The sequence below is a fragment of the Lygodium microphyllum genome, chromosome 16 (assembly GCF_053477565.2).
Source record: "Lygodium microphyllum isolate KBCC chromosome 16, Lygodium_microphyllum_v1.1.10, whole genome shotgun sequence".
NCBI lineage: Eukaryota > Viridiplantae > Streptophyta > Polypodiopsida > Schizaeales > Lygodiaceae > Lygodium > Lygodium microphyllum.
In genome coordinates this window covers 87060975-87205153 of record NC_141150.1, presented here as the reverse complement: position 1 = coordinate 87205153, position 144179 = coordinate 87060975, and the positions used below count along the sequence as shown (strand labels likewise).

At 41.4% G+C, this 144179-nt stretch overlaps 2 protein-coding genes across 8 annotated transcripts; one reads left to right on the top strand and one right to left on the bottom strand.

The window, feature by feature from the left end:
• The first annotated feature begins 23042 nt into the window (after positions 1–23042).
• LOC148023076 (uncharacterized) lies at positions 23043–102313 on the top strand. Of its 6 annotated transcripts, none has more exons than XR_015693608.1 (7): positions 23131–23175; positions 23283–23596; positions 44056–44340; positions 96515–97874; positions 97958–100042; positions 100671–100854; positions 102009–102313. XR_015693608.1 is itself a non-coding variant. In XM_087696065.1 (6 exons), exons 3-5 carry the CDS (start codon positions 44103–44105, stop codon positions 99888–99890), a joined length of 3531 nt encoding a protein of 1176 aa, XP_087552191.1. In that variant the 5' UTR covers positions 23131–23175; positions 23283–23596; positions 44056–44102; the 3' UTR covers positions 99891–99930; positions 100671–101570. The 6 variants fall into 6 exon arrangements, 1 of the variants encoding a protein (XP_087552191.1); XR_015693606.1 differs by lacking the exon at positions 102009–102313 and having other exon boundaries at positions 23145–23175; positions 23283–23388; positions 23481–23596; positions 100671–101570; XR_015693609.1 differs by lacking the exon at positions 102009–102313 and having other exon boundaries at positions 100718–101572.
• A 4177-nt stretch (positions 102314–106490) lies between these two features.
• On the bottom strand, positions 106491–143566 carry RING1A (RING 1A). Of its 2 annotated transcripts, XM_087696063.1 has the most exons (10): positions 142939–143566; positions 123148–123206; positions 122973–123054; positions 122736–122856; positions 122466–122507; positions 108419–108949; positions 108152–108271; positions 107799–108023; positions 107557–107623; positions 106710–107326 (listed from the first exon to the last, which is right to left on the bottom strand). In XM_087696063.1, exons 1-9 carry the CDS (start codon positions 143433–143435, stop codon positions 107597–107599), a joined length of 1704 nt encoding a protein of 567 aa, XP_087552189.1. In that variant the 5' UTR covers positions 143436–143566; the 3' UTR covers positions 106710–107326; positions 107557–107596. The 2 variants fall into 2 exon arrangements, with proteins under 2 accessions (XP_087552190.1, XP_087552189.1); XM_087696064.1 differs by lacking the exon at positions 122466–122507 and having other exon boundaries at positions 106491–107326.
• Between the last annotated feature and the right edge of the window lie 613 nt (positions 143567–144179).

The window sequence follows — 144179 nt, the reverse complement described above, 5'->3', positions numbered from 1 at the left end:
AACTACAGGAGCATCTTTCTGAACATTAGGAGTACTTTCGTGTACAACAAAATCGGTTTCTTGATCATCAAAAACAGTTCCCTAATAGTACAATTACTGGCAAATTACACCAAGGAGGTTCAAAACAGTTATTTCAAGCTTTAGCAAATTGTTCTTTGCATTTTACCTTGGAACGAATTTTGGATTTGATATCGAGGTTTAAGGAGAAGTTACTTTTAAAGAATAGGCAAAAGCAATAGGAAGTTCTTCAAAGTACATTAGTTCAAGATCAAGTAGTTCCTGAATGTCAGGCAGTTATACCAACCCAACAAGAAGTTGTGGATTACCAAGTGCTTACCATTGAAGTTGAGTATGCAGTAAGAAACAATGATGATGTCCTATTGGATGGGGGTTCAAGAGTTAATATACTCCCGGAACATACATATTTGGCAACCAAGCAAGAGGAGTTATTATCGGCCCCATTTCATGTTAGGATGGCAGATTAGAGGAGGTTACATCCCTTGGGTATTTTAAGGAATCAACAAATTCGAGTGGCTGGTCTGAAGTTCAGTGTGAGTTTTGTTGTGTTGAGAATGTCAGAGAGATTGGGGATTCTTATATAATGCTTTTGGGGGGATCGTGGTTTGAATTGGGTAAACTAAAGCAGGATTGGGGAAATGATTGTGTGTGTATCCTGAGAGGACTCAAGGAAATCAAGTTATCTATAGTTCATAAGGTTATCTTGAAGAGTTCCTCTAGACCTATTGTAGCTCAAACTATTAATCTTGTAGTTGAAGTAGAAGATGATGGGGAGGATTTATTTCTTCACGTAAATTCTTGTGTGGTTCCAATCTTTGAAATAGATTTGAAAAGTATTATTCAAGAATATCAAGATGCTCTTATAAATGCAGAAATTGAAGCTCCGGATCACCAAGCAGTTCAAATTGTAGTCCAAGACCAGTCTCAAGGCAAATTTCTAAAGGCCTTCTTGAAGATCATGAGCATCTTGAATTTCAGGACAGGTCAGGGAATGAGGCCATTGTTCAACTTGAACTAAGATATGAGCATACAATGAAAAGATTTGCAAGGGTAGTTGAGGATGAGGTTCAGGAGGTTAACCTAAGTATTGACGGAGAGCCTAGACCTATTAAGGTCAGTATTTTTGTTGAAGAAAATTTCAAGAGGATCTTATTAAGCTGTGTAGAGAGTTTCATGTTTTTTTGCTTGGGATTATACAGATATAAAAGGATTTGACCTAGCTGTGTGTTAGCACAGGATAAACTTAAAGAAGGATGCTAAGCTTATCATTTAGAAGAGGTATAGAATGAACCCTAACTATGCTAAACAGGTCAAGGAAGAAAGTGAGAAGATTTTGCGAGTTGGGTTCATCAAACTGGTCAATGAGGTTACTTGGTTATCTCCTATTGTTGTGGTTCCAAAGAAGAATGGGAAATTCAGAGTTTGTGTGGACTACAGGAAATTAAATGCAACTACTATTACTGATCCTTTCCCAATTCCTTTTACCGATTCTCTCCTGGATGATGTGGCAAGCCATGAGATGTACATTTTTCTGGATGGGTTTTCAAGATACAATTAAATCAGGATGCATTCGAAAGATATGGATAAGGCCGCCTTTATCCATAATTATGTGTCAGCACAATTATGAAATTTGGTTTGAAAAATGGACCTACAAGACATTTGAGCCATATCTATCAATCTTTATGTAGGTATTTATTAATGTGTCAGCACAATTATGAAATTTGGTTTGAAAAATGGACCTACAAGACATTTGAGCCATATCTATCAATCTTTATGTAGGTATTTATTAATGATTTTTGTGTGTTTGGTAATAGGAGCATTTGAAACACCTCGGATTATGTTTTCAGAGATGTAGAACATTTGGCATGTCTTTAAATCCTTTCAAGTCAGTGTTTGCAAAAAAAGGGGTGTGTTGTTAGGTCATATCTTGTCTAAAGAAGGTATGAGTATAGATCCAAGAAAGCTTGTGGTTGTTCAAAAAGCTAAGGTTCCAAGTAATATGCAAAGAGTCATGAGGTTTATGGGGCAAGTTAAGTGGCATAGCATGTATTTAAGGTACCTTTTACATATTTGTTCTCCTCTTACAACTCTAACCAAGAAAGGGATGTAGTTTGTGTGGAGGGAAGATCAGGAGAAAACCTTTAGTATTCTTAAAAAGATGTTAGTTGTGGCTCCAATCTTGCAACCTCTAACATGGGATTTACCTTTCCATGTTTTTGTGGATGCATGTAACTTGGATGTGGGAGCTCTCCTTATGCAGGATAAAGTACCCGGTTTGTATAGACCAATCTATTACACAAGTAGAAGATTGAGCTCTTGAAAAGAGCTATTCAGACATTGAAAGAGAAGCACTTGGAATGGTTTTCTCTATGCAGAAATTTAGGCATTATTTGTTGGGAAATCAAGTAATCTTTCATGTGGATCATCAAGCACTCTTATTCTTGATAAATAAACCTCAATTGACAGGTAGATTGGTAAGATGGATGTTGTTGTTACAAGAGTTTGATTTCAAGGTTGTTCATACCCTCGGGAAAGAAAATGCTATAGCTAATTATCTAAGTAGATTGGACAATGATGAGTCTGAAGTAGGTGTTCCTGATGAACTTCCTGATGCTAAACTCTTTGAGGTTGAGGTACTGGACTCTAATTCCTATTATAACTAGTTGTTGCATTTCTTGAAATTAGGGATTATACCAACACACTTTTCAGCTGATCAAAGAAGAAGATTGGTATTGAAGATTAGATCATTTCATGTTATTATGAACACATTGTATAGAAGGGGCATTGATAATGTTTTAAGAATGTGTGTTCTTGAATTTGAGCAACCAGTAGTTTTGCATGAAGCTCATTTTGGATTGTCAGGTGGTCATTTTTCAAGGGAGATTACCAGACATCAGGAAAATATTGCATGCAGGTTTATGGTGGCCTACTGTGTTAAACGATGCTCATCAATATGCTAAAGAGTGTTTGCAATGTTTGAAGGAAGGTCAATCCCCTTGACAGGGAGGACAAAATGTAGGATCATCCTGTACTACCACTTGAGCCATTCCAAAAGTGGGGGATTGACTTTGTTGGGCCCATCAAACCAACAGCAAAAGGAATAGGTAACATATATATTTTGGTTTGCACTGACTATACCACAAAGTGGGTGGAAGCTCAAGCATTAAAGGATAATAAAGCAGCTATGTGGCCAAGTTTTTGTATTCTAACATTATGACCAGGTTTGGTTGTCCTATTGAGCTAATCAGTGATTGGGGAAAGCATTTCTTGAATCAAGTTATCAAAGAACTGACTATCAAGCATATGATCCTGCATAAGAAATCTACTCCCTATCATCCTCAGGCTAATGGACAAGCCAAAAGTTCTAACAAAATTTTATTTCGGATTTTGAAGAAGATTGTGGAGGATAACAATCAGGATTGGGATTTTAAGCTTGATTCAGCATTATGGGCCTTGAAAACTGCATATAAGGTGACAACACACCTTAGACCCTTTAGATTGGTGTATGGTTTAGAGGCTGTGGTGCCCATGGAATTTGTGGTACCAAGTTTGAGAGTTGTAGTTACACAGAAATTGGATCCTCAGGGGTTAGTGCACCATAGATTAGGACAACTCCTCAAGTTAGAGGAGGATATGATTCTAGCTGCCTACATTTCAAGACTTACCCAACAGCGGAGGCAAGCTTGGGTAAACATGCATATTTGAAAGAAAATTTTTTAGGAAGGTGATCTGGTTGTGGTTTATAATTCTTGACTCGGTAAGTGTTCGGGAAAATTGAAACTCTGTTATGTAGTTCCATTTGTGATATTTAAAGATATTGGTTAGGGCACATTTTTGTTCAAAGATCTACAGGGCAAGGTGTTACAGCCTGTAGTGAATGGGTTTAGACTCAAAAGATTGGTGCAACCTTACTATGTAGAGGTCAATTTAATCTTACCATGGTTTGTCAATGCCATAGTGCCATGCAATGATTATGAGGAGTGGTCTTTGGTGTGTCATTCTGATATGACAAACAACACAAAAAGTTTGAACTTGGACTTAAGCTTTGAAATGGAGAAGAAGCTTTTTTCTGTCATTGCTTCTTCTTTCTCTCCATCATCGTCTGCAAATCGGCTTGCACTTCCCGCCATGCCACAAACTTGTGGCGCACCTAAGCTAAGTGGCGGTCTATGAAGAAACACGTATGCAAGGAGGATGATGATGATACCGAGACTATGACCCAGCTAGAGAGTCAGACCAACATGAAGCGGCATCAACACCGAAGGCATCACCACAGGTACTTAGTTCAAGTGTTGCTTCAACACCCTTTGTGGATTCTACTTTGGCTTTGGACCTTGATCATGCCCCGACCAAGGCGTGGCTGGAGGAAATTGGTTTGTATCAGTTTGCATTTCTTCCTTGGCAAATGTGGGCAGCTAATGTTCATGCTTTTTTGCAACTGGACATCCTATGACAATCTCAAAGCAAAATTGCTAGTCATCTTGAGCTTACTATGGCTTTGGTCAGCCATGTTTTTGCATTGCCCATGAATGTAAATCCGACTTTGTGGAGGTGCTCAGATGAGCAAATGCATGAAGCATTTGGGGAGGTTACAAGTCCACACAAGGTATATGTAATGAAGCTCATTGATGCTCATTGGAAAATGCATCTCTGATGGTTTATGCAGAGGTTTATGATGTTTATCAAGATAGATTATATTGCTCGAGAAACCCTATTTATTATGCTAAGAATGTTGATATGCCAAATTGGGTAGGGGTGATGTATGATAGGCTGATGAGACTGAGATAAAAGTGCTCAAGACCAAGAAGGTTTTCCATAAATCCCACATGGGTTGTTTTTTGGCCACCTTGTATGAGTATGCTTGCATGCAATTTCCTAGCTTAACTATGGATATTTTATTGACATGGACTCCTGATACTATGTCTCGGGATACTGGTAATGCTGATAATGTGACATAAGACACTAGTAATGGAAAGGATAATGGGGATGGTATTTATCATTTTGGTGGTGATAAACATAAATTTTCTATTTATAAAGATTTGACGCAAGCAAGTTATCAAGAATCATACACAAAATAGGTTGCTATGGACTTTGATAAGGATCATGGGAAGCAAATGCATGATGATCATGTCGAGCATGTGTATGCACAAGTCAAAATGGATGCATTGAACTCTGCAAGTAATTTGCATGTAGGGAAAAAGAAGTAGAAAATTGGTAGGATTTGGCATAGCGGTAAACCTCAGGTGCATAAGTAGCCCCCAAATGTTTCGGCTAATGTTCCTATCATTTGTCAAGAAGGCTTTGCATAAAGACTTTGAGTCTACGCATGCATCTCAAACTCCTTTGGTTTTAGGGATGTTGGACAAGATGCTTTTGAGGCTACTAGCATGTCAGATGCCATGAATTTGATACAAAAAATCATGATGTATTTGCAGTAGTCTAACATGGCTAACTTAGGCATTGCAATAGAGCTTCAAAGCTTGCACGATCAGCTGAAAACAAAGAAAATGGAGACCGATGATTTGGCTCAGTAGAGCAGCTGAGGCAAAAAACAACTGATTATGATGCCTTGTTTGTTCAACATCATGAGCAAGTTTTAGAATTGTAGCAGGTGATAGAGCACAACAAAATTTCAATGCATGTCTTTGAAAAATGGATGGAAGAGTTGAAGTCTCAATGCTCCGATGGTATGCGACATTTTATGGATATGTATGGGTAGCTACAAGTTGATTATAAATTTTTGATGGATAGATTTCATCCCTTGAAGATGGTGGAACAACTAATATTACAAAATTTGGATGTTGATGTTGATCGGTTAGTGATGTTGAAATCAGAGTATGAGGAACTTCATAATGCTTTGGTTTTGAAAGTGAAACAATCATGGTTGAAGGTTGCTCAAAACTTGGATGCTTTGGTTTCTTGTCCTTTTGCTATGTTTAAGGATGTTTTTATGGTAGAGCAGTTGGTTGACAGTCATGAAAATGAAGGGTCACATAAGAAGATATCTATGCTAGAGGAGAAATGTCATGATTTGGAGATTAGATTGCAGGAGGCTTTGGAGGCTAAGAGGAACAATGAAGATTACATTGCTAGTTTGTTGTAGGAGAAGCATTTACATGGAGGTGATAGCAGTGATGTAGTGCAAGAGGTGGTTAATGAAGTGCATGGAGACTTTCAAGATATGGAAGGTGATGTACTTACTGAACATAATGGTCAGTCTTCTTGAGTGCAGATGTCCTCTTGTAGGGACATCATAGTTTATGTTCCTATCTCTTTTTAGATGCTCATATTATCATGATGCTACTTCTTTATGGATCTTTGTACTTCATCTATTTTTTATTGGCCTTAGAACTACTTATGGAACTGCACAAAAGTATTATGAGCATCTTAGAGGAGCCCTACTCATGGTAGCTTAGTCTGGCTTGTTTAGAGGTGCAAGGCCTCTAGCAGGGTTCTTTGTGTCATCTAGTATCTTACTTTATGCTTGTGCATGTGCCAATCATCCACCGGGTTGTGCATGTGCCATATCTTACTTTATGCTTGTGTGTGGGTTGTTTGGGTAATGCGTATGCCAGTTATCCACCAAGTTGTGCTAAGTGTTAGGGGCACAAATCCCCAGGACTTGAATCCTAGTAGTTGCCTTAATTTCTTACTTTAATATATGAATATAGTCATTTGAGATCAGCCTGTGTAAGCGTATCCATAAATGTCATGAGACATGTTACTTGTATGTTAGGCGTCGATTCTGGTATGCAGGCGGTTGTATTCTGGATGATGAGTCGTATGGATTTTGAATAGAGAGAATGGAGAGTGTCATGTATTTATAGTCACTGCTCATTGATCTCAATATCTGTGTCATATTCTTTGAGTGTTTAAGTCTTTGTGTATGAGTTATGAAATCATAAATGCTTTCGATTATGGCTGTTGGAGTTTGTGCATGGATTATGTCTATGTTTATGTCTTGTATTCTAGTGTAATCATGTGTTTATGTATTCTCTGCTTTGGTTTTGGATACCTAGAACAGTCTTGCACATAGCACACTAATAAATAATATATCACATACCAATAGTATCTAAAAATATTATTTTCGTACACCAAAGTGATCCTTTGGAAAATATAAAAATAATTATATTTGCATCTCTTCAACCACAAATATATTCTCACCAAAGAGACAAAATATATTAACTTCTTTTAGCCATCTGCCTAGCATGCGATCGATGTTATATGTACACACATGCAATAGATCACTATTATGTGACAATCCAAAATATAAATCCAATACTTATATCAATTCATTTTCAATAGAAACCAATTCAACAAGTCATTACTACATAATGCTGACATTGCATTGGTTTTTATTGAAAATAACTAGATATAAGTATTGGATTTGCATTGTGGATTTTGTTCTAATTATTTGCCATATAATAGTGACATGATGCAAGTGTATACATGCAACACACATTGCATTGCGCTAGGTGCATGGCTAAGATTAGTATATTTCATGTCTTTGGTGAGCATATAATTTCTAGTTAGAGAGATATATTTATCATGATTTTCATATTTGTGAAGGGTGCTTTGGTACGCAAAAATAATATTTTTGGATACTTTTGATGTGTAGTGTATTATTTATTAACAATCTATCTTCAAAACTATTTGATGTTTCTATAACCTTTATTCTATAGTCTTATGGCTAGGCATTTATTTTGTTATACCATAATATGAATTAGAATCTAGGACTTAATTTAGATACTATAAATTTAGATATTATGGAGAAATAAAAGGGTGCTCATGCAAAGGAGCTAAAAGAGCCTAAAGTGGATGCGATATCCTATTTTAAGGAGAAACTATTTTGCAATACACTAAATACATGTATGAGGGACATGCTTATTTATGCATGGAAGGGAGACCATACCCAATCTTATGTTGTACATTCTCTTTTCCATTTTTCTCTCAATTTCTTCTGCTCATCTCAATTTTGGTTGAATTATTATTAGTCTATTGTGGGAGGCTGTAACAACTCATTCTTGATGTGTCTATTACATGGATACAACATAAGCCATTTTAAAAATACATTATTTAGACATTTTTAACATACATAGGGTATTGTTTAGTGGGGGTATTCGCATGTTGAATAGGAAAAATATGTGTTTTATTTATAATAGTTTTGCAGATAAGGGGTTTTTAAATTATGCCTTGAATGTATATGATAGTGAGGGTTAAGATGTATTGAGTCCCTCGAGCAATGAAATCCTACTTCTTTGAAACTCACACGCACTAGTAAGCCAAATTGCATTATTTGATCATTCGAGTGTGAACCTTAAATAGTAAAGAATAATGCAAAAGTCAAGTCAAGAGCATGCAAGTTAAAGCATTGTATTTAATTTTGGGGAGGATTAATTTTTGGAATCCAATGCATTATATTATATATAATTTACTTTAATATTTAGGGCAGCAAACTATCCTGTCAATTATTTATAGATGCATCACGTGAGAGCCAATCTTACTTCACTACAAAGGTAATGGGGCTATAGCGATACTCATTAGTGATGATTTTTGTTAGCGTTGCTATATGAGTCACTATATAGTGATGCTTATAGTGACGCTAAGAGTGACACATATAGCAATGCCATACTGTGGAGAAAAAAAGTACTAGAATAGTCACAACAAAATACTAAGAAGTTTCAACACACACACACACACACACACACACACACACACACACACACACACACACACACACACACACACACACACACACACACACACACACACACACACACACACACACACACACACACACACACACACACACACACACACACACACACACACACACACACACACACACACACACACACACACACACACACACACACACACACACAGAGCTTGAATGAGTACTTTGAAGAGAAGGCCAAGGAGAGCACCAAGGAATTTGCAAAGGAGAAGGAGAAGGCTACAAAGGAGAGATTCAAGGGAGTGGGTGTGCATCGTCGAGCCTCGAGGCAAGCCCTTTTCTACTTTCCTCCCTCTTTCCTTTCGACATCATTTTTTATGTAGAGAGAGAGAGAGAGAGAGAGAGAGAGAGAGAGAGAGAGAGAGAGAGAGAGAGAGAGAGAGAGAGAGAGAGAGAGAGAGAGAGAGAGAGAGAGAGAGAGGAGAGGGAGTGAGCCAGAGGGCTAGAGAGAGGGAGGGAAGGGGGATGGAGAGAGAGGATAAGAGAGAAAAAGACAAAGAACAAAAAAGAGAGAGAGAATGTGTGTGTATGTGGGAGGGAGGAAAGGGAGATGGAGAGAGAGGATTTTAGAATGTTTTGTGGTTGAGAGCTTTCATAATAGAAAAAAGATATATGTACGAGGAAGGGAAGAAGAAAGTGAACAAGGTTTTCCAAAATTGGTATTTGTTTGTTCTATCTTTAATATGGAAGAATATATAGTTTTATTTGGCCCTATTTAAGGTTTTTTATCCAAAGGTCTTTGTTTAAATATATGCTATGCTTAAGCCCCCTCCCCCACCCCCCCTCTCATTTGTCAAACTTTTAATTATCTTACCATGTTTATATATGTAGCTACATGAAGGGGCAAAAATGAGGGAGAGAAGAAGAAAGAGAGCAACAACAAATAAGACATTCCAAATTTAGTACTTGTTTTCTCCTTGTTTAATATGGCAGAATATATAGTTTTATTTAGGGTTTCTGCTCCAAAGCACTTTAATTTAATATATGGTATTCTTTTTTTCATTTCCTTTTGCCTTGTTTTATAGATGGAGACACATATTCTCATTTACCATATTATAGGTCCCATACTACTTTGTGGTATAATGACTTGCATAATTAGAAAAATATGACAAGCGAAGGTGGAGGCACATGATGAGGAGCAAAACATTGTGCTCACTCATGTACAATGTGTACATCATTACCAAGAGATTCGAATCCTTGTCCACAATAAGCACTTCTTGGAAAGTGAGTCCCACATGCACCAATAAGGCATGTAGATTTGGTAGCTTTCGGTCCTCAAATAATGTATACAAGCCATACTTGAGCTTTTTGTAAACTCATATTCCAACTATAATGAAAAAAAAACTATTTTGTCAATCTCTTTTTGGCCCCTTAATATTTTTTCATGTCAAGCAATATGTTATTATGTGTATATTTTAGTACAAAGTGAATTATATTTGTAAAAATACGCACTTTCATGCAAGGAAGCACAAACAACAGTTTGTTAATATGATTCTCAATCCAATAGGGGAACCTTGCCACCCAATCTTTATAGTGAGGATAATAGGGCAACCCCAATGACCCTCACTATTTTGTGTCGCAATTTTTTATAGCAACTATCACTATTAGCATCATTATTTGCATTGCTACTATGTAGTGATGCTTTCATGGCAACACTAAATAGCATCACTTTTAGGGATAGATGGGGGGGGGGGGGGGGGGTTGTAGTCTATGAACATCAATAATGATGTTGCCATAGGCCCAATGTGTTGTGCTCCCTTGAAAATTGTAAGATCTCTTATAGTTAGATTATGAGATCCATGTGGCAAACGTAAAGTTTGTAGGCATACAACTTCTCTTCACTTTTATTTGACATTCAATTAACCTAAGATGTGTGCAAAGATGACCTGGAGCCATTTGTAAGCCTTTTGAGTATCGACTACAATATGAGATATAAATAGATGAGTTAACTATCTCAAGACTAGTCATGTATTCTTTCACTTTTGAGTAGGAAGAAGATTACACAATTGATTTATAGATTGGATGTAGGGTAACTAGATGAGAGATGGCTAACTTCAACTATTGAACAATAGGAGCTCTGTCCAAAGTCCCATAATTCTATGTAAAATCCCATATTTTCATTTGCTGAGAACAAGGACAAAATCAATCACTAAGGAGCCTACAATCTAATCATGTGCCAACCACCACGAAGGGGCCTGCATTCTTACTATGTGGCAAAACATGATTCTTGTCTACTTGAGTATGTGTGGGATAGAACAATGAGGAATCAATCCCCTACACTTGTGACTCCCTCACTCCAAAACATACACAACTAGTTCAAGAAGGCCAAATTGGCAAAGAGTCAATTTGATGGATTGCGAGTGGAAGGATTGAGTAGAATAGGATAGGATTAAGAAGAACAAAAATACCAAAACCAAAGTAAAAAACACAAAATTATTTTGAAAAATCACAACGCGAACCTTGTTTATTCATGTTTGCTTGATTCTATGTATAAATCTCCAAATAAACACAAAAGGGTGCAAATGGGAAAGGGGGGAAATTAGGACCACAAGAGGTGGCATACATGATACACTAGGTAATCAGGAAAAGGGGGCAATCAAGACTAAGAGAGAGGCAATCAAGAGCTAAAAGTGGGGTAGACAGGAACTAAGAGGGTGGAAATGCAACCACAAAAAGTTATTTATCCATAAAAAGCGTGATGGGTGTGGAACCATAAGAAAACCTATGATTTTTTAAAGAGTCCATTGAAGTTCTTCGAGCAACATTGTTGGAAGAGGGCCCTCGTGACTTGCTTCCAATAGCCATGATCATTTTCCGATAGTTTCATGATCAAAGGGGGGAGCAATACTCTAAGATCACAATTAATTAATAATATCATCATCGTGAGTATCCAATAATGCATGTATCATGATTGCCTATACACATGAATGAAATCAACAACACCATGATTTCATGAGTGCATATACACATGATAGCGATCAAGTAGGAGTGATGGCCATTGTCCCACTATGATTGTGATCCATCCTTCTATGATTGCAATTGGGATTATAAGCACCCTACCCAATGTTATTGCAAGCTAGCCCTACTCTAATTGTGAGCAACAACCTAGCATTATGCATGACCTTCTATGATCGCACGGTCTAAGAGAGAATAAAAGAGAGACTCATATCTAAGTCCACATGTGCAACATCATTGCTTGTGTATCATGATTACCCCATGTGAAAGAATGCCAAGCCCTTTATCATAGCATGTTTCAAATGTTAGAAAAATAAGGACTCATCAATGCATAGGCCTTCTAGGTTATGGTATCCTTTGCTAATGCCAGGAAGAACGATGCTAGGACTATGAGTAAGTTCCTTTGGGAGAAGGTTATCTCATGATTCGAATGCCCCATTTGTTGTGACCAAGGCACTCACTTCGTTAATGAAGTAAATGCCCACCTTCTTGATCATCCATAGGAAATCATCATCATACTACCCTCAAGCTAACGGTCAGGTGGAATCCACGAACCAGATTGTAGTGAGTGTGTTGACTAAAGTAGTCTCTCTGCCTCACGCAACAACTAGGATAATAAGCTCATGGTAGCATTGTGGCCCTATAGGACAACCTAGAGGACGATAGTCGGGTAAACACCTTTCAAGATGACCTATGGGACTGAAGCGATCCTACTAGTAGAGTTTTTTGTTCCTAGCTTGAGAGTAGTAGTGCAAGAGAGATGGGATGGAAAGGAGGCATGGACGGAATGCCTAGTAGAGCTAGAACATGTCTCTAAGACATGACTTTTAGCTATTCATGCACTACTCTCTGAGAAGGCAAGACGCAAGAGTTGGTTTGACAAGCATGTCAAACAGTGTGACTTCGAGCAAGGTGACTTATTGTTGCTATACTCAATGAAGGGTCATAAGCAGAAGATGAAATTCAAAGGATTAGGGCCTTTCAAAGTCCGCAACATTAGTCAAACTAGCAACGTAGATCTTGAGACCTTAGAAGGAGAGGGCATGGGCTTCTTTAATGGAAATCACCTCAAGAAGTCCTACCCTCCAACCCATCCATTGGATGAGCCGTCAATGTTGCAACCACCTATCAATGTGAGAGTAGCCACCATCACAAAAATCAAGGGTATGGACGAGGAAATAGTGGAACCTGCTTACTTGCAAATCACATTCACAGCTCAAAAAACTCACACCTTTGATGCGCTTATCAATGAGGGAGCTGACTTCAACATCCTTACCCATGAGCATTAGACCCTCATTGGTCGCCCCCAGCTATAGCCTACCAATGCTAAACTCAACCCATTTGGGGGACAATCCTACCCACTATTAGGAAAGTGTAAAGTAACGATCTCTATCGAGATTGAAAGCCTACCTATGATTTTCTATGTATTGCCTAACTCTAAGGTCGGTGGTAAGGAATTGCTACTAGGACGACACGCATTCAAAAAGCAAACACATTTCCATGTTGACTACAACTCACAGCGCATTCACCTTGCCATTGGCAATGTGTGAATAGTGACGGCTTTCAACTAGTGCCAATGATAAAAGTAGCTAGCAAAAGTCTAAGGAGGGGGGTCGTGACTTGTCCTGCCCGCCGTCCCAAGACTGACTAACTGCAACCCAAAGAAAAAACAAGTAACCCCATAGAGCCATAGCTCTAATGGGTACCTAAACAACATCCACAACCATCCAAAAGCCAACTCTCAAGGATCCATCATCCAAGAACATCTCACCCTAAAACTAGGAGACACGGTTAGCCCTATAGAACCAAATGAATGGTCAAGCCGTGATGGGTATCTAAAGCCATGTTGCGTGCCCAAGGCAACAACTGGATTTGGTTGCCTAAGCCCATAAGTGGTATACGTGCCCCTCAACCATCTACTACTAACCCATCTCGAAGACCTTGTGAGCCACTTAGAACTAACAAGCTGCTTGAGCCAAAAGCCACCAAACCCATAGAACGCCAACAGGTCTCTTGACCAATATTGCAAAACCTATTTTCCCTAAACTAGTTCAACCCAATGTTATTAGTGTCCCAACAGCTTCACAAGCAGCAAGTAGCACAACATCTGTGCCGCAAACCACGTCTATCACACAAGTGGCTAACACGTGTTCTAACGATCAGCCAAAGCAGTAGACAACAATTGTTGAGTTATCTAGCTTAGTCAAACCTCAACCTCCTGTTATCATTGCAAGTTGAAATCCAATCAAGAAGTTTCTTAGTTAGAACTTGCACACCCACAAGATATCCCAAGTGACTCACAATGATGCCATGTTTTACCACCTTCCCCCACCATCCTCATGCTAGCAAGTCTCCTTCTACATAGCTCATGAGAGTTGGTTTGGTGATTGTTAAAAAACATTCCTATAGCCAATGCAAACAAATTCCATATATCCATGGCTCTATCAACATTATTCAGGTCAACCCTCAAGAACACAAATATTTCACTCGCCAAGTGTGGGCTATTGATTGTTTTCAAGAAGAGAGAACCAAGTTCACCACTTCACTATTTCTTGGATAACATCATTATAATCAAATATACTATAAACTCTTCACTATCATAATAAATCATCCATCGACTTGATCCTTTTTTTTAAAGGTTTTTCTTATGTCTTTTTTGTAGGCTATATTTCCAACAAGCTCTTGTTTGTGTGTGGTTAGGTTTTAGTTGGCTTTCCCCCCCTTGTTCGTCCTTGAGTTGGTCTTGAATTTTAGCATTGTATTGGTCTAACCCTTGTATGATCATTTGTACCCACAAGTTTGTTATTTTAGACTTCCACAACTCAGTTCAATTCAACTACACAATGAAATGCCTTAGCTCCAACCCATGAGCATTAGCATGAGATTCCTATGACTCCTTTATCTCTAACAACAAACTAGCACCCAATCAAGAAAGGTCACTTTGCAAGTCAACCAGAGGACGGACAACAATATGATGTCCCAAGCATACCACTTCTTTGATGCAAATTGAAACATGCAACCTATGATATTGAGTGGCATGGGGCTAGTACTCACCTTAGAGGGAAATGTTAACCTTAAAGGAAGAAGGATGCAAAAGTCAAGTCAAATCAATACAAAAGTATGCAAATTGAAATGGTAGTATCGTTTTGGAAATGATAAATTTTTATATTGGGTTTCATTATATTATAGGCACGACCATCTGCAATGTGCAAATACGATGTATTCCAATTTTTCTTGATGGTTGAATTATTATTTTGTAATATTATTCGAGTTGGGCTCACTTCCATACAAATTATAAAATATCCTAGAGTTAGATAGGAAGACCCGCAACATGAGGTTGTAGGCATTGAGCTTCTATTCACTTTTGATAGGATTGGTCAAATTAACCTAAGTTGTATGCATGAATCAAAAGAGGACAGATCAAAGGCCAAAAAGATGGGGATAGGGTGTCCAACTTATGGAGGGAACCCTAAACCCAAAAATCTATGTATTAAAAGAAAAAGTATAGAGAAGTGCATTATTATGTGTGCAAACTTGAGGACTCCTTTCTCTTGCTTCTATCTTATCCATTTGAGCATCTTATTGAGAGTGAGGGAGAGTGTAAGAGTGTGAGAAACAACACCTCTAGCAAAGATGAAGACAATAGCCAAAGGTGGAACTTCCTACTGTCTGTATGTCCTGTATAATTTGAGTCAGTGTCTTAGCCACCATAACATATGCACATAGCTGTTGTGCCCTTCAAGTACCTCATGATACCCTTGATGGCATGCTAGTGCCGTCTGCCATGTGTAGCCATATAGCATGCCATATCTCCCATTGCAAATGCTAGTGAGGAGGAGTGGCTATCATGGCATACATCAACATGCCCATGACATATTCATAAGGGATCTTGGCCATCTCGTTAACCTTCACATGAGAAGGTAGAGGATAGCCAATAGGCTTACCATTTTGCATATGAAACCGCTCAAGGACTTTCTAGATACACTCCTTCTGTGATAGATAAAGGAGCCCCATAGAGTGATCACATGTGATGCACATCCTAAGAATATGTGAGACTTGTCCCATGACCTTAATCTAAAAGCTCTTCTTCAACTAAGTTTTCAAGGCATCCAACTCATCATGAGCTCTCCCAACAGCAATAAGTATATCGTCCACATAGAATATCAAAATCATAAGGCTGCCATCATGGCTATATCCCTGTGAATACATAAAAGTGTCAAACTTGAGCATAATCTTTATTAGACAACTCCTTACTATCTATAAACAACAATGAATTCTCTACTAAAATTGAGCCAATGCAAGCTTAATTGAAGCCCAAAAGTATTCCAAGACACATCGAGTATCCCCAAGTGTTAAATTAACATTCAGGCATCAATACCAAGCCTTGGAAGCATCAAATGATAAGAGGCATATACTTTTTAAGATAAATGACTTTCAGCCCATTTTTACAACAATAAAATCTCTAAGAAAACTAAGTCAAACGTGTACTCAAATAAGCCCAAAAGCATAATCATACCATTTGGGCATCAAAATAGCATCCTCGAAGCATCAAACATGCACTATAGAATTTACTATTTGTTGTCCAAACTAGAATAGTTCTGTTTTGTGTAAAATAGAAAATAGAAAATTGCACAGAATCAACTCAGTGAGTGCATAGATTTCTAGATCTCATCGTGCTCTTCATTTTTAGATATAGAATACATGAATCCGATATCAAATGCAAAAGTTATGGCCAAAATACGACAGTGTTGTCAAGCTGCCATAGCTATCCATGATTTCTACAGTATGCTCTGTATCTACTCCAAATGGATAAAATGGCTGCTCTTAAGCTCAATAAGCACTCAACAAGGCTAAGCTAAGCCTTGGGAAGCTCCTTAACAAGCATGAAGTAGTTGGAACAAGTTGGAAGAAGGAAAGATTCAATGCATACCTCGAGAGAAAGAACTCTCTCTTTCTTTCTCTTTGGGAAGCTCCTTAACAAGGGTGAAGTAGTTGGAAGAAGGAAAGATTCAATGCATACCTCGAGAGAAAGACCTCTCTCTTTCTTTCTCTTTCTCTCCCTCCCTCCTTTTCTTCTACCCCCTCTCTCCTCTCTTTTCCTTCTCTCTCCCTCTCCTCTTTTTTTTTTAATTCTCTCTTTTTCTTTTAAATTTATCTTTTCTCTCTCTATAATTCTCTTTCTATGTATTTCTGCCCCCGTCTCTCTCTTCTTCTTCTTCTCTCTCTCCCTTTCCCCCTCTTTCTCTACCTTTTATTTTAGTTTATTTTCTCTCATCTCCTTGTTCTCGCTCTCTCTCTTTCATCAAACGTAAAATTCTCTCTCCCCGCTCTCTCTCCTATCTTTTCCTTCTCTCGCCCTCTCCTCCTTTTTCCTTTTTTTTCTTCTTCTTCTCTCTCTCATCATTCTTTCTCTAAATTTTGTGTGTGTGTGTGTATAAAGTTTTATCTTTTCTTTCTCTATAAATCTCTGTCGTTTATTTTCATATTCTCTCTTTTTCTTCTTCTTCTCTCTCTCTCTCTCTCTCCTCTTTTTTCATTTTTTACTCTCTCTTTTAAATTTTATTTTTTCTCTCTCTGTAATTCTCTCTTTATGTTTTCCCTCTCTCTTTCTTCTTCTTCCTCTCTCTTTTCCTTCTTTCCCTCTCTCTCTCTCTCTCAAAGTATATGAAAAACTATATCAAACCATTTTTAGATCTTTTTTTAAAAAAAATTAATTAAATAGAAATAAAAGAGAAAATTTTAAATTAAAAATTTTAATTTGACTCTGAGAGAGAAACTTTTGATTTCAAAAGTAAGAGAAATGGATCTCTCTCTCTCTCTCTCTCTCCCCTTTTATTTCCCCCCCTCTCTCCTCTCTTTCCTTCTCTCTCCCTCTCATCTTTTTTCCTTTTTTATTCTTATTCTCTATCTCTTTATTCTCTCTTAGTTTTTTTCTCTTTTAAATTTTATATTTTCTCTCTCTCTATAATTCTCTCTTTTTGTTCATATTCTCTCTCTTCTTCTTCTTCTTCTTCTCTCTCTCTCTCTTCCCCTTTTTTATTTTCTCTCTTTCTCTCGTCTCTCTCTTCTTCTCTCTCCCTCCTCCCCCTTTATCTCTTAAAGTATGTGAAAAACTATTATAAAATTTAAATTAAAAAAGAATTTTAAAAATATTTAAATAAAAATATTTTAAAAAATTCAAATAAAAGAGAAAAAAGGAAATAATTTTGGAATTAAAAAGTTTAATCTAACACACACACACACACACACACACATACACACAGACTTTTGATTTAAAAAGGGGAAGAAAAAGATGTTTGTAAAAAGTTTGATTTTATTGAGAGAGAGAGAGAGAGAGAGAGAGAGAGAGAGAGAGAGAGAGAGAGAGAGAGAGAGAGAGAGAGAGAGAGAGAGAGAGCTTACACATGAAAGAGATAGAGAGGGGGATTAATTAAAGAGGGGAGAGGAAAGAGAGAGTGTGTGATTAAACATGAGAGAGAGGGGATTTTAATTAAAAAGTGGAGGTTTGGGAAGATGATAAGTTCGAGAAGCCCTCTAGAAATTTGGGGCTTTCCAAACTTACAACCAAAATAATGTAGTAGTAAGATTATTCAAATGTCATTGAAAAAATAAGGAATGAAGTGACAATGATAAGCACTCACCACATGTAGTGTATAGGTATGCATGTACTGTGAGTGTAGTAATGCATGTACTGTGAGTGTATAGGTATGCATGTACTGTGAGTGTAGTAATACATAGACAACTAGGCACATGCACCTTTACCTTTATGTTTCATCTTCGCATGAAAGACTGGATTCTTGGATAATTGGATAGGACTCATAGAATTTGAATGCAATGTAGGGAACACATCAATAATACCAAGGTTTGGCACCAGATGGCGGCCTAACTAGATAGCCTCCTTACAAACCTCAATGGCTACAACATACTTGGCCTTGGTAGTAGAGAGGGTTGTGCATTTCTGCACCCTAGATATCCAAGAGACATCATCTCCAACCAACAAAGGTGAAGACATAGCCAAAGGTGGACTTCTTACCATTTATATGTCATGCATAATCAAAGTAAGTGTACCCCATGTGTAATGTTCTGTGGCCTACTAGACCCTCCCAATATTTTTAAAATAAATATTCAAAATATTTTTATTCCCCCAGTCGTCGCCAACGACAGGTGGCGGAGGGGGGGTGAGAATGGAGGAGGAAGCTGACGAGGAAGAGGATGGCGTCGGGGAGGGCAGCCGGAGCTGACTAGAGAGGAGTCATCGTCGTGGCAGAGGAAGGAAGTGGATGATGATGAGTGAAGATAACGACGACAGGAGAAGACAAGAAGATGATGATAATAACAAGGGGAGGGAGGCCACGTGTGCCATCTCGAGATGATGATAATAATTACCTCGAGAGGCTGCAAGGAAGAGAGTTTATCTCAATTCCCTCTATCTCGATCCTCGACTTAGCCATCTTCTCTTATACTCTTCCATCTTGAATCTATTCCACCTTCTTAATCTCTTGAGTCTACTTGCGGACAATGGCCTCCAAGTGAAGAATGTCACATGTGGATGGCAATCCTACAACCAGCAATGAAGCTTCGGGTGAAGGCATCACTGTCAATCCAACTATGGTTCCGGTCATAAGTAATGTATTTCTAAATTGATAGATACTTGCTTTGATTCTTGCATGAGATACATTAGGCTCCATACTATGATGTAGGAGAATAGGTCATGGGAAGGGATAGGCCTCTTCTCACATCTTTGAAAGATGGAGTTTGCAAAGTGTATGTATTAAGGGAAGTTAATTGCACTTAGTTGCGTATGGCTTATTCGTTGATAAAGCAATCAGTCAGGGGTTATGAATAGCATAATTGTAAAAAGAATAACATTAGGAATTGTGCATATAAGTATTAAGTAAATTTTGCATAGAATCGCTCTTTGATCCCAAGGAGGAGAGCGAATATGCGATGGAATTATTATCGCGTCTATTCTTGTATTGTTTGGGAAAAATACCATTAGTTTTGTTGGTTGATTGAACAACACCCTAAATGTTTTTTTCAATCAACTGATTGTTACATTTGTGATTTGGATAAATATTTCAATTGATTGTGTTTGATGGTAAAAGCATGGCAAGGGTCAATAATGACAAGTAGCCATGGGAAATAAAGGAATGTTTCACTGGAAGATGATATTAGGCCGATTGCCTTGATCATGCTTGGTTCTTAATTGGATTAATTAAGGAAGGATATTTTGCATGGGTGGATCATCTCCAAGATCGCACTGCAGATTACCCCGAGAGGGTATTGCTTGATTCACGGGCCAAAGGTCGAGTGGTGAAAATGCCAACCACGGAAATTGTGTGTCACTCCTAGGTCACTTGGGGTCAGTGGAGCTCTGGACACCCCTTGCCTAGACCGGAACGGAATTGTAGACTGTTGGTAGTGGGAGTAGTAGTAGGGGTGGGCTTGAAATAAAGAAGGTAGATTGAAAATTGTTTGACATGGCCTACTCCTCCATCCTCAGGTATCCTCGCACCTCTCACCCCTTCTTGGCACCTCTCCCATCATCGCTCTTGCTATCACTTCCCTTGCCCTCTCTCCTTCTAGTCTTACCTTTGCTTTTGATTCCCACAATCAAACAGCTCGGCTCTTCTATTATCTAGATGCTTTCTCCCATTAGGACATTAGAGAGAGAGAGAGAGAGAGAGAGAGAGTCTTGCTCATACCATCATTGATTAGAGTGAGAGAGAGGGAGAACGTTTGCCTCTTGTCCACATTAGCCCATGGGAGATTTGCCCCTCATCAACTTGTGACAATTGACTTGTTGCCTTGTGCGAAGAGAGAGAAATAAAAATAGAGGTAGGCCTTTTTCTAACTCCCTCCAAATATATGGAACATTATTCTGTTTTTTCCTACTCCTATGAGCAGAGGTCATTGTCATTTGAGTCATTTCTTCTCTTCTTTTGCTAAACCTGAATCTCTAACACTTTTTTTCAAACGGTGCCATGGGCAAAGCACTCAAAGATTCTCTTACTATAACAGTGTTCTGTTAGGCCGCTTTGCGGCAAGTGAAGTTGCTGTGCGATAGCATGGCAACTTCACTCCACAATCCATGTCTCCTCTTTTTCCTCTTTGTTTCTAATTTTTTTCTTCTCTCTCCCTCTCTCCCCCAATTATTTTAGTTTAATTTTCTCTCATCTTGTTCTCTCTCTCTCTCTCTCTCTCTCTCTCTCTCTCTCTTCTTTTCTTCCTCTCCCCTTTTATTCTCCCCCCCTCTTCTCTCTTTTCCTTCTCTCTATCTCTTCTATTTTTCATTTTTTTCTTCGTATTCTCTCTCTCTCTCTCTCTCTCCATTCTCTCTTTTAAATTTATCTTTTCTCTCCCTATAATTATCTCTATATATTCATATTCTCTCTTTTATTATTATTATTATCATTATTCTCTCTCTCTCTCTCTCCTTTTCTTCTCTCCCTCTCTCTATAATTCTCTCTCTCTCTCTCTCTCTCTCTCTCTCTCTCTCTCTCGCTCTCTACGTTCCTCTCTCTCTCTCTCTCTCATATCAAACATATAATTCTCTCTCTCCCCCCTTTCCTTCTTCCCCCTCTCTCCTCTCTTTTTCTTCTCCCTCTCCTCTTTTCTCTTTTTTTTTCTTCTCTCTCTCTCTTCATTCTCTTTTTATTTTTTTCTTTTCGCTCTCTTGTAAATTTATATTTCCTCTCTCTATAATTCTCTCTCTCTCTCTCTCATTTTTCTTTTTCCACCTCTCTTCTCCCTTTTTCTTCTCTCTCTCTCTCTCTCTCTCCTATTTTTTCCTTTTCCTTCTTTCTCTCTCTTTTTTTAAAAACTATGTCAAACAATGTTTATAAAACAGCTTTTAGAAACGTTTAATTTTTTTAAAAATATAAAAATTAATTAAAAATAAGAAAATTAAATTAAAATATTTAATGTGAGAGAGAGTGTGTGTTTTTTATTTGAAAATGGGAAGAGATACCTCTCTCTCTCTCTCTCTCTTTTCCTTCTCTTCCTTCCACCTTTTTTTTCCTTTTTTTGTTCTTCTTCTTCTCTCTCTTTAAATTCTTTTCTTTTCTTTCTCTCTTTTAAATTTTATCTTTCTTCTCTCTATAATTCTCTCTCTATGTTCATATTCTCTTTCTTCTTCTTTTTCATTTCTCTCTATCTCTCTCTCTCTTCCCCCTTTTCTTCTCCCCCATCTCTCATCTTTTTTTCTTTTTTAATTCTCTTTCTTTTAAATTTTATATTTCCTTTTTTATAATTCTCTTTATATATACTCTCTCTCTTCTTCTTCTCTTTCTTCCCCTCTTCTCTCTCTACCTTTTATTTTAGTTTATTTTCTCTCATCTCCTTGTTCTCTCTCTCTTTCTCTTCCTCTTCCCTCTCCTCTCTTTTCCTTCTTTCTCCCTCTTCTTTTGTTTTCTTCTCTTTTAAATTTTTTTATTTTCTCTCTCTCCCTCTCTCAAAGTTTATCTTTCCTCTCTCTACGATTCTCTCTCTCTCTCTCTCTCTTCTTCTTCCCCTCCTCTCTCTCTCCTTGCCCCCCCTCTCAAAGTATGTGAAAACTCATGTTTTTAAAAATAAAAATTAAATTAAATTAAAAAATTAACTATAAGAGAGAGAGAGAGAGAAACTTTTGATTTAAAAAAGAGAAAGTTGATGTTGATCCTATACATGGACTAAAATCTGACCTCCTTTTGCAGGTTGAGAAAGACATAGCTACCATCCTCAAGCAACACGAAGATGGCTTAAAGAAGGGACTAGAAACTGCAGCTAAGGTGGATGTGGCAGCAATTCTTCTGGACATCAAGAAGAAAGCTGAAAATTGAAAAGGCTTATTAGGAGTTCAGTTTTATTGGCCACTTTTTGGGGTCTAAGCTGTCCACTAATGTAACGGTTGCTTCCCAGGACTGAAGCAGTATTTAAATCATGCAGCTGTAAACCAGTCTTTTCGATATAAATACATCTTTTTCTGCTTCCTTCAAAAAAAATAAAAATAAAAATATTTAGTTAAAATAAAAATAAAAATTAAATTAAATTAAAAAATTAACTATAAGAGAGAGAGAGAGAAACTTTTGATTTAAAAAAGAGGAAAGAAAAAGATGCTTGCGAAAAGTTTAATTTAATTAAAAAAGAGATGTGGAAGAGAAAGAGAGAGAGAGCTTACACATGAGAGGGAGGAGGGGGGGTAATTAAAAAGGGGAGGGGAAAGAGAGAGGGAGTGATTAAAGTGAGAGAGAAGGGGTTTTAATTAGAAAGAGAAGGTTTGGGACGGAGATCTTGTTCAAGAAACCCTCTTTAAATTGGGGGCTTTCCCAACCTCCAAAGAATATACCAGTACAGTAAAAAGAAGAAAGAAGAAAAAGAAAGAGAAAGATGCCAATTAAAGGTGTGATTTAGAAGGTATATATACATTGTGAAGTGTGAGTTGGGTCTGACGCGACCCGCAGCAAACTCCCGTAAGCATAACACAGGTATGTTGCTTCTGACTCGAGGACACAGAGGGAGAGAAAATTATAAACTGGATAAACTGAAATTGCCTGCAAGAAGATTAAGGAGCTCATGGCATCAATGTGATCAGGTGCGAAATGCCCTACCAAAGGCTCTTATCAGCCTTAGGACTTTGTTGTTAAGTACGTTTGCTGTTTGAGAGCTTGGCGGAAGGGCCTGTACTGCTTCAATGAGAGGTCAATATACAACTGAATCGTTGCTGGATCATTAAGTTTGCCCGGTTGAATCTCTCGGCCGCTCAGGCTTGTATTTACATAAATCTATGCAGAAGCCACAGAGTACTATCGGACTGAAAGTGGAGTATTATGAAATTTTAGCTGCCCTCCACCATCACTTTTGGGAAAGTGGAAGAGGGGCTGAAATGCTTTTGGGGGACTCGCTCAGGTGAATACAAAGTGCACTGATGTCATTTATTCCTGCAGGTGCTGTTAATTGGGGTAATGCAACAAAGAATGAATGAGCTTAGAAAATATGAAGGGGTATAGAGGGTGAACGGGCCTATTTATCAACCCTACATATAGGAATAGAAAAGATTAGGAACCACTTCGGATATCAGTAAAGTTAGCTAGAGCTTTGAAACCCATTGCTCTTACATAGGATCAACGGTGTCTTTTATTCTACACGGGCTGATTTACATTTTCGTTTCTAACGAAAGGAAAAGAAATTCTTACAGACGTAAGATAGTATCGACATTCTGCAAGGGCACATGCTCTAGAGATGCGAGCAAGGTATTGGTAATTGTCCACATTGGTCAAATGTAAAGTTATTTGACAAACATGGCAATGTCTTTTTAAGATTACATATCTCTCTCTCTCTCTCTCTCTCTCTCTCTCTCTCCCTTCCACACACACACACACCCACACACACACACACACACACAAGTGTTTGTGTATGTGTCCCCATCCCCTTCTAATAAGGCTCCTTTAAAAGTGTCAATTTGTCTAGCAAGTAAAATCCACATGCACAACTTAGTACAACCTAAATTGTCACATGACATCTAGAAGAATGGAACATGTTTGAGCAACCATATAGGAATCTGAAGTGCAGTGGAATGGATATTCTCCATCCATGGAGCAACCACTGCTTCAAGGCCAAAACTTACAACGTAACATAGAATCCACTTGTCACAATAGTAATCCCTTGATGTGACCAATATAATCAACTAATTCTTGAAGAAGCCACATCAAATGTAAAAGCACTCTTTGTTGTCCAAATATACCAAAGTCAATCCATTGCATAAAGTGAAATAGCAGGGATGCTTGGAATGCAACATTGTAATTGAGGGTATTTTTCTTGAAATTCATGAATGGTTGCATGAAGATATACTAGGATATGTGGAGAAAAACACCCAATTTATGAACAGCCACACAGCTAATAGATGAACTCAGAAATGAAGATGAATGATGGAATGGAGACTCAATGAGCAAATTGGGTATGTAAGATATGTGATACAAGGAATGCTCAAGTAGTGGAGGACTGTCCAACAGCCATCGTCTCTCAAGGGAGCAGGCTTAGGGATTTCAAAATAGTGTATTGTACTTTGACAGATCTTGAATGCAGCAAACCACCAAAGTCAATGCCAATTGATGATGAGGAAGGATCCATGGGCTGGCCACACTTTCCATCCGTAAATCTATCCTTGCACCACTGAGATATGGGATGATGTCACCGAGGCTGGAGTAGCAGATAACACAGACTAAAATGATGATGCTAGCAATTGGGGTGGACTAATTTGGGGATGGCACGTAGTAGCAGTGTGACAATTAGCAACAACAACAGTCACTTATGCCTCTGGCATTAACATTTTGCAGCATGCCTTTGGCACGAGCCTCAGCCACACTCCAGACATCAAAGAGTTGTGTTTTGTAGTCAAGACTTTGTTCCTCAACCTTGGGGTCCACTGCTGCCCCAAGACCAGTGTTTGACATTGTTTTGCTCTCATTGCTATTGGGGCTTGATTGTCAACTTTTTAGCTAATTCTCTAGGATTTTGGTTTAGGGCTATATGGAAGCACAATAAATTAGACTACGGTTTGATATTAACTTTAGGCTAAATTTTGCAGTAGCTCAACACCCCTTTCAAGCCCAAATTAGAATCCCAAGGGAAATGAGAAGTGGTTCTTTCCATGACCCAAAAGGTCCCAGGTAAGAGAGACCAAGACATCAAACTACGGGTGTCATGTAGGACAGCCCTAGAGGGAAGATACACTAGTGTTTGCAGAAAAGACAGTGTATGAACGCTACTAATACATAGTGAACTTAGACAAGAATGCAAAAGAAGAAAAAGAAAACTGAAGAATAGATGAATGCTGTAATGAATGAGTGATGAATGAATGGAAGAGGTAGAATTGAGTCTGCTCAAGGAGCGGAGGCTGTCCAATCGCCAGAGTCTCTTATGGGAGTGGACTGAAGGAGAGTGCCGGAGGGTGTCGTCCTTTGAGAATGGACCCTAAGTGTGGCAAACCACCGATGGCGATGAAGAAATCTGATGCAGAGAGCTGAAAACAGCAGGTTGGATGTCAAAATGTAGCAATGTTTGTGGCTGGGAATGACAAAATGCAGTAGTGTGCTGCTTGACGACAGGCTTTGGGAGGTGAAGAGAATAGCTGATATCACACTGCAGCAGATTGGGTATGTTGATGATGCATGTACGATAGGTCCATGGTTGGTGGAAGTAGCTGGTGTTAGCCTACATTGTAAACACAGCCTCTAGATGAAGACTTATTAAAGAGCAATTGAGTGCATCATAAATACAATGGTTGTGTGACTAACCAATTTGGTGGGCTATAATGCCAGATTGTATGAGGTGCCAAGTGAAAGAATGTACCCAAAATCCCATGACCTCAGAAAAGCATATCTCCTTTTCCTCATTCTCTCAAAATCACCTTGTAGCCTCTCCCATCTCTTGTAAGGTATGAATGATCTTTGTCTAGATCCTAGAAAGCATCTGTAGTGGAAACATTCTAGGAAACTCTAGCATGGCACATCTCATAGTCCAAATGTGTTAAGCGATGATACTAACAATCAACTCCCATATGTGACAGTGTCCTTGAGTCCAATTTGTCTGCAAATAGCGTGGAGTGGTGATCTTGTTCGAATGTTGGCCAACAATAAGAAAAGGGTGGCTCCCTTGATGAACATCTCGATTTTCCCATGTTGGGCCTTGTGAACTCCAACTTAGAAGATAAACACAAAGTGTACGACAAAACACAATGGTAGAACAGTAGAACTCAAAAGGCAAAAAGTAACTCAAAATGAAGGAAGAATGAATGCTGAAAACACACTATGCAGCAGGAGTGAAAGCAAAACCTTGAACCTTTGTGTCTTAGAGTGGACGTGGGTAGAGATGAATTGGAGGGAGTGTCGTACTCCCAAATCGTAGCATGCAGCTCCAGCAAAGTGATCAGCTGTCGTAAGTGACTGGAAAATAGTAGTGCAGCCTACTCTATGTCCCAAAATGCAAGATGTGGATTGTGTTGAGCTAAAACATGCATTACTTGTTGATTAGCCTCTTAAACAGCCCCAAAACACACTTAATTAATGAAAAACCCTTAAAGGGGAGCGGTCCGAGAGAGTTTCAATGGCCTCCCAAAAACCCTAATTTTTGGGGCACCCTTCTACATCTATAAATAGACAGGCTGCCCCCATTTAGCAATCATCCTTGTTTGCAGGTTACACCAGCCCACACACCCTATGCTGCTGTTGGCGCCCAGTTTTCAGCCTGCAGCCCGCCGCCATCTGCTGTACAGCCATCATCGACTGTGGCCATATTATCCTCAGCCTGTCCATTGCTGTAGGCGACAGCTCGCAGCTGCTAGCGATTGCTCCAGACTGTCCCAAACTGTTGTTCCAGCCTGCCGCCCATCATCTCCAGGGTCAGCAAGCCTGTGTTTTCAGCATTGCAAGCCCTGACACTCTCCAATACACCTTCTCTAGCTTTCGCCCTGCTGTTTACAGCACTTGTGTACAGTTTCCAGCTTCCGATCGGTGGTACACTACTACATTTACCAGTTTCCAGCCTCCGGACTGCTGCGTTTTGGTGACCAGCCTATTGCCATTCACTATTCAGCACTTCTACACTCTGATTGGTGGTCATAGGCTTGGGATCCGTCTCCAGTGGACATCACACTCCGACTAGTGGTCACAGACTTGGGATCCATCTCTAGTGGGTATCACACTCCGACATCGCTCTGCCCTTGAGCACATTGTACACTCTTACATTCATTTATAGTATTCATTCACTTCAAAGTTGTGTTCTTTCTCTCCCTTCTTCTATTTGTGTTTGAGTTTTGAGTTTTGCGTTTAGGGTTTGAGTTTTTCTCTCGATGTCTGCGTCTGTCTCTTTGTATTTCTGTCGTGGTCGTACACTCTATGTGTTCTCAGTGCAAACCCTAATAGTTTTCTTCACATGGTATCAGAGTCGGTGCTCTTGTAAAGAGTATCATGTGGATATTGTGGAGCGCTAGTCTTTGTGCAAGGCACACAATACGACTCGTAACCGAATCACAATGTCCAAGGCACCTTCTTCTTCAGTTCCTATGATGTCCTATCAGGCTTCTCCATCATTGGAGGCCTTGAGATGGCATTATGGACTCGGTGAGAAGGACGACACTCCACTTTCATCTTCTTTTTCTACTCCTATTCCAGATTTCACTAATATGACAAAGGAGGACTTTAACAAGTAATGGAGAGCCCGCAATGCCAGAGCCAATGTTGAGCTGATGGAGGGAATGCTTCCTAAGTTTCACTCTCAGTTGTAGCACAGGGGATGATCTGAAAGTCAAGCTGGCTGAATATAGGCAGTTACTTGTCGAGTTCGCCACTACTGGCTCTCCAAAGTCAGATGACGATTAGCAGGTTACATTCTTCATGAATAAGTTATACGAAAAGTACTTCAATTTCATTCAACACATCGTCTCCCAACCCCGATTGCCAACCTTCTACGAGTTTGAGTACCAATTCTTGTGTTATGCGAAGCTGCATGATCAAGTCCACAAGAAATCCTCATCACAGCCTTATTCAGAGCAGAGGGGGTTAGTTACCTCTTCTTCGGGAGGGAAAACCACCAGTGGCAAGAACTCGCAAGATGCGAAGGCAAGCCATTCAAAGGGTGACTCCTCTTCCTTAGATGGAACCAAAGAATCTAGACCTATTTGGCAACAACTCCTTAAGAAAAACCGGTTTTGCACACACTGCCAAAGAGCAGGCCATGTGGACAAGGAGTGTCGCTCCAAGGCCCAAGGTCTTCCACCTAAAAAGCCTCAGCAGCTCGCATGACTGCACAGTTGGTTGCCCAATGACCTACCAAGACTACAGAGGTGATGGTTATCTTACCAAGGGAATCCAAGTAGTCACCCTGAGAGGACAGGGCATCGAACAAAGGGTGCACATCTGCTGCCCAGTGGCCTACCAAGCCCTACAAAGGCGGATGGAACCACGTTGAACTTTTTTTTTTTGGTAAATAAGTGAGTTAAATGTTATGAGATGTGGTCGATTGTGTAATAGTGATCCAGAAGACGGGAGTAGGGAGGGTACACCCAACACATCACAAAATAGAACAAGCTAACCCATCCACTCAGGGTGTTGATGACGAGGGAAAATAGGTGATGAGGTATCCATGTGATGGAGGAGGATGGTGGTGTGGTAACAGAGATGCAAAGTATGCTACATGCTGAAGAATGCTCATGTAGCAGGTGTCACTTGGACAATGTTTCTCGTGGGGAAATTGTTCACTTACCCAAGCGCCCAAGTACAAAGATAATGAAATCATACAATACAAAGGGAAAAAATGTACAACAGGGGGGGGAGAAGTCGATGTCGAAGACAAAGTGCTGAAGCCTGTAGAATACCAAGAAGGGTAGGAATCCCCTCTCAACTTGGATGTAGATGTCGAAGAAGGAAGAGGAGCGTGATGTCGGTCTTCGTATGATGCCGAGAACCATAAGAAACGAAAGAAGATGAAGTGGATGAAGCACCCTACTGGAAGAGCAAGGTAGAAGTCATTGCGATGATAGCATCGAGAGAGATGCTACATGATCCGCCTCAAAAAGGAAAACCGCCATGCTGGAAGAAGAGCAAGCACCCCTAGGATGATGAAACCATGAAAGGAACGGTGTGTATCCCCACGTCTCTAGCCCAGGTAGGACCAAAGCAATTTGCAAGTTAACCCTACACTAAAAGATAAAACCCTGCAAAAGAGATGAGAATCTGCAAACACAGAGGTCAGTGGTGAGATGCTCCAAAGCAAAACATAACAGAAAGAAAATCTAACTGAAAATAAATGCAATGAATATATGCAGCGGAAGACAAAAGAATGGAAAAGCTAAGGACAATGAATTCTATGGGCCCGACTCTAAGAGTGCGAAAAATGAATGCTAGACTAACCTAGGGTATCCGAAAGGACCTAGAGACATGCTCGTCTAAGAAGGTGGTCACCATCGTGGACGTCCAGTAGCAGGGCTCTGCCAAGGGAATGCTGGAGAGTGTAAGATGGAAGGATCGAGGTGCAGCTAAGTTTCAGTAGACAGTGTGAGAGTGAGAGACAGAGTTGAAGCACGACACCCAAGAGAATAGACTGAATGAGTGTAACCAGAAAGTACAAAGTACAACCCTTAAACCTTAGGGTTGTAGGGGGTGTTCACACCCGACACACACTAAGTACCCAAATGTGTGTAACATAAGCGCATAAGTACATACGACAATAAGACCATAAGTCTGGGGGAAAAAACCTCTCCTACCGAGAGTAAAAAGTGCCCCAGTGTCCTACTGATCACCGACACTCCCATATAAGCGTAGGCGCAAGTGAGGCGTGCGTGAGTCAAATACCCAATAAACCCCCCTGGAGTGAAGAGTGATCAAGAGTACAAGGATCATCCGCCACCAAAGGATATCAAATTTAAAGCATCGCGAAATGCTTCAAATTTGTCACGAGGAAGAGCTTTGGTGAAGATGTCTGCCACATTATTGGTGGTAGGACAATAGACAAGGCTGATATCACCTGCATGTAGCCTCTCTCTGACAAAGTGATAATGGATCTCAATGTGTTTCGTGCGAGCATGAAACACTGGGTTCCGTGCCACTGCAATGGCACTCTGACTGTCAGTGAACAAAGGAGTAGGCTCCGTAACAGATACATCCAAATCAGCTAGCAAGTGTCTAAGCCATACGCATTCAACTGTGGTAGTGAAAGCTTCCTTGTATTCAGCTTCACATGACGATGTGGCAACAATGGATTGTTTCTTGCTAAGCCAAGAAATGCAAGAAGAGCCAAGAAAGAAACAATTGCCACTAGTGGAGTGACGTGTATCATAATCACCAGCCCAATCAGAATCACTGTAAGCATGTAACTGCAGTGGTCCCCCCTTGGCATAAAGCAACCCAAGAGAACGAGTACCCTGCAAGTAGCGAAAAACACGCTTGCCAATGTGACATACGTGGCTGATGCATATACCTGCTCAAAGCTGAAACTGCAAACTGTATGACCGGCCTAGTATTGCAGAGATAGATAAGACATCCAATTGCAGGAGCATATGTATGTATATCAAACAAATCACTGTCATTATGTAATGACAGTTTCAGTCCAGGTTCCATGGGAGTACAAACTGGCTTGCAATACTGTAAGCCAAACTTCTCAAGAAGCTGCCCAATATACCTTGACTGTGATAGCCCAATACCTCGAGCATTATGTATGAACTGGATGCCCAAGTAGTAATGCAAAACTCCCAAGTCAGACATGTCAAAAGTTTGCTGCAAATTTTGTTTGAATGCTGAAATCTGATCAGCATGTGTTCTAGTGAGCAAAAGGTCATCAACATAAAGACATATAATCAGCATAGATCCCCCTTCTTTACATACGTAAAGGGTAGACTCAGATGAGCTGTTTAGAAACCCCTGACCAAGCAAGAAAGCATCTATTTTTGCATATCAAGCTCTAGGAGCTTGTTTCAAACCATATAGTGCCTTTTTGAGCTTGCATACCATATGTTCTGAGCCTTCAACTGCAAAACCAATGGGCTGCTGTACATAAACTTCCTCCTGAAGTTCCCCATGTAAAAATGCAGTCTTGATATCTAGCTGATGCACTATCCAACCATAATGTGCAGCCAAAGCAATCATAGACCTGATGGTTGTCATACGGGAAGTAGGAGCAAATGTCTCCTTATAATCAATGCCCTTTTTCTGTGCGTAGCCTTTAGCTACAAGCCGTGCCTTGTATTTATCAATGGATCCATCTGCTTTCCTTTTCAGTTTGTAGATCCATTTCGTTCCAATGGCTTTCTTCCCCAATGGCAAGGACACCAAATCCCAAGTTTGATTCTTAGTAATAGAATCTAATTCAGCTTGCATAGCTGCCATCCAATGCACACTGTGTTGTGCATCCTCATAACATTCAGGCTCTTCATTATCAAGTGTACTTGCTGCCATAATAAACTCCATGGTATGTGCTGAATCATGCAAACGAGTTTGTCTTCTAGTACGACCAGCCATGGGTGCATCCAAAGGACTATCTTGCATAGTCTGCAAATACCATCTAGGTAGTTGTCTAGCATCCTGACTGTGTGCAAGCTCTTGCTGAATTTCAGTTTCAGCATGATGCTGAATATTCCGATCAGCCAATGGCTGAATTTCTGCACTTTCCATAGGAGCAGCTGGCTGAACATTAGGTTCATTTTCTGAAGCTCCAGCTGAATCACCAAAAGTAATGGGCAGCAGCCCTTCAAAAACATCATGGGCAGCCTGATATGTGTCCAAACCAGCCACGGATAATTCTGATTTTTCATCAAAAACAACATCCCTGCTGACAAAAACCTTCTTTGTAACAGGATCATAGAGTCTGTAGCCTTTGCTCTCATTGCTATATCCCATAAAAATGCACTTAACAGCCTTGTTGTCCAACTTTTTTCTAAGTACCTGTGGAATATGGGCATAGGCAAGACACCCAAAGGTACGAAAGTGACCAACAGAAGGTTTACGGCTATTCCAAGCCTCAAAAGGTGTGATGGTCTTCAAGGCTTTGGTAGGGCATCTGTTCAAAATATGGCAAGCATACATGACTGCTTCCATCCAAAAACTATGAGGCAAGCTCTTTGCCTTCAGCATACATCTGGCCATCTCCACGAGTGACCGATTCTTCCTCTCTGCTACCCCATTCTGCTGTGGAGTATAGGCTGTAGTATACTGATGGACTATGCTCTTCTGCTGCAAAAAGGAATTCAGCATAGAGGACATGTATTCCCCCCCTCGGTCCGAACGGAGAGTCTTAATCTTGCATCCAGATTGATTTTCAACAAGTGCACTGAAAGCCAAAAATGCATCATACACTTCTGACTTCTTTTTCAAACAGTAGACCCAGCAAAAACGTGTAAAGTCATCAATGAATGTCACAAAATAATAACAACCGCCCAATGACATGGTTTGCATAGGCCCACAAACATCTGAATGCACCAACTGCAATCTGGTTGTTGCTCTGAAAGCAACATCACGAGGAAATGAGAACCGATGCATTTTCCCCAAAATGCATCCCTCGCATAAGTGCTCAAGAGGTCTCTCCAAGAGAGGTAAGCCATCCAGCATCTGAGTACGCTGCAAAAGCATCAAGCTGCCAAAGTTTACATGCCCCAAACGAGCATGCCATAACTCCGCCCGTATCATAGCAGGAGTAAGAGTGAATGTCAAGTATGCTGACTGATCTACTGAAAGAGCATCCAACTCATATAAACCATGACACAAAGATCCTGTCAAGACCAAAGTCATGCGTTCTTTATCTCTAACCATGCAACGGTCATCATCAAATGTGACCTGCAAACCACAACGTGCCAAAGAAGAAATAGAAAGCAAATTCTTCTTGATTCCAGGCACAAACAAAGCATCCTGCAGGCGGAGAATAGAGCCATCAATGGCTGTGAGCTGAATCTCCCCAATACCACGAACAGGGTATGATGCATTATTGGCACACTGTACCGATTTCCCAACGGGAGGTGCACTAACTGAAGCAAACAAATCTCTGCGAGATGTAATATGTCTAGAAGTACCACTGTCAAAGAACCAAGTATCAGCATCCTCTGTAGAGCTAAGTGCTCTATCGGCCCAAGAGATGTCATAACTGCAAGTGTAAAAACAATAGTCCCTGTCCACAACAAAGGATGCGGACTCACTAGCAGTGGAAGGAGTAGTAGAAACAGACATTCCTGACTCCCTCTTCTTCTCTTTGGCAATGCGCTTCCTGCACTCAGTGATATAGTGGCCGGGCTTCTTACAATAATGACATTTTCCTTTTTTAGCTTGCGTCCCCCCTTGTGTCTGATTCTGCGATGTGCCCGAAGTGCCAGAACTCTGTGGAGCATTTTTCACCTTGCTGTTTTTGCCTTTCTGTCTTGCCACAAAAGCCTGCTCAGAGACTATAGCATCCACACCACTATTTTTCCGTGTTTGCTCCTCCTCTAGAAGCAAACTAACCAGCTGAATAAAAGTGAGTGGGTGCTCAGCAATCCTCATGGTGAGGTTCAATGCAGTATGAAAAGACAAGTACGAAGGAGGTAAGGAATTCAAGGTGGTGGATATCAACTGTGCATCCGAAAAATACTCATCTACATTCATGAGCTGCTCTCTCAAGTCCTGAATCTTATTTAAGTGATCCTGCATAGAATCACCCTCATGTATCTTCAAAGTTTCCAACTCTTTCTTCAAGAAAGAGATCCGAGTCTCATTCTTTCCTGCAAACATATGCTCCAAAGTCAACCATGCATCTCGTGAAGAAGATGCCGAACGGATATAAGGTATGATGGACTGCTGAACTGCCAGAGCAATCAGCGACAAGGCCTGTGCATCACGTGTATCCCAAGCTTTTTGAGCTACAGTTCTTAGAGGAAGTGGCTGAGGTGGAGCGGGCTGAGGTCCCCGTTGTCCATGTGCGCCATGGGGAGGAGTAACGGGAGCTACAACTCCCGGTCGAGTTTCCTCTCCATTGACATAATCCCATAAATTCTTGGCCACTAATACATTCTTCATCATGAATGACCAAAGCGAATAGTTGTTTCCGTCCAATCTGTCTTCCTTGGATACATACGTAAAGACATCACCTCCCTGATTTGCCATGATGACAAATTTCCAAAGACAAAATGAGCAATGTCAAAGCAATATGGACTGGAAATCTGCAAATTTCCAGAAATTGCAGCAAACATGCTTCTGCAATTAATGTGCAAGGGCGTACTCTGTCAAAAAACTGTCTTTTAATGCACGCTTCCCAAGGTGCAAACAGTGCACAACAACACTGTTATATCAAAAGCCCCAAAATTTCTGATGATCCAGTCCAGAAATTTGCATCAAATTTATCCCACACCTGTGCTGTGCATGTCGCGTATGAACCTCCTCTTCCAGATCTTTGTTCTGGGCTAAAATTCAAAATTTTTGTTTAAAAAAAAAAAACACTTGACGTGGAGCAGGCTGACGTGCTGGTTAGACGGCGTAGGCGGATTGCTGGTCGCTAGTCAAATGCAGGCGGACGGGACCGTCGAGCGGGCTGTCAGGCGTAGGAACAGGCAGACGACAATGTGACGGGTAGCAGGTAGTCGGCGCAGGAAACGGGGCCCTGGCGTTTGACGACGTGGTCGATGGACCGTGCTGGCGACTGACGAGCGACTTAGGTAGCGTCGTGGCTGACGTGGACTGCGGGGCAGACGGGCGGCCGTTTGGGCGCTGACGAACAGCGCGCTGGCAGACGTAGGCGCCTACAGCTGACGTAACGCCTGACGACTGGAGGCTTTGTCTGATGGGTGGAGCTGCGCTGGCGGGTGGCGCTGACCTAGCGGGTGAAGCTGCGCTGGCTCACTGACAGGCGCAGGGACAGGTTGCGTGCCACAGGTAGGCGGCCACAGACAGGCTGCGCTTGGATAACACAGGCGGTGTTGGGGACTGGAGCTGGGCGCTGCAACCTACCGAGAGTAAAAAGTGCCCCAGTGTCCTACTGATCACTGACACTCCCATATGAGCGTAGGCGCAAGTGAGGCGTGCGTGAGTCAAATACCCAACAGAGAGGAAGGTGAGATGGATGCATAAAGTGCAACGGGATCAGAATTTGCAGACCAATCAGCCAGTCCCTCAGGGGTAGTGAAAGAGTGGGGCTGCTGAGGCTGTACTCGAGCCACATGTCCAGCAGCAACAACCGGTGCTGAAGGAGCAGATGAAGCAGGAGCGGAAGGCGTAGCCCCACTTTTGTCGATGCCCTAGCTGCTTTGGGGTGGGACGCCTTGGGGTAAGTAAACATCACAATGGGCTGGCCTAACCTTTCGGCTTAGTTTTGGGCCTGAGAGGGGGTGTTGAGCTAAAACACACTTTTCAGTTGATTAGCATTCTTAAACAACCCCAAAACACACTTAATTAATTAAAAAAACCCTAAAAAGAGAAGTGGTCAGTTGATTAGCCTGAGAGGGGGTGTTGAGCTAAAACACACTGAGAGGAGAGGGAAGCCCAAGTCAAGAATATATAGGGCCTCAAAAACGGAGCTTGATGGATAGCCAGACAATAGAGGCAAGGTGCTTGATGGATAGAGACAATAGAGGCACTGAAGAGATATCACCAACAGTGACAATACCCTATGATGGACGGAGATCCTACAACAAATCACCTCGAGGAGTCATAGGACTCCATGCATCACTGTCAATGAGCCAAGGCTGGTTAGAAGATGAGACAATCGTAGAAGGCTTCTCCACTTGATAAATATGTAGAAATACGAACTCGGTGGTAATAGCGGGTGAGGAAGCAGAGGTAGACGAAGGCTCGGATGTAGATCCACCCTTCACTCTTGGATGAAGGTGAGGTTATATCCTCCAGTACTTCTCCTCGAGGTGTGAGGTCTTCCCACAATGTGGACATGTGGGATATCCTCTACGCTTCCCCATAAAAGTTGTATTAGAGTCATGGCATGTAAATTGAAGGCCTCACGCTTCTCATATATCATGATGCTGATGGATGCTTCAAGCTTGGAAGTCCAGGCAAGGGAAAAGAGAGAGTGAGAGAGAGAGAGAGCCTTGAGAGTGAGAGAGGGAGAGTGAGGCTAGAGAGAGAGGGAGAGACTCGGGGGAAAGTGTTAGATATGCTCAATACCCCACCCTGGAAGGTGCCATCAATGATCCATGGCGCTCTAAGTTGTAAGGTCCCCATTATGAAGAGAAGGCATATGTGAGCACGTCCATTGGTTGGGTCCTGACTTGTATGTCAAATGAGGTCTATGTGACCGGATGCCAAAAAGGTAACCTTTGTGGATGTAGCCTTTGGGTTAAATAGAGTAGTTATGCTTGTAGCAACTCGAGGCACACCCGACGGTAAAGGGAATATTCCCTGGTTGACTAGGGCAGGTTCGGATAGGCCAATCAGACTACCTTTCTAGGCTATAAAAGGAAGACCTCTCCAAAGCCATCATCAATCTATCTTTCACCTAATCAGAGTTCTTCCAGCTACCCTTACGCTCTTCATCTATCATATCTGTCTAGATCGCTATCTAAGCTTCACAATGGAAGCACATGGGTTGATAGAGCCATCTTTGTATCGGTTCATTTGAGATTAAAGCAATTTTTGTTCTTCTCATATTTGCTGTGTATTCTCTACTGAAGGATCAAACTATCAAAGAAGATTCAAGGCTAAAGTGAGAAGGGTCAAGAGTTAGGATGAAAAGTTGGTTGGAATCCAAGGAGGTTAGGGGAGGTGTGCATAGCTAGAAAAGGGGGTGGACTTATGAGAGTACGTAGTGGAAGAGAAACACAAACATAAAGAGAGAGAGAGAGAGAGAGAGAGAGAGAGAGAGAGAGAGAGATGGTTGAACAAGACACCCTTCAAATATAAAGTCTTTCTTTGGAGAGTGATGATTGGTGGTCTTCCGCTTGCTTCAGCTCTTTCCAAGCGACGAATCTCCAATGGCAACTGTTTCTTTTGCACCACTACTGTGGAATCCGCCCGCCACCGATTTATTTCTTGCCCCATCACTAAGAAAGTCTGGTTATTTTTGTCGGCTGTTTGGCAAGGGGTGGTTGGTTTCACCCTGCGCCCCTTTGATTGGGTTTTTGGGCAGCCCAAATACCCCACTCCGGCACAGCCACATATGAAGCTCATGTATCACTTTCTTCGATATTGGGGCTGTTGGCATAACTGGACCATTCGGAATGCTTTTCTTTTTGACTCTGCCTATAATGTTCAGCAGCATATTGCGAGGCTTAAGGGCCTCTTGTATTGGCAGTTAGATCTTCTCCAGCATTCTGATTTGCTCTCTAGGGAGGACTTACGTCCCTGGCATATGGCAATTTCCTCTGCGTCTTTGCCATGACGTTGTAACTTGTAGTACTTAGAACCTCTTCACATGATGGCTTAGATTGTCGTCATGTATCTTGTAATCAAGTAATCTTGTATTTTTTTCGTAATTAATACAATTACCTTTTACGAAAAGAGAGAGAGAGAGAGAGAGAGAGAGAGAGATCATGGAAACTTTTCGTAATTAATACAATTACCTTTTACGAAAAAAAAAGGAAGAGAGAGAGAGAGAGATGCGTCACCTGCAGCGTCGCCATCGCCTGGTGCCTCGTCGTCAGCGCCTGATCGTCGTCGCTTGCAGCCGCCGTCTGGCCGTCGCCCGCAAGCCCGTCGCCCGCAGGCCCGTCGCCTGCCTCTGAAGCCCCGTCGGCTGCGGCTGCCTCTGGCGCCCTGTTGCCTATCTCTCACGCCCCGTCGACTGCGGTTGAGTCCCCCACCCTGCTGCCTGTAGGCCCATCGACTGCGTCCCCCGCCCTGCTATCGCCCGCCTGAGCTGCGGGCTCTGCACCTGCGTTTCGCCCGTTCGCCCTGTGTGTTAGGGTTTCTACTGGCGCGGCCCCTGCCCTGCGCCCTCGACTATCCCGCTCTGCCGTCGACTGCCAGCCCTGTGTTCCACCCTCATGCCCCTGCACTGTTAGGGTTGTGCCCTGCCACACGCGTTCTTGGGACAGGTCACGACTGAGGCTGACAGGTAAAGCTCAGGTTTCATCGGCTGTGCTTGTAGAATCCGCCCTTGGATAGCGCCGCTGTGCAGAAGAGAGAGAGAGAGAGAGAGAGAGAGAGAGAGAGAGAGAGAGAGAGAGAGAGAGAGAACGAGAAAGAGGCCTGCGCGTGTATCTGCCTCGCGTGAGCTCTTCACTCGGTCTCTGACCGGCATACGTACTGATACAATATGGCTGGCCTGGATCTGGCTTTTATAGACCAAACGGTGGCAGCTCTTGGTCAGGATTCTGATATCGAGGAACCAAAGGATATGGTTCCGTGCACAGAGGAGATGCCCCCTGCTCTTGACTTCCAGCCTGCGGGCAAACGCACCAAGCATACTTCGGCAGAGACAATGGATCATCAGGATCGTTCCTATGCTCAGGTTGCTTTTGATTCTGTGGACTCTCAGGATGTTGACTGGGAGCATTTGCTGGAGTTTGCCAACATTCTGCTTGGCGATTATGTTCAACACAATTAGGAAGTATTTTCTAACTCTGCAACGGAAGATGTTCTGGAAGCCACTTTGGACCCGAAACATGTTTTGCGCTCCTTTTCAGTGTTTTATGAACGTGCTGTGATACTCTTCTTCACTGGTCGGAACCCACTGCTTTCCCGTATTCGCCAGTGGCTGCATAGCCTGCTACAAGGGGAATGTGTTGAAGAGATTTTTGTTGGGCCCCAAGGTTTTTTTGAGGTGCTGTTGAAATTTGAGACGCACCATGCTGCTCTCCCGTCTAAACTGCCATTGTTCGTTGATCGCCGTTTGGTTCATGTTGTGCCATGGCGCCCAATGGCAGATTTTCAGCGCCTGCTGTAACGTGAATGCCCTGTGTGGGTTGAAGTGGAAAACTGCCCGGCTGTTTATTGGCCACTGTTGAAGGACACCATGGCCGCTGTGGGCATTGTTCTAGTCCCCCCAAGCCTACGGGCCCTGAATCGCAACCGTCTGTGTATGCTATGGAACACTGCTAGGAAAAGGCCTGCTTGGTTGCGTATTAATTGCTCTGGCATGCATCCTTTACATTTTCGTTTGAAATGGGGCAACTTTGCAAGACATTGCTTTTCGTGTGGAAAATTGGGGCATTTTATAGCTGAATGCCCAGAGAAGCATTACACTTCAGATGCCGAGCATGTTGCGCTGCCCGTGGAAGACATGGTGTGTGATGCTCTATCGCAGGATGCCACTCAGCCACCTAAAGTTTTGGATAAAGATAAACAACAGGTCTCGGGTTTGGATTCCCGTGGTAATGACTGGGTAGATGTACGCGCGAAAAAAGGCAACAGGCTTGTTGCTGGCATGGTGGATTCTGTGTCTACTACCTCACCAGATTCCATGCGTACGTATATGCGCAGGAAAGAAATGTTGTCTTCAGAGCACTCTGCTCCTGCTATGGTTTCCTCTGCTCCCCATCAACAGCCACCTAGGAGAGTGTATTCAGATGGTCCAAAGGGTCCACCTGCTAAGCTGGCTTTTGATACTAGAGGTAACGTCATTACCCCATGGGATCGTCGTTATCCCCGTTCCATCCCCAAGACAGCGGATATGCCATCTACCTCCAAATCTGGTCGTCAGAACTCTTTTGCCGTCTTAGTTGATTTTTTGGATGAGGGAGTCCTGGACATTCTCGTAGAAAAGGTCAAATCGAGGCAGGCTGTGCCTCGTACCTGATTTTCTTTTGAATACACATGAAGATAGCCACGTGGAATGTGCGAGGAATTTGTTCTCGCCACAAGAAATGTAAACGCCCCGAACAACGTAGTATGCTTAACAATTATGATATTCGCTTGTTTTCAAGATTTAATATAAAAGAGAATGAACACTTAAAGCTGAAAATGAAAATTGCTCACAAAATTACAGCCATGAAAATGTAAAAGTAATGGAGACAAAATTGAGGGTTGAAGATGGGCAACCCCCCCCCCGAAGGAATGTATTTCTGCTCAACCCAAGTCCCTTAGGGAAGAGCTCAGTTACAATCAACCTGAGATGAAATCCATTGTGATAGATTCCCATGGATCTTTGGGCACTGGAAGAGGTTGCAACAATCCTGGAATCTTCTGCCTATCATATTTGGATTTTTGGCATACCAAACAAGCCTCAATGAAGTTATGTGTATCTTTTCGTAATGTTGGCCAATAAAAGTAGCGCTCAATTGCACTTAGAGTGGCTGCCCTCCCTCTATGCCCTGCATAAGGGGGTTCATGACTTTCTTTAAGCACCTTTTGTCGAACAGGAAGAGTGACACAAAGGCGATTGTTCATGAGAAGGTAACCGTCTTTGATGGAATAATCTGGATGAGAACCTCCTTGCTGTAAATTTGACCAAATTGTTGCAAAATCAGTATCTTCATCATAAGTATTCTTCATCGTTTGAAAATCTTCATGATGAGCCACTGTAATAGTTGCAATGCGAGGCACTCTAGAAAGTGCATCAACAACTACATTTTGTTTCCCTGGAGTGCGTCAGTTTTTTTGCGCCCCATTCTTCCCCCAAATCTCATTATTTTCTGATAGGTAAAATGGAGAGGAACCCTCCTGGCTGTGGGATGAAGATCCTCTATGCCTTCGATCGCTCCAGACCATGCGAGGAATGATGCACTGAGTAAAGAGATAAAAAACTAGTCTTTCTCTCTCCTTCCTCTCTCTCTTGCATAGAGGCAATTCATGTGTAAGAAATCAAGAAGAAGAGGGGCTGAAGGATGTTTGTCCGGCTGTGATCGGATTGCTTTAAGATGAAGAGGAGGCTGAGGAAAGAGGTTCAACACTGAAGAATGGTTGTTGGTCTCTATGATAAATGAATAGAAGGAGAATGGGTACAAATGGGAGACTCCTCCCAGCGACGACAATCGCGTCTTTGCTCAAAGGAGTATTTAGAGAGAAGCTCCTCCTCTGAGTCATCAAAGCTTGTAAACTGATAAGACATCTTTGATCCTGCAATCACCCAGAAATCTGTGTTTGGATGGAAAGAGCATGGAAGACAGGAAGCAATCAGCTACAGTGACTATAGATATGCCGCATACACAGTAAAAGTTGTCACTTGCCACTAGAAGGAAGTCGCTTATAATGTTGATTGATGGCTTGCCCCTTGCTTCGTCCCTCTCTAGACTAAATATCATCAATGGATCTTCCTTCTTTTGCACTACAAGTATGGAGTCTTCTCATCATAGGTTTCTTTCCTGTCTAATGGCAAAGAAGATTTGGTCTCTTCTGTCAGAGATTTGGTGATGAGTGGTGGGATGTGTACTACATCCTTGTGATTGGGGTGTTCGGCAAGCCAAAATTCTCAGATCATGTCTAGCTGCACATGAAGACATCATTCCACCTTTGCGTTTCTAGGCATATTGGCACAACTCGGTTACTCAGAATGCCTTTGTTTTTTGATTTCCATTCAGGCGTCAAAAGTTGCATTGCCCGATTGAAAGGGCCTCTTCATTGGCAGCTTGATATTGTGCAGCATGCAGGGCTTCTTCCCAGGAGGATTTGGTTCTCCTTAGATAAAGAAAGACACCTGCTGGGAGGTTGTCTTGACATTAAATTCCCCTACTAGGATGATATTTCCCTCCCTTGAGAACTCCTAAATATCCCCATCCAGAGCTACATATGGTGATTGGTCCTTAGGTAGGGCATATATATATATACATATCTATATATATATATATATATATATATATATATATATATAAAGGAGCTAGTTGAGGTGGCAGGACATTGTAGGCGGTGTAGAATAGGTGGTTGTAAGAACTATGGCAATGGAGCTTACCATCAGCTAGGTAGTAGATGGTTGATCTAGGTGATGATGGTAGCAAATTGTCGAACAGACAACAAACATCATGTGTGACACCCGACAAGTGGATTCATGTTGTAGGCTAATCGGATGTATGCACTTGTTGCGTTGGGGTTTGAGCTGTCCACGTTGACCTTTCGGTTGAAACCTAATGTGTTGCCAAGGCAACTACCATGAAGAAGGTCCTTAATTAGAGTAGGCCATTTTACACTACCTTGGGCCTCTAGAAAAAGGAAAAAGTGTCTCTATCATTCTTTAGAGTTGTCCTGCCTCTGCCATGCTTTTCTTGCACACTAGTAGACCAACAATAATTTCTTATTGCACTCTCTCTCTTCCTCTCTCACATCAAGTCAACTCTGTGTGTGTGTGTTTCTGTTGAGATTTAAGAGTTGCTTTCCTCACTTCATCCTTGTGGATATTGTTGATAACAACAATTATCCATTTGGGGAAAAGGATGGGTGTCTGCAACATTGGTTAAGTTCTTGGGTCATGAATGGCTTAGTGCACTTTAGGTTTAGGAATCATGGTTGCATCTGTACACTAGATAGTGTGGGTTGTGGTATAGGACACTAGCCCTTGTGATGTGAGTGTGGCCTAGTATGCTTATGGCACCAAGCTTGAGGGTGCGCTTATGGCACCAGGCTTGAGGGTGAGCCCGTTTGGCTTTATGGCTGGAAGGTGAGTGCAATGTCCATTCTTGTATGGTTTCTATGTCGTGGGTATAGCTTGTGTTGTGTCTGGTGTGTAGGTTGGATCCTAGGGGATGTTTCAAACCCATGATATTTCAAGACATGAAGGTAATTCTTCTTGTCAATCTAACTGTCTTAATCATTAGAGAGATTAACTTTCCTCGCCAATCATTTCCATCCAAAAGTGCAAAGCTATTATTATGAAGAGGTTTATTGCAAGTTTCAATTTGTACCTCATGGTTGGGACAATAGATTAATTGATTAGATTTTGGAAAGGACCTAACTAGGATAAAGCAGAGTTCTCATATAACTAACTGTACCCTTGTCTATAGTTTGACTTTCCCTTACCCTTGGATGAGGGATTATGCAAATCAGATGGCATATTTGTGAGGAATAAACACAGCAGCAACAAATCTTCAGAACTTTGGAGAAAAAGCTCCATTTAAAGGCAAATGTTTTTTTAGCAAGGTGTAGTTGGAGCTCTTCTTGCGGGAGAGATTGGGTAAAAGAAAGATTGCAGCTGCCTTTGTCCTGCATGTTTTCTCAGTGCTATGGACGTGCACTCATGCCAAAAATTCATTAGAGACTTCAGTTGCAGCTAACAATTAGATTCCAATAAAACGCTTCTTGAACTTCTGGACCTTTGCAAGATAGAAATGAATAGAATTGGCTGACTTTTCAGCATGGGCTCTACTTTACTTTGTTCTACTACATTAAATTTCAGGAATAGACCTCTCATTGCAAGAAGAACCTTGAAGAACTACAATGAAACAGTGGAAAGTAGTCACAATGCAGTTGATCTATTTATCCCAGTCAAACGCAATGAAAGAGAGATTACAGAAGTACTACCTTTCCAGTCAGTACTGTAGTGAAGAAAACCATATGATTCTGACCAGTCCATAGTTCAAAAACTTACAGCTCCCATTAGAGGGATTTACCGAGAAACAGGTTATTTAATTTGTAATCATGGCAGCCATCAATGACTCCATCATACTGATATTTCAGTTGGATTAGGTTTTAATGATACATTTAAAGGAGACCCTTAGCAAAGAGGGCTTCTGTAAATTTGGAGAACAGTGGTTTACAAAAAAGTAAAAGTGTGTGTGATTGTTATTAATCACGTTGCACAGATCAGCCATAATTGGATTTCTTTGCCCGTTGGTTTTATATGTAACACCTATGGAAGTTGGAGGGCTTTCTGCTCTATACAGCCAGAGGGCTTTGTTCGCCCATTGTTTTTATTCCTCCTCTAATGAGAAGTTAGAATAGTTGTTTTACAAAAAGAAAACGTTGTACATATAGTACTGAACTGGACATTCTCATGTATTTGATTTAGTCTATATACATTGACATGTTTTGTTTAACCTGCAGACAATTTACTTCTGTGTCCGAAGTTATTGTCCATTATAGTGTAGATCATGGCAAAGGGGAATGCTTCCATTTCCAAAATCTCAGTTTGGTGGGATGCTGAAAATTGTCATGTTCCAAAGAATGTGGATCCTCATTTAGTGGCTCAAAATTTGGGTGCAGCATTGCGCCATGCCAATTTAGAAGGTCCCATAACCATCGACATGTTTGGTGATACAAGATGTTGGGATAATGAAACATTGCAAGCTCTCTCCAGCACAGGCATAACCATAAATCATATTCCTAAAGGTATGAGATTTTTGCTTTGTAGAAGTCAAATTAAGTAAAGAAAGCAAATGCCTTTATATTTGTTCAAGTGACTAGTGAGATCCTCTTTTGGGTTGAACTTTAGATTATAAAGTTGCATTAGTAGTTTCACCTTGGAGTGATTGAATTCGGTCCTGAAAACGTTGTTGAGCTCCTCCCATGCAGTCTTTGCAGTTAGAATAGCGTCAATGTTATGTATACATTCATCACCTAAGCATGCTGCTATGTATCCCAATGCTTTCTCATTAGTTTCTTCATATTCCTCTCCCGAATTTGTTGTGCCTCTCCCAATGATAATGCCCCATAAGCTCTTCTGCATAAGAAGATACATCATTTTTGTGGAACCCAAATCCCATAAATTTATCAATGACATCTTGAGTTGACATGATGGAGAGTTCTTATTGGGCTTTTAAACAAATATCCAATAGTGTCCAACTCCATGCAATGATTGGAGATATTTTGAAGACTAGAAGCAGGCACTATGCAAACACTTAGTTCAGTGTGAAAATGAACTGTGATAGAAGGAGATGAACTGGCTCTATCTGAATTTTTTAACTTGATTGCTTTATAATGAAAGCAAAGACATGATGATTGTAAGAGCATATATGAGAATGTAGACTGAAGCATTTCAAATCCAAAGACACCTTGAAACTTCCTATTTGTTGGCTTCACCGAATGGCCTGTCCTGCTGGTTGTTACCATATGCATGTTTGTACCTACGCAAATCAATATCAATTTTTTGACACTGATATGAAAGCTGCCAAGCTAACAAAAGTTGCTGTTGAGGCACTGCTATGTGTAGGTGCAGTTATTTCAATGATTTGACCTTGATAGCCAAAGTGCTCGGCCATTAGGTCAGATAAGGTCAAACACTTGTCCTCTTGTTTCGGCCTCTCCAATGCTGCCCCACCACTCAGCCACTTGTCCACGTACCACCTGGATTTGCATGTCATTCTTGGCCCATCTCGGATTGTCCAGTGCATCTCTGCATTCGACATCTTTGCACACATCTTGAGGACTCAAAAATTTGGGGCTTTTGCCCAATTCAAGGTCCTTTGCATGCATCATCACCAAAATTGCCAACATTATGCAATTCCATCGACAGTTACACAAGAAATTTGGGGCTTTTGCTGAAATCGACTCCAATTTGTGCTTGAGATTTGAGGATTCATCACTGGCATTGATAATTGGTTGTGAACAATTTCAAATATCTGCAATTTCTCTCAAAATTTAGGCAGAAAATTTTGAGGATTTTCGTTCTTGTGCCTCCAAAGGCATACTATAGGTGGTGGTATAGTATTACATTGCTATTTTGATCAGTTTGGGCACGGAAATTGAGGCATTGACAGCCATTGTTTTACTGCTTCGCTATGTGGCCTGTTTGTCCACATTTAAAGCACTTCCCTTCTTTCATGAAGCGTTTCTTTTCTTCTTCGGAAAATTGTTTTGCTTGTGGGTATAGATTGGAGCGAAATTGAGGAGCATTAGGAGGTGCATAGGGCTTCATCTTCTTTTGATTTGATGGCTGCTTTTGCCACTGTTTTTGTCCTTCATTTGGGGCTGAATACTCCTCATCATCAGCTACTCTCTTCTTATCATTCTTTTGGAATGATTTGTTGCCATGTTGGAAATTTTGTTTACAGCTTTTGAAACCAGCCTTCCTTCTCAAATAGGGTGAAAAATAACCCGATTAAACACTAATTACAACAGGCTTAAAATTCACATAGACTGAAAATGCAAATGTCACCAATCAATCTTGGACAATAGACACCCAATGGGTCCTAGAACGGGCATCCCTTGTGGTATTTCTTATGGTTTTATTACTCAAAACACTTTACAACGAAGTACATGTGCTCAACAGACTAGCTGGTCTTGATACAAGGTCAAGGTGGGATCATATATACAAGTCTCTTAGGACGGCGGCCTAGGGGGAATGGGGGATAAAATCCATAGAGGAGGAGAGTAGGGCCATTTGGGGTTACTTGCCTGCATCGTAAAGAATAGATCATGGCCACCCGAGGTACGTAAGAAGTGGTTTTGGAGCTCCTCACAAGCTCGAGAGTCACCCTGCACCTGATCCTAGTGGCCGTAGAGGAGTGGATGATCGAGGTCTAGAGCTCTATCAAAGTCTATATGTGGTCAGACAAACTCTCCCAAATCCATAGGCACCATTCCCAGAACTCACTCCAAGGCATGTAGGGTTGACCTTTGTCAAGGGCTAACCTTCCGTCGGTTTGGAGTGTGAACAATACCTCATGGGGGGCACAGCCCCCTCTACCTACAACCTATAAGGGTATGCAAACTAGCGATAACCTAACCACCCACACCTCACTAAGCAGCACTGGCTCTCGAATGGGAGTGTCCAACCGGTCCTTAGGGATCAGAGCCTTAATCTCCCTCCTCCTGAGCCCAATTCCACGCTGGCAACCAAATACGTGCTATAAGATCTTGTAGTCAGGCCGGCGGGCCCATTGGACGTGAGGTTGGTTGTTGATTTGGATCTTGTTACGATCTCAAACTTGGGGATTCCAAACCACCGGCGGCTGGTAGTCTATCCCCTCTTGACAAGCTGGAGGCCTTTCATTCAGGGCCATATGCAGGCCTTGCCACACTCGTAGTAGACTGTGCAAGGAGGATTTGGGTAGGGTGATCTATGTTGATATGAAGTTTCATCTCAAGGATGACTTCCATTCCTCCCCATTGAGCCATGGCCTACATTCCTACAGAAGGACCTTCCATGTCTACCCCCTTGATGTGAGCCCACGAACCACCAGCTTTCCCAGTGTGGTACTCTCGGCCGATAATCCCCAAACCCCTCTCAGAGTGATGCCAGATAATAGTTGCCCATGTCAGCTTGGCCTAGGAATCCCTAGACCCATCCAGACCAGCCCAAAGAAAATTCCGCATGAGGCGACGGAGGTGAGCCACACAGGACAAAGAGAAACACCGAGAGGAGGCAATGTACCAGGTTCTTGCTAAGAGGACCTAGTTGACCACTAGGGCCATGCCCGCTAGAGGGAGAGGCAGGTCATGCTTCAGTAGGTCATCTTTCTTCTGATGGAGTCAAGTACCAGGAGAGACTGTTGGACTGGGGTAATGATGATGTCCACCTGGAAACCAAGGTAGCAGATAGATGCCCTACTCAGTGCTAGACTCTGGATCTATGAGACACCCAATTGACTTTTGCCCGTTAAACTTCACCCCCATAGCTGTGCTGAATACCTCCAGTGCCAGTCTCACCCTCTCCAGCATCACCTCATCATCCTCCACATAAAGGGTACTGCCACCTGCATACTCAGAGTCCACTAGTGTTGTCTCCTCTCACTAGTAGCCTGAGGCCGCGTAGGTTGCTCACCCTCGAGCGGAGAAAGTAGGACACCACTTCTGCAAAGAGGAGGAAGAGATAGTGGGCTAGAGCATAGCACTACTGGACCGACCTCTCCAAGCGGACTCCTCCCCCATCATGCCTCCTAGGTATACCCTGTTGGTGGTTGACCTGTACAGGGCAGATACCCCTTTGATCCACTCTTGGGGGAGGAAGCCCAATCATGCTAAGGTACCTTCCAGGAAGTCCCAGACGACTTTGTTATGAACCTTGTCGAAATCAAGTAGAAGCACTACTATCCTCTGGCTGCTATGTTCAGCCCACTTAGCGGCCTCAAAAAAGGTAAAAGCATTGTCCAGGATGCTCCTATACTGGACAAAACCTGTTTGTGTGTCATGGATGATGTTTGGCAGAATGTGGCAAAGCTTGCTGCCAATCATCTTGACCAAGGCCTTATAGGCCATTGACAACAAGGTGAGCCGCCCATGGGACAGCTCCAAGCAGTCTCCCCCTTTGGGGAGGAGACTGACTAGTCCTGCCGATAAGCTGCCTAGCATTCAGCCTGAGCTGAAAATCTCCTAAACAGCCTGGAGGAGGGGGTCCTTCACCACCTCCCAAAAAGTGATGAAGAAGACTCTAGATAGCCCATCCTCTCTGAGGCATTTCTGCCCATCCTGTGTGTGGAACACCTCAACTTGTTCCTTCTCCATGAATGGCTCAAGGAGTGCTTGTCCCATCACCGAGGTCACAAGGGGCGGAATGCACTCCCACACTTGTTGTCTACATTAGAGCACCTTGTCTGATGCTGCCTCCTGTTGAAAAAGTTGTTTGCAGAAGACCGTAGCATTCTCCATCACCTCCTCTAGGCAAGAGCGGAGCCTCCCATGGTGGTTACGAAGACTCCAGATTTGGTCTCTCGAGGTGCCTGGCTGATGCGCTTGGAAGAACAGTCTACACATCATCTCCCCCTTCCATGCCCAAAATGCTACTGAGGTGCAAAAGGAGAACTCTAAGCGCCTATCCTCTAGGCCCACGAGGGTTGCCTGCACTCTAAGCTCTTAGTGTGTGCAAGGTGAGATCTCCATGTGCCTCTTGGAGCAATCTCTGGATGGCTGCTAGGTCTCTTCGAAGTGGCCCTTCCTCCTCCTAGCACTACTGTTGAGGCTGGAGGGCTGCTTGCTACGCTGGCAAATCCCGCTCAACTCCCCTAGAGCCTTTGCTAGCTCCTCTACAATCTGGTCACTCCTCATCCAATCCTTGGTCCAAAGTTGCTCAATTTGCCTCCTCACCTCCTCTCGTCCATATGTCGAATTTGGGATGCGGCAAGAGCGAGTGTCCAATGCAGAGGTAGGCGCCTCTAGTGTGAGTAGCATTGGATAGTGCTCTAAGAGGTTCACCAAGGGTTGAAAAATTGTAGAAATAGTATTCTCCCTTCCTCTCTTAACCTCCATAATGTTGGAATGAGGCTCACCCAACTTCCAATAGCCTTTCCCTCACTTGCATTGGGCAAGTTTTGCAGAGTGCCAAACTTTTAATTGGATTTTTCAGTCACTTAATTAATTTTAAGAAGCCCTTGTTCTGCCCAAAAAATTACACGTGCCCATCCACAATTAAATTGGCCACGCCATTTTGACTCCCAAGTGGTCCCTTGCGTTAGTCAACCCCTAAACTTGATTAATTAATTAATTAATTCCTAGTCAAACTAATGTCATGACTTACCACACCCCGACACTTACTAGTCCAAAAAATGCCCCAAGTCAAAATTGAATTAGGCACCACCTAGTACTTGTCTAATATAACCACTGACACTTATTCATCAAAAAAATTCCCTAGGCCAAAATTGACATTAGGCACCATCTAATACATATCTAGTATAACTTATTACAACTTTTTCCTTTAACACCCATTGACATCTTGAGGTCCTGAGCATGTCGCTGTGACTTAATTGACTTGCACAACACTTATGAACCTAACATTTGCTCATTTCATTAATACCTAAGCCAAAATGCCAAATACAACATTAAAATTTTACTCCCTATGGCAAACCTCCCCCTTGAAATCCTTGCAATTGCCCTTGATTGCACTGCAATTTGTCAAAAGTATACATTGCCATTGGTGGAAATATATGTTGTCATCATAGTCAAACAACATGTGCACCTATTGCTTAACCATGCTCATGCCCTCTGCATGCCTAAAATTCCAGCCACATAAACTAGTTATGATCCACACACATAAATTATAGTCATTGTTAAAACTTTAGAAGATGCAACGACATGCTGCAACCCAACACTATTCTGACTACCAAGGCAAAGTAATGCATAAATTGAGCATAAACAATGCCTCATAGTGATGATGTACCCCATGATTCCATGTACAGCACACATTAGTTACAAACCATATGTATCTTAGGCAAGTGTACTTCTCTTGCATGACCTCAAATGTACGTCACATCCAAATGCACATTCCATGTATTCCATGTATGCTACCAACCTTGCAAATGCATAGTTTCAAAGCCTAGGCACAAACCATGCATATTTGCATACCAAACCATAGTGATTATACATCGAATAGTAATCCCAACGGCAAATATACTGTCAACATATAGTACCTTGGATGCAAACGAAGTACATCCGAGATCCACTACATAACTGAGCTGTCCATCACTAGGCAAGTGGAGGTGCAACCTTTCCCTTGAGCATTAGGCAATACTCTAGACCCTCTTGCTTTGCTGAACCTAAATGAGTCCGATTCAAAATCAACCCTAATTGAAGCACATCAAGGTAAGGTACATCATTAAGGATGATCTACCAAGTCACCCTCCTTCATCCATTTGCATCCATCCATAGGTGAAAAAGTCCTAAAATTTCACGAAGTAGCACATGGAAACTTTACCTCTAACTTCACTTGCCTTGAAACCTCCACTAGGTTCTAGGCCTTTGTTCCTGTAGACCACACAGATCCTCGGAACTTTCACATTGCTGCCAAAAATGTTACATTGGCTGCATTTCCCCCATGACCAACACTATGTTGTGCATTTGCATAACTAGTGTCGATACCATGAGTTCCGAACACACAAAGATCAGCAAATGCATTACCAACAAACATGCCACATTGTGCCCCAGCATCATGCCAACATTGCTTACATTGGTCCTTGGATACCATGTATAGATGGCTGCATACCAAATACATTTGGTCCTTGGATCCCCATGGTTGAAGCATTACGAGCCATTGCTTGGGAAACTGAACTACCACCAAAGTGCCCCAAGTGATCCACATTAGCATGCATGCCTTGTTGTTGATGGCCTTGCATATGCATCAATTGCCCCATTGGCATCATTTTCTTATGCTCACTATCCACATTCAGAACATCATGATACTACATTGGCTCTTACTTCGGTGCATCTTGCCGTCCCAAAGCTCTTGGATGCTGCCCTCTTTTTTTGGAACTTAAAAAGCACACAAATCAAGGATCATTTGCCAATTGCACAAACATTTCAGCTACTATCCTCAGTTGATCCTTAAATTAGTCCTCAAATTTCTCTTCCTCTTGCTGTTCATCAACTTCAAGAGACCTAGAAGGACACAAATTTTGGTCTAAACCAACATTGAGTACTTGCTGCCCATGCTGAGTGTCTTATCCAAGATCAGGCATTGCCTTTCCTCCAACACTTCATGAATTTTCAAACTGAGAGGCATCATCATTGCTCAATCCCATCTCACTGTATGAAGACATTCTTGTTGTAATGCTGAGTTGATTGCACTTTCAACACCAAAGCAAGGCTTCTAACTTCCAATCGGGTGCCACCAACCCACCAAATCAAAGGAATTGATGGTATCTTGGCAATGGAACCATGAAACCAGCCTTCCTTCTTGGATAGGGTGGTAAATAACTTGATTAAACACTCATTACAAGAAGCATCAAATCCACATAAACTACAAATGCGAGTGTTATGAGTCAATATTGGACAATGCATTCTTAATTGACCCCAAAACTAGAGCCCCTTGTAGTATTTATTTAAAAATTAAGGTTGACAGTAGCAAAAACAATGTTGCTCTTCACCAGGGGCTTGCAAATGGCTGAAAATATACTGAGGTATTCCTTGTAGAGGACAGAGAAATCTCTGATTTCTATCTCGATAAAGTGCTCAAATTTGGTATTGCCATTGGAAATGGTTGAATGACTGTAGCCCACCATCAATAGGAGCCCCGCATGCAATTGCCTACCCTTGTGGCCCCCAAAATTGTTGTTGCTGGCCTGTAGACAGCCTATAGGGTCTGTCGCTTGCCTCTAATGGCCTCTAAATCAGCTAATGACAGCTTTTGCGAGTCTCCAATGGCTGGAAAATTATGGCAATAGCTCTCTCTTTCTCTCCCACAATGTTGGAATGAGGCTCAGCCAAACCCCAATAGCCTTTCCCTCACTTGCATGGGCAAGTTTTGCCAAGTGGCAATCTTCTAATTAGAAATTTCAGCCATTTAATTAATTTTTAAAATTAATTTCAGCCCTTGTCCCTGTTAAGCATTAATTAATTAATTAATGCGTAGTTACTAGTGTCACCACTAACACTTATTGGTCAAATAAATAACCTACACTAAAACTGACACTAGGAACCAACGAGTACCTATCCATTATAACTTATTACAACTCTTACCTTTAACACCCATTGACATCTCAAAGTCTTAGGCCTGTCATTATGACTTAATTGACTTGCATAACACATGCGCACATCACATTTGCGTATTTTATTCATACCTAAGCCAAAATGCCAAGCATAGCATTAAAATTTCATGTCCCCATGATAGCTTCCATTCAGTTTTTATTTAGCAATGGCAAGGAATAACAATGGTGTTCTTGAAATCCTCAATAGTGAGGACAAATTGGATGGTACAAATTACTTCCTCTAGAGTTTCATGCTTTAGAATCTGCTTATGGCCAAGAATCTTTGGCATTATGTCAGGGGTGATGAAGTTTGACCCATAGGGATTGCTCCTAGCACGGCTCCTCCCCCACAAGGGAGAGGTAGAGAATAGCATGTTGCTACCCCCATTGTTGTTACACTTAAGCTTAGGAGATGGAATTCTCGCAATACGCAAGCTTTATCATTGATGGCTCTATCAATGAAAGTAGTCACCATACCTCACATCAAGTCTTGCATTCATATGCGAGTTGGGTTGTCTTGGAGCAAATGTTTGCAGCTAGAAATGAGGCCCGCATCTCCTTCTTGCAAAAAGAGTTAACCAATGCTCACATGAATGAGGTTGATTCTATGACAGATCACATCACATATATTTAGGATTTGTATGAGTAACTACTCAACATTGATGAGGTGATTCAACATGGTGAGATAGTGAACATCACCTTGAACTATCTTTCAGAGCTATACCTTGGTTTCCACACTTCATTAAATTGGCCGTTAGAGGGGAACAACTCAGCTTCTTACATTTGTGGAGTTCACCAGCCTCTTGCTTTGATGAGTACGAGTGGAAGCAAAGAGAGCACACATATGAGTTGAGATGTTGAACAATGAGAGAGAGTGTGGGAGTGAGAGTCGACCAATAGATGTGTACCAGTGTGGTACACACAAAGAATAAAAAAATGTATTTATACTTAGGGTACGGTACACTTATATCCGCTAGGATAAGTTCAGTTGTGTGAAGTAATATATACACGGGAAAGTGTAAACGGCCTTTACACCCAACAACCTCCCACTTAAAGGTCGTAAGCAAACCTTTAACTAACTCCCACAAGTCTAATGCAATGCTCATGTTGAGCCTTTGCAAGACTTTTTATGAGAACGTCTACAGGGTTATCCTGTGATTTGATCTTAGTCAATATGACTAGACCATCATCCAGAACCTGACTGATAAAATGATACCGAACATCAATATGTTTGGTACGTGCATGAAACGTGGCATTCTTAGCTAGGCATACAGTGCTCTGGCTATCACATCCAAGTACAGGTGTTTTGGTGGGTGGCCCAAAATCCTTGACCAAACGACCAAGCCAAACTGCTTCTTTTGAAGCTTCAGTGGTGGCTAAAATATATTCACCCTCAGTGGTAGAGAGTGCTACTATCTTTTGCAATCTAGAGCACCAAGAAACTGCCCCACTAGTCAAGGTAAAGATGTACCCGCTAGTAGACTTGCGAGTATCCAAGTCACCTGCCATGTCTGCATCACAATACCCTTGCAGATCTAACATACCCTTTCCATAGCAAATACATTTTCTTTGTATGCCCTTAAGGTACCGTAAGATACATTTCACTGCTTCCCAATGTGCTTTGCCAGGATTTGACATAAACCTACTCACAACTCCCACTGCATAAGCAATGTCAGGTCTAGTTGCAACCATAGCATACATGAGTGAGCCACAAGCTGAAGCATAAGGAGCACCCTTCATAGAGTTGGCTGTCATATCATCTTTTGGGCAATTTGCCTTGCTAAGCTTAAGATAAGGTGGAAAAGGTACACCAAGAGGCTTAGCATCAGCCATAGAAAAACGATCAAGTACTTTGCTGATGTACCTTTCTTGTGAGAGAAATAAGAGCTCTCTATCTTGTGTCACACGCATGCCCAAAATGTGTTCAACTGCTCCCAAATCCTTTATGGAAAAGGCTGAATTCAGTTGTCTTTTCAATGCATTAATTTGGCTTTTATGCTTACCAGCAATAAGCATACCATCCACATAAAGCACAAGTATAATAAGGCTTCCATCATCAGCCTTCTTAATATATAAGCAATGATCTACACTACTTCTTTTAAATCCACGTGAGAGCATGAAGGCATCAAACTTTTAATACCATTGTCTAGGAGCCTATTTCAAACCATACAAGCTTCTCTTAAGCTTACATACCAAATGCTCCTTTCCTTGTATAACAAAACCTTCAGGCTATTTCATGTATAGCCCTTCTTCTAGATCACCATGCAGGAATGCAATTCTAAAATCCTTCTGATCAAGTTTAAGATCCATAGATGATACAATGGCAAATAGCACTCGAAGAGTGGTCATTTTGACAACAGGAGAAAACACTTCTTGAAAATCAATGCCCTCATTTTATGTATAGCCCTTAGCCACAAGTCTAATGGCTTTCCTATCCTTGGGCAATGTAACCAAACCCCAAGTATCATTCTGATACAATGACTTCATTTCTTCCTACATAGCTAGCTCCCACTTTTTCTTCAATTCACATGATAAAGCCTCTTTATACATAAGAGGCTCACATTCATCTGTGAGCAAAATGCAGTCCAAAGAAGGATCAAATCTTTGTATAGGTCTTCTAACACGTGTAGACCTTCTTACCCAATGATCTGTGTTGTCAGGTAATGGATCCACATCCAAGGGAATGTCAATGACCTCATTGTTTGACTGCTGAACTACATGTTCAGGTTGCTGTAATACAATTTCAGACTGCTGTAAGTCATTCTCAGCATGCTGATTTTGGTGCTCTAGCTGATGTTCAGCATCCCCTTGCTGCCCATTTTCATCTAGCTGAATAATGATACGCTAATTGTCATAATCAGCATCAAAAGGAGCTGAATTTTCAATGGTTGATGGCTGCTCAAGTAACTGATCATGCTAAAATTTAACTTTCTTTTTGTTTGATTCATTAGATGTGACATTTTTCAGCAGCTTTGACTCATTAAATACCACATCCCGGCTGCATAGCACCTTTTTTATGCTTGGAACCCAAACTCTATAGCCCATTTCACCCTCATCTCCATAACCCATGAAGATGCCTTTATGAGATTTCATGTCAAGTTTGGTTCTGCTATCAACAGGTACGTGTACATAGCATTCGCAGCCAAAGACTCTTAAGTGGTCATATGAAGCAGATTTGCCAAACCGAACCTCTTCAAGGATGCCACTTTCAAGTGCACGGTGTGGAGATTGGTTGCAGATGTACACTGTGGTTTTAAGTGCCTCTCCCCAAAACAATTGCGAGAGATTAGCTATGGATAGCATACACCAAATCTTCTCACATAACGTGCGATTCATTCGCTCAGCCACATCATTAGATGACAGATTATAAGGAGTGATAAGCTCCCTTTAAATCCCATTTCTATCACAAAATTTGTTGAATTCTTTAGATACATACTCTCCCTCGTTATTTGTTCTTATGCATTTCAATTTTAAACCCTTTTGAGTATTAACAAATGCATAAAAATTTTTAAAAGCATCCAATGTCTCACATTTCTACTTAAGCAAGTAAACTCATAGCCTTCTAGAATGGTCGTTAATAAAGGACACAAAATAACGAAAACCACTATGAGTTTTTATTGGCATGGTGCACACATCAGAATGGACTAAATCCAAGATACATGCCTTCCTAGAGACTCCATGAGAGTATGGACTCTTCACATGTTTACCCAGAACATAGTCATCACAAAAGTCAAGCTTTGAGTTTTTCACATCAACTCTTCCAAGTCAAGAAAGTGCCTGCAAACCTACTTCAACAACTGCAACAAACTTTCCACACTTTCCAGGAAGTGCCTTGTAGTAGAGATAATATAGAGTCCCCTTTTTACCACCTCTAGTGACTAGCATAGACCCTTTCTGTATCTTCCACATTCCACCACCAAAAAGTAGTGAAGTAACCTCTGCTGTCTAGCTGCCCAACTGAAAGCAAGCTCTTCTTGATGCCAGGTACATGCCTAACATCATGAAGGATCAATTCCTGACCATTTTCAAGAGCCAAGTGTATGTTACCCATTTCTTCAATATCATATGCATGATTGTTGCCAAGGTAGACTTTTCCAAGATTACCTTCTGCATAAGAAGAAAAACACTCCAAAGATGGAGTTACATGAAATGAAGCACCGCTGTCAACAATCCACGTTTGTGACAAACCATCATGAGCCAACAATGTTGGGTATTTCACTCACGCCTCACTTACGCCTACGCTCACATAGGAGTGTTGGTGATCAGTAGGACACTGGGGCACTTTTTACTCTCGGTAGGAGAGGTTTTTCCCCCCAGACTTATGGTATTATTTTATATGTGCTTATGACACACTTACGGGCACTTATCGTGTTCGGATGTGAACACCCCCCTACAACCCTAAGGTTTAAGGGCTATACCTTATACTTTGAGTTCACACTCTTTCAATCTATTGCATTGGGTGTCGTGCTTCACTCTCTATTGTCTATTGGTTTTCTGTGCTGAGCTTCGATCCTGTCCTCCCTCACATTTGGTATCAAAGCATTGGCTCTGTTCAGCTGAGGTTCCGCTCAGCTCAGCTGAGGTTCCGCTCAGCTCAGCTCTGCTCAACCTTTGGGAGCTTCTGGCTTAGTTCAACTTTGCCTCCCTGTCAGATTCACCACGACCTGTAGCAACTCGACGTACTTCCTGGATCCACCTAACCTTGCCCCTGCAGCTTCCTGCCCTGTGACGTGCGCCCGCGTGGAACACGCCAATCTTCTCTCTCTCGCTAAGACTCTGCTTGGGCCCTTGCCTGCTCACTCGTTCTTGTTTAACCACGCCGCTCCAGCCTTCTGCGCCTCGCTCGCCAGTCTCCAAACACCCATCTGGTGCTGTGCCAGTTTTGCCTACTGTGTCGTCTGCCTGTACCACCTGACACCTGCAGGAAGTCACCCCGTGACCGCAGCACGCCGCCTACCTGGCGCCCTTCTTGCTAGCACTGCCAGCTCCAACTCGCCCGACGTCCAACACTAGCCTGCCAGTCGCCAATCGTCGCCAGCTCAAACCCGTTATTTTTCTGGTTTTTTAATTTTATTTTAAATTTCCTGCAATTCCTAGAAGCAGCGGTTCCCACGCCACAGGTACAGAATTCAGGATACGTGTCAGGGACACAGTTGATGCAAATTTCTAGGCACATTCATAAAAAATTTTGGGGCTTTTATGTTTTCTAGGAACATTGGCATACGCACTGCAGTTACAGTCACTGACAGACTTTTTTGACAAACTCGAGGCAAGAAATTTTGGGGATTTTACTGGTACAGTATTGCTAAACACTGATTGCACGTTGGACTGCGTGCATAACAGACAATTTTGACAGAGTGCACCTCTGTACACTAATTGCATAAAGTTATTTCCTACAATTTTCGAAAATTTTGAGATTTCCAATGTAGTCCTGCTTCGACATTGCTCTTTTGCATTTTTTTATAATTGAAAATCATGGCAAATCAGGGAGAAGATGTTTTCACCTATGTATCCAAGGAGGACAGATTGGATGAAAATAACTATTCACTTTGGTCCTTCATGATAAAGAATGTACTTGTGGCCAAAAATCTTTGGGATTATATCAGCGGAGAATAAACTCAACCTGGAGTTGTGGCTCCAACTACTCCTCCTTCAGGAGGATGTGCACTACGGGCACCTCAACCTACTCCACTTCAGCCACTTCCCCAAAGAACAGCAGCTCAAAAAGCATGGGATACACGGGATGCACAGGCTTTGTCTCGCTGATTGCATTGGCAATTCAACGATCAATCATCCCCCACATTCGTTCAGCAGCTTCTTCACGAGAAGCTTGGCTAACTTTAGAGCAAATATTTGCAGGCAAGAATGAGACTCACAGCTCTTTCTTAAAGAAAGAGTTAGAGACATTGAAAATGGATGAAGGTAATTCTATTCAGGATCACTTGAACAAAATTCAGGACTTGCAAGAGCAACTCATGAATGTTGATGAGTACTATTCGGATACACAGATGATATCTACCACCTTGAACTCATTACCTCCTTCGTACTTGGCTTTTCATACGACCTTAAACCTCACCATGAGGATTAACATGCAGCCAATCACTTTTCTTCAATTAGTCAGTTTGCTTCTAGAGGAGGAGCAAACATGGAGGAATAGTAGTATGGATGCTATAGCCTCTGAGCAGGCTTTTATGGCTAGACAGAAGGGCAAAGGCAGCCAAGTGAAAAATGCTCCGCAAAGTTTTGGGACTTCTGGCACATCACAGGCAAACAAAAAACAAGGAGGCATGCAAGCCGAAAAGGGCAAATGCCATTATTGCAAGAAGCTAGGCCACTATATCACTGAGTGCAGAAAGCGCATTGCCAAAGAGAAGAAAAAGGAGTCAGAAATGTTTGTTTCTGATGCTGCTTTCACTACTACTAAGTCTGTGTCCTTTGTTGCAGACAGGGACTATTGTTTTTACACATGCAGTTATGGCACCTCTTGGGAAGATCGAGCATTCAGCTCTACTAAGGATGCAGACACTTGGTTTTTTGACAGTGGCGCTTCTAGGCATATTACATCTCGCAGATATTTATTTGCATCTGTTCATACAACTCCAGTTGGCAAGTTTGTACAGTGTGCCAACAATGCATCATACCCTGTTAGAGGTATTGGGGAGATTGTGCTCACAGCCATTGATGGCTCTATTCTCCGCCTATAGGATGCTTTATTTGTGCCAAGCATAAAGAAGAATTTGCTCTCTATCTCTTCTTTAACACGTTGTGGATTGCAGGTCGCATTTGATGATGACCGATGCATGGTGAGAGACAAAGAACACATGACTTTGGTCTTGACAGGCACTTTATGTCATGGGTTATACGAGTTGGATGCTCTTTCAGTTGATCAATCAACGTATTTGACATCCACTCTTACTCCTGCTATGATATAGGTAGAGTTATGGCATGCTAGGATGGGGCATGTGAACTTTGGCAGCTTGATGCTCTTACAGTATACGCAGATGCTAGATGGATTATCTCTACTAGAGAGACCTCCTGAGCACTTGTGCGAAGGATGTATTTTGGAAAAAATGCATCATTTTTCATTTCCCCGTGATATTGCTTTTCGAGCAACAGCCAGGTTGCAGTTAGTGCATTCATATGTATGTGGGCCTATGCAGACAAAGTCATTGGGAGGATGTTACTATTTTGTGACTTTTATTGATGACTTTACTCGATTTTGCTGGGTCTACTCTTTGGTCAAAAAGTCAAAAGTGTATGATGCATTCTTGGCTTTTATTGCACTTGTTAAAAACCAATCTGGTTGTAAAATTAAGACTCTCGGTTTGGACCGAGGGGGGGAATACATGTCCTCTATGCTGAATTCCTTTTTGAAGTAGAAGGGCATTGTCCATCAGTACACTATTGCTTATACTCCACAACAAAACGGGGTTACAGAGAGAAAGAATTGGTCACTCATGGAGATGGCCAGATGTATGCTAGAGGCAAAATGCTTGCCTCAAAGTTTCGGGATGGAAGTCGTCATGTGTGCTTGCCATGTTTTGAACAGATGCCCCACCAAAGCTTTGAAGAAAATTACACCTTTTGAGGCTTGGAACAACCGGAAACCTTCTGTTGGACACTTTCGTACCTTTGGGTGCCTTGCATATGTACATATTCCAAGGTACTCAAGAAAAAGTTGGATAACAAGGCTGTTAAATGCATTTTTATGGGATATAGCAGTGAGAGCAAAGGCTACAAACTCTATGATCTTGTTTCGAAAAAGGTGTTTGTCAGTAGAAATGTACTATTTGATGAAAAATCAGAATTGTCCCTGGCTGGTTTAGATACATATCAGGCTACCCGTGATGTATTTGAAGGGCTGCTGCCCATTACATTTGGTGATTCAACTGGAGTTTCAGCAAGTGAACTCAATGTTCAGCCAGCTACTCTTTTGGAAAATGCAGAAAATCAGCCATTGGCTGATCTGAATATTCAGCAAAGTGCTGAAACTGAAATTCAGCAAGAGCTTATGCACAGTCATGAGGCAAGACAAATGCCTAGATGGTATTTATAGACTATGAAAGATAGTCATCTGGATGCACCCATGGCTGGTCGTACTAGAAGGCAAGCTCGTATGCATGATATTGCAAATACCATGGAGTTCGTTATGGCAGCAAACACCCTTGATGATGAGGAGCCTAAGTTGTTTTGAGAATGAACAACAGAGTGTGCATTGGATGGCAGCAATGAAAGCTGAATTGGATTCTATCACTAAGAATCAAATATGGGATTTGGTGTCTTTGCTATTTGGGAAGAAAGCCATTGGAACAAAATGGGTCTACAAGCTGAAACAGAATGCAGATGGATCCATTGACAAATAAAAGGCAAGGCTTGTAGCTAAAGGCTATGCACAAAAAAAAGGCATTGACCATGAGGAGACATTTGCTCCTACTTCGCGTATGACGACCATCAGGTCTATGGTTGCTTTGGCTGCTCATTATGGATGGACTGTGTATCAATTGGATATTAAAACTTTATTTTTACATGGAGAACTTCATGAGGAAGTATATGTACAGCAGCCTATTGGTTTTGCAGTTGAGGGCTTGGAACACTTGGTCTGTAAGCTGAAAAAAGTTTTGTATGGTTTGAAACAAGCTCCTAGAGCTTGGTATGCAAGGATAGATGCTTTCTTGCTTAGCCAAGGGTTCATAAACAGCTCATCTAAGTCTACCCTTTACGTATGTAAAGAGAGGGGATCCATGCTAATCATTTGTCTTTATGTTGATGATCTCTTGCTTACAGGGACACATGCTGATCAGATTTCACTATTTAAACAAAATTTGCAGTAAACTTTTGACATGTTAGACTTGGGGTCTTTGCATTATTACTTGGGCATTCAGTTTATACATGATGCTAGATGTATTGGGTTATCACAGTCAAGATACATTGATAAACTTCTTGAGAAGTTTGGCTTACAAGATCGCAAGCCATTTTGTACACCAATGGAACCTGGACTTAAATTGTCATTACATGATGACAATGATTTGTTTGATATACACACATATACTCCAGCAGTTGGATGTCTTATTTACTTATACAACACTAGGCCAGGCATACAGTTTGCAGTTTCAGCCCTAAGCAGATATATGCATCAGCCATGCATGTCACATTGGAAAGCTATTAAGCATGTCTTCCGTTACTTGCAGGGTACTGGATCTCTTGGATTGCTTTATGCCAAGGGGGGACCACTGCAGTTACATGCTTACAGCGATTCTGATTGGGCTGGTGATTATGATTCATGTCACTCCAGTAGTGGCAATTGTTTCTTTCTTGGCTCATCTTGCATATCTTGGCTTAGCAAGAAACAGTCCATTGTTGCTACATCGTCCTGTGAAGCTAAATACAAGGCAGCTTTCACTACCACAGTTCAATGCGTATGGATTAGACACTTGCTAGCTGATCTGGATGTATCTGTTACGGAGCCTACTCCTTTGTTCACTGACAGTCAGGGTGCCATTGCAGTGGCACGAAGCCCTGTGTTTCATGCACGCACAAAACACATTGAGATACATTATCACTTTGTCAGAGAGAGGCTACATGCAGGTGATATCAGCCTTGTCTATTGTCCTACCATCAGTAATGCGGCAGATATCTTTACCAAGGCTCTTCCTCGTAACAAATTTGAAGCATTTCACGATGATTTAAATTTGATCTCCTTTGATGACGGATGATCCTTGTACTCTTGATCACTCTTCACTCCAGGGGGGTTTGTTGGGTATTTCACTCACGCCTCACTTATGCCTACACATAGGAGTGTCAGTGATTAGTAGGACACTGGGGCACTTTTTACTCTCGATAGGAGAGGTTTTTTTTCCCAGACTTATGGTATTATTTTGTATGTGCTTATGACACACACTTACGGGTACTTACCGTGTTTGGGTGTGAACACCCCCCTACAACCCTAAGGTTTAAGGGTTCTACCTTGTACTTTGAGTTCACACTCTTTCAGTCTATTGAATCGGGTGTCGTGTTTCACTCTCTACTGTCTACTGATTTTTTGTGCTGAGCTTCGATCCTGTCCTCTCTCACAGACAACAAAGCATCTATCATATCCGTTTTAGTGATATACATGTCATCTACTGTCATAGCATGTGGATTTGAAAATGCAACCAGTAAATCAACATCTTTGTCCTCTTCTATTTCCTCAATAACAACACTAGTTACCTCATTTGTTTTTTCTGCCTCTTTAGGGTAGAGCTGCCATCCTTTTCATTCTTTTTGCTTTTTGCATTAGCTTGCTTCTTGCGTTCCTATTCCCTTTTAAAGTACCTACAATCGAGGTTTTTTTTATGCCCTTTACGACCACATTGATAACAAGTTACATCTTCTTGTTTTTCCTTGCTTTTGCTACGATTTTTGTTCTTATTTAAAGCATTAGATCTTTTTTCAGTTCTTCCTCTTACATTGTAGATTGATCCACTGTTTTCTCCACTTGCCTTATGTCTAATCTCTTCATTGAGAATAGAACCGCGCACACCATCAATGTCAAGTTGGGGTTATTGCTCAATGACACAACCAATGCTTCCCATGAATTGGGCAAGGTCATGACACAACCAATGCTTCCCATGAATCGGGCAAGGTCATGAGCAAGAAGATAGCCCTCAATTTAGGATCAAAAGTTGGCAAGCCTGTATCCTGTAACTGACTCAAAATACTAGTGAAAGCATTCAAATGCTCTGAGGCAGGCTTAGACTCATTGAGCTTCAAGTTGACTTTGCATGAGGTGTACTTGATTGATAGGAGTTGTATTCTCATAAGTAGCCTTGAGTTTCTCCCAAACTGCATAGGCAGTATCAAGCCGCTTTATATCAATCAAGATGTCATCTGTGACTACCATTTTAGTGTAAGTAATGGCCTTTTTATTCATTTTAGCCCAATCCTCATCTGACAAAGCAACAGGCTTATGTTCTGCTATAGCATCATCACAATCCTTTAGAAATAATATACCTTGCATACGATCTTTCCAAAGATCAAAACCATTGCCATTGAATTTACGAATCTCAAAGAGATTCTTTGTGTCAGATGTAGATGCACTACCAGCCATCTTTAGCAATAAACAACCAAAATAAAGAGCTGAATGCTTTTAGCCAATAGCAAGGTTGTTGAATGTAACAGAAAGTACACACTCTTGTACTTCCAAGGTGTCCAAGAAGCCGATATTTAGCTGCAATTTCAGTCTCAAGTACTAATTACTGCATATACACGAATCAAATTTGATACATTTGCATTAATGACAGCTCCCACTTCAGTAATACATCACCATAATGCCCAAATGTTGTATTTACCATTGTTTCACTACATATAGAGTATTCAGCAATACATATACCAAGAGAAGCTGCCCTTTTACAATATTTGAAGCATCCAAAGCTCAAAAATCTCCCACTCAGCAATGAATCTGCTGTAAATTTCCCTGTCTAGACTCAAATCAACTCAAAATACATCACCAATGTGAAAAGCCCCAAAGTTTTTACAGTAAAACTGTCCCAATTGCATCAATTCATGTTCCTGAGCATCAATTGTGGGCAAATGTTGCAGAAATTTTACACATTCTGCAAAAGCCCCAATTTTGGAATTCAAGTGTGCACGAATTCCAAAGGAATTGGCTCAACCAAGCAAAAATTTCACTTGCATTTGAAAATCCCCGAAATTTCCAAGCCCCGTGCACTCAATGTCTGCAATTTATGGATCTAGAGTCACTAAAGTATGTGGAAGACACAAAATCTGGAGAAGCCCCAAATTTCCAATGGCGAATTTGCACAAATTTGTGTTCTGTGCTTGCGTGTGCGAACATCTAGTAGAGAAAGGGAGAGGCAACAGAAGTTCCAGGTTTAAAAAAATGGTTGACTTGCCCATCTCGTCTGCCACGTTTGACGCCGCATGTGTTTGATGCGCACATGCTAGTCTCAACAACCTGCAAGTCGCCTAAGCTTGACGACGGTCGCCTGTCACCTGTCGTGCAATCTATCTAACCTGTTGTGTAGTCCACCTGGTTCGTTAGCCGTTAAGTTGACCAGCCTCGACAAGCTCGCCAGTCTATTACGCCTGTAGCAGGCGTTATCACTGCTGCTGCCTGTTGGTCATAAGGCCCCGCCAGTCTAACACACCTATACGAGTACAAGCGGAAGCAGAGAAACCACACACGTGAGTCGAGATGCTAAACAATGAGAGAGAGTGCAGGAGTGAGAGGCGACCGATATGTGTGTACTAGTGTCGTAGACACAAAGAATAAAAGAATATATTTATACTTGGGGATCGGTACACTTACACCCGCTAGGGTGAGTTCACATGTGTGAAGTAATATATACACGAGAGATACACGGGAGAGTGTAAAAGGCCTTTACACCCAAGATGAGCAGGCTTGGAAGAATATGGCCCTATGTTCAATTGATTCAACCATGCTTTCTAGGTACAATGGCAAAGTGAAAGGAAATCAAAATGCAAGTCAACCCAAAGCTAATGTTGGACAGCTTTCAAACAAGGGTACAATGATGTAGATAAGTCAAAGAAGAAGGGTAAGTACCAATATTGCAAAAAGTTAGGTCATTTTATTGACAAATGTAGAAAAAGGCTTGCAAAATAGAAGAAAAAGGACTCCGGTATGGTTGTCTAAGAGACATTGGCCCCTCACATGACCGATGGTGATGTTTCAACCAACCTTGTGGAGGAGGACTATACTTGTCTTGCATGCAGATACGACTCTTCTATGGATGGGTCATCCTTTCATGCATTAGAGACATAGAATACTTTGTATTTGACAATGGTGCATCAGATCATATTAGTTCTAAGAAGTGTTTGTTTTCTTCTATAAAGGTATCTTGTGCCAACAACACTTTTCATGCAGCTTGTGGTATTGGTGAGGTGGTGATTACAATAGTAGATGGCATAGATTTTTGACTTTTGGACGTTTTGTATGTGCCCAAGATTACAAAGAACTTGCTTTCAGTGTCTACTTTCAACACAAGTAGATTTCAAGTCATCTTTTGAGGATGATGAATGCATTGTGTGTGACAGAGAGAGTGATTATGCATTGAGGTTTTTTGACACTATACAAAGGTCTCTTTCTTTTGGATGATTATGTGAAGAGATCAAACATTGCATTTTTAGTTGCTACACTTACTCCTGCAATGAAAAATGCGGAGTTATGGCATGCTACATATGGCCACATAAGCTTTGGAAGTCTCATGACTCTTTGGAGGTGTCAAATGGTTGACGCTTTGCCTACTTTGGATACTCTGCCTCCCATGCTTGTGATGGTTGCATTATTGGCAAAATGCATTGTTTTTCCTTTAAAATGGATGGTGCAATGTTTGTTCTCTAAAAGTTAACAGCTTATACATGTAACACAATTATGTATGTGGTCCTATGCGAAGCCATGCTCATTGGGGGCCATCTTTATTTTGTCACACTTATTGATGATTACTCTAGGTACACTTCGGTATATGGCTTAAAGGCCAAATCAGAGTGTTTATGCATTCTTTGTACAGATCGAGGGGGGAGTACTTGTCTATATTGTAACTGAAATTGATTTGAAAGTGTAGATTCTTCATATTGATTGAGGGGGGAGTACATGTCTAAAGGCTTTGAGGCTTTTTTGTTGAACAACGGCATTGCATATCCATCTATAGTAAGGATGACTTCTCAATAGAATGGAGCAGTGGCACGTAAGAACCACACTCTTATTGAAATGACTAGATGCACATTGAAGAGCAAGGCTGCCTCATAGATTTTGGCTTGAAGGCCTTATATGTGCAAATCGTATTTTGAATCATGCTGCTACAAATGCATTGAAGACAATTACATTGTATGAGGCATGGTATGGCAAGAAGCCTAGTATGAATTACTTTCGTGTTTTCAGTTGTGTGACATTTGCATATGTATTCAAAGAGCTTTGTGGAAAGCTTGATGACTAGGCAGTAAATGCATTTTTGTTGGGTATAGCATGGAAAGCAAAGGCTATCAATTGTATAGCCTTTCCATATGCAAGGTTTTCCCAAGTAAAGATGTCATATTCTCTGAAAATTTAGGATATATGCATGTAGAACTTGAAATGCCAGCTATGTCACACTCTTTGGATGTATTTGAGGGTCTTCTCCCATATGCTATTGGTTTGGAAGCTGATTATCATGAACTTGCCCCACTTGCCTCAAATTAGTCTGTAGCTAATCCAATTTATCCTAGGGTAGTGGATGAGGCAATTATGCAAGAAAGGATAGCTATATATACAGCCAAAATAGTTGGTTGTTATAGAGTCTTCAAGAGGGTCATAGTGATGCTCCTTTGCCTCAGCGTACATGCTCAAGTACTAGAAATGCAAGGCACATTTTGTTGACATAGGTTATCTTATTGATGATAAGGAAGTTATAGTGATCATCCATGTGCATATGGGGTGTGGGGTTTTCCTTAGAGCAATATGCTTGCTTCGCAAACGCCTCTGAGTACCTTAATGTTGCTTTGAGGGGAATCGCAAGTTGATTGAATGGTGTTATGGACCTGCAAAATGGACTCAAGAAATGCTCCTACAAAGAGGATTGGAGGGATAAAGTCTGGAAAAAATAGGAGAGAGTAGATCAAGGAGGCCAAGACATCTAGAGTGAAGGGGAGAGTAAGCAATGGAAGTGTGAGATAGAAGTGTGAGCAGATCGAGGAGGCCAAGACATCTAGAGTAAAGGGGAGAGTAACCAATGGAACTGTGAGATAGAAGCGTGAGCAGCAGCGTTGAAAATAAGAGAGAGTGAATGCAAAGATAGGTGTACCAAATTGTGATGGTACACAAAGAATAAAGAATGTATTTATATGTTAGGATACAATAAGAGTGTGTTCACACCCGTATAACTTTATGCATGGAGACAAAGGGACTTTACACCCAACAACCTCCCACTTAAAGGCCTGAAGTGGTACCTTTAAGCTAACCAACTCCCACTAATCGGATACAATGCTCATACTGAGCTTTTGCAAGACTCTTAGTGAGAACACTTGTAGGGTTATCTTGGGTTTTGATCTTAGTCAGTGTGACAAGACCATCATCCAAGACTCTCCAAATGAAGTGGTACCAAACATCTATGTGTTTGGTATGTGCATGGAACTGTTAGACAGTCATTTCCTGGACAGTTGTACAGCAGAGGACACGTCAGCAATCGGACAGCATGCAGCGTACAGGTGCCACGTAGCACAGCAGGTACATGCGCCATTTTTATGGGCAGTTTGACAGATTCTGCATTATTTCAGGTGCAGTCGGGTGCATTTAATGCAGCCAACCTACTGGTGTGATTGCTATTTTTCCTGGCTATAAATAGCCAGCCCCTGGTGCACACTTGATTGTCATTATTCAGTGATTCAGATTCTGATCTTGAGATCTGTTGGCTGAGACAGACTATGCTCAGGCTGACAGAGATCGAGGCCATCAAGTCGGAGACACACACAGATATTTCCTCTGCCCCCGTGTATTTATGCACTCTTATACAGCATACTACACTGTAGATTTTCTGCGTTTACACTGTCTCCTTTTCCCTCTCTCTCTCTGTGTTCACTCTCTCTCAGTCTTTGTCCTACGCTTCCGCATCGCTGCACTCTGACATGGTATCAGAGCGGTGAAGATGGACTGAGGGCTGACTGAGGGCTGAACCTGTCTAAAGAGGAGATTTCAGCACGACACAAGGCTGCGTTTCCAGGATTCGAGGCAGGAGGGGGGCTGTGCATCGGATCAAGGCTGAAGCGAGCGTGGGTGTGCGGGAAAGGAGTCTAATCGGTGAATTTGCTGCAAGTTATTGCTGTTCAAAAGGAAGGAAGGCTGCGTTTGAGGCCTTCCATTGCAGATTTTACCTTTTCATCGCCTCTGGCGGGTGAAGAAGGTTTGGGCAGCGCAGGAACTAGCCCTAGAAGGCTGCATTTTCACAATCAGAGGGGGTTGATTTTGCATTTGTGCAGGTATTACAAGTTAACATGTCTTCAGAGACTGATTTGGAGTTCCAGGCGATCATGGACATGAAGGTGCCTGTCCTACCGGCTCTTCCATCGGATCGAAAGCTTAATGGTGACAATTACCGCATCTGGCGGGTGATGATGTTGGCCATTTTGGAGTCTTACGATTTGGCAGAACTGGTGATGGAGAAGATTAACAAGCCCTCGGTGAGAGATGAGTCCAAACTCTTTTCCAATGCTCGCACGGAGTTGACTAAGGCCCAGTCTCATTGAGACAAACTGAATGCCAGGATTCGATCTTTTCTGTTTCTATCTTACACTACAGCCGTGATAGCTCACATCGAGCACTTGTCGGTGGCTCGAGAGATATGGCTGGAGCTCAATCAAATGTAAAATTGGATGACCCTGATGAAGAGGGTTTCTTTGGAGGTACAAATGCGGACCTTGTCCGTGAATAAGTCTTCTCGCTTCGGAAACACATCAACAAGCTTCGGCAGCTTCAGATGCAGGTTTAAAATGCGAGGAAGCCTATTTTCTCCGAAGGCAATCACTTTACTATCCCAGTTGCTGCTACGATTTGGTACTTTTTATTCCGCTCGTATTGCATCAGGGCGGGAGTCGACTCTTCGGTGGTGGGAAGAGTTGGTTCCTATGGTCTTGGACCAGGAGGAACAGTTGAAGGGATAGAATGCTTCCAAATTGGAGGCTTTGGTTGGTCAAGCCTCTCATAAGAAGGGGAAGGACCAAAAGAAGAAGAAGGAAGACAACAAATCCAAGAAGGACAAGGAGAAGCAATCGACTTGCCATATTTGTGGTAAGACCGGTCATTGGAAGAAGGATTGCCCTGACAAAGACAAGAAGAACACCAAGAAGAAAGACACGAAGGATTCTGGAGCAGTGGCTGCACCCTCATCAACTGCTTTTCTACACTTAGCCATCATTGAGGACTCTACACCAAAGACTTTTGATGTTGCGATGGCAGCTCCCCAGGCTCGTGAGTGGATCATGGATAGTGGTGCCTCCTAGCACATGACTCCTTCTCCCGTTGGTGTTGCCCGTTTGCGACCTTCGCTTGGGCAGATTGTTATTGGAGATAGCTCTTCTGTGTCTATTGCTGCGCGGGGTGAGATGCAGCTTATTCCAAATGGACGTGGTGATACCCACACTTCTGAGGTGTTGCATGTGCCAGGTTTGGGGTATCATTTACTTTCGGTCCATAAGATTTGTGCTCTTGGCCTCTTGGTGGAGTTTGACAATGATACTATTCGAGTCCTTGATCGTGGATCGAGGAAGGTTCTCTCTGCAGGATATGAGGAGAATGGCATCTACAAATTGAAGTCTTCTTCAGCTCTTACTTCTCTTCTTCTTACTTCTCAAACATAGTCTGAGCTATGGCATGCTCGATTTGGCCACCTGAACTATGAGTACCTTCGGAAGGCGTCGCGAGGGTCGTTTGTCCGAGGATTGCCGGACATAGTGGTGAGCCATCAGCCATGTGTCTCCTGCATTCGTGGGAAACTGCATTGGGATGTGATTCCCAACAAAGCTTCTAGGCGGTCTACTTCACCCATGGAGCTTGTATCTACGGATCTTTGTGGCCCGATGAGAACCGAGTTCCTGAAGGGGAGCTTGTACTTCATGTTAATCGTAGATGACTACAGCAAGATAACTTGGGCCTATTTCTTGACTTTGAAGTCGGAGGCTTTCTCTCACTTCAAGGATTGGCTTCTCTTTAAAGAGAACCGTTCTGGCCGGCCACTGAAGACCTTGCGTTCAGACAAGGAAGGTGAATTTATGTCTAATGAGTTCGCTTGTTTTTGTGCAGATAGAGGCATTCACTAGGAGTTTGCTAACATCAATACTCCTCAAGAGAATGGCATTTTAGAGCGGAAGAACCAAAGTGTGATCGAGATGGCACGCACCATGATGGAGCACCGACAAACACCTCAGTTTTTGTGGGCCGAGATAGTGGCTACCGTAGTTCACATCCTCAATCGATCTCACACTTCAGCCATTGACAAGATGGCCCCTTTTGAGGCTTACTTCGGGACTAAGCATAATGTCTCTTATTTCAGGATCTTTGGGTGTGACGCTTATGTGCACATTTCGAAGACACAACGTGATAAGTTCGAGGTGGCTTCTTGACGACAAGTTTTTGTTAGCTATAGCTCCCAATCCCAAGGTTATCGTTTGTTTGATCCCATCAAGCGGGATGTCTACATAAGCCGAGATGTGCGGTTCGTGAAAGTTCCTGCTACAAAGGGGGGTGAGGAGCACCCCGTCCTAGGAGATCCAAGGGAGAGTTGGGCTCCCGAGACAGTTCCTTTGGAGCCAGAGTCTCTTGATGGAGATTCTTCTTCTGATTCAAAGTCTTCTCTTCCATTGGCCACCCCCGAGGAGCTTCCGCCAGTGAATGTTCCTGAGTCTTCAGCAGATGGAGAGCAACGGGGAGAGGTTCGTCCTCCTCCTCATTGGGCCCGTAACACACTCCAAGATTCAGGGATCGAGGGGGTTCCTGAGGAGTGGGAACCGCAGGATGGACCGCAGAGGTCACGGAGGAACGAGGCACATTCTTCGGAGCTTGTTTGCTCCAACTATTATTTGCTAACCCGTGTTATGTAGGATCGTGAACCCACTTCAGTGAAGAAGGCTTTGCAGTCTGATCATCGGCGGAAGGCCATGAAAGCCGAGTTTGAGGCTATTGAGAGGAATGGCACTTGGTCTCCTGTGCCTCGTCCCTCTCATAAGAAGGTGATTGGTGTCAAGTGGGTCTTCAAGACCAAGTACCTTAGCGATGGTTCTTTGGACAAGCACAAGACTCGCCTTGTTGCTAAAGGTTTTGCTCAGCACCCAGGCATTGATTTCCATGATACTTTTGCCCCCACTGCTTGTATGGCAACTATTCGAGTTGTTCTTGCCTTGGCTAGCCATAGAAGATGGCCTGTCTATCAATTGGATGTAAAGTCGGCTTTTCTGAATGGTGACTTGCAGGAGGAGCTCTATGTTGAGCAACCTCCTGGCTTTGGATCCTCGAATGGGAAAGTTTACAGGTTGAAGAAGGCCTTGTATGGCCTCAAGCAGGCTCCGCGTGCATGGAACGAGAAGATTGACTCATTTCTTAGTCGACGTTGGAATATCGACGCTCCAAGGCTGATCCTCAGCTTTATGTGCACACTTCCGAGGTTGGTTGTGTGTTGTTTGTGTTATATGTTGATGATTTGATTATGACAGGGGATCATGCACAGAAGATCCGAGAGACCAAGACAGCTTTACATAAGGCATTCGAGATGACGGATTTGGGGCTTCTTCATTTCTTCGTGGGTCACAAGATTTATCAATCTCAGAGAGGGATTTTCATATCTCAGCAGAGGTACATTCAGGAGCTCTTGGTGACTTTTGAGATGGAGACTTGTCGGCCCATTACTACTCCTATGGATCCAAATTGGAAGGCCACTTCACACTCAGATTCTCCCATGATGGATGCTTTACGCTACCGTCAGTTGATTGGATCCTTGATTTGGCTTCTCAACACTCGTGTTGATCTTTGTTTTGCTGTGGGTCTTTTGGCAGGGTTCATGACTAAACCCAAACAGGTGCATTGGCAGGCTACCCTGAGGATTCTTCAGTATTTGAGGGGGACCTCTGACTTAAGGATTTCTTATCCCGCACGTACAGATGCTTCAGATCTGGTTCTTGCAGGTTGAAGTGACTCGGATTGGGCTGGCGATGTGGACCACCGTCGGTCTACTACAGGCTACTGTTTTACCTTGGGTATAGGTATTATCTCTTGGAGTAGCAAGAAGCAGCCCACGGTAGCCCTTTCTTCTATTGAGGCGGAGTATCGGGCTGCGTCTTCCACCACATGTGAGGTTGTGTGGCTTCGGCGATTGTTGGAGGAGCTTGGTTACCCCCAGACTCGTCCTACTCTTCTACAGTGCGACAATGAGAGTTGCATTGCCTTGGTACGGAATCGTGTATTCCATGCCCAGACAAAGCACATTGAGATCCAGTATCACTTCATTCAGGAGAAGGTTTTGGATGGGACTATTAATGTGGAGTACTGCAAGACGGAGGATAATCTTGCAGATTTGTTTACGAAGGCGCTTCCCCAGGCTCTTCTTTGGCAGCATTCCAGATCCCTCAATCTTTTGACTCGTCCAGGATCTGAGAGGGGGTGTTAGACAGTCATTTCCTGGACAGTCATATGGCAGAGGACACGTCAATAGTCTGACTGCAAGCAGCGTACAGGTGCCACGTGGCACAGCAGATACAAGCGCCACTTTTATGGGCAGTCGGACAGATTCTGCATTATTTCAAGTGCAGTCGGCTGCATGATTTGCTGCTGTGATTGCTATTTTTCCTGGCTATAAATAGCCAGCCCCTGGTGCACACTTGATTGTCATTATTCAGTGATTCAAATTCTGATCTTGAGATCTGTTGACTGAGACAGACTGTGCTCGGGCTAAGAGAGATCGAGGTCATCAGGTCGGAGACACACGCAGATATTTCCTCTATCCCCGTGTATTTCTGCACTCTTATACAGCATACTACACTGTAGATTTTCTGTGTTTACAATGTCTCCTTTTCTCTCTATCTCTCTGTGCTCACTCTCTCTCAGTCTTTGTCCTATGCTTCCGCATCACTGCACTCTGACAGGAACATGGTATTCTTAGCCAGACACACCGCACTCTCGCTATCACAACCAAGCACTGGAGTATGTGAAGAAAGACCAAAATCCTTGACTAGAAAGCCAAGCCAAATAGCTTCTTTAGAAGCTTTTGTGATGACTGAAATATATTCAGCCTCTGAAGTACTCAATGCCACAATTTTCTGCAACCTTGAACACCAAGAGATAGCTCCACCACCCAAAGTAAAGGCATACCCACTAGTAGATTTCCTAGTGTCAAGATCTCCTACCATGTCCAAATCACAAAATACCTGCAACTCTAGTGTACCCTTTCCATGGCATATACACTTCTCTTGTGTACCTTTAAGTATCTGAAGATACATTTCACTGCTTCCCAATGTGGCTTAAGGGCTAGGCATGAATCTACTAACAACTCCCACTGCATGAGCAATGTTAGGGCGAGTTGCAACTATAGCATACATCAAAGATCCACAAGCTAATGCATAAGATATGCTCTTCATAGCACTATCAACTGCAACATCCTTTGGGTAATCAACTTTGCTAAGCTTTGTATGTGACGGTAAAAGCACACCAAGAGGCTTAGCATTAGCCATATTAAACCTGTCAAGTACTTTGCTAATGTACTTATCTTGTGAGAGAAACAACAAGTGTTGCCCTCTATCTTTTTTAATGCGCATGCCAAAAATGTGTTCAACTGTCCCCAAATCTTTCATTGAGAAGGCTGAACTTAGCTGCCTTTTAAGAGCATTCAAAGTACTCTTATGCTTTCCTACTATCAGCATGTCATCCACATATAAGACCAACACAATAAGACTTTCATTATCAGCCTTTTTAGTGTATAAGTAGTGATCTGTATGATTGTGTTCAAATCCATGGCTGAGCATGAAGGTATCAAACTTTTTGTTTCATCCTATATAAGTTGCGTTTCAACTTACAAACCAAATGCTCTTTCCGTGGAATAGCCAAACCTTCTAGTTGTTCATGTACAGCTCTTCATCCAAGTCACCATGAAGAAAAGCAATCTTCACATCCATGTTATCCAACTCTACTAAGGATGCAGTGAGAGCAAACAAAACACGGAGCGTAGTCATCTTCACTACTGATGAAAAAACCTCTTGGAAGTCTATGCCTTCATTCTATGTATAGCCCTTAGCAACCAACCGTGCCTTGTACTTGGGCTTCGCATTAATACTTCACTTTGTAAACCCATTTATTAGGGATAGCTTTCCTATCCTTGGGCAAAGATACAAGCTCCCATGTGTTATTTGCATATAGATACTTCATTCCTTCTTGCATTGCAAGCTTCCACTTTCTCTTGTTTTCACTGACTGTGCCTCTCTAAATGTTAGCGGCTCACCCTCATCAATCAACAAAATGCAATCCAAAGATGGCTAAAACCTCTATGGTTGCCTTCTGACACATATAGACCTTACCCAATGATCTGTATTGTCAGGCAATGGGCTTATATCCTCAGGTATGTGCACACCTTCACCGGGTGGCTGATTTTCAGGATTTCCTTGCTACTATAACCTGTTTTCAGCATGTTATTCTTGCTGTCCTATTCCATCCTATGCATCTATACTCGCCCCCATTATCCGTTCTTATTTAACTTAAGCCCTTTCTGTGTGGTAACAAAAGCATGAAACCTTTTAAAAGTATCCAACACTACCTTTTTGCTCTTTAACACATACACCCATGACTTTCTACTGAAATCATCAATAAAAGTGACAAAGTACCGTTCACCCCCATATGAATTAACAGGCATAGTGCACACATCAGAGTATACTAAATCAAGAGCATTGGACTTCTTAATGACACCAAAGTAACAAGGAGACTTCACGTGTTTTCCATATATGCAATCATTACAAAATTCAAGACTAGAGCCTTTTACATCAAATCGCCCAAAAGAGGAGAGAACCTAAAGGCCTTTTTGGCTCGTATGGCCAAGTCTTTTGTGCCAAAGTTCCATCTGTGAATGAACTTCAATCACAGCCAAGAGGGTAATGCTTTACAATGTAAATAATACAAAGTCCCCTGTGACATTAAAGTGATATTTAATGTGACATTAAGGTCACAAACATTGAATGTGACATTAAAGTGACATTTAATATGACATTAAGGTAAATCAAGGGGAACATGCACGAGGATGACCGTCCGGGCTCTTGGGCGCCCGAACGGGGTTAAGGGAAGCCTAGAACTAAAGAGAGTCCAAGAATAGTAGGACTCACCAAGGTTTGACGGCTGGCAATCGGATCACGATGGTTTGGCCAGCAATATACTAGGCCAGGCTGGGAGGTGAAAGGAATCACTCGTGCTCATCCATCCCGACTGTTTTCTTCTGGCTTCATAGTCTTCTTCTGAGTCATCTATCATTGGTATCAGAGCTGACAGGTCTAGTCGTGTGGATCTGTGAAGTTCTTCAACGAAAATGCAAAGTCGACGAGTCCCGCTATTCGTTTCAGTCGACGGGTTTCAGTCGTCCCGCTATTCGTTTCAGTCGACGGGTCTTGCCTCGTCGACCCGTGAAGTCGCTGGTCTAAAGCGCCTGGTGACACGTCACATAAAATTTGACGTGACGATTATCTATGTCACGTAATTTATGGAGGGGAAGCTATCTTTTACATCGAACGCCGTATGCTGGATCATGCGCCGTCGAATCCTGGCGTGAGCCTGTTTTTAAACGCACCAACGGACCACACGTTTTTTTTCCCCTTTTCGCAGGCTGGTCCTTCAGTTCGTGAAACTGAAGCTATTTTCTGGTTCATGAGTAATCAGTCGACTGCACGCTCTGGAATTTTTCTCACCAGTCTCGACTGCACTTGCATCACAAGTACAAGCTCAGCAGAGAACAAGTTCAGGAAAGGTGCATTGATGGCCTACGTGATTATTAAGAAGGGGGCTGAATACTAGTCGTTTCTGGAAAGAAGTCCTATTTCCTGCGTGATCGACTTTGTTCGGATGATAAAATTTGTTCCTTACTCTTCAGGTTTATTTACAAACCAGCAACAATTGCCTGCCATTAAAACCAGGGAAGTACTTTACTTTGTATGCAAATTTCTTATCTTTGCTTTCCAATTCCAGTGTATTAATGGCAGAAAAAGGGAAAGAGAGAGTAATGGAAGGTTCTAGTTCTGGGGACCAATGGTAGATCCCCAAGAACCAGAGATGCAAGAAGAACAGTGGGAAGAATTTTTTGCTACACGAGAACAATTTGATGATCTTACGGCTCGTGTACAGGCTCAGGGGGTTCAAATGAAATTTTTAACCCAAACACTCACTGAAATAAAATCTCAATTAACTTTATTGTTAGAAAGAGATAAAAATAAGATAGAAACCTCGGATGTCCCATCTTCATCGAAAGATTTAGATGTGACTATGTGAGATCCTAAGGAACCCCACCATAAGTTGAGGGATAATCCAGTTTTAAAGGATATGAAACCCCCTCAGTTTCACGGGGAGGAAAAAGATAGAAATAAAGATACAATCTTTAATTTCCTCCAAAAATGGGAAGATTTACATAAACTTAAAAATACCCCACCACATCTCCAAGCACTGGAGGCTAGTTTAACTTTGGGGCCCAAAGCATATAAGTGGTGGCGAACTTTAAAGGAGGCAAATAAAATGCCTGAAACTTGGGCTCAATTTGAATCCGTCTTTTTGAAAGAATTCCTTCCTGAAAATGAAATGGAAAGAAATTGGGAAGATTGGGATTGTGTCAGACAAAAGGGAAGACCCCTGCTGACATATCTGGAGAAATATCGTGAGATAATCCTCAAATTGGAAGGAATAGATGAATTTCAAAAAACAAGAGGATTCATTAGGGGACTAGATAAAGCCTGTAAAAAGGAAGTAAAAAGGAGTTCACCTAAGACGCTGAAAGAGGCAATTAAATTTGCATTAATTAATGAAGATAGTATGCGTCCTGGTACACTCACTAGTCTCACTGATACGGAGCCCAAGTCTAAGGAATTGGAAACCTCAAAATATGTGGGCAAATTTAAAAGGAAAATGCCATTTTTTAAGGGTAAAAAACAACCTTTTGAAAAGAAACCATATGTGAGGCCAAAGTTAAGTCCTGATGACTTTGATAAGGCCAAAAAAGAAAAGTTGTGTTTCAATTGCCTATCCCCTAACCATGCTGCTTGGAATTTTCCTCAAAAGAAAAAGGGGGAAGACAAAGGAAAGGATAAGGATAAGGGCAAGGGAAAAGAAAAACAAATCCATATAGTGCAGACCTTAGAATAGATTCAAGGTGAGCATGAAGTATCTGATAATCCTTTGTTGTGTTCTACTGAAGTTCAGAAGCTGATAAAGAAGGAAGTTTGTGAGGTATATATGTTATGGTCTCTTCCTGTATAAAGCAACAATTTTCTTATGTTTGTGAGTTGAATGTTAATAATGAATTAAGTAGTTTGTTAGATGATTTTAAAGATGTGTTTCCTTCTGATTTACCTAGTGGCCTTCCACCAGATAGGGGTGATATGAATCGCCCAATTGACATAAATAAGGATACACACCCTATTTCTAAACCACCGTATAGGTTAAGTGAAACACAGCATTATGATGTTGAAAGATAAATTAAGGATTACCTTGATAAAGGGTTTATACAACCCAGTAATTCACCTTGGGCTTCACCAATTTTATTGGTAAAGAAAAAAGATGGTTCTATGCGACTTTGTGTTGACTATAGAGCACTTAATAAAATAACGGTGAAGAATAAATTTCCTATGCCTAGAATGGAAGATCTTTTTGATCAATTGCAAGGGGCAAAATTCTTCACAAAGATAGATTTAAGATCAGGTTATCACCAAGTAAGAATTAAGGCACAAGATGTTCCCAAGACAGCATTTCGTACTAGATACGGACATTATGATTTTTTGGTGATGCCTTTTGGCCTCACTAATGCACCAGCTACCTTTATGAAGCTGATGAATAGTGTTTTACAGCCCTATCTAGGACATTTTATAGTAGTCTTCTTGGATGATATCTTGATCTTTAGTAAATCAAGAGAAGAACATTTGGAACACTTATAATTAGTATTCCAACTGTTAAGAACACATTCCCTTTATGCGAAGAAAACTAAATGTGAATTCTTTGCACAAGAGGTCAAATATTTGGGGCATATTATCTCGAAAGAGGTAATCAACATGGATCCACAAAAAGTAAGGGCAATTATTGAATGGCCATCTCCAACGAACCTGGAAGAGCTGCAGATCTTCCTAGGTTTATCTGGATTTTATCGCAGATTCATTCGAGATTATGCCAAAATAGTTGTTCCAATGACTGACCAACTTAAAGGGAAAGGAAAAAGTTTTAATTAGGGAACAGACCAAAATGAACTTAAGGTAGCTATTGCTACAGCTCCAGTATTATTAATAGTGAATCCCAATAAACCATTTGTGGTTGAAGCTGATGTCAGTGATAAGGCGATAGGCGCGGTCTTATTACAAGAAGGTCGACCAGTTGCTTTTGAAAGCAAGAAATTAGATCGTGCAAAACAGAATTATTCTGTTTATGAGAGGGAGCTGTATGCAATAGTACATGCAATGAAGAAATGGAGGCACTATCTGTACGGTGCCAAACTTTTGATTTTATCGGATCATGAAAGCATTAAGTGGCTTAATGATTAACCGGATTTACACGGGCGTAAAGCTAGATAGGCTGAACTCCTTCAAGAGTTCGACTATGAGATAAGATATAGAAAAGGAAAGTATAATATAGTAGCTGATGCACTCAGCAGAATGCCCATCATTAATGAATTGAGTTTTACTTAGTTCACTTCCAACTTGCTTGAATCTTTAAAAGGGAAATGGCAGGTTGATCCGGCATATTCCAACATATGGGAAGCAATAAAAAATGGGGATCCAAATGAAAGTGCTTCTACTGAGGAAGGAATATCTGACGATGTTCAACAAGGAAATGGAGCATTAGGGGTTGCTCAAACTGGATTCAAGTGGAAGAATTTTACCATTGATAATGGTTATTTACTCTACAAAGGTAGGGTATGTGTCCCGAAAGATACAGAAATAAGGCACGAGATACTCTTTGAGTGTCATGATACCCCTAGCGCGGGACATCCAGGAGTTAATAAGACTTATAGTCTTATTAAAAGGCAGTTCTATTGGCCTGGAATGAATAAGGACGTCCTTGACTATGTGGTCAAATGTAATAAATGCCAGGTTAATAAAGCTGAAAGATTAAAGATGGGAGGACTTCTCCATCCACTAGAGATTCCTTCAGGAAAATGGGAGAGTATCTCCATGGACTTTATTGTTGCTTTACCCAGAACACAGAGGGGGCACGACTCTGTGTGGGTGATTGTGGATAGGTTAACCAAAATGGCTAGGTTCATTCCAACTTCAACTAATGTTAAAACACCAGAATTGGCTAGATTGTTCGTAGAGAACATATACCGATTGTATGGCCTTCCGGCAAATATAGTTTCTGATCGGGATAGAAAATTTGATAGTCAATTTTGGCGTGCGGTATTTAGGAAGTTGGATACTAAACTTAGCATGAGTACGGCGGATCATTCGCAAACTGATGGGCAAACTGAAAGGGTTAACCAAATTCTTGAAGATATGCTTAGGGCATATGTAAGTAAAAGGCAAACTAATTGGGAAGAGTATTTACCGATAGCAGAGTTTGCATATAATAGTGCCAAGCACTCTTCCACTGGATATAGTCCATTTATGTTAATGTATGGGTTTCAGCCCAGAGCTCCTTTTGCAATAGGACTGCATAAGGAAAAGGTTCAAGCAGCTAAAGATTTTTTGGAGGATATGAATAGTATGTTAAAATTTGCTCAAGAAAATATTAAAAAGGCTCAAAATCGAGCTAGAGCATATGCAGATCCTCACCGAAGAGACATCTCCTTTGAAGAAGGAGAATTAGTCTATCTTAAGGTGCCTGAACAAACTAAAACTATGAAAAAGGGACAATGTCCAAAGCTTTCACCAAGGTATTGTGGTCCTTTCATAATACTTAAAAAGGTGGGAGAATTGGCTTACAAGCTCCAACTACCTGCTGGTAGTAAAATACATCCAGTTTTTCATGTAAGTAAATTAAGGAAGAAGCTGGGTGATTTGGATAATCTAATCTTAAATGCTGACATTGAGGAGCTATTAAATGACCAATCTAATCCACATGAACCAGAAAGAATATTAAATGTTCGTAATAGACGAACAAGGAATACTATTTATCAAGAATGTTTGGTTAAGTGGAAAGATTGTTCAGAAGAAAGCTCAACATGGGAGCGAGTAAGTACTTTAAAGAAAAGGTTTCCCGATTTACAGTTAGACCTTCCAAATATCGTTTTCGAGGACGAAACCGATTCTTAAGGGGAAGGAAATGTGACATTAAAGTGATATTTAATGTGACATTAAGGTCACAAACATTGAATGTGACATTTAATGTGACATTAAGGTAAATCAAGGGGAGCATGCACGAGGATGACCGTCCGGGCTCTTGGGCGCCCGAACGGGGTTAAGGGGAGCCTAGAACTAAAGAGAGTCCAAGAATAGTAGGACTCACCAAGGTTTGACGGCTGGCAATTGGATCACGATGGTCTGGCCAGCAATATACTAGGCAAGGCTAGGAGGTGAAAGGAATCACTCGTGCTCATCCATCCCGACCGTTTTCTTCTAGCTTCATAGTCTTCTTCTGAGTCATCTGTCATCCCCCTTTTACTGCCTTTAATAATCAGCATAGAGCCCTTATGGACCTTCCAAGATTCACCACCAAAGGTAGTAAAATACCCTCTTGCATCAAGCTACCCAACTGACAATAGACTTTTCTTTATGGCAGGTACATATTTGACATCCTGTAAAATCAGCTCTTGGCCGTTTTCAAGGATCAAGTGAATGGCACCTACAACCTCTGTCTCACATGCATAGTTGTTGCCCGAGTAAACCTTGCCTAGGCAACTTGCAGTGTATTCAAAAAATGAATCCAAAGAGGGAGTAACATGAAAAGAGGCTTCACTGTCCACTATCCATGATTGGGACAACCCATCATGAGCTGAAAGTAAGGCATCAATCACCTCCCTTTTGGTGATGTGCATATCACCTACTGCTGCCATAATATCTACATCATTGCACGAGGCTAGAACAAGTATCTCTCCAATATCAGGGAGCTCTTCAATTACCACACTAGATGCAACATTTGCCTTTGCAACTTCTTTTGAGGAAGAGCTGCCATCATCTTTCTTGTCATCCTTCTTTTTCTTTCCTTGTTGTTTCTTTCTTTCTTGCTCTTTCTTGTTGTACTGGCAATCGGGCTTTTTATGCCCTTTACACCCACACTCATAGCAAGTAACATCCTATTGTTTGCCCTTTCATTTACTTCTACTTTTGCCTTTATTTGTTGCATTACTCCTCTTCTCTGACCTATCTCTAAGATGATAGGCTGAACCACTATTTTCTTCACTGGACTTTCTTTTGATCTCCTCATTGAGGATAGAGCCCCTAACGCCATCAAAAGTTAAAGCAATATTGTTGCTAAGTGAAACAACCAAAGCCTCCTAGCTATCAAACAAAGTAATCAACAAGAAAATAGCCTTCATTTAATTATTGAAGGATTGCAAACAAGAGTCTTGCAATTGACTCAAAATCCCTGTGAAAGCACTCAAATGCTCATATGATACTCGCTTAGACTTATCCAACTCCATGTTCACAAGCTTGCACATGAGATGCACTTGATTCACTGGAGTTTTGATTTCATAAGTATCCATTAACTTTTTCAATATATTATAAGCCATATCAAGACACTTAATGTCCGTAAGTACATCATCAGATACAACCATTTTAATGTATACAATGGTCTTCTTGTTGAGTCTAGCCCAATCCTCATCTACCATAGCTGCATGCTTAGTTTCCAAGACAGCATCATCACAGTCCTTGAGAAACAAAATGCCTTGCATCCTATCCTTCCATAGATCAAAGCCAATGCCATCAAACCTCTTGATTTCAAGGAGGGATTTAGTGTCACTGCTGCTAGAAGCATTAATTGCCATTTTTCAGCAATGCACCAAAAACCAATGCTGTAATTTATGACAACAAACAACAAGCTGAATATTCAGATAATTTCAATCCAAAATTTCAGGAAATAAGAGCAAGATTTAGTGGCATTGTATTACTGACAGTGCCCAAATACATGTACAATAGTAGAATGGATGACTTTTAGCAATATAACTAAAATTTCAGTATACATTACATGCATACATTACTACCAAGTGACTCCCACTTCAGCAATATCACCAAAAATACATTTGCAACAATCCCAAATCTGGAAATGATCTCTAAGGCTGCTGCACCATGAATATTCAGTAATACATCAACTCAATAGGAGCTGCCTACCAAAACATTCTTTGCGAATTCTCCAAAATCTCACAAGTGGGAAATTTAAAAAAATTCAAACCACACTGCTTAGAGCACCGAGATTGCTTCAGCAATGTCTCCAAATTGAATTTTGCCAAAATTTACAAATTTCAGCAAAAAAACCCAAAATTTCACCAGCCAATCTGACCCAATTGCATTAATACATGTTCTCGAGAGCATAAAATGAGAAAATTTAGCAAGATTTCACAAAATTTTGCAAAAGCCCCAAATTTCTTAGGCCCAAATGTGCACCCATGTCAGTAAATTCAGCTTAGCTAAGTAAAATTTCACCGATACATGAAAAACCCCAAATTTTCCAAAGGCAATGTTCACATGTTTGCAATTTTTGAGTCAAATGTCATTGCTATGCATGAACAACATCAAATCTAGGAAAAACCCCAAATTTCAGCCATGAAATTGCAGAAAAAACTTAACTATGCTTCCACGCATGAACCGGGGCTTGCATAAATGTGGTGAGTCACAAAAAAATGTCAAACAAACTGTCGACTAACTGCTGTGACCTATCGTGAGCTGTTGCTTGCATCCTGCTGGTCAAAAATGATTGCCGCCTGATTACATGAGCTGTCACTTGTGTGTCGCCTGATCAGAGAGCTGTCGCATGCACTCACATTGACCTGTATCTGTGCAGTATACACACATGCCTAATGTTTCTTCGTGCGGATGATCTGGATCTGACCTGCACGGACTTCGGGAAGCACGTACACCTTAGCTGTAGCTCTGATACCAGTTTGAAGGGGAGAGTGAGCAATGGAAATGCGAGACAGAAGTGCGAGAGCAGCATTGAGAGTAAGAGAGAGTGAACGCAAAGATAGGTGTACCAAATTGTGATGGTACACAAAGAATAAAGAATGTATTTATATGTTAGGGTACAATAAGGGTATGTTCACACCCATATAACTTTATACATAGAGACGAAGGGACTTTACACCCAACATGGAGGAAAGAGGAGAGAATGGTACACGGAGAAGTCTAGAGATAAAAGAAAAGAGATAGAGAGAGAAGTTTGAACCGAAGATAAGAAGTCTAGAAATAAGGGGGAAATTATGAGTTTAGAGACAGGATCCAATACAGAAAGTCTAGAGGAAAGAGGATAGAGGAGAAGTCTATAGACAGAAGAAGAGGAGACAGAAGAGAATTCTAGAGGCAGACAAGTCCCAAGACAAGAAGTGTGGAGGGAAGAGGATAGAAGAGAAATCTGGAGACAGAGGGAAGAGAAGAGAGAAAGAGAAGTTTGGAGACAGGGAGGCCGAGGATATGAAGTTTCCAAGGAAGAGGAGAGAAAGAGAAGTCTAGAGATAGAAGGTTGAAGTGGGGTAGTGAGCTGGAGTGAATTGGAGTGTGGGGTGTTACGTCTATATACAGTGAAGTGGAGTGGGGAGAGAAGGAGAAATACACAAGAGCACACAAAAAGAGCACACTTTTATTAGCTCAAAGATTGATCGTTCTTACAATGGCTGCCTTCCCTCTCTTTTTATAGTTCAGAGGGAAGGGTAAACAGATCTTCATGTACTATCTCGAGATCCCTAGGCAGTGGGAGGACATATTCCTTAGTAACATCAGCCTCGAAAAATCTTTGGGTCTTGAAGATCCTTGCAAGTCGGATCGAGACTAGGTCCACAAAGTTTCTGGACAAAAAGTTTGGAGGAAAGTCCAAGGTTGGTCCAAACTCCATCTCTACTTAGGCCAAAAAAGTCCTCAGACAAAAATTCTCTAGAGAAGTCGAGAAAGACTGTGGACAACAAAAGTCTAAAAAAAAATCCTCAATCACTCGAGCGACAACGATTCAAAAGTAAATGAGTAAATTATCTTTTTCAAAAAGATTGTTCCTATGCTATCTATAAAAGTGAAGCACAACTCGAACACTTGCTGTATAAGTGTGAAATACAAGTCAAAACTTGTTTTGATGCTATACAAAAGAGCTCATATGCGGTGTTCCCATGCGGTGTAGCTCATATATGGTGTTCTCATGTAGTGTACAAGTCGTCCATCGCTAGATGGCTCACCATCCTCAGTGAGCATCAACAAGTCTGTCCTCCAAGTCTCAAAAGAATTTATGGGCTTGCTGGAATAGGGCCCTATCTCTATCACGATCAGTCTCTAGGGTGTGGATCTGCCATTGTAACTCAACAATCTCTATCTCTCTCTGAAGAAGGGTCTCTAGGAGCTCGATCAATCTCTAGTCTCAGACCTGTATCTGCTAATGATGGTCACTGAGGTTGGACCTAAGGGTATCCATATCTTAAGAGAGCTATGTTATCTTGGTAGCAAGGGCAAGCAGGTCGTGGAGCAAAATGTGCATGATTGACTGCAAGGTTTCCATATATTGGATCAAATTGGTTAGATGTTGTGGCGTTTCCTGGAGCAATGATGTTGCCACCATTGGAGATCGACTAATACCAAGTGCTAGGGTGATGAATGTCAATGTTGTTGGAGAGGAAGTCGGACAATCTTCATGAGAAAGATTTGTTGTGAAGGGTACTGAAGGTGGTGGTATCATGAAAGGGAAAATGAGACCCAAAAAGAGGAAAACGGGTCCCAATATCGAAGTTGATGAGATTCGCTTGATGATGAGGAGAGGTGTATGGAAGATGATGAAGAAAATGTAGATGTTATGGGTGAAGAGGAAAAAAAGAGAGAAGTCAATGGCAGGGGAGGTGGTGGGGTGTTGGAGGAGGTGGAAGAATGATCATAGAGGGAGTAAGTAGGCATGTTTGGGATTGCTTGATGTGTTTACTCATCTTGAATCATCCTATTCATACACTAAACCATACCATTCAAGGGTGGGGTATACGGGGTGGTCAGTTGACGCTTAATACCCCTCTCATGATACAATTGCTCGAAGACTTAAGATACATACTCACCTACATTGTCAAGATCATAGGCAATTCTCGGCCTATACCCAAACTGGTTCTCAACAAGAGCAAGTCAACGCTGAAATGTAGCCAAGACTTCCAATTTCTGCTTTATGGGTTATGCCCAGACCTTATGTGAGTAATCATCAATGAAAGTAACGAAATACTTCGCACCACCTAACGACTTGTAGGGCATAGGTTCACAAATATTAGAATGAACAAGAGCCAAAGGCTCGCCCATGCACATGATGCTAGACTTCTTATATGAACTGCGGATTTGCCTGCCTTAAAGACAATGATTATAAGAATCAAACATTATAGTCAAGGGATGGAAGATACTACAAAGGAGTATGCATTTTCATTCCTTTTAATGAAATGTGCCCAAGGCAACGATGTCATAACAATAAATACATGTGGTACTGCAAGCACTGCCAAAACATGGTCAATAGATCCAAATACAATTAAGGAATAAAGAGTGCCAAACTTGGCACCTCGTGCCAAAACAAGGTTCCCACGGGTAAGCTTCCATGAAGAATCACCAAAAGATATAACATAACCTGCATCATCTAACTATCCAGCCAAAAGTAGGGTTTTAGTCAAAGCCGGAACATGGTGTATATCATGCAAAGTAAATATATTGCCTGAAGGAAACTACAATTGGACATCTCCAATACCAACAATATCCAATGCCAAGACATTATCCAATCTGACAAATCCTCTCATTTTGCGGTAGGAGTGAAACCACTCTTGATGAGAGGTGACATGAAATGAAGCCCCTGAATCAATTAGCCAACATTGAGCATAGGTGGATGAGGCATCAATCAACTACAAAACATCAAGAAAAGAAGCTATAAGTATATAGTCGTCATCAAAATCAGTCTCTTTAATCTTGATGTTGGACTTGCTAGGGACAATGCTATGCATTCTTTTCCTACACTACACTGTTTCCATTTTCTTTGCACTTGTCATCATACATTTATGACACTGTAGTCAAATATGACCTTGTTTCTTACAATAGTGGCAAGTCAATGCGGACTTAATGCAAGACTGCCCACGTGACTGAGAACAAGACTTCTGAGAGTCTCTTCCATGGCGATCATTACAGCTCTTACCATTATTGCCTCTGACTATCAAAGCATGAGAGGTGTAAGAAGCATCTACATTCTTTTTGTTAACCTCTTCATTCAAGAGCACAGCCTCTACAGCCTGCATATTTGCACACATAGTAGTATGGAATGTATCCCATGACTTGGGTAATATAATCAACAAGAATAAGGGAGGAAGATTATCCTTAAATTCAATCCCCTACGAAGATAAGTGATTGAAAATAAAATGAAACTCATTTAAGTGAGCAAACATGAAAGTCCCCTCCTACATACGAAGGTTCATGAGTTGCTTTAGCCAATACATCTGAGAGGCAAGGCTTTCCTTATCATAGACATTACGAATCTTATCCCATAACTGCCAGGCGATCTGCTCGTGAGAGACAACATTATAGTAGACCTACTTAATTGTAGATTTACATAACTCATCCAGTTCAGCCCAATCCTTTGCATCAATGCATTCAGGCTTGACACCCTCATGTCTCAATGGCTTAATTTGCAATTTCTGTAATAGAACCTCCCAAATTTGTGTCTTCCAATAGCTATAGTTGGTGCCATCCAACTTGTCAATGTTGAAGATAGCATTGTCATTCAACCCATCAGCCATAATAGGATAAATGAAAGCACAGTCCAAGACAAACAGGCAACTCTAAATGACAGTAAAACAGTCCAAAAGCATAGCCAAGTTAGTATCTAACAGAGGAAAAACTGAAAAGAGTAGAGCTATCCACTAGTTTTTCCAAAGAATAATGGTCAAGTCAAAGCATCTGCCCTCATAAATGATGCATAAACCTGTAATTACAGCAAGCTGAAAATAATGATAGCAACAATAAAACCCAAAGCCAAGTGTAAGTAATCAACTAATAAAATCCAAGCTGCAACTACTAGGTATATCTTACAAGAAGTGGGATATGTACAAACCACTAGCAGTCAATCAGCATGCAACTAGTACCGAGTACTGTCAAAGTCAATGTGTTAGAGAGAGAGAGACATCCAAAAAGCATAAGTGTCATGTATATAGTAGGTCTCAAAGATAGCGGAAGAGAATTGCCAGATACACAACTGACTAAGCAAGTGGCCCAATGCAGCCCTAGAGCAAGCCTTAGGAGGTGGGAACAAACCGAGAAGGAGGGAAGATCAAATGCATACCTTTGAAGGTGAAGCCATGGCTGCCATCAATGAAGAGCTGAAGCTTTTCAAATCTGGGCTGAAGAAAACTGAAGAGAAGCTCCTCGAACCAATGCTCTGATACTACTGGAAGGGAGAAGCCTTGAGTGAAAGCACGCGATCAGAAGTAAGAGCTATGGTGGAAGAAGCAAGAGAGTAAGAGCAAGAGACACAGGATGTGGGAACTCCAACAGTCATGCTATTTGATTGGTCTTCCCTTATTCAAATGTCACTGAAAGAATAAAGAATGAAGTGACAATGATGGGCGCCCACTACCTATAGTGTACAAGTGTGCGAGTACTGTCAGTGTAATGAATATACGGGTAGTTAGGCACAGGGACCTTTCCCCCCAACCCTAGTTGTCCACGTCCAACGGACAAGTCAACTCGTCCGATCCGTTGTGTCTAGTACAACACGTCTGATGGCATTCGATGGAAACTATCTAACTATTTCGAAGCGCCTGCTTGTGACCATTTGGGATCACTTTTGGGGTAAATTATAGGCGTTGTTTAGGCTTCCTCTCCACAACACACTTGTACATAACCCCCAATATCTCTCTCTCTCTCTCTCTCTCTCTCTCTCTCTCTCTCTCTCTCTCTCCCCTTTGGCCCCCCTTCTAGCAATATACTCTCTCCCTCTCTTTCCCTCTATAATTTCAAATTCAAATTTCAAGCTCAACTTTCAAGATCTTTATTCTCAAACTCTTTCTCCTCAAGCTCTCTAACCCCACTCCCTTAAGCTCTCCTTCACCATATCTCCACCCTACCTCCACTTTCAAGCTCTCCGTCGGCCACCCTCTCTATTCTCAAGCTCTTAATATGTAAACTCCTAGTATAAAGTCTCTAAATGTTTAAAGTGTATTATTTTGAGTCCCAACATTAACTATAGGCATTAAATTTATATGTACAATTTTTTTCATCAGACATAGGTTCAAGATTTAATAGTCTGATTACTACTATACTAGTATCGAACAGTACTAATTGGACACTATAGGATGTGACAACCGTGCCCCCAACAGACAATCCTATCTCTATGATATTCGAGTGTTGAATCTCTCTTCTCCAGCCCCATTGACAAGGATCCAACTACACAACCAACTAGAAAAGGTCTATCGCCCCAAATCAGCACAATTGACCTCTATATGTGCTTAGAAAACTCTGCCCTTGTGTTGGAATTCAGTATCCAACATATAAGTGCCACAATGCAAGTGATAAGTAATATTGCAAGTTCTTCAATCTCTTGCAATCTAGCTCTCGATCAATCTCAATGGTTTGGCCATTTTCTATCATTCACTACATTATTTCATAAAATTTTCCATTGTAAGGAATATCAATGGCCACATGAAGCAAAAGCTTTATAATTGGCAAGCAAAGAAGTAACAAATGTTTCACATTGTATCATTAATTCTCTTGGATAATGGTAGTATAGCATAATTGTGCCATAGCTATGCAAGAAGTAGGTCAACCTTCCCATTTGGACTAGCCACCATCTACTTCGATGCTCTTGGATAATGGTAGTATAGCACAATTGTGCCATAGCTGTGCAGGAAGTAGGCTAACCTTCCCATTTGGACTAGCCACCATCTAGTTCAAGGCTGGTCTCACGTTGCATAAACAATGAAACATTAGAAAATCATATATGAATCTAGTTTTTGCATACTTTAGCAACTCATTTACTGAGGACTTCCTATACAATGTCAATCAAAAATAGTGACAAGTAATGAACATCACTATCTTCTTTCCAATAGCGATAACTATTTTTACCCATGGCAAAGCACCAATGCTCTTTAACAACTTGTTGAGACAATCTGTCATGCATGGACTCACATGTTGTACTGGGATATTTTCTCTCCAATAAACCACATGTTGCTCTACGAGTAGCCTTTTCATGTGATAGAGATTGCACAACATTCTGTGAATCTATCTAGTCCATAACCTCACTTTAGATCTTACATAAGACAGCAGTTGTCTTTTGTCATGGGCCCCACTCTGTAGACTTGATAAAAAATGCTTTGCTGAGACAAGTTGCAAGCATCCCTCTAAAGATATGGTTGCAATTATCAGTCCATCCAACACCTAATAATGATACACCGTATGAGCTCCACCTTTGTTTTATTGGTATTGTAGCCTCTTTAATGCTAGAGATCTCATCCTCAAAGAGCTTTTCCAACAAGTATCCTATGTGTGTGGTGTATAGAGGTGTTGTAGCCTCTTTAATGCTAGAGATCTCATCCTCAAAGAGCTTTTTGAACAAGTATCCTATGTGTCTAGTGTATAGGTAGGCCCAAACTTCTAATTTTATTGCAAAGATAAGCTTCCCCCTAATTCTATGGAGTCATGTTATAAGCGCATGCCATTACCATTCAGTAGGTAAGGGAGGAAGAGAGCAATAAGAAAGTGTGATAGGGTCACAGCAGCAAGCGACCTGGGGCATATGATCAAGATGAGTGACTTCACCAACTACATTCTTCACTAATTAGGGTCTAAAGATCCCCCTTATTTTGGAGGAAAATGTGAAGGTGAATTTGCATATTCTTTGCTAGTATAAAGAGAAGATATTTGAAAAAAAGAATTGCGGTTGTCAACAATGACATGCAATAACTGAAGTCAAATACACAATACAAATAACAATTTAGTATCTTTTTTGTGGCTAGACTAATGGTTTCGTGTCTGGTGTTAAGTGAAAAGAGTTGCATTACACATTAAACCTTCATTAGTTCAATAAACAGCCCCAAAACTCAGATGCACTTAGTGTGTTTCAATGTCCCATAAGCAAACTCCCCACATTTTGGTTGGTTCCACATCTAGAAGTAGAGAATGTGCTAGGTCACTTGCATTCTAGTCTCCTCCAAGTCATCCCCTACCCTCATCAGTCTACCTCATCCAACCTGTTGTCACAATGATCCTCAGCTGGAGCCCCTCCATCCATCTAATCTGCATTTCACTCCAGCTTGTCATCGTCAACTCCAGGTCTTGTAGTGGCCATCCATCGCTGTTGCCTTCATCCTGATGACTTCTTTAGGGTGCATTTTGCTGCAGTTGCTATCATCACCATTCAGCTTGCTGCCCAATCATCTCCAGCTGCCACCCTTCAACCTGGCAACTCCTACAAGCTATGTTTTGCCATCATCATTCGCAGCAGGTCGTTTTTGCGTTTTCAGCACTTTTCTTCATCAGCCTCTACTTCAATTGGTTGGTTACTACATTGGGATCTGTGTCTCCAGGGGTGACACAAATCGACCCCTCCCTCAACCTACTCCCATGAGAGCCACTAGGTGTTGGACAGATCTCCCCTTGAGCATTCTATAAATTTTCACTCATTATTCAGTTATCTTTATTTTTTCTTCTTGTGTTTTTGTGTGTGTTTGAGTTCACTATGTTGCAATCGCAGTTGTACAGTGCTCGTCTAAAAGAGTTACCTAAGGCTATCTTGGTAGTGCCTGGTTTGTTCTTGATTACACTATATGTCGTGTGCTAACTCATGATGGCTCACACTACTCCATCTTGGGATCGTCTGATGTTTTCTTAGGCTACTCCTGTAATGGAGGCTTTGTTAAGGCATCATGGTCTTGATTTGGAGAACAACGCTCCATTGTCTTCATCTACTAACTATTCTTCTAAGGATCATTCACTGAAAACTCATCTTTGTCTCACATCCTTCACAAGGTGCATTTCAATTGGAACACTCTACTAATGACACTAATCACCTCTCAGTTAAGGGAAGACTATTCACTCAAGACACAATTGAAAGCTCAAAATCAAGCTCAGTGGCAAACTCACACAGTCCATTTTTGTGTAATCCTAATTATGTCTATGGTGCTCCTTTTATTATACAAGGACCGACTGTAAGTCACCATGGAGACCCAAATCAATGCTAGTATGGATTAAAAGAGCACTCTATGATCAGAGATGTTCTGTAAGGTAATCCTTTTTCTTCTATTTCATTTGAGTATAAGTTTGGTGCATTACATTCATGGTTGTCATGTCCAATAGCATTTGATTAGTATCATTCAATACTAATATAGTACTAATTAGACTAATAAATCTTGGATGTATGTCTAATGCAAAAAATTACACATATAATTTTAAGTCATGTACTTAATGTTGGGACTTGAAGCAATACTTCAAACATTTAGAGTCTTTACACTAGGAGTTTATATATGGAGAGCTTGAAGCTTGAGAGCTTAGAGAGCTTGAGGGTGGAGAGGATAGAGCTTGAGCGTAGAGAGCATAGAGAGATTAAGGATAGAGTGGGTGGAGAGCTTGAGAGAGTAGGGGGTTTTGGGTATTTTTTTGGGGGGAGGAGGGGGGAGCAAGAGAGCAGAGAGAGCATGATATATTGGGGTGTGTGCACATGTGTTGTGAGAAAGGAAGTCTAAACAACTCCAACAACCCTCCCAAATGGTCACAAACGAACACTTTAAAATGGTCGAACAATTGGGATCAAACACCATCGTACGGCATCTGATGAGTCATATTGGACAAGGTGGATCAGTCTAATCTATCCGTCCATTGAACATGGACAACCATGCTCGCATTTTCTGCCCTTCCCTCCCACCACTGTCACTTCACATTTAGCTTCATCTACATTACATCTAGAATCTTACCTATCACTTCATATTTAGTTTCATTTACATTACATCTGAACCTTACTATAGACCTACCCTGGGTTATCTAGTTTTAGACACTCAAAAGGTGCACCACTTTGTATCCTAGTGCTTTGTTGCCCCATATCCGCAAGTACCTCACTCTCTATCCTTTGGTCTTGTTCTATTGGAGAATCCCCCTCCTACACACTATATCACCCTCCTTGGTTGCTCAAACGCACTAACGCCCCTATTGTGCTGATGAGTCCCCTCCATCGAAGGAAACAAAGAGTAGAAGGGAATTCCTCAGGCACTTAAACCTAGCCCCACACTCCCAAATCAATCCTAAACATAGACCATGTTCTGATGCCAATGCTCAAGCTCCTTCATTGAAGGAAAAAGGGATGGTAAACTCCAAGCCTCACAAAGGCCCTGTTGGCATCACTTACCTAAAAAGAATAGGTTTTGTGCATTTTGCCATAAATCCAGCCATGTAGATGACACATAGTGACAGGGAACGGTCGGAACGGCTCCTCGGGATGCCGAAATCCATTCCAAATCGCGTCCCTGTTGGGTGGGGCGTGATTGGGAATGCCACGTGGCACAAAAATTACGTGCAAAGTGACAAGTTGATTGCCCCAATTTACCGCTTGCCAAATCATGCACCTGTCTCCCGCCAACACCGCCTGTAGCTTTGCCTGTCTCTCACTCACGTGCTTGTCTTGGCTCTACCCACAGCACCACATGAATTGATTGAAATATTAATTTGTCATTGTGGATTATAGACCTTGGCTTTAGTACTCCATATGAATTATGAATGAAATATTTTTTAAAAATAATTTTAAAATTTTTAATGCCATTCCTGTCTCCACGTCCCCATTCCCTAAGTTTGGCGTCCCCATCCCCATTCCCCGTTTCATGTTTCTATGAGATGACAATTGTCGCTCAAAGGCTATTAGACCCACACCCAAAATCACACCATCCTCAACCAAGAGTATTTTGCCCACACTAAAGCCAAATCCAATCCCAACCCCAAATCCAACCTTAGCTCCTTTCAACACATGGTAGTGCCACTCCAAGGCACTTCAAGAAAAGTCTTCCCCAAGGAGCTAGCATAGTTTCTCCACCCCTTGGTATATATGTTAATTAGTGGTTGGCCATTGGTACAATGGATCCTAGATCCCCCCCTCAGCCAATGCCTTACGGCATATCTAACTCGTTCGGTCATTACCTCCCCTTAGGCTAGTTTCTTAGGAATCTTAGCTCATCCTTAGGAACCTTAGGCTAGCTACATTCCCTTTAGGCTCTTATAGGCTTAGCCATACTTTTGCAATTTTTTTCAAGTCTTTCATGGTACACTTAGTCACTTACTTTTTCATTTTTGTATGTTGCATCTGCACTCAAATTTATTTTTCATCCGAGTATAATACAAAAAGTGTCTCAATATGAAACATCTGGTTTGTTCTTGTACTTACATGCGGGGTTTTGTTTTTCAATTAAGGACTTAACATTGTAGGTATTCACCAGTCCTAAGTGAGCTGAAGGTTTGGTTTTTTGGTTCTTCCCTTGGTGAGTATTGCCTCCATCAACATGGAGATGGAAATGATATCTTTTCTCTCGAGATTGGGTCTTAGGCATCCCTTTCCTTTATCATGGCATCCATATTTGTTGTTCTTTCAATTGAGGTGTTTTAACCATGTTATGTCGGTTCCTACATTGCTAGTTTATTCCTTTTTCATGTCAAGTGGATTACTACTTTGGTGGTTGTGCCTGTGACACTTAGTCAACATTGGAGTCATCTCCTGAGATCAAGTATAGTCCTGTCCTAACTCCCTTGGTGGCAAACTCTTCCCCCGCTCTTCCAGTTGGGGAGTGTCAGGTCTTCCTTCTTCATCCACTAGGTCCATTTGCATAGTAAACTTCTATCTTGGTGATTCTCAACAGCCATTCCTTCATCATCAACACCCTTGCAGGTGACTTTATATGTCAGGCCCAATTTAGGGAATCTAGATATTATCAAGAACTGACTCTTAACCTTCATCTCTAGCTTCCATGGCTTCCTCCTTTTTCTCCTCTTTCCTGTCTTTCTCTCTCCTCTTCTAGTCTTTCTTATTCTTCCTCTTTCTCTCTCTCTCTCTCTCTTCAACTCTCTATTTTGTGATTTGTGAGCCAATCATTCCTCTTTCCCCCATAGGTATTGTTACATACCAAAAAAAGGGGGGGGGGGAGGGGGGAAAGGTTCAAAGTTGTTAATAGACATCACCTTTGCAGGTCTTGGTAGGATACTGGGTGAGCCACCCTTTGTTTGATACCTTGGCCTCTTTGCAGTGGCCATTTGCACTCACGAGGTATGATAACGATCACCTTTGTATTCTTGGTAGGTTCTTGGGCACTCAACATGCATCCATTGACCAATACCCCAGCTACTTTGGGGTGGGATGTCTTGGGGTACATATAGAGGGAGCTACACTTGCAATTCATTTCTGGTTCCAGTTTCGGGACTAAGAGGGAGCGTTAAGCTAAAGAAGATGCATTACGCATTAAACCTTCATTAGCTCATTAGGCAATCCTAAAACCTCAAATGCACTCAATGTGTTTCAATGTCACATGACCAAACTTTCCACTTTTTGGTTATATATAAATAAAGAGTGTGCTAGGTCACTTGCATCCCAATCTCCTCTTGTTCATTCCTTGCCCTCATCAGTCTACCTCATCTAGCATGCTACCGTGGTGATCCTTAGGTGGTGCCCTCCATCCATCAAGCACCTCTAGTCTGTGTTTCACTCCAGCTTGCTATAACCACCAACTTCAGCTCTTGTACTGGCCATCCACAGTTGTTGCCTTCATCATAGTGGCTTGTTCATACTAGATTTTGCCCCCATTGTTGTTGTCTCCATTCAAGCTACTGCCATGGTCATCTCCAGTTGTCACCCTTCAACGTAACGGACACCCTATAGGCTACGTTTTGCCCTAGTTCATTGATGTCGTCATCATCTGCAATACGTTGTTTATGCATTTTTGGCACTTTTCTTCATCAGCCTTTGATCCAATTGGTGGTTACTGCACTAGGGATCCATCTTTGGTGGACAACACTGTTGGGTATTTCACTCACGCCTCACTTATGCCTATGCTCACATAGGAGTGTCGGTGATCAGTAGGACACTAGGGCACTTTTTACTCTCGGTAGGAGAGGTTTTTTTCCCCAGACTTATGGTATTATTTCATATGTGCTTATGACACACACTTAAGGGCACTTATCGTGTTCGAGTGTGAACACTCCCTACAACCCTAAGGTTTAAGGGTTGTACCTTGTACTTTCAGCTTACACTCTTTCAATCTATTGCATTGGGTGTCGTGCTTCACTCATACTGTCTACTGATTTCTGTGCTGAGCTTTGATCCTGCCTTCATCTCACATTTGGTATCAGAGCAATTGTTTCTTTCTTGGCTCATCTTGCATATCTTGGCTTAGCAAGAAACAGTCCACTGTTGCCACATCGTCATGTGAAGCTAAATACAAGGCAGCTTTCACTACCACAATTGAATGCGTATGGATTAGATGTTTGCTAGCTGATCTGGATGTATCTGCTACGGAGCCTACTCCTTTGTTCACTGACAGTCAGAGTGCCATTGCAGTGGCACAGAACCTAGTGTTTCATGCACACATGAAACACAGAGATACATTATCACTTTGTCAGAGAGAGGCTACATGCAGGTGATATCAGCCTTGTCTATTGTCCTACCACCAGTAATGTGGCAGACATCTTCACCAAAGCTCTTCCTCGTGACAAATTTGAAGCATTTCGCAATGCTTAAATTTGATCTCCTTTGGTGGCGGATGATCCTTGTACTCTTGATCACCCTTCACTCCAGGGGGGTTTGTTGGATATTTCACTCATGCCTCACTTACGGCTACCCTCGCACTTTTTACTCTCGGTAGAAGAGGTTTTTCCCCCCAAACTTATGGTATTATTTCGTATGTGCTTATGACACACACTTATGGGCACTTATCGTGTTCGGGTGTGAACACCCCCTACAACCCTAAGGTTTAAGGGTTGTACCTTGTACTTTCAGCTTACACTCTTTCAATCTATTGCATTGGGTGTCATGCTTGACTCTCATACTGTCTACTGATTTCTGTGCTGAGCTTCAATCCTGCCTTCATCTAACACTCACCTCAACCCACTCCCACAAGAGCCACCAGCTGTTAAGAGATTTTCATTCATTATTTAGTTATCTTCATTTTGCATTTCTGCATTCATGCTTGAGTTCACCGTGTTTCAGTTGTGGCCCCGCATTCTATCTTCTCTAGGACAACCTACTGGTCAAACATAACAATAGTCAGAGCAGTTCTGGCTCATTTTTGTGAGGAGTTTTACATCTTGATTCATGTTCATTTGGGTGTTGCCAAGTCATTTCAGAGATTTCACACTGCTTGCATGTTTATTTTAATGGACAGGTAATAAAGATGCATCTGATAAAGCGATCCTAGTGTCCATGTTGTTCTGGGCATTAGACAATCCTCCTCCTGCACATTTAGTACTTATTTCCGGTGATGGTGACTTTGCAAATGCTCTACATCGTCTTCGACTGAAGGGCTACAATATCCTCCTAGTTAGACCTGATCAGACTGTTAAACCTGCTCTCCTTGGTGCTGCCACAACTGTGTTGTTCTGGACAAAAATAGCTAAAGGACAGCTATCTGGGTCAGGAGAGTCACAAAGGAGTTTATCTTCTACATATGTAGAAGGGCAGTTCCTTCAGCAATTTATTGGTGACAGATCTTCAAACATGCCAGCTTCAGAAAGCTTAGGTATGAGAAGGCAGAATGAAGGGAATGACTCCTCCCTTCAGCCATATACATTTGAAAGTGGGAGCAAAGCTGCTAGCATAAAGATACAGCTCACTCAGAATCAGGAGACACCAGATGAAAGACAGCCTGTCAAGTCTAAGAGAGGGCTGTCCGTTATCAATGCACCTATGGAGATGAGCAAGTGTGATTCTAGCGATGAGAGTACTTCAAAAGGACCTGGTTTAAGCAAGGTGCATTCAAAGGTTCAACTTGAGACTCACAATACAACATATTTTGGAGTTTCGAACCCAACCAATGACCAATTCTTCGATGCAAAGACAAACACCACCCCTGATGCTGTGGTTTCTTGCTCTGAGGGAGAGTTCAAGCCACTCTCTACAGGGAAGATGGCTTGTAATTCAGGTTATAATGCTGGGAAGCCTACACAATTCCGAGAGGAAAGCCAGAAATTTTTGACTGGTAATAAGACCGCAAGGGATTATAAATCACTGTCCTCCAATACACCAGCTGGGAATTCTGATCGTAGTGCAATATGGCCTTCACACGAGCAACCTCATATGTCAGAGGGAGCTATTACAGAATCACCACTTGAATGTGCCATCTCACCTGTGTCATCAATTGAAAAGCCTCAAAGACTTTCGCAAAACCATTTGCTGGCTCATAAACTGTCTGTAGATGAAGTCATGAAAGCTTTGAATACTTTAAAATCAGATTGCCTTATGCCAACAGAAACAAACTTGCAGAACTGTTTGTGCTACTGGAATAAGCAGCATGAAAAGGTGAACCTGAGACAGATGTTGGAGAAGGCAGTGGATCTTCAGCAAATCGAAGTGGTCCAGGCAGGGGAGCGGGGATTTTCTTTCTTTTTGCCTCAAAACTCCAGTCTGTGGAACTGTGTGAATACTGGTGACATGCTGTATGAGTTTTCTACAAAAGTGTGGACAAAGTACGGAGGCTTTTTAAGCTGTACGGAAAATCACCAATGGATTATGCAGTCTCGGTCTGAGTGAGTGCCCCGTCTCTTGTTTACTTAAGTGTTATGCCATCGCAGTCCACTGCTACAAATATCTATATGCATTGTGTTGGCAGGTATGAAGCAGCACAAGTTCTTAGAATCAATGGGCCTATGCTGATTAGGAGCTTTTCTATTGGTCAAATCATGCACCTAATAAACCAGTCTATCTGGAAAAAGAAATGGTTGAGGCTTCCAAGGACACCAGTATATTCTTTACAGATTGATTTGCAGGTTGTGAATAGCTATTTAAAAAGTAGACTGGGTGCTAAACCTGGGGTTCTACGTGAACAAACAGGTTTTTCAACTAAGAAAGAGTCCACAGAATTGCCTGCAGTGTACGATACCTCAGCTAAGCTGATGATTTTTCAGAAGCTCAGGGTTTGGCTTCTGGAAATTTCACTGAGGAAGTCTGAATATGATATCTCCATGATACCAAAGGATTTCAAAGAAGCGACTGGGATTCATTTAGACTACAAAAAACTAGGTTATTCTAACTTACAGGCACTCATCAAAGAGTTTTCTGATATTGTTTCGATCAAATGTGTAAGGAAAGGACTCCATGTATTGTGCCTTGCTCGAAAAAAGGATAGTATCAAGCCGCTTGTGTCTGTGAATGCTTTGCCGGATGAGCAGCCAAAAACGCCAGTTAAACGAGCCAATGTTGGACAAAAAGCTCAACAGGACTATTCACAGCCACTGGTTCCACAGGATCAGTTAAAGCAGCCTGTCACACTCAATAATCCCACTTTAGAGAAAGTGATAAATTTCCTTCTTCATATGCCAAATCTTAAAACTGGTTACGATACATCTCTGATAGAGGAGGATTTCCTGAAGGCGACTGGCATCATTTTAGATTGCAAGGCATTGGGCTATTCCTCTTTGGAAAATCTAATTTCTGATTTTCCTATGCAGTTTTGTTTGAAGAATCCAAAGGAAGGTCTTTTTCTAGTTTTTAATAGCAACACGAGCTCTGAGGTTTCATATTATTCTGAGCAAGTAAAGAGCTTTAGCACAGACTATAACATATGCAACTTGAAAACATTAAGTCATGAAAGCATGGCTGGCAAAGGTAATGCATCAGAACAAGTTCCAGAAAGCATTGATCATCCTTTTTCTGCAAGGGGTTTTCAGCAAAAGGATGTATCTGGCACTGTCAGCCCACAGGATTGCAAAGAACTCGAGGATTTTTTAGACATCAAGACGATACCAGCAGCAGATCTGACTACTGCAAACAAGGAGACACACCACATAACAGGGCAAGAAGACACTCAAGAACTCTCTTCCCAAGTGGCAGGTGAACCCAGTCAAGCATGTGTTTCAATGAGTGATACAGCAGCAGGTATGCCTCTATGCCCAACAGTTGATTCAGGTGAGCTATACACTGGTGCAATAAAGGCACTTGCTGAAGCAGATACGACTCCTACTCTTGCAGCATGCTTGCAACCAAAGATTAGTCATCAGGCTGTTGATGCAGATGAATTAAATCAGGCAGGGGCTGGAGAATGCAGTGTGAAGGCAAACAATAGTCAGGAGACAATAGAGAAACTGAGAACTTGGCTGAGATGTGTGATGCCAGTAGTTCAGGATGGCTATGACCTTAATGAAATGTACAAGGATTTCTTGGAACTAAGTCGTAGACATCTGCTGTCAGTGGACTTTGACATAGATCAGTTGAAAAGTTTACTTCTGCAGCTGTCTGACACAGTATGGGTAAGATCCCATGAAACAGGTCGATGTTTGGCATATCCTGCTGGAGAGAAGGGCCATATAATGCTGAAGGATGTTGAACTTCTGCTGCTGAAATTGCTTTCTGAGCATAAAAATGGATATCCCATGGCAAGATTAAAACAGGATTTCAAACTTCAATATAATTATGAACTGGAACAGTCGCTTGCAGGATTTTCTAAACTTCAAAACCTAGTGAAAGCATTTGAATTTGTAGAGGTTAAATCTTCTCCTCGAGGTGCTGACAAGATGGTACACATGAAAGAACCTTCAATCATATAAGGAGGGCCGATGTGCATGCATCTATAACTTATTGAACTAGGTACTTATTTTCATACAGGCATGCCTTCTTGGATATATGTTTGCTGTCTCTGTGATTGAACTGGTGCAGAGCTAGGTTCCATTCAAATAACTCTCTTGGGGTTCAGGAAATGGTAAGCGTTTAACCCAATGTTCATAGAAAACCAATGGTTAGTGATAAATGAATGGCAAATGTTATGAAATTTTTTCAAAAATGAAACAGGTTGTCTCAATCTGCATGTGTATTTCAAGTTTTTAGAAAGATAAGGACTTACAAAGCAACTGATCAGAGCTCGTAGTTTTTGAAGGTGAGGGGTTTTGTACCATCTAAAAAATGGACACAGATGGAATAGTATTTGTTTCATTGTATTGGACTCAACAGAATAGCACCCTACATAAGGTTTCATATCTTGGGTTGATCCTCGTTATTACATTTTATTGGACTATCAACAGAATAGCACCTTAGACAAGGTTTCATATCTTGGATTGGGATCACTGGTTAAGAGGTTGACCCTATGAGGTCACTTCAACAGAATAGCACCCTACATAAGGAAACAAGATACCTGTGGATCTTGAGAGGATTGTATTATGGAGTCTGCTGTTGTGTGCTAGGAGTAAACTTTTCTCATTAAATGGTTATGCTATTTCCAATTGCCAGTATAGCAGCTATAAAGAATCCTTTTCGCGTGTCTAAAGATCGATCATTCTGGCTTTATTTTGATGGATTTCTGATTGTTGTGTTTCTTCTAAATTTGAATGTAGTTGGCATAGACCTAAGATGACCGGATGGCAACTTGAAATTCCAACAGATACTATCAAAGAGATAGAAAGGGGCCAGTTAGCCAGTATATGCATGGAAAGAAAGCAGCCAAAAAGCCCAAGTGGCTACAAGCAGAAAAATGGAACGCCATCGAGTATCAGTGTCATGTTATTGGTGCTGGAACAGGTAATATTTTCCCAAGTTGGAAAGCATTCTAGAAAGGAACTTGTGTAATAACTTGTGTAATATTTTCCCCAAGTTGGAAAGCATTCTATAAAATAGGAGAGTGAGTTTGGAACGATACTAACGTTGATATGGTAGTAATAAAACATAGCATTATATCTGACCAGCTACATGGATGTGAACTTTAAGTTATGGAGCTTGTTTTAATGGTTTGGTCTCATATTATTAGCCCTTAGTAGTACAAATTTTGAAGATGCATGTCCCATAAGGGTCAAAGTTGCTCAAACTCCAATTTCTCAAATGCCTTATGCATGCTTGGTTCACACCCTCACATCCCATTATGGGGTGTACAACCTACCTTGTTAAACCTGTCTCCAATTCACCATAAAGTATTTTACCATGATGGGTTTCATGTGATTGTGCTTTTGCTCATCAAAATTCACATAGATCGACAAAGAAAAATCTCATTTCCAAAGCAAATTTCTATAGCAAAAGATTCAGAGGAAATAGAAAATTCCAAAAAATTTTAAAAGTCAACATTTTAGCCACTTTTAGGCGGTTTTGGAGTATCTTAACCTTACCATGTCAAAAGTCTTAAGACTCCTTGGTTTAGGAAAAATGATTAACCATGGATGAGTGGTTTTACATTTTCATGCCTTTTTTCCATGAACATATTTCTAATCTACACTGTGGGCCTTGTGCAAGTTATATGTTAAGAGAATGTTGTATGCTTGTTTCTCACCATGCAGTGGTTGATGAAGCTTGCAACTATATCATTTGCCTCTATTGCCCTTTCTTCATTTAAAGTGTTGGATAAATACTTTTAAATGATTATAATGAGTAAGATCATCCTATTGTTCCTTTGAGTATTGATAAGGCTTTTGAAGTTATTAAACTAAATCTATTAAATGATGTCACTATTTTATGCATGAAGGCATAAATTTCAACCCTTGTAACTATATAATTTGCCTCTATTGCCATTTGATCCTTTTACGTGTTTGGATAGACTTTTAAACAATTATATGGAGAGCACATTGTCCCTCTATTCCTTACGAGTATGATAAAGGCTTTTAAAATTATTCAAGTGAAACTATAAATGCATGTTATTATTGTATGCATTAAGATATAACTCCATGATGATTCATTGTGTGTGACAGGATTTGTGAGAGAATTTCAAAAAGCATCACAAAGATATAATACAAGCAACTTGAAGCCCAAGCATTATTTAGCAAACAACTCTTGAAGAAAAGCAACCTAAAGCTTAAATAAGAGGCAACAATAACTCTTTAATATGATATTTCTAAGCTTCGTCCACTTAAAACTATAAACAAAACTTGCAAACCCCCCCCCCCCCCCCCCAAAAAAAAAAGCTCTCAAGGATAATGCTCTTATGCACTTTTGCACTTATCTTTCTAACACATGCATGGGTTAATTTTCAAAGGATCATAAGTTTCTCCCAAAAATACTTCAATTTTTTGTCATAATCGTGGTGTATCTAAATCTTTGTATAGATGTGATTTTTAAATAGTTGTAGTATTAAAAAATTAAAGTATATATATATATTGATTTATATTATAGATATGTGATCTTGAAATATATTTAGCATAAAAACATCGACATAGTATCTAATTACCACTCAATGAGAACTTGAAAAAGTAAAACCACACTAGTCCTCAATTTGTTTGAATATTTTTTAGAGAATTAGAATTCTTGTCTAAAATAGGGCTAAGCCAACTTTTGGTGTTGATGTATAAAATCTTTTTTTTTTTGCTTGCTTATTTTTCTTTTTATCTAAGTAAAAAAACTCTATGCTTGCTAGAACTATTGTTCTATCTTTAGCTAGCCATTTGACAAGTTAACTAGGTTGAGTGCTCATGCAGCTAAGTCATTGTGTAGAAATTATGGAGTTTGTAGCAATCAATCAATCATCAAGAGGACGATTTCCGTTTACATCTAGCTTGTGCCCATCTTGCTCTCTCTTTTTATCTACATGCATTCTTGTCCACATATATACATCATGAGCAACTTAGAGTTACCATCCTCCATAGTTAAGCTCTCAAGCTTATGAACATGATTAAGCAAAAATCCAACTATGATGTAAATGATAAACTATGAGTAACCTTGTCATCACCTTTTATAATCAATGAAGCTACACAAAATCAAACTAGTAGGTATATTTGACTCTTAAGAGTACTTTTTCAAATTTGAATGTATTTATTGTCTTTTACAACGACCCTCGTTGCAGATCCTCTAGCAATATCCTTCTCTCATAAATACCCTTCGTAATTCAATAAGCTTGTATTTTCACTTGGTATGTAATACTTGATGAGTGTGATCCTTTCAAATGTAGCCTTTGGTGGAATGTTGCAACTCAATGTGTTTTAAGCTCCTAGCAAAGTTTATGATTTAGGGTTAGAAACGTGCTATACATTAAAGTGTCTTAAAACAAGAGAGAGGGGAGATGATTTCATAATCCATCCTTTCAAGATTGAGGCAAAGTGTCAAGCATGTAAGATTTATCCATTATAAAGAACAAGGGGCATTCAAGGGCTAGAACACCTTCACGAACTTCACCAAAAGACCATCCCACTACAAAGACTATTGCTTCTCACACATTGCCCTGCAACTTTGAACATTTACCAAACATTTACCTAGTATTGTTAACATTTTAAGAGATGTCTAAGTAGGTATCTATTCAATGTCAATAAATTCACATTGACAATATCTTTTCTCCAACTCTTACACTAACTACTTCATATCAATCAATCCAGACACACTACATTCTAATTATAAAATGATGCTACTTAATGTTTTATCCATATACATTGTATCCAAATACATTTTAATCTCAACTAAAAAGGTTATCTTTGCATAAATTCATGGGATAAAACTCAATAACTAACTGTGTAATCTATTCTCAATTATCAACTTGCAAAACAATCCATTGTCAAAGTGAGACTAGTGCTGGGAATGCTTCCATATTCATCAACTTACAAGCACTCACAACTAACACAATTGATATATAATAAGTCATTCTTGAAAGTATAACTCAAATAAGTTGCAAAAGGTCGTAGATCCAAAATCTAGATATATGACATCATTCTTATCCACTGCCTAAAGAAGCCACACACGATTAGGAGAGGACAATGTATTATCCCAAAAATCTATATCATGGTGAAAGTTTCAAATAAGCATTTTGTAGACAAGATGAAGATGGCACTATCATTGTGAGGAAGCTATTCTTATGCTAGCATGTGAGGTAAGAACTACCCCCATCTTCCATCTCATTAATCAAGAGCTCACACACAAGCACATGTGTTATCTTCCACCATTCAACTATAACACTTCACAAGGAGTGTGATACCAAACATGTTATTCAATGACTACTACACAACATTACCATAAGACTACCCAACATAAGTAGGTTGATTACATTGTTACAAATAGAAGACATCATGTTTCCACAATAAAGAACCCCCACATCATTTTACAAAATAACTAACACTATTATAAGTTGAGGTATCTAACCCTCCAAGGATTGTACACAACTATTTCAAACATCTATACTCATATCCATCTTAACACCACTTCCTATTGTCTCTATACATTCGAAAACCATCCCAACCAAGAGTGCACGAACACAAACATGTGAAACATATCCCCTAATGAGGCTAATCTACAAAAGGTAATGCCGTCAACGTGATTAGTCTTACAATAGATGTAATAGAATGATTAGGGAAACACGAGTCACTAGTATCTCCCAAAAATATGGCTTTACATTGTTGCATACATTACTTGGGAGGACTAAGGTTTTGTTCACTAGTGATGATGCCATGAAGTGAACCATCAAATTAAAAACACAAGAAGAATCAAAGCACACATTTCATCCCCAACAAAAAAGTAGTTGTAAAGCCAATTGGTCAAAGCATCTTCCAAAGCACATGTACAAGCAACAATGATAAAAGTAGCCTAATTTCTTATAACCCAAAGTGTCCAAAAAGGCTAAAGTTAACCCATTGAATATATATGTGTGTGTGTGTGTGTGTGTGTGTGTGTGTGAGCGCTAAAATCAAAACATTACCACCAAACATCCAAGAGCCCCCAAATATAGCAATTATAAAACTCGCATGAACCAACGAAGAAAGTCCAATGAACATAAATATGCAACAAATAAATTCTTGTATCTACTATTTATGTTACGTAGTCTTGGTGATGCGCAATCGTGGAATTAAAAAAGGATGTTCCTGTTGCCATAATGAAACTTGCTCTTTTTTAAGCCAAAACTAAACTAGTAATGTAGATCAATCGAAGGGAGACCCATTTTAAGGGATTACTTTATCACCTTGGTGTGATATTATTAGTGGCATACATCATATGTTTGAAGATATTATGTCACCAAGCACATACAACTAAAACACATTTTCTTAAAACCAACGATAAGTGATGTGAATTTATGAACCCTAATAAAGTCCTAACTTCAATTTCCTAAAACATTGGCCAACAATACCTGTGTCTCAAGCAATGGAGCTACATACCCAAACTATTTGGAGCTTATTGGATTATATCTACCACTAATGTTCCTATCACAAGCAATGGAGTGGCATGTTGAGGCTGCTTGGAGCTTGTATAATACAATATGAGCCCTAAATTGGTTGTTCACACACCCATTGTATTTATGATGTACTTAAGTACTCTTTACAAGGAATCCTTATACTATTGCATTTTTCTCACGACGACTTTTTGCTAGGTCTCTTTTTTTTTCTTTGAAAAAGAAAAGATCCTTAACATAAGCAATGAACTTGCAAGCCCAAGATACTTGGAGCTAATCATGGGTGATACAACAAGAATAACCTAGGTTGGTTATTCACGCAATCATTGTAATTGTGATGTATGCTACAAGGGGATCTTTGTGCAATTGTATTTTGTTTCTCACAATGTTTCTGTATTTCTACCTCAAAAATTTTCTCCAAAATTTTATTGATAGAATATTTGTTCTCTAGAAAAAAGAATCATTATCACCAACAATGAAGTTGCATGCCCAATCATGGATAATACACTAGGAAGACCTAGATTAGTTGTTCACACAACCATTGTATTTATTATGTACTCAATTACTCTTTACAAGGAGATCTTTGTACATTTGTAAATTTTTCTCATTATAATTTTCTCCCATGTTTCGTTAATAGAATATTTCTTCTCTTTAAAAAAAGGTCCTATCATAAGCAACCAAGTTGCATGCCCAACCTGATTGGAGCTTTGCATGAATCTTTGTATAATACAATAAGAAGGCCCTAGATTGGTTGTTCATACAACGATCGTATTTATGATACACACAGCTACTCTTTACAGAGGGATCTTTGTACTTCTGTAATTTTATCTCAAATAATCGATCTTGACGTTTCAATAATAGAATCTCTCTCTCGGGGGGGAAAAAAAAGGTCACAAGCAATAAAGTTGCATGCCCAAGCTGCTTGGAGCTTGTGTAATCCATGGGTGATACATTCAATCACTTTGTGCACACTTCAAGATAAAGAATACGATATAAAATCCGGCAACACACTAACCAGTAACGACATCAGATTCCCTTAAAAACAACCGCCCTTTTTGCCCATAAAAACAACTGTTTTTTGCACCGCTGCTAAACATGAATTTGCAGATACTTTTAGATTGCATCACTTTATGCCTGTACAAGTAAAGATAACACTTGGAAGTTATTCCTTCACCATACTGCTTTGCAGAGGACCAAGTCAGAACCCACCCACGGAATTGAGAATACATGACAAATGCCATGGATGTCTTATAGTCTCGCATCCACAGCTTTCAATGTCCAACGCATCCACACTTTGAAGTTTGGCGAGGGATTATGAACTTCTGTTTTCTAATATTAAAAACACAAAGAGCCATGGCAGGAAGATACGCTTTGTAAAACTGGCTTCTGCAACAGGGTGTAGCAAAGGCTTGAACATGGGCGTGCCGTTCTACATGCTAAATTTTAATAGATCACACAGGCCAAGCCCTGAAATAACCTGGTGCCAAAATGAGGACCCTAAAGACCCACACCAACACCGGCGCGCGCCGCCCCCCCCCCACCCCCGAAAAACATAGAAATAAACATATCCCAGTTATAGAGAATTTTTTTAAGCCAGATCCAAGGAGTCGTACAAATGTCTCACTGCTCATGTTTTCTGAAGCAGAAGACTAGCTTTCTGTCTGAACGTAATTCGACCATCTCAAGACCCCCCATACTTTGAACCGTTTCAGGTGGGTACTGTACTGCCAGCAATTATCTACAACGCAGCTTCTGGCTTTCTTTTTGTATAATCAGTGTGGATTGGCTGGTTCACCTGTACACGGTGTGATATACAAGGCAATGATTCATGGCATCGTCAACCCACAGGCTTGATAACAGCAAACAGCATCTATAGCAAGCCCTTATGCAGCTATGCTGAGCTCACTGTTACCACAATGAATCGACCTGAAAAAAGGAGATGCATTGAATATGTGAAAGGGGAGCGGTTAGATCTCAAAGTTTTGACAGACTTCTTAAATGTGCATGTTACAAGTGAGTACCTAGAAGATTTAAGCTTGCATAGATGGTCGGTGGATCCTAAACATGACTTTTAAAGGGATATCAAGGTTATAAGTGCATGCTTATTGGATTAAATAAGACATGCACACAGCTGTACAAGATACATGTAAGCTTACATTAAGCAAAGCAATCGGAGCTCTATGCAGCATTTTGTTATCAATTTTTCAGGCGATACATAATAACCTGCAGCAGTGGTACGTGCAACAATGAGTGAAAACAGAATTGCTTGAAAGTCCACATGTATATCAATTTTGCAGATATAAGATAAAACCATCTATTCCCTGCGCATACTGGTACAAGCCGAACTCAATTAATCCTACAAAATTCATCTTCATGACAATGCACCAAAATCTGTTACCAGGTTGCCATGGGAATGCCAGAAGTACGTGTAAATTTGACCAAGCGTTGCTTGTGGGTGAAGAACTTCTGCGGATTTGAAGCTTTCCCCACCATCACTTCCCCCCTTACCTCTCTGACGTTGGGCAGGCTTGCCATCTACCTTAGCATCAGACTGGCCATCGGAATGCACAACCACAAGCTCTAGCTCCCCAATGGGTGCATACGGCAAACGGTTAACAAGAAACTGGAACAAATTGAGTCAATTCAGAAAGCACAACATGCCAATGGAAAGGAGAGCAACATTAATGCATCAATTCCATAGCTGTCAGATCAATGCCAAAAGATTGACAACGACCCAAAACAGCTCTTTACCTTCAACATGTGCTGCACAGTTACATTTGCTGGGCAGCAAAGATGAGGCTTCTCAAGGGTAGGAAGTGTGTCAACATAATCACCTTGATTGTATGGTTGAAGTGTGAAATGAACATCAAACTGCAAAAATAGTTGTTAAGTTATTAACAGCACTCTGATGCAGAAAATATCTACAAGATAGACCTCTAGTAATATTTTCTTTGTTACAATTGGCCTCATTAAAACCTTGAGAGAGTTATTCAAAACTTTAAAGAGGAAAAGCCTTACTTTAACATCGTTCTCCAGGCATGCTGATGCTTTGAGAGCCTCCAGAAGGACTGTTGCTCGAGCAATAAGTCTATTACTGCCACTGCTATAACGCATATAGCTACGTGAACCTGCCCTAGCCCAGTTGGCTAAGCCTTCCCACTTTCCAGCACTGGCAGCCGATGTTTCAACCTTAACTTCATTTGCTTTAGCTGAAGAGAGGCGTAAGGACTTGTTCCCTGGGGCATCACCTTGTTCATCATCAGTAGCTTCTACAGAGAACATCGGCTCACGTTTTCGTCGCCTTAACCTTTTCTCCCTTGATGCAGTTTCCAGAGCAGCAGTTTGACCATATTGTTCAGTAGACTCCTCATCTTCTCCACCATACACATGATCTGACCCCTGAGATCTTTCCTTATTTTGAGACTGAACATTTCTAAGCTTGTTCTGAGCTTTGCGAACAATAGCTGCTGCTGTCACCTTGGCTGTTGTGTTCCGTCTAGTTATTGCATCTGACTGGCGTTCTGATGTTTCTGCAATACTCGCTTGAAGCTGCATGAGACAACCACCAGAAAATGTCAATGTATGTAGTGTCACTGCTTAACAGAATGCTTTCACTGTGATCCGAAGATGACATTTGATCCACAACATTAGAAAAGCAAGTTTGTAGTGAAACAAAATACTCTTTATTCATCTCCTGTAATAAGAGTAGCAATCAAGGACAAATGGTGCACAAAAATCATTCTGATTCCAAATCAGCTGTTTTCCAATCTCCAAGTCAAAATATATGCCCAATCTAAAAAAGAAAAAGACCATTAGCCACCTGAATCAGTCATGCATGAGCATTTACATCCTGCCCACAATGACACCCGTAAAACTATGGGATTTTGTTACCATCTCTCTGTGAAGCAGGTATCACAGGCCGTGCTTTTACAGCTGGCATGTCACAAAATGGACATGTAGATAGTGGTGTGTCTAGTCACATGACTTTCCGACACAATCGGCTCCAACATCTCCATGACAAGAGGGGCCTCCATGGGCACCATTCCTCTTTCTTCCCAGCTAACAAGATCTGCATTCAGTAGTTAAAGTCAGTACCAAATTTGCATTTCAACCTTCTACCTGTTTCAATGGCCTCATTCAGCTTGCCACCCAAGTTGTCTTCACATAGATGGTGGTTAGGGTGGAGGATGCTTCATCAAGTAACACCCTTTGGACTGGTCACCACAAGCGTGGGTTGTACAAGCTCACAACCCTAGCAACTCGTCCTTCTTTAAAGTTGGGATTATCATGGCATGCTCACTATGGTCATCTCAGTCTCAACTCCCTTTGACAAGCTAGCTGCACAGGTCTGATAAAGGGGTTACCAGACTTTGCTTCGCAGCTTCCATTGATTTGCCCCAATCATCTTCGAGGCAAGCAACATTGTGAACCTATTCCCATGCAGTCAATCAGCTGAGTTACTAGCCTTTTGGAGCTTGTCCATACCAATTTGTGCAGAGCCATGTGCACTCCTTCCTTGGGCGATGCCATTTACCTTGTGTTGATCATGGATGATTTCTTGAGATATGTTTGGGCTTATTTCCTAAAGCCCAAATCAGAGGCACTCTCTATTTCTATAGTAAAAGAATTTGGTGGAGAATCAATCCATCTCCAAGGTTTCAGGCATTTATACCAATCTTAGTGGCAAATCCCACTCTTAGTTCAGGTTCTATAGGTAACATGGCATTGCGATAGCATTTGCCAATATAGGTACCATCAAAGAATGGTATGGCAGAGCGACAAAACAAGACCATGTTGGAGATGGTTGGGTTCATGTGAGTACAAAGGGCTTCCTCCGACTCTTTGGGCTAAGGCTGTTACCACAATTGTGCATATTCACAACCAATCACCTCATTTGGGGCCTGTTTGGGGGAAGCCCTCCATTGCTCCTTTTCAAGTTTTTGGATGTGATGCCCATGTTCACGTACCAAAGGATAAGAGAGGAAAATTGGATGAAAAATCGAAGTGACATACCTTTATTAGCTATAGTCAGCTGATCAAAGGCTACAGACTCTTCAACCCTAACTCACGAAAGGTCTACAAGTGGAGATGTGGTGTTTCATGTGAGGATTCCTATTCTCCTCCAATCTCTTCTTCCAATAGATCCTCTTCATCGGATTCCCTTATCCCATTGGCCCCACTGCCCACCGTTCAAGAGGCCCTCATCCAGAAGACCTAGCAATGTGCTACACAAGAGAAGCTACATTTCATTGAAGGGAATCAAACTTGGTAGCTCATTTCTCATCCTCCCAACTTCCAAGAGAAAGATCGTCGGTGTTTTCCAGATCTATAAGACCAAAGAATCGTGTTGGTGGATTCTTGGACAAGCATAAGCCTTCGCTTGATTGTTGCCAAGTGATTCACATAGAAGCCGAGCTTGGATTATGCCAAGTCATTTCCTCCAACCACCTGAATGTCTACCATTAGGATGATCCTCTCCCTTGCAGCCCATCACATTGGCCAATATATTAGATGGACATCAAATCCTTCTTGCTCAATGGCATCTTAGAGAAGAAGATTTACGTTGATCAGCCTCCAAGTTTCAATGTTCTAGGCAAAAAGGATCATGTCTACCATTTGCAAAAGGCTCTATGGCCTTAAGCAAGCACCTAGGGCTTGGTATCAATGGATTGGCCACTTCTTCCTTCAGAATGGTTGTAGATCAAATCACAACCCCAACCTTGACTACCAATAGCAGACCAATCCTTGTGTACTCATCATTTGTATGTTCATGATTTGATTTTGACAAGGAGACGTACAAAAGAGGTTGAGCAAAGGTGAGCAAGGAGTTTGATATGACTAACCCTGGACAACTCCACTTCTTCCTAGGTCTAGAGGTATACCAGCCACCTCAAGGCATCTACATCTCACAGCAACATTACATCACCAAGATGCGTACCGCATCCAGCATGGCTGCCTGCAAGTCCATCTTTTGTCCCATGGACCTCAAGTCCAAACCTTCATTTAAGGGCAGTGCAAAGTTTGCGGTGGCATCCTGCTACCATAATAATGGTTGGGTCACTGATATGGTTCATTTGTACCCAACCCAACATTTCTTATATTGTGGCTCTTCTTTCTTCTATCATGAAGAAGACTCTCCTTAGGATTCATTTTATTACTGCTGCCATCGCACCATATTTGAAGTGTGGTGATCTCCAAAGAGGTTTGGCAAGAGAGGGAAAAAGAGTATTTGCATAACATCACCACAAGATCATGAGAATGATTAGTCAGAAATACACATGAAAAGCATAGATCAAAGAAAGTAGGCCAAGAGTAAATAAATCTACTGTGTAATGGAAATATGAATTGCTTTTAAGTGGGCCACTATGTAGTCCTCACAAATTTGGAAGGCACCGAGGCAAGCCTAGCCAAGTGTGAACACCAATACAAGAACACTCAATAGGACTGAGGTGGGACAGCCTTGGAGCGCCTTTACATAAACCTAGTATGGTAGACACCCCTGTGGGCGCTTTGTAGAATTTTTAGGCCTGCCATAATCATGAAAGACTCCCCTCCTAGTGTGGTGAAGGTTACCTAGATCTAGGGCAAGGTCCCCCTATTGGCAGTGCAATATTGCTAACATGACTAGGTTTTGTGCTTGAGACTTGAGTGGTTTTAGAAACTCTAATCTTAGGCATAGAGTTTCAAAAACTGTACATTTCTTATTGTAACATGCGGGTGCACAGTACAGAAGAAAAAACACACAGAGATAAAGTGTGTGAGAGAAGTATGAATGCAGAGCTAACTGAGGAACAAAACTCTGATTTGAAAAGTGAGGCTGAATACAACAGCCCTTGCATATGTGGAATGGCCTGAAAATGAGGAAGAGGGTGGCAACATTCATGATGATATGGAGGTACAAGAGTGTCAGCTGCCTATATAGGTGGAGTGCAGGAAACTTGGCCAACCTGCTGCCCATATGGGCCGAGTCCCGACCTATCCCAAACAATCTGACCTGCCATCACACATGCTGAATCTGGCTGATCTGCTGGTCAAACTACCTTGCAGCTGCTACGTGTGCAAATGCACTTGAAATGCTAGAAAAATGGCTGGAAATGCTAGCTAGCTGAAATGCAGTAATGACAGCACAGAACAAATGCATGAAATGACACGATGTTAGAGCTCCAATGTCTCCATCAGACTTTATCAATCGAATGCAGTAATGACAGCACAGAATAAATGCATGAAATGACACGATGTTAGAGCTCCAATGTCTCCATCAGACTTTATCAATCGAATGCATTGGCTCTAATAGCTTAGTTCTTAGTTGAGAAGCACTTGATTTACGGAATCCACCCTTTTGTAGGACACTTCCATCGAGGAAGTAAACCACCAACTTTTCATACACACACCCAATGCATTCTTTAGTTTTCTAAATTAGTCCTACCACATTAAGTTGGGATATATAAAAATGGCTTCATGTCTGTTAACAAAATATTCATTCAAATAACTTGGCATTGATACAAAAATAGTGAAATTAGTCCTTTGCAAACAATATTTTATTCGAAGCAAGGAGAATACAACTTATTTGAGCTTGAGATCATCACCACCCTTGACTCATCTAGCCAAGATCAAAGAAAGAATTTGGCTGTGCTTTAAATATCATTGCTCATGCTCTTCATGTACTTTGTTGTTAGACATGTTAACTTGTTGTGCATGAGCTACTGATTGCCAATATGTGTCTTTTAAGCCTTGAAAGTCTTTTTGCTATTTGACCCCACAATCCCATGTATTGTCAAATCGAACAGCATGCTTTGGGATCCCTTCGGTGAATATGCAGTTCTCATAAGCCAAAGATGTTGATAGAGATAGCCACCAGATGCAGTCAAAGAAGGCACTCCTATCTCAAGCATTGGCACATGATCAAAAACTTTCATAAAAACAAAAGCTTCAAGTACTGAGCGGAAATGAATGTCTTTCAATCAACCATAGCTTTGTTTTGATGCTATATTAATCTTTAATGACATCCATGCATGCATCAAGATAGAAATCTGAATTAATCTCGTGGGCAAGAATAGCATGGCCTTGATGGTAAAACTATAAACCTCTAAGATAAATACCAATGACACATATAGCTCAACACCAAAGGTACTATAAATCTACCTATCATATTCTTATCATATGATAAATTACCAATTAGATCACAAAGAGCCAAGATGAGGGGCGGAAATTAGAGTGGGAAGAACCTAGAGGGCACCAAGGCCTTCATTGCTTAGTTGACAAGCCTTACATTTTATGTAGCCACATATTGACCAATCTGTGAAAACATCTCATCAAGCATGAGCCTCGTGAAACGCAATTTTCTCCTTGTAGCATCCACCTACTACTTACTCTTCAACCTATGGAAGATTAGGAGGAACTTCTCTTCTAATGATAAAGGAGCTTCAAGATTAACTTTTATCACCTTTATTCGGCCAACTTGACCTCAAGGTCATCTTGGTCTATGATCCTAAATTCTTGGAGCTAACAATGGGTCCTATCCCAAGCCGCATCGGTCAGCAAGTGTTTCAATAGCTCCGATGCAAGGTCAAAACATCAACTATGAATGGAACTTTGGGAGCACTCCCTGCATCAACTCAACAATGGCTAAGACATTACATACCTCCCAAGAACGGACAATCTCGTATGGAACAAGGCAAGAGTCTAGTTGGGGTTCTAGCCCCTGGACAATGTCCCACAAGTTTTGTGAGTCTAGGACACACCTCATTAGGTTTGACCAAGTAGTGTAGTTAGACACGTTGAAACAAGTCTTGTCAATGAATACATGCTTAGCTAATGAGGATGAAGAACTATAAGGTGTTGAATAAGAGGGGGTAACATGGATAGAAAGGGGGATGAAATGGATGGGCAAGAATAGACTAAAAGTGTCTACAAGGTGCCAATGGAGGAGGCATTGAAAAGTTGTGGCCCTCCCCAACTATTGCTTGGGTTACTGGAACATAACCAATAGATCCACTAGGTATAGCCATGTGGGCAAACTTAGTACTAGCTGGTCCACACTCAAGAAAGCTTGGAAATGTGTCTCGTATAAAAAACGTGAAAGCATGTGAGATGGAGGATGAGTCTCGCCCCATAGTTGCATTGACACCACTTAAAATATGGGAAACTAGAGGGTCTTTATAGAAGTGGGTAAGTTGGGTGGGAATTGAAATTTAGAATATGATGAAGTAGATGTGAATTCATTAAATTGATTTTCTAGATTTAGTCTTTGAAATTGAAATGTAGATGATAATGAAAATAAGAATGTAATGTTCACCAACTTCAAATTGACCTTAAGAACCAAAACTTAAAGGAAAAGGAGGAGAAGGGAAACTTATAGAAGGAATCATTGAGTTTTGCTTATAAGCATCTCTTTTTGTATTTAGATATAGATATCAGTCCTCTTAAGGACTTAACTTGTTGTGAATAGATTAAATAATACATTCTTTCTCTTGATTGTCACCAAAATCTTGCAAAGGAGTAGAAACAAAAGGAGCTAATACCAAAGTAACAGCAAGCATACTTGATGCAAGAGTAGATGGAGGAGAGGAGGAAATAAGCTTATACTCTATGTATATTTCTCCAATAGGATGGCCAATCCCAAGTGGAGTGTCCACCCTTCTTGCAAAATCAATAGGTTTGAGAACCGAATCTAAAGGGGATAAAACAAGTTTACCTCCCACTAGTTGTTGAGCCTGATGCATAGGAATGAGGTCATACTCAACTCCTCTAATCTCATATGGTCTATGGTATCACAAGGAAGTGAAATTTTATTGCTTTGCTTAGCATTTCATTAAAAGTTAATCAAATGTGTGAATGTGACTTGCGCATGTGGTGTACAAGTTAATTAGTTCACATTGTGGGACCTAGAAAATATCAATTGAGACCAACAAAAAGTTGTAATAAGTTATATCTAAAAAGTACTAGGTGGCAACCAGTATCAAATTTTGGACTACACCAATTTATTGGCTACCAATGTCAATGGTGACATTAGAAACTAGGCATTAATTAATTAATTAATTAATTAATGCCAATCTAAAGGCTAATAACTATTCACAAATACTTGAAAGACAAATTGGCCTAGCCAATTTAATTATTAGATAGTGGAACTATTTTTATGAACACTAAAATAATTATTAAATTAATTTTCAAATTTGATATTCTAAAAATTAATTTAATAAGCTGAATAATGCTGAAAAATGAAATTAAAAGGCTATCACTTGGAAAAACTTGCCCATGCAAGTGGGGATTACGATTCGGGGGCTAGTGGAAGTCTATTCCAGCCATTGTGAGAGAGAAGGAAGCTATTAGAGAGCAAGGAGATGCTGTTAATGTGATTGCAGCCACCAGGGACCAATCCTACAACAGATGACAGCAGTTTGGAGCCCTCCAAGTCAAGGTCACAGCAGCCCAAGGTCTTTTGGTCCAAATGATAACATGCAGGAGTTGGTAGCAACTTTTCTGGTGGTCCTAAGCTAGAGGTGATAGCTTCCATGGTTGCTTGAGCACGACAACAACAGTTTTTTAAACTTTGTCATAATGAAACTCTGAAATTTCTCTCTCTACGACATTCTCTCTCAGTCTGCAACCATCTCTCAAGTTATCTTAGCAAAACCCAACTATGTGAGTCATCAAAGGTGGAGATATTCGAAAATCTATATTGTAAATCCTAATCTACAACAAAAATTAGGGTTTGATAACCACCTCGAGATACGTGCTCGAGTTTAAGAGACTAGGACTTGAATTCCAATAGGTAGAATTAAAGAATTTCGAGGAGATTCATGAGACCAACCAGCCCATATCAAACTTGGGGCTTAATTTGTCTTTCAAGAAGCAAGGTGAAAGACCAATCCCCAAGCAAACCAAGGGGCAAATTGGTTTGAGGCTTAATGGTCATTTATGACAAGAAGAGACACTTGGATTAGCAGAGACTTGGATTGGTAGAGATGATTAGTGAATCTCAATTATTTGTAATAAACAATAAAAAATGCTCCAAGGAGCGTCAATTTTAGAACACAAGTTGTCCATTTTTCAAGATTAAAGTGGTAAAGTGTACATTTTAGTTTATATGAATTTTATGCTTGCTGTAATTAGTGCCTAATCAAGTTATTACCACCCTCTTTGAGGAGAAAGGTTGATTTCATATGGACTCCATGGTAGTCTGATGTCTCTTCACCCGTGTCAAATCCAACAAGCTATAAGGCCTACTCTTGCTCAGGTCTCTGCAAAGAGGGATTTGGAGATTAACGTAGTGTGGAACTGTTCAAAGTCATCTTCCCTTTGTGAATCTGTTTCTAATTATGAGTTCTCTGATCAAAAGCCTAGGTTTCTTCAATGATTACTTAGCTCTAATACCATGACTTGTCTACAAATAACAAACACAATTATACGACAAAGCACAGACTAATAAAGAGAGTTGGGGTAACTCAAAGACAATGAACACTAAAGATGAATAATGAATGTTGAATATATACAATGCTCTATGCAACAAATGCACTATTCAAAGTGAATACGGACCTTGAACTCCCGTGTCTTTAGGACTAGGGCAAAGAGTATGAACTAGAGAATGTGTTGTACTTTGACGAACCCCGAAACACATCAAACAGTCTCTCAAGATGTCTAGCAATAGCAAACATAGCTCTGAGGAGGTTGGATCAGCCCAACATGGTAGAACTATGGGAAATCAGCAAACGCAGGCTGCTGTGATGATGTGGCAGCCAGACATCAGCTGGGAACAGCTAAACGCAAGCTGCTGATGATGTGGCAGGCCTAGCGGCAACAAATGACAGCAAACATAGGTACTACAACTGACGTGGAAGGCTGGAGACAGTAAATTTGGTACAAATGCAGGCTAAGAAGTGGATAGCAACAGTAAACAATCAGTCATCAACATTTAGGAAGAGGCTTGACAGCAAGCACCAAGTGTAGACAGCAGTACACAGCAGCTTGAACTAAGATATCCTCCACGTATGGGGTGTGGACAGCAAAGATAGGTGCCAGCAATCTACAAAACAGGATTAGGGTTGAGTAGTAGGCATCCTATCTATTTATGGAAGCATGGATCCTCCCAAAATAGGGTTTGACACTCTCTAGGAATGTGCACCATTTAATTGAAATTTTGGTAATAATTGAGTTTGGGGCTATAATAAAGAGCTAATCAGTGTATAATGCATGTTTTAGTTGAACATCACGCTCCTAACAATGTTTCTTGTGAATGTCACATTAATTTACATGACGCTTTCTCCCCCTTAAGAACTATTGATGTGCTTGAAAATACAACTAGGAAGGCTATTTGTTTTGGTTGAACATCACACTCCTAACAATGCTTCTTGTGAATGTCACATTAATTTACATGACATTTTCTCCCCCTTACGAACTATTTCTGCACTTGAAAATACAACTAGGAAGGCTATTTGTAAATTGGAAAACCTTTTCTAAACAATGTTCACCTACTCTCATGTTCAATTCTCTTCTAAAAAATCCTTCCACTTTATCAAACACTCTCAGTAAATAGTATCCTTGTTCGTCTAGTATAAACATCTAAAATCCTCTTAGGATCATGTGGAAGTGATTGTTAATTAAAGAGCTCCATTATCTCATCTCTTGAAATGGGATTATTAATTGCACTCAATTTTTTCCTCAACTTACTTGAAAAACTAAAAGTATCTTACTTGTGGCAAAGGGATGGAGCTTGTAAGCCAATTTTTGGACATTCTTCAATCTTCATAGCCTTAGTTTGCTCGAATGCCCTCAAATAAACTTCATGAGCATAAGGATCTTCTATGGTGGGTCAACAAAGGGGGTCAAAGGGGGTCAACAAAGGCTATTGCCCTATCTCGTGCCTTCCTTATGCTACTTTATGCAAGTTGTGTGGGTAAATAGGTTAACCAATATGGCTAGGTTTAAGCTAACCTCATTTGATGTCAAAACTCTAGAATTGGCTAGATTGTTTATAGAGAACCAATATGGTTGGGTTTTTCTCAACCTCATCTAATGTTAAAACTACATGGATTGTTCATTGAAAACCCAAACCAATTATATGGCATTCCAACAAATATAGTTTTAGATCAGGATAGAAGCTAAATAGCCACTTTTGGAGAATCCGTGGAGACATGCTACTAAGGGAATCTACACCATTAAATTTCCCTTTTCTATGCCTTATTTTATAATTGAACTCATGAAGAAGTTTTATCCATCTGTTTTTTGACCCATTAAATCTATTTGACCAATAAGCCAATCAATGTTTTCCCAATAAAACACAACCATAGCTTTGGCATCACACAATTAGTGTCGCCATGTAAAACAGGTACTATCCTATACATTTCTCCCTTACAAACAAATAATTTTGTTGTGCTCGATCAACTTTTTGCTTTCAAAAGCAAGTGGTCAACCCTCCTATAACAAGACTCCCACCTATTGTGAAATTACTTGCAACGGTTTCAGCTACAAAGGGTTTATTGGGATCCACTATATGTAAAATTGCAGTTGCAACAATAGCTATCTGAAGCTTTTCAAACATTTCAATTTGATTTGTTTCCCACGTTGGTCATACTCTCCTAAGATTCGGACAAAGATTGTCCATACTCTCCACAGGAGACAAGAGAGGATACAATGGAGCTTGGAAACTATGAGGAATGGAGCTTGGAAACTATGAGGAGAAGGAGAGTTACTTTTTTCACAACTAGAATTCTTGCACTTTCTTAATTGTCAACTACATATGGTCTGGCACTATAGACCTCTTGACCTGACCATTATCCATTTGGGCCTTGTAATTGACTTCCCGTTGCTTGAATATTTTTTTCTTATGGAAGCCCCTTACACAACCGTTCTTACTTTGTATTTTGCCTTGGGATATTTTGTTCCAAGGGGACTTATTGATAGAATTTTTTCTCTTCTCTAAAAAATATAAGCCGGTTGGTCATGGGAACAACTAAATATCTTAGCATAACCTCGAATAAATAGTCAATAAAATCTAAATAAACCTAGGAGGATCTGCAACTCTTCCAAGTTTCATGGAGGTGCCAGTGGCCCCTCTAAACTAGCCCTAATTTCTTTTGGATTCATCTTGAGTCCCTCTTATAAAATAACATGCCTTGGATATTTCACATCTTCTCCAAAGAATTCACATCTAGCTTCTTTAGCAAGAAGGAAATGGGCTCTCAACGATTGCAATACTTCCTTACATGTTTAAAATATCCCTCTTTAGATTTGTTATAGATCATGATATCATCAAGAAAGACTACCACAAAGCGATCTAGATAGGGCCGTAAGACAACTTCATGAATGGAGGTAGCAATTGGCAAGATTAAATGGCATTAGCAAAAACTCCAATTCATCTTTTTGAAGAATATTGCCCCTTGCAATTGATCAAAAAGATCCTCAATTCTAGGCATTGGCGATTTACTATTCACTATAATCTTGAAGCCCACAGTGAGTCACTAGGTTTAATAAACACTTTCCAAGATGAGCCTTTGTTAGCTGTTCCACTTATTAGTGCTGTGTTTCACTAAGCCAATGAGGTGGTTTAGATATTAAGTGAGCATCCCAAATTATTTAAATTGTTTTTACTACTAGATTCAAAAGATTGATCTATTGGCAAACCAAAAAAAATTGGTTCAGAAGTCGAAGACAAAATTGTATATACTTCACATTGCTTTCTGTATATTAATTGTTGTAATTCAAGAGAACAAATGCTGATAGTGAAACCATTACTGTGGGCTCCCCAAGGGGTTGAAGGATTATTGCATAAAAACTTAAGTTGAAAACATGTCATAGATGATTGAGACTGCTCAGATAGCATATGATGGCTTATTGGTCATGTAACAAGGACTCCTTTTGGCTTGTTTGATTTCCTTGTCTGGTGCTTCACAATAAGAATTTTTCCCAAAAAACCCAAATTGACAATAGGTTTTACTTTCCAGAGATCCCAAACCTTTATACGATTGTCATTGGTGTAGGTATAATATACATCAGCAACAAATAGATTTTTTTTTCTGTTTTCTTTATTGTACGGCATAGATGATCCTACAAATTGGCAGATCTCTCCATGCATTGAAGTATAAAGACCATGGTTTTAACAAACGAAGTCTCTTGAAGCCCACCAATAAAGACGATATCACTCAGCAATTATTGTTCTCTTCATTGATAAAGTAATACAATTGCCTAGGGAACTGCACGATTGACATTCCACAGCTACATATCATTGTTTGAGGACATCTCTGGTAATATACTATCTTCATTGCAGCAAATAGACTTGCTTGCTGCAAACAACTGCTGACAATGGAAAAACCAATCATGCTGTTGATCAGGCCAACTGCTGACAATGGAAAAACCAATCATGCTGTTGATCAGGCAACTAGTATTGGTTGCTTGCTGCAAACAACTGCTGCCAATGCAAAAACCCAGTCATGCTGTTGATCAGGCAACTAGTATTGGTGACCCTCTTGCATTTGATAAAGATAAGTCTAGGTCATTATTCATAACTAGACCTTGTGTGAAATTGTCAAGCAAGGACTTGTTGCTATTACCTGGAGTAGAACAATTATATGGATTGAAATATCAAGCACAGGCAGATTGAGAAACTGGAGTATACAATGTCTCTACAAGCCAACCCATAAAGACAATATTTCTCAAGAACTTTTAGTTTCGTCCTTGATACAGTAGTAATATCACAATCACCTAGGGAACTGCATGGTTGATATCCCACACCCTGATATCACTGAGGATATAACTTGTAATGTACAATCGTCATTTCAGCAAATAGACTTCACCACCCAACAAAGCAGCCAGCCTAGGGCGGCCAGGTTTACTTCTTCATCATATGTACAGTATTTTGTATTACCAACTACAGTTATTTTACAAAGGACGTATTTTTGGGGGGAAAACCCCCAGATTAACTGCCAATGTATCATGAGAGCCTAGGAACAAATCCTAGCCTCATACTTGCTGCAAACAACTGCTGATAATGAAAGAAATATCATGCTGGTGATCAGGCAACTAGTGGTGGTGGCCCTCTTGCGTTTTATTCATAACTATGCCTTGTGTGAAATTTTCAGGCAAGGTTTTGAGGAACCATGTCAATTGACAATATTCAGCACAGGTAGATTGAGAAATAGAAGGTACAATGTGGTCTAATTAAATGGACAGCTTCATGGTTGCAACTTGCACTGACCCCCTAGGCATGGGTGGATTTGTCATGCCAACTTGCCTGTTTGATCACAGAGTTTGTGGCTGGCAAGTGAGGACTGGCCATTTGTGTGCTTGTCTAACATCGGGGGACCATTTGGGACATTCCTGTTGGAGAATGTGAGTGATATGTATTCAAGGATGACACTCACCCTTCGGAAGGCAACATAGAGCTCATACACTGAATTAAAGAATTAAGGTAATCATCTGGCTGTTTTGCTTCAATAGTTTCTATCAGTTCTATGCCTCCTAGAAAAAGAAATCTGAACAGCCCAAATTTTGTTTTTGAATGCACTTCATTCATTTAGGAGAAAAAAACCCTCTCAAAGTGTTTTCTAAGCGCCTGCAATCAGACACCCTATATTACAAGTACTGAACACACACCTTCAGCTGAAAATGAAGAAACCAGACAATGTCACTGGTAGCACTGGTAGCTTTCAGTGTTATTTCAAGATCCAGTCCAACAAACAATCACAGGCTCTCATCCATTGTTGATTCTAGACTGACATAATAGTATGCTTCCTTATAACCAATCTAACCCTGATGTCAGACTGCATGCTTCATAACTCACGTAACATTTTCCAGGTGTGCAATAGCATAGCTTTTCTCTAGAATCTACTATATTTTCACATGTATACTTCATGATTGCCATCAATTAACTTTCCAGTCTTGCATTGGCATGTGTTTTTGTGTTGCGTTCAAAAGAAAAAAGACTTAAAAGTATACATCAATACACTGATTGTATCACTGATATCAGCTCTTTAATGAGAACAAACAAACAAAGGTACAAATCATCGGTAAATCTTGTCGCAAAAAGCATACAAATTTTACACTGAAACTACAACGAAGATAGTGAGCTCACTTGTTTATTTCTGAGCTCATTTTCCTCGTGAAGAGTGAACTCCTGTTTCACCATCAGTAATCAACTCTTATTTGCAGCTTTGTTGGCGGTGAACCAGAAAATGATGTATTTAGTTGAGAAACTCGTAAGTTGTTAATAAAGTATATTTGCATGGAGACAATGGCCTCACTTCTTACACACACTTTAGAGCCTTTATGCTCATACTTTTACAAAATTTTCCTCCTTTTAATAGAGGACATATAGATAATTAAGCATAGAAAAAAAGAATACCTCTTCTTCATATGTATCTACATTTGGGTATAAAGCTGAAATAAGGGCGTCAAAGTTCAAATCATCCCTAAGAGACCGTCTACTTGCACAATGTGTGCGGCAAACTGGGCATTCATTGTTCCTGATTAGCAGCACAAACAGTAGACATATTTGAGGACTTACACCAAAAATCAAACAAAGCCAGTAGAAAGGGGAACTATCATTGACAGCAAAATCTCATGAGCCAACAGGGCCTACCCAAGACGCATAGATTTATCTATGCATTCTCGACAAAACCTATGGAGGCATTCCATAACAGTCCTTGTCTTACGAATAATGCCTGCCACATTAACCAACATAATGGCTTTAACCAAGTTCAAATGGTTAATAAGATATATTTGTACACAGGGCAGAAGATGATCACCGGACATACCTAGACAGATGGGGCACTGAACATCCTTCCTTATTTCAGAAAGATCCACTTCAACAAACCTAGAATATATGTATAACAGGCATGCTTATTAGTTTAAAACAGGTCTCTTAAATCTCTGAAAATCCAACATTTCAAGTCCAAGCAGAAATTTTCTCCTAAAACTTAACAAAACCCATCATTTTAAGTGCAAGCATAAATTTTGATTTGTCAAGAGTGTTTAACCAAGTACTTTTTACCATTGAGAAGATGAAGAAGGGAGACCAAAGGAAGGAACTTGAAACATCACAAATATATTTCCACCATGTAATGTTGGTTCTCTGAAAGAAGGACCTATAAGCATTTGCTCTCCTCCATTAGAGAACCATGCGCACTTCATGCAACCAAGCAAGTTTGAAAGTTGTTTCAAACCATTTGTGCAATGTGCATCCAGCCTTCCTCAAACATTTAAGAAAATAACATTTGCCCAAGTTTCTGGACTTTTTGAGGTTCAGTTAGATGTACTGTGTTGATGCTGTGAGTGAGCACAAAGCTATTCACATGTTCTTCACCACGCCTACTTCATATAACTGGATTTTGGACTATTTTCAGCTCATATTTGATGTATTATACCACTGCTGTGGATAAGTACAAAGCTGTGAGCATGTTCTTCACCATGCCCACTTCATATAACTAATCAAGTGAATCTTTCGATACTTTTAAGGTAGAACCAGATCTTGAAGAGTGCATATGAAGACATGCTAGGGCTTGCAGAGAAAACATTGAGAGTGTATGACCAATACACAATGAACATAGACAAGAACACAAAGAGAAAAGACTGAAGCATGAATGAATGGTATATGATATTCGTGACTGCCCAATGTGTTGTAAAGCATAATGTTCATGTGGTGAAGTAAATTTCTTGCTAACAAGCTTGAAAATTCCAATTCTAATAGCAAAAGCACTAAAATAGAAGTTCAGTAATATAATGCACTCGTTGTTGAGTGCTATTTTGACCAATTTTCATGCATTTTTGAAAATCCAATTTTTATAGAAAATCAATTTTGACTTGAAACTTGTTCCAAACCTTTTATTGTATTATCTTACAATATTGGTAAAGTCACATCCAATTCTAGTATCATATACATATGTTATTTAAAATGTAGTGAAATAGGACCTAAGCCATTAAAGTGGCCTATAGTCACTTTTGTGGCAAATCACAGGATTAGTGCTAACTTTCTTGAGCCCCCAAAGTCTTTCTACATAATAGAGAACTGATCACTTGGCCCTTTGCCATCTCAAGCACTCGAGTGATCCATAAACAAAAGACACCTATCTCTCATAGGAGTGCAGGAACCCCCACCTGCATGTTAAGGGTGAGATACAACTAAAAAGGTGCTCACGGAATGGAGACTGTCCAAAGGCCGCGGCTCAGCAGGCTGGATGTTGAAACGCAGCATTGTTGGAAGCTGAAAGAATGCAACACGTCAATGTACTGCCTAGCAACAGGCTCTAGAGCAAGATGAGCAGCAAATGATGTTGAAACACAATCACCAAAATGGCTGAGATTTTTTGGGCCACAATGTGCAGCAAGGGACACTCATGATGCCACTAGCACTTTGTGTAAAGGAGTATATAGACTATAATGCATTGGCATCAGCTACTTCCACTATCTCTGCTATTAAGTTGTGGCATGCACGGTTTGGCACTTGAACTTCAGAAGCCTAGTCCGCCTACATAGACATGATATGGTGTGATATCTTCCACAAATGCACATGCTACAAAAGCGGCTACTTCCATTGTTTCTACTATTAAGCTGTGGCATGCAAAGTTTGGCACTTGAACTTCAGAAGCCTAGTCTGCCTACATAGAGATGATATGGTGTGATATCTTCCACAAATGCACATGCTACAAAAGCACTTTTTTCAGGGACTCCTACTCGATAGACTGCATGGATTTAGTTTCCCCAAAGATGGGAATGTTTATGCTACTCACAAATTGCAGCTTGTGCATAGTGAAGTATGCGGTCCTATGTGCACTCCACTTCAAGGGATGCATCTACTTTGCCACGTTCATTGATGTTTATACTCCACGCACAGGGGTTGTTGGTCTCAAGCCAAAATCAAATGTATTTCCATGTTTTCAGCATTTCCTTTCCATGGCAAAATATCAAAATGGTTGCAAGTTCATCACCCTTCGCATAGACAAAGAGTAGCAATATATGTCAAAACATTCTGTTGCATTTATCTTGTCTAGTGGGATCATACATAAATGCACCACACCTTATATGCAGCACTAAGGTGCTTGGCGAGGTGACTCCTGGTGGTTAACCATTGAAGATGGCCCACTAGGCATTGACATGTGCGCAAATTGAGACCACCTAGGTGATATTCGAGGCTTGATACATGTGGGATGAAAATCCTTGTATTTAAGCTCCCAAAGGTGCTTGATTAGTATGGTTCTTCTGCATATGTGTTGTACCAAAAGTTTTAGAGCTGTAGGCTGTAGGCAAGAGAATGACAAGAAATTCAATGATCTTTGGAGGCATATCAGTTAGAGATTTAGTCATCCCCTGGATAGGCACAAGCAGTGTAATGTTGTATAGTTAGTACTCGCGGGCACATTTACGCATTTCCTAGATCAGATCAGACAATTCCGTGCAGTTGCCAAGTCATTTCAAGCAGTTCCAGGCAGTTGGGCAGGCCATACGATCTGCGGAGGATGCCACGTGGCATGTACATTATTTGCACAGCATTATTTACGATTATTTTGTTGCTGCAACTAGCTTTTGCAACAATTGGCCAGTTTTTTACTGGCTGACCTGATCATTTTTCCCTATGTTTTGGCCTATTTATTTGCTGGCCTACCCCAATCATTTTCACTTGTCCTTTCAGGTGGAGAGAGACCTTCTAGCAAAGATACACTCGACAGCCTGTTGTACATATTTGCCTTCTTCACTTCATCGTTCATTCACTGCAGATTTCTTCATTCTACTCTCTTAGTTTGTGGGCTGCCGATGGTAGATGGACTAAACGTGGTAGAGGAGTGAGAACCTGCACTAAAGGGATGAGGGTGAATGGTGGGCAGCCTTTCTATTTATAGATGTTGTGAAGGGTGCCCCAAAAAATTAAGGTTTTGGGGGACCACCGAAACTCTTGAACCACGCACCATATTTGCATTTTTCATTAATTAAGCGTGTTTTGGGGCTATTTAAAAATGCTAATCAGCTGTAAATTGTGTTTTAGCTCAACACCCCCTCTCAAGCCCAAAATTAAACCTAAAAGGAAAGGCCAATAATGTGTACCCCAAGGCATCCCACCCCAAAGCAACCAAGGCATCGGACAAACAATGGGCATTGGATACCATTGACCTACCAAGACTACAGAGGCAATGGTTATCTTACCAAGGGAGACCAAGTAGTCACCCTAGAGACAACAGAGCATCGGACAGAGGGTTCATCTCAGCTATCCAGTGGCCTACCACATTGATTTTCTATTTTTTTGGGTGGAAAGTTAATTTTAGGGGTAATTGTCGATTAAGTACACCCAACACATCACAAAGCAACACTCAAGGATACGGGTTTGACACACACCTACGCTCACAGAGGAGTGTTGGTGATCCTCGGTAGGACACTCGAGCACTTTTTACTCTCCTTATGAGAGGTTTTTTCCCCCACTTTTATTCTCCTTTATTTTATATGCTTATGTCACACAGTTCGGCACTTATCGTGTTTTACACCTTTCAAGTGTGAACGCACATTAACAACCCTAAGATTTAAGGGTTGTACTTTGTACTTGCACATTGCTCTTTGATTATTGCATTGGGAGTCGTGTCTTCACTCTCATAGTCTCTTCATTGTCAAATGTGTACTCTCAGCTGAGCTTCGATCTATCCCCCCTCTCTCTCACATTTGGTATCAGAGCTAAGCTCAGCTCAGTTCAGTTCTCGCATTCTGCAGTCCTTGTACCAGCAGCACTCGATTGCCCCGCTCCAACTACAGTTTGGTGAGCTCTTGCCTCCGTCTATAGTAACTGTCTGCACCACCACCAGGTCCGCCACCAGCACTCCTGCCCCCTGTATGCCCTATCCGCCAACGATGTCACCCCGTGCTCTAGCTCAACTACAGAAGCGGCCAATACCTGCAACAGCTCGCCTGCGACATTGCTCCATGGTTTGCACCTCCGTCCCCTAGTTGCCAAGCTTGCCAACCTCCGCAACCAGCTCTGCTTGGTCTCCAACACCTTCACCTAATGGCTGCGCGCCAGTGTCCAAGTCCACCACCACCTTCGTAAGGTTGTTCTTGCACAACTCCACTAGGCTGGCAGCATCCTTCTATCTCAGCCTCAACTCACATAAAAGATAATAGAGACATTTTTTTAATTCAAAATTTTGAATTTCAAAAAGAGGCTTCTTTTTGCCCGGGCTATCTCGTGTCTTGGACGTTGGATACACATAGTGCAGCGATTTCTTGAAATCTGAGCCAAAATTTTTGGGGCTTTTGGATTTAATGCAAACACATGAAGCTCGCTGTAATTTCTGAAATTTCTCAAATTTCCAAGTTGGTCCAGCTTTAAGTCTTGCTCTTATTCTCTTTGAACTGTGACATTTACCATGGCCAATCACAGAGAAGCTAGTATATTCACATATGTATCCAAGGAAGATAGATTGGACAGCAACAACTATTCCCTATGGTCTTTCATGATGAAAAATGTGCTGATTGCGAAGAATCTTTGGGATTATGTTAGTGGTGAAGAAGTTCATCCTGGAGTTGTGGCTCCTGTAAGACCTCCTCCAAGAGGACATGGTCAAAGGCTCGCTCAGCCTACTCCACCTCAGACACTTCCCTGGAGATCAACAACACAAAAGGCTTGGGCCACACGGGATGCTCAAGCATTGTGACTGATTGCATTGGCGGTTCAACGGTCTATCATCCCACACGTACAGCCTACAGCTTCTTCATGAGAAGCATGGCTAACACATGAGCAAAGGTTTGCTTTAAAAAATTGAGACATGCATCTCTTTCTTGAAAAACTAGCTTGTAAATGTGAAGATGGTAAAGGTGATTCCATGCAGGATCATCTTAACAAAATTCAAGACTTGCGTGAGCAACTCATGAATGTAGATGAGTATTATTCGGATGCACAATTGATCTCTACTACTCTGAATTCATTGCCGCCCTCTTATTTGGCCTTTCATATGGCCCTAAATCTCATTGTGAGAATTTCCCCACAGCCACTTACTTTCCTTCAAATGGTTAGTTTGCTCTTAGAAGAAGAGCAAAGAAGAAAGAACAGTGGGTGGATGTAATAGCCTCTGAGCAAGCTTTTATGGCGAGGTAGAAGGGCAAGGGCAGTCGGTCTAAAAATGATCCACAGAGTTCTAGGAGTTCAAGTACTTCACAAAGTAGCAAGAAACAAGAGGGGTACGCAAGCCAAGAAGGGCAAGTGCCATTATTGCAAGAAGCCAAGTCACTACATCACAGAATGTAAGAAGCGCATCGCCAAGGAGGAGTCATATATTGAGTCCGCGTCTTTTGTTGTAGACCATGACTATTATTTCTACACTTGCAATTATGACTCTTCTCGTGATAATAGAGCATTTAGCTCTATTGAGGATGCTAGCACTTGGTTCTTTGATAGTGGTGCTTCTAGGCACATTACATCCCACAGGGATTTGTTTTTCTCTGTTATTGTAGCTCCTGTTGGCAAGTCTGTGCAATGTGCCAACAATGCATCTTACCATGTTAGAGATATTGGCGAGATTGTATTGATAGCCATTGATAGCTCTACTTTCCCTTTACATGACCCATTATATGTGCCAAGCATAAAGAAGAATTTGTTGTCCATTTCTTCTTTGGAAAAATGTAGTATGCAAGTCACATTTGATAACAAATGTATGGTCAAGGATTAAAAATTCATGACTTTGGTTTTGACTGGCACATTATGTCATGTGACATGGACTCTATGAGTTAGATGCTATGTCACAGGCGGAGTTATGGCATGCTCACATGGGGCATGTCAACTATGGCATTTTGATACTTATGCAGCATACACAGATGCTAGATAGCTTACCTCTCTTGGAGAGACCTCCTAAGCATATATGTGAGGAATGCATTTTGGGAAAAATGAATCGATTCTCGTTTCCTCATGATGTTGCTCTTGAGGCAACCACCAAATTACAAATTGTGCATTCGGATGTATATGGACCCATGTAGACAAAGTCATTAGGTGTCTGATATTATTTCGTTACCTTCATTGATGACTTTACTCGTTTTTGTTGGGTCTACTCATTGGTGAAAAAGTCAATGGTGTATGATACATTTTTGGCTTTTGTTGCATTTACTAAAAATCAATCTGGCTACAAGATTAAGACTCTCCGTTCAGACTGAGGGAAGGAATACATGTCTTCCATACTAAATAATTTTTTGAAGCAAAAAGGCATTGTCCATCAGTATACCACTGCATATACCCCACAACAAAATGGGGTTGCAAAGAGAGAAAGTATCGGTCACTCATGGAGATGGCCAAATATATGATGAAAGCAAAGAGTTTGCCACATGGTTTTTGGATGGAAGCAATTATGCATGCTTGCTATGTTTTGAACAAGTGCTCTACCAAGGCATTAAAGAATGTTACGCCTTTTGAGACTTGGAACAACTGGAAACCTTCGATTGGCCATTTTTGTACTTTTGGGTGTTTAGCGTATGCTCATATTCCCAAGGTATTAAGAAAGAAGTTGGATAACAAGGCTATTAAGTGCATTTTTGTAGGGTACAGTAGTGAGAGCAAAGGATATAGATTGTATGATCCTATTTCAAAGAAAGTATTTGTTAGTAGGAACGTAGTTTTTGATGAAAAATCAGAATTATCCCTTGTTGGTTTTGATGCATATCAGGCTGCCAATGATGTCTTGGGGCTACTGCCCATTTCTTTTGGTGATACAGCTAGAGCTTCAACAAATGAACATAATGTTCAGCCAACTACTCCATTGAGCAATGCAGAAATTCAGCATATGGCTGATTTGAATATTTAGCAAGATGCTGAATTTGAGATTCAACGGGAGCTTAAACACAATTAAGAATTTAGGCAGATGCCTAGATGGTACTTGCAGACTATGAAAGATAGTCATTTGGATGCTCCTATTGCTGGTCGTACTAGAAGACAAACTCGTTTGCATAATCGTGCTAATACGATGGAGTTTGTTATGGTAGCACATACACTTGATGATGAGGAGCCTGAATGTTCTAAGGATGCACAACAAAGTGTGCATTGGATGGCAGCATTGCAAGCTGAATTTGATTCTATCATAAAGAATCAAACATGGGATTTAGTGACATTGTCTCGTTGGGAAGAAAGCCATTGGTACAAAGTGGGTCTATAAGCTGAAAAGAAATGCAGATGGATCCATTGATAAGTATAAATCCAAGCTTGTGACCAAAGGCTACGCACAAAAGAAAAGCATTGACTATGAGGAGACATTTGCTCCTATATCCCATATAACTACCATTCAGTCTATGGTTGCTTTAGCTACCCATCATGGTTGGACTTGTCAGAGTGCAGCAATACGTAAGCGTAGGACAGGCTGAGAGAGAATGAACACAGAGAGGAGAGAGAGAGAGAGAGAGAGAGAGAGAGAGAGAGAGAAGGAGACAGTGAAACGCAGAAAATCTGCGGTGCAGTATGTTGTATAGGAGTGCAGAAATATACACGAATGCAGAGTAGATATCTGGGTGTGTCTCCGCTTTGAGATCCTCGATCTCCATCAGCCCGTATGCTGTCAATCTCAGCAAGCCAACTCTATCAGATGTCACATCAGACTATATGAGAGTGTGCCACCAACTGACTATATGATAAAATTGTCTGACTACACAATCTACTGCCACGTGGCAATTGACGTGGCTCCTATTGTGCACCTGCTCTGCTGACGTGGCACCTCTGCTGCCCGTACTACTGATGTGGCCAGGGAATGACTCTCTAACACCCCCTCTCAGATCCTAGACAGGTCAAAAGACTGAGGGATCTAGCATGTCTCCAAAGAAGAGCCTGGGGAAGCGCCTTCGTGAACAGATCCGCAAGATTATCCTCGGTCTTGCAATACTCTACATCAATGGTCCCATCCAGAAGCTTCTCCCGAATGAAGTGATACTGCATCTCAATGTGCTTCGTATGGGCATGGAATACAGGATTCCGTACCAAGGCAATGCAACTCTCATTGTCACACCGCAGAAGAGTAGGACGAGTCTGGGGGCAGCCAAGCTCCTCCAACAATCTCCGAAGTCACAAAACCTCACATGTGGTGGAAGACATGGCCCAATACTCCACCTCAGTAGAAGAAAGGGTTGTGGGTTACTTCTTACTACTCCAAGAGATAACACCTGTACCCAAGGTAAAATAGTAACCTGTAGTAGACCGCCGGTAGTCCACATCGCCAGCCCAATCTGAGTCGCTCCAACCTGCAAGAACAAGATCGGAAGCATTTGTACCTGCTGGATAAGAAAGCCCTAAGTCAAAGGTCCCCCTCAAATACAGAAGAATCCTCAGGGCAACCTGCCAATGCACCTGCTAGGGTTCACGCATAAACCCCACCAAAAGACCCATAGCAAAACAAAGATCAACACGAGTGTTGAGTAGCCAAATCAAGGATCGAATCAACTGACGGTAGCGAGAAGAATCCATCAAGGGAGAATATGAGTGTGAAGTGGCCTTCCACTTCGGATCCATAGGAGTAGAAACGGGCCGACAAGTCTCCATCTCAAAAGTCACCAAGAGCTCCTGAATGTATCTCTGTTGAGAGATAAAAAGCCCCCTCTGAGACTGATAAATCTCGTGACCCAAGAAGAAATGAAGAAGCCCCAAATCCGTCATCTCGAACGTCTGATGTAAAGTTATCTTGGTCCCTTGGACCTTCTATGCACAATCCCCTGTCAAAATCAAATCATCAACATACAACACAAACAACACATGATCAACCTCGAAAGTGTGCACATAAAGCTGCGGATCCGCCGTGGAGCACCGATATCCCAACGTCAACTGAAGAAACGAGTTAATCTTCTCGTTCCATGCACGTGGAGCCTGCTTGAGGCCATACAAGGCCTTCTTCAACCTATAAACCTTCCCATCCAAGGATCCAAAGCTAGGAGGCTGCTCAACATAGATCTCCTCTTGCAAGTCACCATTGAGAAAGGCCGACTTCACATCCAACCGATAGACAGGCCAGCCAAGGCAAGAATAGCTCGAATAGTCGCCATGCGAGCAATGGGGGCAAAGGTATCATGGAAGTCAATGCGTGGGCGCTGAGCAAAACCTTTAGCAACAAGGCGAGCCTTGTGCTTGTCCAAACAACCATCGCTAAGGTACTTGGTCTTGAAGACCCACTTGACGCCAATCACCTTCTTATGAGAGGGACGAGGCACAAGAGACCAACTGCCATTCCTCTCAATAGCCTCCAACTCGGCTTCCATAGCCTTCCACCAATGGTCAGACTGCAAAGCTTCCTTCACTAAAGTGGACTCTCAATCCTGCATAACACGGGTCATCAAACAATAGTTAGAGCAAACAAGCTCCGTAGAATGTGCATGATTCCTCCGTGACCTCCGCGGTCCATCCTACGGTTCCCACTCCTCACGGACCCCCTCAATCCCTGAATCTCGAAGTGTGTCACGGGCCCAACCAAGAGGAGGCCATACCTCTCCCCATCACTCTCCATTTGCTGAAGACTCCGGAACATCCACTGGCAGAAACTCCACTAGGGTGGCCAGTAGAAGAGAAGACTCAAAATCAAAAGAAGAATCTCCATCAAGAGGCTCTGACTCCAAAGAAACTGTTTGGGGAGCCCAACTCTCCCCTGGATCTCCAAGGACGGGGTGCTCCTTACCCCCCACTGTGGGCAGAATTTCCACGAACCGTAAATCTCGGCTCGTGTAGGCATCCCGCTTAACGGGATCAAACAGACGATAGTCTTGAGACTAGGAGTTGTAGCCAACAGAAACCTGTTGTCGGAAAGCCGCCTTGAACTTCTCACGCTGCGTCTTCGAAATGTGCACAAAGGCGTCACACCCAAAGATCTGGAAATAAGAAACATCAAGCTTAGTCCCAAAGTAAGCCTCAAAAGGTGTCATCCTGTCAACAGCCGAAGCGGGAGATCCATTGAGAATGTGAATTGCAGTAGCCACTGCCTCGGCCCACAGAAATTGAGATGTCTGTCGGTGCTCCTTCATGGTGCACACCATCTCGATCACACTGCGATTCTTCTGCTCCAAAATGCCATTCTCTTGAGAAATGTTGGTGTTAGCAAACTCTTGGTGAATATCCCTATCTGCACAAAAATGAGAAAACTCATTAGACACAAATTCACCACTCTTTCTGAGCGCAAGGTCTTCAGTCTCGTCAGCCAGATCGGTTCTCCTCAAAGAGAAGCCAATCCTTGAAGTGGGAGAAAGCTTCCGACTTCAATGTCAAGAAATAGGCCCATGTCATCCTACTGTAGTCGTCTACGATTAACATGAAGTACATGTCAGAGTGCAGCGGTGCGGAAGCGTAGGACTGAGAGAGAGAGAACGCAAAGAGAGAGAGGAGAGAGAAAGAGACAGTGGAAGATGAAGATCTGCTGTATAAAGTGTGCTGTATATAAAGATATGCAGATATGTACAGATAGCTTGGGATTTAAGCTCCGGATGTACCCTACTAGGATTTGACATGTTTGATGCTATGTATTTGATATATTAGAGCATTGTTTGCTCTCTTTGCATTTGACTTCACTTCCAATGGGAGCCTCTTGGTATATTCGGATGTACACAGATTCTTATTTACAAATGAGCTTGAGCTTGTGGGACATACATTTTCTCTCTAGAGAGCGTTATGTCTGCAATTTTTCTGTAGTGGGCTGATTTGATACGCCTATTGAGGCAGGCACCTATCTCTGTCACAGGTTTGTCAGTTTTGTATGCATCTTGGATGGTTATGTATTAAGCTTCTTGCTCTATCAGTTGTGCTTGTGCTTGGTCTCTTCTCTTACCCCGAGACCCATTACATGGATGACTTCTAGTCCTATGAGATGTCTCTTGCCTACCAAGTGATTGGTTTTACAGTTCTTGGTACCTTCTTGCCCCTGGACACTCACTGTTGGATGTATCTTGCTACCTGGCAGTTGCAGTGACATATGTATCAGTGATTGCTTCATTTTAGGACAATTTTACATACTGCTGTCATTTATTACAAGCAGCAAAAATCTACAGATTTTGAGCACTTCTATGAGGGTAATGCTTATTATTTGATGTCATCTTGGTCATGTTTGGTGGCAGGTGCTTCTCTTGGTGATATCTACTCTTTCAGCCAGTTTTAGCAATGGTTTTAGTGCATTTTCTGCTAATTACAGCAACCTGCAATTTTACTTTTTTGCTTTGATTTGGGACAGTATGGCTGGTCATTTGAAAGACACAGCTCTCTTTAACATTGCCAAGTTGGATAGTACCAACTATGGATATTGGAATTCCCAAATATGGCAGGTTTTAGTGCAGAAGTTGCAAATTAAACCCTTGCGTTTCAAGGGTGTTAAACTTGAGGATATGGATGATGATGTTTGGATGGAAGTTGATGAGCTATGCAAGTCTACCATTATTTTGTCACTCTCAGAAGAGGTCCATCATAATGTTGTTGAAAATGAAAATCAGAGTGTATGGGATTTATGGGAGAAGATTCAGGAGCTCTATGCGCAGCAGAGTCCTGCGTCGCAAATATATTGGCTGAAGCAATTAATGGACCTTCGCATGAAAGAGGGGACCTCCCTTTCATCTCATTTCAATCAATTTCATGCTATCATGAAGAGTCTATTGTCACAGAGTATTGAGTTCAAAGACAACTTGCACCCGTTGTTTCTGCTTGGCACCTTGCCTAAATCATGGGATGTCTTCCTTACTCCCATATGCACGAACAAGCTTGATGGGCTGAAAATCAAAGATAATGAGAGTGCTTTATTAACTGAGGAAATCAACAAGAGAAACAATGATGCTTCCCGCTCTTCACATGCATTGACCGTTAGAGGTGGCAAGCATGGCATGCATGATAATGATCATAAGAGCAGGGACTCTCAGAAGTCCAGGTCCAAGTCACATGGTCGCAATAAGTCCCGTGGACGGAAGTCTGATCTTACCTGTTATTATTGTGGGGAAGCAGGACATATTAGGCCGCAGTGCCATAAAATGTGCGATGATAAGCGCAAGGAAAAAGAAAAAGAAAAAGTGCAAGAAAAGTCTTCTGAGCGCAGTATTGTACTTGCAAAGTCCAGTGTGAAGATAGAAGAGGTTAATGTCATACAAGCCACTAATTCAGATGATGATTACATACTTGCAGCTTCTTCATGCGATGCCTTACAGACTTTTGACTTTTGAGATACATTCTATGTATGCGCAGTGCTAGCTCTTGGATTCGGGTGTGTCCTTTCATGTGATACCCTGTCAATATTGGTTTCATACCTATTGTACCATGTCTCGTTTTGTGCATCTTGGTGATGGCAAGTCTCTTGATAGTGTGGGCATTGGAGATATTAGGCTGCACTTTCCTTCTCGCAGTTCTTTTGTTTTGCATGATGTATGCCATGTCCCTGCATTGACTCGCAGCCTTATGTCAGCTGGATAGCTTGATGATGCAGGGTATTTTGTGTCCTTTGGAGACTCTGCATGGAAGATTACTTGTGGCAGGCTTGTACTTGCAAGAGGTGCCAAGTCTAGCAGCCTCTATCCCTTACTTGTATCTGGAGCTACATTGGATCATGTTTTGTCTGTGGGTTCTATTCCCCATGTATCCCTTTGGCATGCTCGTTTGAGGCATATGTCTCTTAAAGAAATGAAAATGCTCTGTGCTTTGCAGTATCTTCCGTCTTTTGACTCTTCGCATTTTGATTCTTGTGATCATTGTTTGTATAGCGGGCACACTAAAAATACGCATAAAAAGTCTGGTAAGAAACGCATGGGTAAGCCCTTGGCTCTTGTACACTCAGATGTATGTGGGCCCATGCCCTGTCAGTCACTTGGTGGGGCAAAGTACTTTGTTACTTTCATAAATGATTACTCGCGTAAGGTTTCGACTTATCCCATAAAGAGAAAATCCAATGTCTTAGACACATTTCAGCATTGGCTTGCATTGGCAGAGAACCAGTCTGGAAAAAGGCTCAAATGCCTAAGGTCAAATAATGGGAATGAGTATGTATCACGTGCTTTTGAGCAGTTTTGTGATGAGCGGGGTATTAAGTGTCTGTTGACCACCCCTTACACCCCACCCCAGAATGGTATGGTTGAACGCATGAATAGGACAATTCAAGAAAGGGTCCGTAGCATGCTTAGCCAAGCTGGCTTACCACAGCACATTTGGGCTGAGGTAGTTACTACTGCAGTGCATCTCATTAACAGGTCACCTAGCAATGGCATTGACTTTCAGATTGCAGAGGAGGTATGGGCAGGCAAGCCCCCCTCTTATAATCATTTGCGTGTCTTTGGATGTGAGGCATTCTGCCATGTGCCCAAGGACAAACGTAATAAGCTAGATCCAAAAAGTGTCAAATGCATTTTCATTGGCTATGGAGATGCAGGAGAGATAGGTTACCGTCTATGGAATCCACAGGCGTGGAAAGTGATTCGTAGCCATGATGTTATCTTTCATGAGGACAAAATGCATATGCAGCTTGAGAAAGTGGTTGAGGTACGCAAAGTTATCTTTCAAGAGGAGCCACCTACTCCCGTTCAACCCGCCGCTCCACGGCCAGCTAGACAGCGTGCAGCATCACTTGATACTCATGATCCACATGTTAGAGATGCTGATATTAGACAGGATGTCAATCAGGTAGCAGATCCTGGATTGAGGCGTTCTACTAGAGATAGACGACCTCCTAACCGTTTTGCGCCCTCTATGGATTATATGTTGGTTACAGATGCAAAAGAGCCTCTTACTTATGATGAGGCTATGCGCAAGGGTGATTGTCATTCTTGGGAGAGGGCTATGCAGTCTGAGCTTGACTCATTGCATAAGAATCACACTTGGGATTCGGTTTCCTTGTCTCAAGATAAGAAGGCTTTGCCATGCGAGTGGGTGTACAAGCTGAAAAGTACCCCTGGACACCCCAAGCCGGCATACAAGGCTCGATTGGTTGCTAAGGGTTTTAAGTAAGAGCATGGTGTTGACTTTGATGAAGTCTTTTCTCCTGTGGTCAAGATGACCACCCTACGCTTAGTCTTGGCCTTGGTTGCACAGCTTGACCTGGACTTGTACCAAATGGATGTCAAGACGGCTCTTTTACATGGGGACTCGTATGATGAGATTTACATGGAGCAGCCTAAGGGCTTTGCTGACCTTGGCAGGGAACACCTAGTGGGCAAGCTAAAGAAGAGTCTATATGGCTTGAAGTAGGCACCTAGGGAATGGTACCATAAGTTTGATACATCCATGCAGTCACAAGGCTACAGCCACAATGCTATGGATCCATACTTGTACACGAAGAAAGCCCGTGATAGTTCTTTACTGATTTTGGTACTCTATGTGGATGACATGCTTTTAGCAGGGACATCTCATGAGGAGCTAGATGCTCTTAAGGCTCAGCTTAAAAAGAGCTTTGAGATGAAAGATCTAGGACAGGCCTCTCATATACTTGGTATGTGCATTACGCGCGATAGATCTCAGGGACTACTCTATCTGTCACAGAGAGAGTACATTCATAAAGTCCTTGAGCGCTTCCACATGCAGGATGTTAAGCCTATTAGCTATCCATTACCTTCTCATGTGAAGGTTTCACAGGCCGATTGTCCGCAGACAGATGAGCAGAGGACCGAGATGGCCAAGATTCCCTATACATCAGCCGTGGACAGTCTTATGTATGCCATGATAGCCACCCGTCCAGATATAGCTTTTGTAATTGGGGTTGTGGCACGTTATATGGATACACCTGGCAAGAAACATTGGGATGTCATGAAGGGTATCATGAGGTACCTGAAGGGCAAAGTAGAGATGTGTCTTTGTTATGGCAGACAAGATACAGGAGTCATGGGATACACTGACTCTGATTATGCAGGACACGCACATAGTAAGAAGTCCACTTCTAGCTATGTCTTCACTTATGCTGGAGGGGCTATCTCTTGGAGGTCCAGGGCGCAAAAGTGTACGGCTCTTTCTACTACAGAAACCGAGTATATTGCAACCACAAAGGCTTGCAAGGAGGCTATCTGGTTAGGCCGTTTGATTGCAAACCTTGGTATGACAGATGCTACGCCTACATTGCATTCGGATTCTATAAGTGCCATTCAGTTGGCCAAGAATCCTATCTTCAATGCGAAGACGAAACATATTGAGGTGAGATATCACTTCATTCGCGAAGTTGTTGAGGACAAGTCTATTGACCTTGTCAAGATTCCGACTGAGCAAAATCCTGCAAACCTACTCACAAAGAGCCTCACTACTGAGCGCTTTGCCTTCCTCAGGAGATTGATGGGCATTGGATGAGATGACGTCTTTTTCCTCATCCTGTTGTACATGTGTACATGTTGTACTATCTTTTTTTTTCTCTCGCTGGGGCAGATTCGCCTTTAAGTGGAAGGTTGTTGGGGGTAAAGGCGCCTCCACATAGCCGCCCGTGTATTACTACACTGACAGTACCTGCCACTGTACACTGCAGGTGGCGGGTGCCCATCATAGTCACTTATTCTTTATTCTTTTAGTTATAGTTTCAATAAAGAAAGGCCCGGCCACACATTGTGGTTGTTGGAGTTTCCACTTTTGACTCTCTCTCTCTCTTGGCGCTTGCTCTCCATCCACCATAGCTCTCACCGCCAAGCTTCTTCCTCCTGGGTTCCACTTCCCTTTCAAGAGAGAGAAGGAGACAGTGAAACGCAGAAAATCTGCGGTGCAGTATGTTGTATAGGAGTGCAAAAATATACACGAATGCAAAGTAAATATCTGCGTGTGTCATTGCCTTGAGATCCTTGATCTCCATCAGTCCATATGCTATCAATCTCAGCAGGCCAACTTTGTCAAATGTCAAATCAGATTGTATGAGAGTGTGCTACCAACTGACTATAAAAAGCCAGGAAAAATAGTGTCCAACACCAGGTCGACTGCAGTAAATGCAGCCGACTGCATAAAATAATGATAAAACTGTCTGACTACACAAACTGCTGACCAATTGCACAATCTGCTGCCACGTGGCAGCTGACTGGCTCCTGCTGTGCACCTGCTCTACTGACATGGCACCTCTGTAGTCCGTACTGCTGATGTGACCAAAGAATAACTCTCTAACAGGATAGTGCACCATCTTGATATTAAGACTGCATTTTTACATGGGAAACTTCAGGAAGAAGTGTATTACAACAGCCCATTGGTTTTGCAATTGAGGGATCCAAACACTTGGTATGTAAATTGAAAAAGACTGTATGGTTTGAAGCAAGCTCCCTAAGCTTGGTATGCAAAAATTGATGCCTTTTTACTCAGCCAAGGATTCATGAACAGCTCATCAGAGTCTACTCTTTACATATGTAAAGAGGGAGGATCCTTGCTAGTTATATGTCTTTATCTAGATAATCTTCTCCTCACAAGGACACATGCTAATCAGATTTCTACATTCAAACAAAGTTTGCAACAAACTTTTGAGATGTCAGACTTGGGGCCTTTGCACTACTATTTGGGCTTTCAGTTCATTCATGATGCTAGAGGCATTGAATTGTCACAATCCAGATATATTAGCAAACTTCTTGAGAGGTTTGGCTTACAAGATCACAAGCTAGTTTGCACACCAATGGAGACTGGACTCAAGCTATCCTTGCATGACAAGATTTGTAGTTTCAGTCTTAAGTAAATATATGCACAACCCACGCATGTCACATTGGCAAGCTATGAAGCATGTTTTTCATTACTTGCAGGGGACTAGGAATCTTGGATTGCTTTATGCCAAGGAGAGACCACTGCAACTACATGCTTATAATGATTCGGATTGGGCTGGTGATTTTGATTCACGTCACTCTACAAGTGGAAATTGTTTCTTTCTTGGCTCATCTTGCATCTCTTGGCTTAGCAAGAAACAATTCACTGTTGCCACACCGCCTTGTGAAGCTCAATGCAAGGCAGCTTTCACTACCACAATTGAATGTGTTGGTTGATCTTAATGTATCTGTCACAGAGCCTACTCCTTTGTTTACTGATAGTCAAAGTGTCATTGCAATGGCATGAAACCCAATGTTTCATGCACACACGAAACACATAGAGATCCACTATCACTTTGTCAGAGACAGGCTACATGCAGGAGATATCAACCTTGTCTATTGTCCTACCACCAATAATGTGGTAGACATCTTCACCAAAGCTCTTCCTTGTGACAAATTTGAAGTATTTTGCAATGCTTTAAATTTGATCGCCTTTGATGGATGATCCTTGTATGTTGATCACTCTTCACTCCAGAGGGATTTGTTGGGTTTGACACACGCATACACTCACAAAGGAGTGTTAGTGATCCTCAATAGGACACTAGGGCACTTTTTACTCTCCTTATGAGAGGTTTTTTCCCCCCAATTTTATTCTCCTTTATTTTATGTGCTCATGTTACACAGATTCGGGCACTTATCGTGTTTTGCACCTTTGGGATGTAAACGCACATTAACAACCCTAAGGTTTAAGGGTTATACTTTGTACTTGCACATTTCTCTTTGATTGTTGCATTGGGAGTCGTGTCTTCACTCTCACACTCTCTTCATTGTCAATTGTGTACTCTTAGCTGAGCTTCGATCTGTCCCCTCTCTCTCTCTCTCTCTCTCTCTCTCAGAAAGAGGAGCCTGAGGATGTTGGTCTTCATGTGGTACCGAGAACCATGTGGATGAAGATGATGAAGCATCCCTACTAGAAGAGCAAGGATAGAAGTCACTGCCATGATAGTATCAAGAGAGATGTTGCACGATCCGCCGCGGGTGGGGAAGCCTCCATGCTAGTAGAAGAGCAAAACTCCAAGTAGATAGAACCATGAAAGGAAAGACGTGCATCTCCTTTCTCCAACTCAAGAACGACTAGTGCAAACATGTATATTAGCCCTACACTAAAATACAAAACCCTATAAAAGAGATCAAAAAATTTACAAGCACAGAGGTGACAACTACCACAAAGAGATGTAGAGCTGATTGCCCATGCCCAACCAATCCACACCCCCGCAAGTGGCACCATCTGCAAATATAGAGGATATTACACCATCATTGAGAGACCATACCTCACCACTTCAGCTTCTCTATGCTAGATAGACCCATGAGAGATATCTTTGGATGAGAGTACTCATAGCATTAGATAACCATTTTGGGACTTGGGAAAATTCCCTAACTATTTAGATGTAACACTTTGGTATCATAGGCCAATTTGGCCTTTTGTAATATAACTTACTACTTCTTCTTCTTCTTCTTCTTCTCCTCTCCTCTCTCTCTCTCTCTCTCTCTCTCTCTCTCTCTCTCTCTGTGTGTGTGTGTGTGTGTGTGTGTGTGTGTGTGTGTGTTCATCTCTTTCACTCAACCCGTGCATCTACTTCTACAACGTTGCACTCTGACATCTTACAGATCTTATTGTACCCTTCCTTGGACCTGATTGATTGAGTGGCCATGTTTTATGCCTCAACTCACTATGCATGAGTCTTTTGTTGCCCCTCCACTCATTGGGATCCTTATTCCCCAAGGTTTCAATCAATGGCATTTGTCCTTGTCTAAGGCCCATTTGCAATCATGGTTGTTGGAGATTGTATGTCCAACTCCATATCTTGGCACAAGGACTATGTCGTTTGCCCTTGTCCAACATCCATTTTTAATCATGGCAACTCAAGCGGCGTGGCACACATGCATTTATGTCCGCCAGATTTGGCCCACTCAAAGCAGCCAATTTCTCGTCCTTCACCTATCATAGGCTCACACACTTGTACATACTTTAGTTCTCACTTCAGTACTTCCCTTGGTTTCATGGCGTAGAGCCTTGTTTATCTCTACCATTCTCTTGTGCTCATCGTCTCTTTGCTGTCCACTCACCTTTGTGCCTCTACTTGCATCAAAAAGGATTAGAATTGGAGTGAATGAGAACATTCGTGAATATATCTTAGAGTCCCAACAGAAAAAGCTGAATCGAATACACTCGCTGGATTAACCAAAGCTTCTGTTGAAATAAGCTACCGAAAGCTGTATTTTAAGCACGTGGGAAAGAGATGGAATCGCAAACATTGGTGCTAAGAAAGTATTATGGACAGGATGTGAAAAGATCCTAACTCTGAGTGAACGCATGCATCCTAAGATTGAAAACGTCACATGCCCTGAATGTTGTGTGTTCAAACTTCAACGTAGTCTCAATCAGGCGATGCGCTTTAAAAAGTTACACGACAACCTAACAAGCCTCTATGTGTGGCGATCTTCAAAATATAGGTTGCGCTGGCCGTAACGAGCTCACAAAATGCTGGACATCAAGTACGCTCTTGGGCAAGAAAAACGCTATTTCCGTCCATCTGAGAACTCGAGATGGTAAAAAAAACACCTGTGATTTACACGACAATGCCTCGTGGAATTAAGTCCAACGATCAAGTCGAGACCAGGTTGATCGAGGAGTATGAAAGGGAGAAGCAACATGGGAGCTTCTTTCCGCGCAATATTTTCAGCTAGATGGAAAGACAGCAGGAATGGTGTAGGCTAGACCGAAAATCCGGGAAGCCATGCAAATAGAAGCGGGGGAGGAACCTGCATTTTCGAGCGACAAACCACGAAAAGAACGGCAAACGGAAACCCTAGAACCATGGTTGCACAGGATACAAGGAAGAGAAGAAGAAATGGCATACCCTGTCTTGTCCGGTTTAGGACGGAAGCTCGGCAAGACGCTTTCCGGAGCACGATGGGAAGAATCCTTCTCGCTGTCGGCATGCGGATGGCGGGAAGAGCCAATGGCTTTGTCTCCTTCCTGCTGCTGCTGCTGCTTGCGTGCTTCTCCTTCCCGCAAGCCTTCATCTTCACCTTCATCGTCGGCATCGTCGTTATCATCATCGTCTTCTTCATATTCGTCTTCCACGTCTTCTTGTTCCTGCTGCCGCGCCTGCTCGCGAGGAGCCATGTCCTCGTCCTCGTCCTCGTCCTCGTCGTCCTCCTCCTCCTCCTGCGCGTCATCGTCATCGTCATCGTGGCTCTTGGAGCCTGTTTCCTCGTCTCCTGCGTCCTCCTCTTCCGCGCGTCTGTCCCCGGCCTCCTTGTCGGCCATCTCGTCATCTTCCTCTTCGTCCTCCTCCTCTCCCTGTTGCAGCGCCACTTCCCTCTCTTCTTCCGCCATCTCCTGCCTTCCCATCACGATCTCCGCTCCGCTCCGGCTGCTGCTGCTGCTGCTGCGCTACTACGCATCACGCATGAAAATATGCCTGCATTCCACGTCAAACAAACCATTGCGTTGCAAAGGAAAAAAATGATAAAGCAACATACACAGCTATACATCATATGACTAGTATTTCACACCAAAAGTGAACTTTAAAGGGGCGCGCGCTTGGTGCCACACCTAGGCACCTCACTTGACTTTCAAGAGTCTCGCAAGTAAAGGTCGTCATATTTTTAGTAAATAACAATGTAAAATAAGAGCCCAGCCACACATAAGTACATTAACTTGTGGGCATTGGTAAATGTGATGAAGCATAAGCACCCGTACACAACTCAAAACAATGACGGATGATGCATTTGTAAATTTGATGCCATTGTGCAAAGGTCTAAATTTGACGCGATACCTAATATTTCATGTGACAACTAAGTTTTTTGAAGTACTTTTCATTTATTTGGATTCATCCTCCTACTATGTAAAAATCTAGGTGTGTCATGCATCATATCCATAAAAAATGATAGACATCTTTAAGAAGATGTGCCACTTGACATATGCAAAATTCTTTTACTTGTTTTGATTGACAAAATAGCCAAAAACAAGCATGAGAGTCATCAAATTTAGGCCTTGCTGATGATTCAGCTATATAGAGGAGAGAAAAAAAGGGACTATTGGCAGTGAGTGACATGCCAATTGATATAGCTAATGGTAGAAAGCCTTATGCAT

Bases quoted from the DNA above. Each gene is read 5' to 3' on its own strand.
- LOC148023076 (XM_087696065.1), top strand. From the start codon at position 44,103: ATGGCAAAGGGGAATGCTTCCATTTCCAAAATCTCAGTTTGGTGGGAT. The intron at 44,341-96,514 runs GTATGAGATTTT...TTTAATGGACAG, and splicing joins CATAAATCATATTCCTAAAG to GTAATAAAGATGCATCTGAT. The intron at 97,875-97,957 runs GTGAGTGCCCCG...TTGTGTTGGCAG, and splicing joins ATTATGCAGTCTCGGTCTGA to GTATGAAGCAGCACAAGTTC.
- RING1A (XM_087696063.1), bottom strand. From the start codon at position 143,435: ATGGGAAGGCAGGAGATGGCGGAAGAAGAGAGGGAAGTGGCGCTGCAA. The intron at 108,950-122,465 runs GTGAGCTCACTA...TGTCTCATGCAG, and splicing joins ATGAGCTCAGAAATAAACAA to CTTCAAGCGAGTATTGCAGA. The intron at 107,624-107,798 runs GTAACAGATTTT...CCACTGCTGCAG, and splicing joins GGCATTCCCATGGCAACCTG to GTTATTATGTATCGCCTGAA.